This window comes from Lithobates pipiens, unplaced genomic scaffold (assembly GCF_037356315.1).
Source record: "Lithobates pipiens isolate NorthernLeopardFrog02 unplaced genomic scaffold, aLitPip1_a1.2 Scaffold_3, whole genome shotgun sequence".
In the NCBI taxonomy this organism is placed as follows: domain Eukaryota; kingdom Metazoa; phylum Chordata; class Amphibia; order Anura; family Ranidae; genus Lithobates; species Lithobates pipiens.
The window spans coordinates 5,291,439-5,435,617 of NW_027507790.1; the positions used below are offsets into that span (position 1 = coordinate 5,291,439).

General features: G+C 44.2%; 2 protein-coding genes across 2 annotated transcripts; one reads left to right on the forward strand and one right to left on the reverse strand.

Moving 5' to 3' along the window:
- Positions 1 to 3,916: 3,916 nt before the first annotated feature.
- INPP5J (inositol polyphosphate-5-phosphatase J) lies at positions 3,917 to 80,664 on the forward strand. Its single transcript, XM_077461188.1, has 13 exons — positions 3,917 to 4,072; positions 25,509 to 26,056; positions 31,833 to 31,940; positions 32,031 to 32,139; positions 53,644 to 53,760; positions 59,321 to 59,496; positions 73,230 to 73,341; positions 74,119 to 74,228; positions 74,325 to 74,523; positions 75,760 to 75,897; positions 76,021 to 76,107; positions 77,004 to 77,108; positions 79,383 to 80,664. Exons 1-13 carry the CDS (start codon positions 4,016 to 4,018, stop codon positions 79,863 to 79,865), a joined length of 2,349 nt encoding a protein of 782 aa, XP_077317314.1. The 5' UTR covers positions 3,917 to 4,015; the 3' UTR covers positions 79,866 to 80,664.
- Positions 80,665 to 80,733: 69 nt separating this feature from the next.
- On the reverse strand, positions 80,734 to 96,486 carry PLA2G3 (phospholipase A2 group III). Its single transcript, XM_077461189.1, has 4 exons — positions 96,098 to 96,486; positions 90,344 to 90,476; positions 87,201 to 87,335; positions 80,734 to 87,119 (listed from the first exon to the last, which is right to left on the reverse strand). The coding sequence occupies exons 1-4, from the start codon at positions 96,255 to 96,257 to the stop codon at positions 86,642 to 86,644; spliced, it is 906 nt and encodes a 301-aa protein (XP_077317315.1). The 5' UTR covers positions 96,258 to 96,486; the 3' UTR covers positions 80,734 to 86,641.
- Between the last annotated feature and the right edge of the window lie 47,693 nt (positions 96,487 to 144,179).

Consider the following 144,179-nt stretch of genomic DNA (forward strand, 5'->3'; position numbering starts at 1 on the left):
TTCTCCTCATCTCCAATGGCAAAGGAACTGGATCCTCCTTCATCACTCCTGCAACTCTGCTGAGGTTTCTGTCAGTCTCCCTCCTAGACTGGGCTTCCTCCTCCAACCGCTGTTCCAGCAGGCTAAAGCCTCTTGACATACACTCAGGCAAGAGAAAGAAAGGGAAAGCCAACATATAGCATAAAACCATTTATTAAAAGTAGATACTAAAAACTGCACTCACTTAAAAACAGATGTAACACCATGCTTGATAACCAAGACTTGGAAGCTCTGTGTGTTCCACAGGCAGGAAGTGATATAATCGGAACAGGAAGTTGTGTTCTACATGTTTTTCCCCATATAGGGCATCCTTGGGAACTTTCATATGTAATGACCTCCCGAGCTGACCATTCATGTGTAATGAACTGCTGAGCCTTCATGTATGATGAGATCCTGAGTTGACCCTTCTTGTGTGATGACCTCCTGAGCTGACCCTTCATATGTAATGAGCTCCTGGGTTGAGCCTTCATGAGTGATAAGATCCTGAGACCCATTATGTGTGATGACCTCCTCAGCAAACCGTTCATTCATGTGTGATGCCATCCCGAACAGACCCTTCACATGTCATTAGCACCTTAAGCTGACTTTTCATGTGTCCTGAGCAGACCATTGATATGTGATAAGTACTGTACTTGCATCTGATGGGATGCAGTGACAGTTCTGCCAAAAAATTCCTGCTAGCCCAGCTGATTTTTAAATTGACTTCTGTTGATGAGTGATGTTTGTAGGGCCACCCATGATTCAAAATTCCGCAGGAATCAATGGAAATTCAAGCCTTTTTTGGGGACATGAAATCTTATATCCCGGGTGAGCCTTCCTCTCAGCTGCTCCCACTCTGCAAGTCTTGGGTACTTGTTTATGTCTAGGATACCAGAAAAAGCAGTTTTACTTACCTGATCTTCTGATTTCTGGAAGATGTCGTTCTCCTCTTCTCCCTAAGGCTTTATTCACACCTGAACGTAGCGTAACCACAGCTCCTGCAGCCCGTTTTTTTTATTTTTAGTGAAGCGTTTTTGGATTAACTCATTTAAATGGGCCTCCATCCGCTCCAAAGAAGTTCATGTACAAAATCTTGGCACAGAGCCAGGAGCATTTGCAATGCCATTAAGAAATAATGGCATTTCAAAGCATTCCACTTTTTGCTGCAATTCTGGACTGGTAGGCAGAATTAATACAATTCTGCCCGCGATTCATATCGTTTAGGTTTCGCATCTAATGCAGGTCTACGTGTCCTACATTGTACTTGATGGTGTCATGTCAGAGGGTATACAACTACTGAAGTGTAAGGGAGAAAAGGCTGTGTGGCCACCAGTCTAACAGCCTGGTGTGAGCCTGCTGGAGCAGAGGATCTGATAAGAAAAAAAATGCTTTTTATGGTACATTAGGCATAAATGAGCCTTAAACTCTTGCAGTGCAGGGGCAGTCGCACTGCAATAGAGGATTTTTGCTTTTTCCCGGACATCAGCTTTAAGGATCTAGCCTATTCAGGGGGTGGGCTAGATCCTGTACCATGAAAGGTCTGTATGCTTTAAGGCAGTGGTCTCCAAACTGCAGCCCGGGGCCCAAATGCGGCCCCTTGCTTGTATTTGTCTGGCCCTTGAGGAATGATTCTTTCACTGACACCAACATTGGGGCATAATTCCTCCCATTGACACCAACATTGGGGCACAATTCCTCCCACCGACACAAACGTTAGGACACGATTCCTCCCACTGACGCCAACATTGGGGAAAGATTTCTCCCACTGGCACCAGGTTTGGGCATGATTCCTCCAACTAAAACTAACATTGTGGTACTATTCCTCCCACTGGCACCAATGTTGAGGCATGATTCCTCCCACTGGCGCCAAGGTTGGGTCCCGATTCCTCCCACTGACACCAACATTGGGCATTATTCCTCCCACTGACACCGTTGTGACACGATTACGCCCACTGACACCAATGTTGGGGCACAATTCCTCCCACTGATGCCAGCGCTGGGGCAGGATTTCTCCCATTGACCCCAATGTTGGGTCACGATTCCTCCCACTGATGCCAACGTTGGGTCACGATTCCTCCCACTGACGCCAACGCTGGGGCAAGATTCCTCCCACTGACACTAGGTTTGGGGCACAATTCATCCCACTAACACCAACGTTGGGGCACAATCCCTCACACTAACACCAATGCCGGGGGACGATTCCTCCCACTGACACCAACATTGGGGCACGATTCCTCCTACTGATGCCAACATTGGGGCATGATTCCTCCCACCGACGCCAACGTTGGGGCACAATTCCTCCCACTAACACCAAAGTTGGGGCACAATTCCTCCCACTGACACCAGGTTTGGGGCACAATTTCTCCCACTGACGCCAACGTTGTGGCACGATTACGCCCACTGGCACTAACATTGAGTCACGATTCCTCCCAGTGACGCCAACGTGGGGCACGATTCCTCCCACTGATGCCAATGTTGTGGCACGATTACTCACACTAACAATATTGCTGGGGCACAATTCCTCCCACTGACGTCAATGTTGGGGCACGATTCCTCCCACTGACACCAATGTTGGGGCACGATTCTTCCCACTGATGCCAACGTTGGGACACTTTTCCTCCCAGTGACACCAATGTTGGGGCACGATTCCTCCCACTGACACCAGGTTTGGGGCACAATTCCTCCAACTGAAGCCAAGGTTGTGGCATGATTACTCCCACTGACACTAACATTGGGGCACAAGTCCTCTCACTGGCGCCAATGTTGGGTCACGATTCCTCCCACTGACACCAACTTTGGGTCAACGTTAGGTCACGATTCCTCCCACTGACACCAGGTTTGAGGCACAATTCCTCTCACTGATGCCAACGTTGTGGCACGATTACTAACACTAACACCAACGCTGGGGAACGATTCCTCCCACTGATGCCAACGTTGTGGCACGACTCCTCCCACTGACGCCAACATTGGTTCACGATTCCTCCCACTGACGCCAACGTTGAGTCACGATTCCTCCCACTGACGCCAACGTTGGATCACGATTCCTCCCACTGACGCCAATGTTGGGGCACGATTCCTCCCACTGACACCAGGTTTGGGGCACGATTCCTCCCACTGACACCAGGTTTGGGGCACGATTCCTCCAACTAATGCCAACGTTGGGTCATGATTTCTCCCACTGGCGCCAACGTTGGATCACGATTCCTCCCACTAACACCAATGTTGGGGCACGATTCCTCCCACTGACACCAGATTTGGGGCACGATTCCTCCCACTGACACCAGATTTGGTGCACGATTCCTCCCACTGACGCCATGGTGTTTCTACTCCCACTGGCCACGATCTGTCCCACCAAAAGTAAGAACACTAAACTGGCCCTTTGTTTAGAAAGGAAACCTGTTATGCCAGAAACATTGGAGCTACCATTGTTCATTTTAGTTTGGAAATGCCAGTTGCTTTGCTGTCATATGAATCAAATGACAACCATGCTTAGAACGACTGAGCTGCAGCAAATAAAGTCAGAAATCGGATGGTCTATGCTAGTATTGCAACATTTGCTAGGCATGGTAGCCAGGAAATGAGCATTTAGGAAAAGACAGCATTCAGTGCATATGTCCTTGTGTAATAATGACAGCCCAGAGCTGACCCTGAACTGACAAGGTCACCACACTCACAGTGCTGCCAGTCTCCTCCCCGGGCTCCTCTCTCACCTAGCTGGCATCGCCTTCCCTGGCCAGGTGAGCTCCTAGCCTACATGTAACCCCTGCTCTGCCGGCTCCATTACAATGTGACTTCCACAGAAAGGAGACGGAATGGAAGTGCTGGAATGAATGATTATCTAGCACTTCCCTCCTCACACACTCCCTCCCTCCCCTATAGAAGGCGCATGCTTCCCCCAGGCTGAGGCTGCATATTCCTTTAACGCTGCTGCAGGTTGGCACCCTGACGTCACCTGGCAGTGAGGAGAGGAGGGGAGAGCAGCATCTGCTGAGCAGAGATGGCAGAGCGCAGGGACCGAGGGAGGGCACACGGGGCGCACGATGGATCTGCACAGGTAACCTGCCACCCCTTCCTGATCACCTGGCCATCAGCCTAATGACAGTCCTCCTTTGTACACTCACAGCCTGGGCATGGTTACTGGGAAAAGCCGGCAGGAGCTGGTCTACTTGGTGTGATCACAGGGATATGTCTGCCTATAGAGCAGCGCTACCCAGCTTGGATTCCGCGTATAGAGACAGCATCGGGCACAACATCTGGAGCCAGCAAAAGTCACAGTGATACTGGCAGGCTAACCTTGGGGTGTTACATGTGTATATTCTAGAATTGGAAGACTAGTCTTGGGGTGTTACATGTGTATATTCTAGAATTGGAAGACTAGTCTTGGGGTGTTACATGTGTATATTCTAGAATTGGAAGACTAGTCTTGGGGTGTTACATGTGTATATTCTAGAATTGGAAGACTAGTCTTGGGGTGTTACATGTGTATATTCTAGAATTGGAAGACTAGTCTTGGGGTGTTACATGTGTATATTCTAGAATTGGAAGACTAGTCTTGGGGTGTTACATGTGTATATTCTAGAATTGGAAGACTAGTCTTGGGGTGTTACATGTGTATATTCTAGAATTGGAAGGCTAGTCTTGGGGTGTTACATGTGTATATTCTAGAATTGGAAGGCTAGTCTTGGGGTGTTACATGTCTATGTTCCAGAATTGGAAGGCTAATCTTGGGGTGTTACATGTGTATATTCTAGAATTGGAAGACTAGTCTTGGGGTGTTACATGTGTATATTCTAGAATTGGAAGACTAGTCTTGGGGTGTTACATGTGTATATTCTAGAATTGGAAGACTAGTCTTGGGGTGTTACATGTGTATATTCTAGAATTGGAAGGCTAGTCTTGGGGTGTTACATGTGTATATTCTAGAATTGGAAGACTAGTCTTGGGGTGTTACATGTCTATATTCCAGAATTGGAAGGCTAGTCTTGGGGTGTTACATGTGTATATTCTAGAATTGGAAGACTAGTCTTGGGGTGTTACATGTCTATGTTACAGAATTGGAAGGCTAGTCTTGGGGTGTTACATGTGTATATTCTAGAATTGGAAGACTAGTCTTGGGGTGTTACATGTCTATATTCCAGAATTGGAAGGCTAGTCTTGGGGTGTTACATGTGTATATTCTAGAATTGGAAGACTAGTCTTGGGGTGTTACATGTGTATATTCTAGAACTGGAAGGCTAGTCTCGGGGTGTTACATGTCTATATTCCATAATCGGAAGGCTAGCCTTGTGGTGTTACATGTCTTAAATTCAAAAATTGGAAGGCTAGCCTTGGTGTGTTACATATCTATATTCTAGAATTGGAAGACTAGCCTTAGTCTATTACATGTGTATATTCTGCAACTGCTAGGCTAGCCCCAGGGAATAACATCTGTATGTTCTGGAATTGATAGGCTAGTCTTTGTACATACTATCTGCATATTTTAAAATCAGTATATTTTCCAACTGGTAGGCTGGCCTTTGTGTATTACATGTGTATATTCTCCAACTGGTAGGCTAACCTTAGTGTATTATTAGTGTATATTTTCCAGCTGGTAGGCTGGCCTTGGTGTATTACATATGTATATTATCCAACTTGTAGGCTAGCCTTGGTGTATTACATGTGTATATTATTCAACTGGTAGGCTAGCCTTGGTCTATTACATGTGCATATTATATAACTGATAGGCTAGCCTTGGTATATTACATGTATATATTATCCAACTGGTAGGCTAGCCTTGGTGTATTAAATGCGTATATTCTCCAACTCGTAGGCAAGCCTCGGTGTATTGCATGCGTATATTCTGGATCTGGTAGGATAGCCCTAGTGTACGGTATGTGTATATCTTGAACTAGTAGGCTAGCCCTAGGGTAAAACATCTGTATATTAAGGAACTCATAGGATAACCTTGATGTATTACATTTGTCAATTCTGGACCTGGTAGAATCCTTATTGCATAACATCTGTAAATCCTGGAACTGGTAGCCTTGATGTATTACATGATGTGCATAATCTGGAACTGGTAGGCTAGTCCTGGTGTATTACATATGTATATTCTGAAACTGATGGGGTAGAATTGGAATATTTTATATTAAACCACAATTGTCACATTAACACTATGGGGTTGATATACTAAAGGTAAATAGACTGTGCAGTTTGCAAAGTGCACTTTCTCCAGTGCTTAGTAAATGAGCAGGAGTTGTGCTGACTTCTATCATCCAATCATGTGCGAGAAAAATGCAATTTTTTTTTTCCCTTGCTCGTGATTGGGTATTCTTTACATAGCGAAGCTTTACCTCATTTGATAAGCTCTGGAGCCACTGCACTTGCAGAATGTTTATTTTATTTTAGTAAATCCACCCCTTAATGTGATAAACAAATTCTCACACCATAAACGTGTTTCACAATCAATACCACAATATAAACAAATTCATGTCAATATAATATCTAAGTCCCATAAAAACTTCCTTGGCATAAAAGCTCAGGTGCTCTTTAAAACGTAGTGCTTTGTTCCACTTGTGCATATAGTGCCCCACATGGACTGGCACTCACCAAATGAACATGAACAACTATTACTAGTGTGGACAGGTGCACTTGTGGGGCATGTCCTCTTTAAAATCCAGTTCCTCTTGAATTAGCTCAGCTTGTCTTTGTTTTTGTTTGCCTGATAATACCACTCATGCCGCGTACACATGATCAGATGCCGGACAAATCCGCCCGTGTGGGCTCCGGTGGACTTTTTCATTTTGAATGTGGCTCCAGGTTGACGGGACTAGCGCAAGAAGTCAATGTCTCTGCCTCCATCGGTGAGATTGACACCTCGCTAGCCCCGTCACCTGGTATGGACTTAAAGGGGAAGCCCTATGTGGAAAAAACGGCGTGGGGGTCCCCCCAAAGTCCATATCAGACCCTTATCCGAGCACGCAGCCCAGCCGGTCAGGAAAGGGGGTGGGGACGGGGGAGCGCCCCCCTCCTGAGCCATACCAGGCCGCGTGCCCTCAACATGGGGGGGTGCTTTGGGGAAGGTTGGGCCCTGCGGCCCCCCCACCCAAAAGCACCTTGTCCCCATGTTGATGAGGACAAGGGCCTCTTACCGACAACCCTGGCTGTTGGTTGGTGAGGTCTGCGGGCGGGGGGCTTATCAGAATCCGGGAGCCCCCTTTAATAAGGGGGCCCCCAGATACCGCCCCCACTCTATGTGAATGAGTATGTGGTACATTGTACCCCTACCCATTCACCTGGTGAAAACACAAAACACGTTTTTAAAATAATTTATTGGACAGCTCCAGTGGTCTTCCGTCTTGGGGGGTCAACATGTCAACATTGCAAGGGAGAAGAAGAGAAGAAAGTGGCGGCGACAGAAGACCAGTCCACCGCTAGTAAAAGAGCTATCAGAAGAGAGCGGAGGCCCGGCAAGAAGAACGGAAGAGAGGGACAAGACCCCCAAAGAGGGGGACAAGACCCCCGAAGTCAGAAGAAGACCCCTGGATGGCGGCAGCGACGAAGAAGAAAGCCGGGCTCCTCCGCTAGTAAGAGAGCTAGTAAAAGAGCAGAAGATAGCGGAGCAGTCCGGCGAGAAGACCTCCCAAGACGGAAGACCACCGGAGCTGTCCAATAAATTATTTTAAAATCATGTGTTGTGTTTTTTATTTACACTTTTTTTCACCAGGTGAATGGGTAGGGGTACAATGTACCCCATACTCATTCACATAGGGTGGGGGGCCAGTATTGGCGGGCCCCCTTATTAAAGGGGGCTCCCGGATTCCGATAAGCCCCCCCACAGATCCCGACAACCAATGGCCAGGGTTGTCGGGAAGAGGCCCTTGTCGTCATCAAGATGGGGACAAGGTGCTTTGGGGTGGGGGGGCCACAGGGACCCCCCCCTTCCCCAAAGCACCCCTCATGTTGAGAGCACGCGGCCTGGTATGGCTCAGGAGGGGGGGCGCTCGCTCGTCCCCACCCCATGTCCTGACCGGCTGGGCTTCGTGCTCGGATAAGGGTCTGATATGGACTTTGGGGGGACCCCCACGCAGTTTTTTTCGGAGTAGGGCTTCCCCTTTAAGTCCATACCAGGTGACGGGGCTAGAGAGGTGTCAATCTCGCCGATGGAGGCGGCGACATTGACCTCCTTCGCTAGTCCCGGCTACCTGGAGCCGCGTTCAAAATGGACTTTTCTCCGTGTGTGGGCAAGTCCGTTCATTTCAAAAGTCCGACCGACTCCTGCCATAGTCCGGCTGATTGTCCGCTGGACCTAGCTCGTCGGAAAAGTCCGGTCGTGTGTGGGCAGGTCCGGTCATTCGGAAAGTCTGGCGGTTTGTCCGCCGGATAGTCCGATCGTGTGTACGCGGCATTAGAGGGAAAGGATGACAGAAAGGAAGCTCATAGTACAATACAGCTTGGTAAATTTATTACATAAAAGGTTAAAAAACACTCACTTTTTAAGGTCAAATTGGCACAAGTGAAACAAAGCACCAAGTTTTAAAGAGCACTTGCACTTTTACACAGGGAACGTTTTTGAGACAATGATATTATATTGACATGAATTTGTTTATATTGTGTTATTAATTGTGAAGCACATTTATGGTATGAAAATTTGTTTATCACATTAAGTGTTAAAATGGATGTAAACCCTCACATATACCCAGTAAGTTTTACTTGTATATCTGCTGTCTTCAGCATTATATACTGTTTAGAAAGTGCACATCATGTTAGGAGATTTTCTCTTCCTGGCTAACATTGAAGTGAAGCCTGGGCATACAGCCAAGACAGCTGATTGGAGGAAAGGCACACACCCCTCCTCTCATAGGTAGAGACTTTCAGAGCTGTTTGTTGAATAGTTCAGCTCTCTGCTAATCTATTTATAGCATCCCACTGTTGTGGAAATTTTATGAAGATGTATTTAATATGTATTGTCATAGTGTCTCCCAGTGTTAGTTCTCCTGGAGCCCACTCTAAAAAGTGGACTGGGGCAGACTGACGCTGGGTGAGTTCCGTCTGGTAATGAAAATCTTCTTGAGGATGCAGAGAAGTGTTTGCAGAGTGGGGATATGTCCGCCAGCGAAGGGCCCCTGTTCAATGCACAGACGGTAGTCTGGGGGGATGTGTTCACTCTACAAAGACATTATCAGTTATGAGCGGATGTACGCCCGTGTCATCCCTGTGTGCCTAATCAACATATTGGGGGGGCCGTGGTTTGCCCCTGCAGATAATCACCCATCCACAGGAAAGGTAGTATAATCCCGGGTATGTACTGTTCTCTGAACAACGCAGAATAAGGATTCACACCAATGGTAAAAATAGGACTTTGTGGGTGTGTTGACCGGAGACATTGTCCATGATTCCAAGGCAAGCCATGATGATGGCTTCCAGGTACAGAGGGCGGGAAATCGTACACACTGCCTCTGCCCAGACCTGCCCATAAAATCTCCTAGTCATTGTTCATTGGTTGAGATTTGTATACTCCTGTTTGAAGGAATGCCTGTGCTTGATTGGCCGATTGTGAAACCACCAAGCTCTATTGTTACTATAAAGTACTATAAATAAACAAAGCTCAGGATGGAAGGACAGTCGAGCTGTGAAGCCGAGGATGTAAGATGGTGGGCATGTCTGTTTACTTATAAGGGTTTAGTAAGATGCATTATACCAAAAGGCTGAAAGGGCGCTTTATAGCACAGGAGACATGGATTACGCATAGCGTAATAGCGAAATCTCCATGTCACTCCCAGCACAAAATTCAGGTTTTCATCTGAGGTTGATGCAGAACTTGTCAGAAATGATCAGGCTGATAACAGAAGAACGGAGCAGAAGAAAGCCACAGGACTCAGTGCTTTGAAGAGAGATAAGAAAACACTGTACATATATGTGCCCAGCTCAAATTTCATGAATCAGGTTTACATTCAAATGTGACAAGCATGGTTTGATATAAATTATTGGTTAAGTTGTGTTACAAACTGGTTCATATTTCAACGGTAGCTGTCACTATCTAGGTTAACGAATTTGCATGAGTACAATTTAGCACATATCCAAGGTAAGAAACAACCTTTTTTATTTTAGCATTGAAATACTGTATTACATGTGTATATTCTGGAACTGGTAGACTAGGTGTAGTGATTACCGTCTGTATATTCTGAAACTAGTAGGCTATTCTTGGTTTCATACATGTGTATAACCAAGAAATTGTAGACTAGCCTTGGTGTATTACATGTGTATATTCTGGAATGGTTAGGGTATAGCATCGGTGTATTACATGTGCATTTTGGAACTGGTAGACTAGGTGTAGTGATTAAAATCTGTATATTCTGAAACTAGTAGGCTATTCCTGGTCTGTTGCATGTGTATAACCCATAAATGGTACACTAGCCTTGGCGTATTACATATATATATCCTGGAATTGTTAGGCTCGCCATGGCCTCTTACATGCGTATAACCTGGTCCAGGGCTGTAAATTCCAGATCTGGTAGACTAATATTGCAGGAGTATATCATAGAACAGGTAGGCTAGCTTTGCTGTATTATACGTGTATATCCTTAAACTAATAGGCAGTCTTGTTCTATTAAAAGTGTATATTCTTTGACTGGTAGGCTAGCTTTGGTTTATTATATATTTTTTGGAACTGGTATGCTAGCCTTGGTGTATTACATGTCTATAGCCTGGACATGGCAGACTAGACTTGGACTATTAGATGTGTATGTGTATCCTTGGACTGGTAGGCTGGCCTTGGTCTATTACATATATATACAATACTTGGAACTAAAAGGGTAGCCTTGGTGTATTGAATTTGTAGATTCTGGTTCTGGTAGGCTAGCAACAGTGTACATGCTGGAATATATGGATTTATACTATATTACCAAAAGTATTCGGACGCCTGCCTTTACATGCACTTGAACTTTAATGGCATCCCAGTTTTAGTCCGTAGGGTTCAGTATTGAGTCGGCCCACCCTTTGCAGCTATAACAGCTTCAACTCTTCTGGGAAGGCTGTCCACAAGGTTTAGGAGTGTGTCTATGGGAATGTTTAACCATTCTTCCAGAAGCGCATTTGTGAGGTCAGTGACTGATGTGGATGAGAAGGCCTGGCTCGCAGTCTCTGCTCTAATCCATCCTAAAGGTGTTCTATCAGGACTTTGATTTCTAGCAGGCCAGTCAAGTTCCCCCAACCCAACTCACCCATGTCTTTATGGACCTTGCTTTGTGCACTGGTCATCGTTTAGTGGAGGGGGGATTATGGTGTGGGGTTGTTTTACAGGGGTTGGGCTTGGCCCCTTAGTTCCAGTGAAGGTAATTCTTAGACCGCTTTCACTCTGTAGTGCTGCTAAAACAACGCTAAAGCGCCAACCGTTTTTGTGGTGTTTTAGCAGCACATTTCAGGTGATAGCCGGCCATTTTTTTAGGTCTCGTGAAAAGGAGACCTTAAAAAAACCCAAAGAAATACACGTTTGGTGGCGCTTTCAAAGCGCTTTGGAAGCACTGCCTATTCATTTCAATAGGCAGGGGCATTTTAGGAGCACTATTTATAGCGCTCCCAAGCAGCCCCAAATATGCTGCTTGCAGGACTTTTTCTAATGTCCCCCAAGCGCGCAGTGTGAAAGCACTCATTGCACTGAATGGGGTTTTCAGGCACTTTTTAGAGGCTATTTCTAGTGCTAAAACGCCTGAAACTTCCTGTTTCAACATGACTGCGCACCAGTGCACAAAGCAAGGTCCATAAAGACATGGAGGAGCAAGTTTGGGGTGGAGAAACTTGACTGACCTTCACAGAGTCCTGACCTTAAACCGATAGAACACCTTTGGGGTGAATTAGAGCGGAGACTGTGAGCCGGGCCTTCTCGTTCACATCAGTGCCTCAGCTCTCATAGAAACACACTTAAACCTCGTGGACAGCCTTTCCAGAAGAGTTGAAGCTGTTATAGTTGCAAAGGGTGGGCCAACTCAATATTGAACTGTATGGACTAAGACTGGGAAGCCATTAAAGTTAAAAGAGAAGTATGGGTTTGGGGAGTTTTCTTCCATCATACTTACCTACGTGGATGCTGCATCCACCCCCCACCGCCTCTGCAATGAGAACCGATCGATTGAACATCGCAGATGGCTCGGTTCTCACAGCTCCCCGAGCAGAGAGCTGCTTACTGTCGATCTGCTCCACCACGCTCACTAGAGCGCTAACCAGTATGGTGGCTCGAAGTGGCCATCTCAGGCTCTCAGCGGCTCACTGTGAGGCTGAGACGTACATCAGTACAGGCACCTGGCAGATCCAGACTCCCAGAGTCGTGGTGACGTGGTGCCTAGACTGATATTAGTGACGTCAGCAGAGAGGGGACTTCAGATGGCTCTCTTGAAAACGGGTCATAGGAGTGCAAAAGGAATTTCATTGATGTGACCCATAGAAGAATGGACTTAATGGACTTAATGTGAGTGTAAAGACAGTCGTTGCCATACTTTTGGTGATATAGTGTATGCCCTTGAAAAGGATAATGTAAGTCTAAAAGGATAATGTGTTCCTTTTAAAGCAGAGAAACAAAGCAGTGGAAGGAGAGAACAGGAGTATGACAATATGGTTTGTTCTATTGGTTGAATATCTGAATGTTCTTGCTCACCAGTACTACAGGGAATTGTGATACAAATGGGTGAAATGAAAATCATAAGACACAATTGTAGCAGTTTGTTCAGAGAGATCCTCAGCCTATCTCCAAGGTCAGCACCTCTGATGTGTTGTATCTAGTGTGTATACATATGTATACATTTTCTCTCCCCGTGGTCAATAGCTGTATCTGTATATATCTGCCATGCGCTGCTTTCCTCCTTACGTGGTGTGGCCAGCTCATACCAGTGTGATAAATGAACAGAAAGTTTAGGTTTATTTTTAGAAGGCTTTTTTCTTGAGGACAAATGGGATTTAGATAAGGACTAGTGTCCTATGCTGTGTGCCCTCTGCTGTATGATGGCTACATGGCAAAGCAGATTGCAATGCTGGCTCCAGAGATAAAGCAGTTTTTTTCTTTGAAGTTTGAGCGCTGTTAGTCTGATTATACAAATACACCTCTTCTCCAGTGGATAAATGTCAGATATTCACCCTAATGATGCTGAGCACCCTATAGATGTTTTCTATTCTACAGAAAAATATCAGTTTACAATTTTTGTTCACGATAAAAAGACTCTCACTGCATATACAGTTATTTACAAAGGAAGTCGACTTAGAATGTGTTATTGCTGACCTTGCTTAAAAATAACAACTGTCTATTTATCATACAATCTACTAGTTTAATTCTGACTTCACTCACAGCAGTGGTGTCACCTGGTGCAGTAAAACATGGTGTCACCTACCCCAACCTCCCCCCCTCACTAAGCAGGCTAGTGTGTCAGTGTGGCTCTCCCCCCTTAACCTGCCACAATGGACATAGCCAGGATGGGATTGGGGGAGATGGATGGACCTGGGATAGGATTGAGGTGGTGGATAGAACCGGAATAGGATCAGCGAATGGATGGAGACAGAATGGGATCGGGGAGGATAGATGGAGCCAGGATGGGATCGGTGGACTAGATAGAGCCGGAATGGTGTGGTGGATGAAGCCGGAATGGGATCGGGGGGATGGTTGGAGATGGAATAGGTTCAGGGGGTGGATAGAGCCAGGATGGGATTGGGGGGATAGATGGAGCCAGGATGGGATCGGTGGACTAGATAGAGCCGGGATGGAGTGCTCCAGGTATATGTTCATATACTCTGCTGATCAAAAAGGTGTGAAAGAGGCCATAAGCATTTAGAAACTAGAACCTCATAAAATCAACTAGTTTCAATCAGTTCGTTTTTCTATGTGATCATGTGAGGCCCTCACACTCCAACTTATTCCTCTGTCTCTCTGTATCTGGTGGGAAGGAATGCTTTTCTGGGCTGACAACGCCTCCACAACCCTGAGAGGAATGACATCTCAGCTATAGGGGATTCAGCACTGGTGTGGGACTCTCCACAGTACAGAAATGTGACAAAGCTTTTCAGACACATCACTGTATTGAAAAACTAAAGAAAAAATCCAAAAAAAGTATTTAGGAAGGGATTTTCTAGAAAATATACTCCCTGTTTGCCCGCATGGTGATACGCAGGGGTTTCATGCATTCCTACGCAAGCAGTCCTATTTATGTCAGTTGGCAGCTCTGTAACTTTCTATAAAATGCAATGCAATATGGCTACCATGGAATGTGTACAGAACGCCCCCAAGAAACATAATTTCCTGCTTGTGTGATTGGCTCCCTGATTTTCCCAGAAGTCTGCCCTAAGATACAAGTCAGATTTCAGGCATCCCATGCAACAAAAATGTGATTTTTGGTGACATATTTCCAACAGAAAATCATGTCTAAAGGGACGCAGACCCAGCAGCTTTCCTCATTAGAGCCCTGCAGGTGCAGCAGCTGATTGATAATTATGAAACCACTCCCATTAGACTAACTTTCCCATATGGATACAAACAAACACAAAGGGATTTCTTCAGAACAACAACAGGTAGGAATCTGCAATAAAATTTGTTAAAATCCTTGTAATGTACATAGATCAACCAGAGGGGAATGGTGTTGTTTTTTCAACAAAAGTGGAGTTACACTTTAACCACTTCCCACCGGCTATATAGCAGAATGATGGCCGGAAAGTGGTTGTATTATCCTGACTAGGCAGGCATCATATGGTGTCCAGCAGGATAAGGTGCTTGCGTACGCCTGCGGGGGCGCGCTGCGTGGCGATCAGTGGTGTGGTGTGTGCGGCTCCATAGAAAGCCGGTCACAATCTCCTGCTATGCAAATTGGATGTGGGGAAATCCACATCCAATTTGCAATAGTGTGAACCCAGCCTTAATAGAGTCAATGGGGGTTATTTACTAAAACGGGAGAGTACAAAATCTGGTGCAGCTCTAAATAGAAACAGATCAGCTTCCAGGTTTTATTGCCAAAGCTTAATTGAACAAGCTGAAGTTAGAAGCTGATTGGCTACCATGCACAGCTGCACCAGGTTCTGCATACACCAACTTTAGTAAATCTCCCCCAATGCTTCCAAAATTGATATTTCAGTTCAAGATGTAAACTATACAGTAAAGTCTGGTGTATTGAGACATATTGTGGCTTTTTATATGTCTTATGTCGCGTACACATGATCAAACAATCCGGTGGAAAAGTCCACCCCATGTTGAGGGCACGCGGCCTGGTACAGCTCAGGAGGGGGGGGGGGGCGCTTGCTCGTACCCACCCCCTTTCCTGACCGTCCGGGTTGTGTGCTCGGATAAGGGTCTGGTATGGACCTGGGGGGGGGGGGGGCTCCCTCGCTGTTTTTTTGGCTTAGGGCTTCCCCTTTAAGTCCATACCAGGTGACGAGGCAGGCGACGCTTCATTCGCTGGTTTCTGTGCGGGAAAAGTCTGTTCATTTCAAAAGTACGGCAGACTAGCACACACACAGCCGTATTGTCTGGCGGACTCCGAGTCCAGCGGACATATTTTGGTTGAAAACTACTTTCTTAGTCCGCCGGACTTTTGGGTAAAGAAAAGTCCGCCGGACTTTTGGGTAAAAAAAGTCCGCCGGACTTTTGGGTAAAAAAAAGTCCGCCGGAGCCCACACATGGGGGGACATCACCCGGCGATGTCCCTATATAAGTCGCCGTACGCCGCGTGCCTGTCATTGTGGCCGGAGACAGTGACGAGTTAACAGCTCAAAAAGAGAAGAAGAGAAAAACAGAAGAACAGAAGGCGGCGAAGACAGCGGCGATAGAAGACTGGGCCACCGCTTGTAAAAGAGCTAGAAGAAGGCGTGGAGGCCCAGCATGAAGAACTGAAGAGGGGGACAAGACCCCCAAAGAGGGGGACAAGACCCCCGAAGTCGGAAGAAGAGGGCGGCGACGAAGAAGAAAGTCGGACTCCTCCGCTAGTAAAAGAGCTAGCAAAAGATAGCGGAGGAGTCCGGCGAGAAGACCCCCGAAGACGGAAGAAGACCCCCGGAGCTGTGCAATAAACTATTTTTAACCCTTGTGTGTTGTGTTTTTTTTACATTTTTTTCACAGGTGAATGGGTAGGGGTACATTGTACCCCATACTCATTCAAATAGGGTGGGGGGCCAGGATCCGGGGGCCCCTTTATTAAAGGGGGCTCACGGATTCCGATAAGCCCCCCGCCCGCAGACCCCGACAACCAAAGGCCAGGGTTGTCGGGAAGAGGCCCTTGTCCTCATCAACATAGGTACAAGGTGCTTTGGGGTGGTTTTAACCCCCGCTAGTGGCCGAAAAAGGGTTAAAACCGCCCGCAAAGCGCCGATGCAGCGGCGCTTTGCCGGAGGTATAGCCACGCTGCTCCATTGATTTCAATGGGTAGGAACGGTTTAGAAGCGGTGAATACACCGCTCCTTCACCGTTCCAAAGATGTGGCTAGCAGAACTTTTTTCACCATCCTGCTAGCGCACCGCTCCAGTGTGAAAGCTCTCCAGCTTTCACACTGGAGTGAAAGGGGCCAGATTTTTTCAGGCGCTATTAGGCACTATTTTTAGTGCTGTAGCGCCTGAAAAACACCCCAGTGTGAAAGGAGCCTTACTTTCCCCATAATAAAAATGAATTCAGAATAACTGCCACAGCAGGTGTGCAGATCCAAGAAGTCAGGTGCAGGATCTCACTATCTGAGTACATGGGAGACAAAATTAGGTGACTCAACTTTCCAGAATACACCAAACAGCAGAATATAATAGTAAAGAAGATATATTATTATCATTTATGTTTTAAAGTTCTGTCTCCATGCAGTCCTTTGTCTCATGTTTCTTAAGGGCCGGTTCACACTGCAGGCGCGGCGAGGCGTCTCCGACTTGCCTCGCCGCGACCTGCGGGGACCTCAGCGGCGACTTGCAGAGGACTTCTGTATAGAAGTCAATGCAAGTCGCCCCCGAAGTCGCCCAGAAGTAGTACAGGAACCTTTTTTCTGAGTCGGAGCGACTCGAGTCACTCCTCTCAGAACGGTTCCATTGTACAGAACGGGGGCGACTTGCGGGAGCGAGGCGAGTCGTGTCGCCTCGCATCGCCCGCTGTGTGAACCGGCCCTAAGTGCTTTCTAACCCTGGTTATGAGGTCTGACTTACCCCCCACTGCTTCTGCTGCAGCTTGCTGACAACAACTGTGAAGGAGGTGGCTGATTTGCTTGTCTCAGCTGTGATCACTTTCCTGCGATAAGCAATGGCAAGAGGAATGCAGAATGAGGGGGATGTGCCAACGCAGATGGAAATAAGACCCTTTTCACACTGGATCATTTTTCAGACACTACAGTGCTAAAAATAGCGCCTGAAAAAAGTGGCTTCATTCACTCCAATGTGAAAGCCTGAGGGCTTTCACACTGGAGCAGTGCGCTGGCAGGGCATCAGAAAAAGTCCTGCCAGTAGCTTCTTTAGAGCGGTGAAGGAGCGGTGAACTCACTGCTCCTCCAATGGGGCAGCGCTGTGATACCACCGGCAAAACACCCCTCCGGCGGAATTTTGCGGGCAGATTTAACCCCTTTTTAGCCTTATAGTGGGGGTTAAAACTGCCCGGCTAGTGGCCGAATAGCGCCGCTAAAACGTCAGTAAAGCGGCGCTAAAAATACGCTTTATCGCTGACGCCGGTGGCAGCGCAGTGTGAAAGGGGTCTAATAATAATTTATGATACATTTGTCAGGGACGAGCATCAAACAGCTACAGTAAACAAACAGTTAAATATGTATATGTTTACTTTTTTACGTTTCAAAGAATCTGTGAATCTGTACAGCCAGTTATACAGTGGCAGCCAGGTGACCGCTCCATCCTCTTTATTGAACAAAGAATCAGCATAATCACCCCTGCCTAATTAGAAATAAAGTGATCCAGTAAGTTGTACAGCTAAACCAGCAGATAGTAGTGTGATCTTCTTGGCTGTGCTATGTGGTAGAGGTATGTTAATCACAAGATCAGCTGTAGACAGATAAAATTTTGTTGTCAGTTACAACAGTAAAAATAGTTATTTCAACTGTGGGTTTGATTTACTAAAGGCAAATAGACTGTGCACTTTGCAGTTGCCCTCTGCAAGTGTAGTTGCTCCTGAGCTTAGTAAATTAGGTAAAGCTTCACTTTGCAACGAGTACCCAATCACATGCAAGAAAAAAAAAAAAGCATTTTTACTTGCACATGATTGGATGATGGAAGTCAGCAGAGCTTCTGCTCATTTACTAAGCTCTGGAGCAATTGCTCTTTCAGAATGGCCCATAGACGTTGTGTATCTGGATTTTGCAAAAGCATGGATTGAAAACTGTCTACAGGGGCAAGTTTAGAGGGTAGCAACAAATGGGGAGTACTTGGAATGGTCAGGGGGGTAGTAGGGTCCCCCAGGGTTCTGTGCTGGGACCAGTCCTGTTTAATTTGTTCATAAACAACCTGGAGGATGGGGTAAACAGCTCAATCTCTGTATTTGCGGACGATACTAAGCTAAGCAGGGCAATAACTTCTCAACAGGATGTGGAAATCTTGCGGAGAAGATCTGAACAAATGAATGGGGTGGGCAACTACATGGCAAATGAGGTTTAATGTGTAAAAGTGTAAAATAATGCATTTGGGTGGCAAAAATATGAATGCAATCTACTCACTGGGGGGAGAATCTCTGGGGGAATCTAGGATGAAAAAGGACCTGGGGGTCCTAGTAGATGATAGATAGGCTCAGCATTAGCATGCAATGCCAAGCTGCTGCTAACAAAGCAAACAGAATATTGGCATGCATTAAAAAGGGCATCAACTCCAGAGATAAAACAATAATTTTCCCAATCTACAAAACTCTGGTCTGGCCGCACCTGGAGTATGCTTTCCAGTTCTGGGCAACAGTCCTCAGGAAGGATGTACTGGAAATGGAGCGAGTGCAAAGAAGGGCAACAAAGCTAATAAAGGGTCTGGAGGATATTAGTTATGAGGAAAGGTTGCGAGCACTGAACTTATTCTCTCTGGAGAAGAGACACTTAAAGTGGATGTAAACCCAATGTCATCCTTTCTAAACTACTGCCATAGGGGTTATCTATAAGGATATACATGCCTCCTGCATGTTTCCTCACCTGTCAAATGTCTCCCCTCTGTCTGTTATGAGAACCGAAAAACTGCAGATTCTGTGGGTGGGTCTGTTGTCTGGAGCTCGGTGGGTGGAGACGTGATGTCAGTAGACCCCACCTCTACACTCCCCTTGTCAATATGCATTTTTTCCTGTGTATTTCTTACACTGAACTTCTGCTATGATCTCTAACATCCAGTGAAAAGACAGGAAAGTAACCACATGACTTCAGCATTCCCAATTATGCTGAGGTGTGTCACATCCAATCCTGGCAGAGCAGTAGAAGAAAGGAGTGTGAGGGAATAAAAAAAGAATTCAATAAAATACAAAATGGTGCAGCGCAAATAAAGTCCAATGATAATCATTACTGGAGGCTACCCTGTCCACGTTTGGGAACGTAGCAGTTTGATCCTTATATATCACATGTGTGATTCTCTCTGTTTGACCATTTGAGTACTCAGTGGTCCATCTCAGCTGGTAAGAATATATTATTAGTGGTGGAGTGATTTGTCACTCTGAAGAGAAGATTTTCCTCACTATGTTTCCTCCTCTATATTATATGCTGCTACACAATAATACGTGATTATCATTGGACTTTATTTGCTCCGCACCATTTTGTATTTTATTGATTTATTGAAATGTTTGTGACTTGCTCCTTTCGGTGTTCAGCTTGCAATTTTCTATTTTACTTGTATGTGTGTGCGCTGATTGGTTTTCTATTTAATTAACCACTTGATCACTGGGCACTTAAACACCCTTAATAACAAGACCAATTTTCAGCTTTCGGTGCTCTCACATTTTGAATGACAATTACTCAGTCATGCAACACTGGACCTATATGAAATGTTTGTCCTTTTTTTCACACAAATAGAGCTTTCTTTTGGTGGTATTTAATCACCGCTCGGTTTTTTATTTTTTGTGCTATAAAAGAAGAAATACAGAAAATTCTGTAAAAAAATGAATTTTTCTTTGTTTCTGTTATACAATTTAGCAGATTAGTAATTTTTTCTTCATAAATGTTGGCCAAAATTTATACCACTACATATCTTTGGTAAAAATAAGTACAAATTGGTGGATATTATTTGGTCTTTGTGAAAGTTATAGAGTCCACAAGCTATGGTGCCAATATCTGAAAATTGATCACACCTGAAGTACTGACGGCCTATTTCAATTCTTGAGACCCTAACATGCCAGAAAAGTACAAATACCCCCCAAATGACCACTTTTTGGAAAGAAGACATTCCAAGGTATTTAGTAAGAGGCATGGTGAGTTTTTTGAAGTTGTCATTTTTTCCCACAATTCTTTGCAAAATCAAGATTTTGTTTACTTTTTTTATTTTTTTTTCACAAAATTGTCATATTATCAGTTTATTTCTCACATACAGCATATGCATACCACAAATTACACCCCAAAACACATTCTGCTATTAGTCCCGAGTACGGCGATACCACATGTGTGAGACTTTTACACAGTGTGGCCACATACAGAGGCCCAACATGCAGGGATCGCCATCAGGCGTTCTGGAGCACCCAGGACAATTCTGACATTTCTCTCCTACATGTAAAAATCATCATTTATTTGCTAGAAAATTACATAGAATCCCAAAACATTATATATGTTTTTTTAGCAAACACCCTGGAGAATACAATGGTGGTCATTGCAATTTTTCGAATGCTTTTTTTTTGGAAAAAAAACAGTTTTGTGCTTAAAAAAAAAAACACATTAAAGTTAGCCCAATTTTTGCATAATGTGAAAGATGAAGTTACGCTGAGTAAATAGATACCTAACATGTCACTCATCGCTACTTAAAAATCCCCATAGGCGACGATTTAATTTTTTTTTACTGGTTATATGTTTTGAGTTAGAGCGGAGGTCTAGGGCTAGAATTATTGCTCTCGCTCTAACGTTTGCAGCGATACCTCACATGTGTGGTTTGAACACCGTTTTCATATGTGGGCGGGACTTACGTATGCGTTTGCTTCTGCATGTGAGCACATGGGGACAGGGGCACTTTAAAAAAAAAAATGTTATTGTTCATTTTACTTTATTTATTTTAGTTTGACATTTTTTTCCCCAAAAATACATTTTTTGATCACTTTTATTACTATTACAAGGAATGTAAACATTCCTTGTAATAGGAATATGGCATGACAGGTCCTCTTTACAGTGAGATATGGGGTCAATAAGACCCCACATCTCACCTCTAAGCTGGGAAGCCTGAAAAAAAAAATAAAGATTCTGGCTTTGATCGTATTGGCAAGTCGGTAGAAGCACCGGAGGGCGGCGGGAGGGGGGGGGGGGATGTCTATGGCTGGGTATTGCAGGGTATCACCGACTATGGCTGGGTATCTCAGAGTATGGCTGGGTATCTCAGAGTATGGCTGGGTATCTCAGAGTATGGCGTTGCAGAGTATTGCGTTGTAGAGCATTGCAGGGTATTGCCCGGTGTTGCAGAGCGTTGCAGGGTATTGGCGGGTGTTCCAGAGCATTGCAGAGTGTTGCAGGGTATTGGCGGGTGTTGCAGAGCATTGCAGAGTGTTGCAGGGTATTGGCAGTGTTGCAGAGCATTGCAGAGTGTTGCAGGGTATTGGCGGGTGTTGCAGAGCATTGCACAGTGTTGCAGTGTATTGGCGGGTGTTGCAGAGCATTGCAGAGTGTTGCAGGGTATTGGCGGGTGTTGCAGAGCATTGCAGAGTGTTGCAGGGTATTGGCGGGTGTTGCAGAGCATTGCAGAGTGTTGCAGGGTATTGGCGGGTGTTGCAGAGCATTGCAGAGTGTTGCAGAGCATTGCAGAGTGTTGCAGGCCATTGCAGAGTGTTGCAGGGTATTGCAGAGTGTTGCAGGGTATTGCAGAGTGTTGCAGGGTATTGCAGGGTATTGCAGAGTATTGCAGAGTATTGCAGGGTATTGCAGGGTATTGCAGAGTATTGCAGGGTATTGCAGAGTATTGCAGAGTAATGGCAGGGAATTGAGGGGTTCAATTTCGGTGCGCAGCGATGTGGGCACTGCAGATGCAGCCCACAGCGCTGCTGACACTGATCTCTTCCCCCTCCGCTGTACCGATCGGTACAGAGAGGGGAGGGAGGAACCAGCGTCATAACATGACGCCGGTTTGTTTACAAGTGATCACTCCGTCATTTGACGGAGCGATCACGTGGTAAACGGCCGCGATGAGTGGCCTTTACCGTGATCCGTGATGCGCCGGGTCCTTTGGACCCGGCGGTCACGGATGCTCTCGAGTGCGCGGGGGGGGGGAGCGCAAGAGCGGAATTCTGGGAGGACGTCATATGATGGCCTCCCAGAGTTAAACAACCGCCCTGTAGCCGTCATTCGGCTATGGGCCGGTTGTTAAGTGGTTAAAAAATAATGCACGTCTCTTAGGCTAGTGCATGAGATATGTAAATCACCTGTCACTCACAGCAAGGGGGAGGATTTGACAAAGTTTTTCTCTGTTTGTCAAGATTTATCTCACTGAACAATAAAAGAGGATTGCTCAGAGCTGGATTAACTCTTTGTAGCAAGACTGGGCTCAAATGATAGAAAATATTATATTCTACATTATGACATCAACTTTACATCCACTTTAAGCCCTTGTACACACGGTCGGAGATTCCGACAGAATGTGTCCGATCGGACCGTTTTGTCGGATATTCCGTCTGTGTGTGGTCTACATCGGACTGTTTCCGTCGGAGTATCCGACGGACCAAGTTTTCCAACTTGTTGGTAAAATTTTCCGACAAAATGCTCCGATCGGACATACTCCGATCATGTGTAGAGAATTCCGATCGGACAAAGTGCCACGCATGCTCAGATCAAATTCCTACACCAAAGCTATTGGCTACTAGCGTGAACGTAGTCCCGTCGTAACGAAATAACGTAATCACGTCGGATTTTCCAACAACTTCGTCCGACCGTGTGTATGCAACAGTTTCGGACAAAATCTGTCGGACAAAATCCGATTTGGTTGTCGGAATCTCCGACCGTGTGTACAAGGGCTAAGAGGGGATATGATTTCAATTTACAACTACCAAACTGTGGTTGACCCCACAATAGGAATACAATTTTTTTGTGGAAGGGAGTTTAATAAGACACATGGCCACTCAATAAAATTAGAAGAAAAGAGGTTTAACCTTAAACTACGTAGAGGGTTGTTTACTTTAAGAGTGGCAAGGATGTGGAATTCTCTTCCACAGGTGGTGGTTTCAGAGGGGAGCATCGATAGTTTCAAGAAACTATTAGATAAGCACCTGAACGACCACAACATACAGGGATATATGGTGTAATACTGACATATAATCCCACACACAAGTTGGACTTGATGGTCTTTTTTCAACCTCACCTACTATGTAATGCAACTGCACTTTGCAACGTGCACAGTCTATTTGCCTTTAGTAAATCAACCCCTGTGAATCTGGAGTTCCATCTTGGCTTTCAATGGCAAATTAATAGATGAATAGATGGATATAAGAACATGGATATATTTTTTTTTTAAACTGGGGCAATTGCTGTAGACATGGCAGTCCATAAAATATATTTTATTAGATTTGATTTTAATTAAAAATGAAGGGACAAGTTTGGCAGGCATGGCTGGATACTCCTGGTCTATCCCCACCACAATTGATAATGCACAGTTTATTGCCGGTTTGAATGCCTAGTATCTTTGTGACCATTACACTTAAGTGGCCTTCTGAAAATTGTCCATATAAGCACACCTCTAGTGAGATGAACTGAGAGTCACATCTTCTGTTCTCTTACCTGGGGGCTGTTCTTGTTATTTTTTTCCTGAGATGGCAAAACTCTAGTTGGTATACGACCCGTTGGCTGTTAGTTTTACCCTTAGGAAGAGGTGAAACACATATTCCTGGTTCAATTGTTTTGTTTTGAATTGTGTTTTTTGTTTTTGCCTTATACTACTGTGCCTTGATACTCTTTTCATACTATATGTGTACAATACCTCCCACTTACCAAACTGTCCTAGGGTACTATGTTACCTGGGTTATATTGTTGGTTCATGTGTTGCCAAATATGTAGAACTCTGTGATGTTCATCCTGGGTTGTTTTTACCCATATTGTTCATTGTACTCTGTCTGTTGACTTTTGGCACAATAAACATTTCTTTGATAAAAAAAAAATAATTAAGGGACTTAAAATAGTACATCACCTATTTGGATATTTATAATGTAATATTAATTTAAAGGAGAAGAAGGACCAAAGCTACTTCTCTTCTTCCACTGTCTACTGACGTCACTCAGCTGCTCCAGACTCTAGAGCAATTCACGAGTTTAATATGGAGATCTGCCCAGATATTCCTGACTGGTAGCTGGTTCAACTTGCCTGAACCAGCCGCTCCCAACCTCTCCACAGCCCGATGCTCCAGTGAGCACTGGAGGAGCAGAGCACAGAGTCGGTGATTGACCGTCACCGCTTTCTGCTCACTGAAGACTGAGTACTGAGGGATCAGTGGTGTTTTATCACTCAGTCCTCGGTCTGAGAGGTGGCAGGGGACAGGTGCAGCATCATACCAATGCTGCATCTACCTAGGCGAGTATGTGTTTAATTTTTCTAACTCTATACTTCTCTTTTTAATAAGGAAGGATGCATTGTGGAATTGTAGTAACCTACTTTAACAGGGAATCATCTTTTATTTGTTCTGGAGGGTTTCAGCTGAAAGCTTGATTAGTTTGCACATCAGTATTGCTCCTTACACATTAAATAATTCCATCACACCACTAGAACTTTGTAAGAGAGAAATATATTAAATCAATTTGAAAGGTTTTTCCATGGTTTATATACTCTTTCTAGTGTACAGGTTACTTAAAAGATATCTGCGGTCACAGCATCCACTTTAATAATATAACATTAGCATTGTAATAACAATACAAAGTTATTATTGAAAGTTATTATCTTTTTACAAATTCCTGGAATCTGCTTTGCAGCTTCTCATCTACTGTTTTCTTTCCATTTCTAAGGACTACATATCCCATGGTACCCTTACCGACTTCTTGAAGCTCCTCCTCTTAGCACCTCTGTAGTTCAGATGGCAGGCTTTGTGAATTTTGTGACACTGCAGTGCTTACTCACAGGCATAGTGAATATGTGTTGCAGAATTAATTGAAGTAAACGCGGGGATTTTCAGTTTACAAACTTCAAGCTCATTCAGAATAATATCAGTAGACTAGTAATAATTGACATAGAATGTGGAAATGAATATTTGATTTGACATTTTGACCATAGATACACTTTATTTAGTGTCTTAGAAAAAAATAACCACAACCTGGATGATCAATTTGCACATTACCCTCTTACTTTGACATTTTCCTCACTGATTGCACAGGTAAATACTGGCCCAATTTGTGAAATTAAGCATATGCATGCATGGTAATTAAAATTTTCTGTTTTTCTCTTCTAAAGATGGATACTCAGCGTATTTTTGTGGCTCCACCCTCACCAGTGTCATCTCCCAGGCCTCTTGCTCCGACCTCTCCTCGTCTCAGTCCAGCAGGGTCTGGTAGGTCCCAGCCTGAAGGATCTAGTGGATCACAGACTCCAACTTCTGGCCCACAACACTCTGTTCGTCCCTTAGCACCCGTTGGTGCTGCTGCTCCTGACCGGTCTCAACCCGAAGGATCTTTGAGACTCCACCCTGTGGGTTCTCTGTTCAGTTCTAAAGATGAGTCTGGCAGATCCCAACCAGAGGGATCATGTCCAGGCCTTCTGTCTCCTACAAGCCAGTACAGACCCTTACCTCATGCACCATCTTCACCCCGCCACTCTCCAGCCCCCAGCCCCAGAGGATCGCCACAGACCAGCAGATCACACCCTCCTAAGCGTCCAGACAGACTTCATGAACCACTTATACGGCCTAATAGTATTCATCCACCTCAAGATGAAACCGACAAATCACCATTCAATGACGCCATTTGGTGGAATGAACAGAACAAGGCAGGAGATGATTTCAGGTAAAAATGTGTTCATCCAAATCTATTAAAACATAACCTGTACATGTACAATTCCCAGGATTGCCCTATCACGAAATGGTATGATAACACTTTGCATGCTTTAATGTCAAACCAATCATAGTCTAAATATCAATCCAAATATCACCTTCCTTGAGTTATTATCAACTGTATTTATAGAACCGCAGTAGTCCTACTGTGAGATAACATTTCAAAATGCCAGGACAATGTTGCTTGTATGGAATGTGTGAAAAGCCAATAAAAGAAAAAGTCAGTGATGTATTTTACAGACATTAGTGTAGATAAGTGAGGTTGCGGTTTAGACTAATTACACCAAGTTAAGAAAATAGCTGAAATACTATAAAGCTGACTATTGGACAACAAGTATTGTGCTTTATTGAGCAAACAAAGTCATTTCACATGCAAAGTGTTTCCTAATGAATGCTGAATTCTGGACAGATACAACAAATGATCCTACTATTCTTCTTCACGTCCGGAATCTGCCGGTAAAGCAACAAAGTTCCAAATAAGCTAGGACACGAATACTGGTTTCTCAAACTTCAATGGACAATGTTTAATGAAAAAATATATCAACATACTATTAGAGAACTGCATCTGTCCTAATTACCCATATACAAACTGTAAGCCCTTGTACATATGGTCGGAGAATCCGTCGGAATGTGTCCTATCGGACCGTTTTGTTGGATAATCCGACTGTGTGTGGTATGCATCGGACTGTTTCCGTCGGAATATCCGTTGGACCAAATTTTCCAACTTGCTGGAAATATTTTCCGACAAACTGCTCTGATCGGACATACTCCGATCATGTGTAGAGAATTCCGATTGGACAAAGTGCCACGCATGCTCAGATCAAATTCCTACATCAAAGCTATTGGCTACTAGCCTGAACGTAGTCCCATCGTAACGAAATTACGTCATCACGTTCTGAAAGATCGGATTTTCCGACAACTTTGTCCGACCGTGTGTATGCAACAGTTTCGGACACAATCCGTCGGACAAAATCCGTCGGACAAGGGCTTAGAAGCAGTGGACAAAAAAATCTATTAAAAAACTTTGTCCATCCCACATTCCCTGTGTGTCACCGGACTGCTGTAACATATAACAGTACATCCAAAGTTTACAAAAAGATGGCTTCTTATTGAAAGGACTGGTGTTCTGGTAACACCCTATTGTTTGATGTTGAATTAGGATTAAAATACTGGTAAATGCAAAAAGTCCTTAAAGTTTTACTAAACCCAGGACCCAGCATTAACTAGATCTGGTCTTCCACAGTACACAAAATATGGAAAAGTAAATATTTTAGTAAATATAAACTGCTAAATACCCTTTCTCATTAGTAGTATATAGCAGTCTTGTGAGTTCTGTCTTGCTGAGCACTGGTATCTAGTTGTTAAAATTCGGCACGTCATCACAGTATAGCTGTGCAAAGAGCAGATAGACACCCCAAACATCAAAGATGTCAAATAGTGATAAATCTTATCTGTGAATACTAGATACTTTTCAATTTTTCATCCTTGCACAAAAAGTCGCCTGGCTCCCTGAGGTAAAAGGACCTCCAGATGAAAGATCCACATAGGGTCTGCTTAACACTGCTTAACACTTAGCCCGATGGAAAGGGACTTTATGATCTCCCTTTATTAGCAAAGTGTCACTATAAAAGTGCTTGTAAACCTTGGAAAAAAAAAAAAAACCCTGCAAGACAAAGGCAATGCATACTAGCTCATTATGAAATACTTACCTTAGAACGATGACCCTGGCCCTCCAAGTACAGCACGGACATCTTCCACCGGAGTTACTTCCGGGTTCGTGGCTCCGGAGCTGTGATTGGCCGGAGCCGCGATGACGTCACTCCGCAGTCACGGCACAGCTACTGAAGAAACGTCACGAGCAAGCCGTTTCTTCAGTGCGCATGTGCCGAGGACGCGGATATAGTGAATATCTCCTAAACCGTACCTACAGGAAAGTCTTATTATAGGCTTACCTGTAGGTAAAAGTGGTAGTAAAGAATTTAATGTGCTTTAACATAGGAACCAAAAACTGTACCAAAGCTAAATCTTCCGAGTTGTGCTAGTCTTGTGTGTCAGGAAAACCGATATTAGAAATGGCATCTGGGTTAAAGTAGAGCAAATTGAGTGAGCGGCTTACTACATTTTTGAGATGTTGCTTATTATTATTATAATTATACAGGATTTATATAGCGCCAACAATTTACACAGCGCTTTACAATATAAAAGGAGACAATACAGTTACAATACAATAAAATACAAGAGGATTAAGAGGGCCCTGCTCAGAAGAGCTTACAATCTAATAGATAAAAAAAAATTTGAAAGCAATTTAAGCAGTTTAATAATAAGCCCTCCCTTGGGTCAACCTTACATTGTTGCATTCAGTTGGGTTCTAATACATGAGATAGGGACCTTTGCAGGGAAATCTTGGGGATTTAAATTACCATTACTGGTTCACTGAGGAGAGATTAATTAAGACTGAGGTTAGTGACACATGTATGAAGGATATGAAATAATTGATCAAATGAGATTCAGTGCAATTGTCTGAGTTCAGCACTTATGAAAGATATCTATCCTTCCCTAAATGACTAAATGCCATGCACTATAAATAGTGTAGAGCAGGGGTGTCCAACCTTTTGACCTTCCTGGGCCACATGGGAAGAAGAGGAACTGTCTTGGGCTGCGCATAAATTACACTAAAAAATAACGATAGCTGATGAGTAAAAAAAAGTCAGACCGATCACAAGTTCACGATCACTGATATAGATAATGGAACTATCTGAGTAATAGAACTTCCTTTTTTTGTCCTCTTTATTATAAAAGTAAAAGAGGGCAACATAAAGCTAGTGCGATATTTGACACATTTTTTTAATTAACTAACCCATCAATATCTGGTACGATTGGATGTGATAGTAATTTTCAATGAATTCTCAAGCTGCTCATCAGATATTTTGATTTTAATTTTGCCCTTTGTGTTCTTGAAAATAATTGCTCACAAATATAGATGCTGCTGAAATGAATGACATGAATAAGGCATGATTGTGAAGAGTGGGAGTTTTCTTTGGGAAGATAAAATGTATAAAAGTCCAGTAAAGAGCTACTTTCGAATTTTTCTATGGCCACATGTGTTTGCTAAGTGTAAAAACATTTTTTACAAAAAATTCCCCCCCAAAAAGCAACATTTTTTAAGTAATTGTTATGATTTTATGTTGGGCTGCACTGATAGCCGTCTTGGCCTGCAGGTTGGACACCCCTGGTGTAGACTGTCCAGATAACCTCAAGACATCAGTAAATTGATCAGTCCTGTAGACGTTACACTCCAGTCACACGTCACAATTTTTTAATTTAAGTTGACACAGGAGACACATAATACAACTTGCCTACAATTCTTAAAGCAGACCTTCAGTCATTTTTTCATCTTTCCATCTATTAATTCCTCTGCCCTTGTTTTAACTTTGGATAGTACATTTTTTTTTTTTTCGGCCAGTAAATACCTTATACAACCCACTTTCTGTTTCTTGTCTAGTCATTAGCCTAGGCTTAGGACATCATGTACAGCTCTCTTTCTCTCAAGGGGGGGGGGGGGTGATTCATTAGAGGGCCAATGAGAGCTGCAGAGCTGGAGGTGTGTGTCTGTGTAAATCCAGGAAGTGAACAGGCAGCAGCTTCAGCTGGCCACAGTTAAAATGGATGCAGCCAGACTTAATGGAGGGAGATTTCTGCAGCATATTTTGCAAGTACAGAATCACAGTATATTTATAAAATAATATTTTTATTACAAAGATATTTTTATTACAAAGATATTTTTATTACAAATTATGTGAGAAGACTACAGGTCTACTTTATTTACCCAACTGCCTGCTAACTATTTATTTTATTTATTTTTATTTTCATCAATATAGCTCAGATGGACAAATTCCCTGCTTGGCTATTGGATGTAGCCACTGTTTGGCTGACAGTATTCTGCCCATCGATTTTTCAGTAGAAGAATGCCAGGCAGTTGAGGGTCAGCAGGGCCAACCAGGAAGCACATTTTGATTGGCTCGTCACCAACTGGTTGAAATTTGCACAGTGTATGGCCAGGTTTAATCCCAATAGTCATAGTATCCTTACAATATGAGTGGCATTTACTCGGCAGGAATATAGACCAATGTGTTCACTGCTTAAAGGCAGCACCATCTCTATTGAGCATAAGAGAGGATGATCCTCTGCCTTCCTCTCTTTAGATAGAGATGTGTTCAGCTGTATAGCAGTGTGCAGAGAGCTTGCAGATAATGCTATTTGTGTCCAGACATAGACAGACTATGATAACAAACCTGCCCCCCACAACTTGCATTATTTTTACTTATGTGAAATGACTTTCCTTTGACATTGTAATGTTCTTAGTTATCTTTAGTGATTTTCCTACCTGAATTTTAGAGTGCTTTGTGTATCTCTTCCAAATCTGTGCAGTAATCCAGTAAATAAAACTTAGCCTATGTGCATTATCTTCCTGTAATAAAGACCAGTCACTGCCGCTCTCTCTCCTTGTACCAGAGTGACTGGTCTTGTCTCTGCCCTCTCTTGTATTTCTATGCAGGCGATCTATAGTAGGTGGAGCCTGCTGAGCCCCTCCCACAGCTCTGCTCACTTCCCATCGATATGTACAGTGCCGTGATGATGTCACTGTGAAGTGCAACAAATGTGATCTGCCATTTTAGCAGCCAATTCTAATGTGGTGTGGGAGTAGTGAACAGGTCCTGACTGTCAATATTGTGTGGGGGATAAATGGTAGTTTGTGTGAATTACCGTATTTATCGGCGCATAACACGCACCTTTTTCCCCTGAAAACAGGGGGGAAACCGCGGGTGCATGTTATACGCCAACAGCATACCTCTGAGGGGATGGAGGGGGACAAGTGCCGCTGGAAATCACTGAGAAGCCATCTCCTCTCCACTCGGCCCTCTGACACACAGTCCCGCCTCCGCCACTGGCATTGGACCAGTGTTCCGTCTATCACAGGAGCTGATCCAATGCCAATGGCGGAGGCGGGACTGTGTATGTGACTGCCGACTGAGAGCAAGGAAACAGATGACGGCTCTGTGCTTTCATCTGAGATATGGTGAGCTGCTGCAGATGGGCACACGAAAAAGTATTTTATCCTGAAACTTGGGGTGCGTGTTATACGCTGGCACGTGCTATACGCCAATAAATACGGTACTTAGACATTCAATTGCAACTGCTGAGCAACTGAATTTTTCTTTCTGCTCAAAAGATACCTGAGTGAATAGCAATGAGACAGGAATATTAGTGGATGCCATACACTTATCACATATTGGTATTGAGAATGTCTTCAAGGTCTTCAAAATATGCTTGTTTGTCTACCTCTAGTGCTTGTCTGGTCTTAAGCTGACCATAGACTGATTGAAATTCGGCCTGGTTTAGCAGATCCATGTATGGGGCATCTGGTTATACTGAAGTCCATTCATTGATGGACTTCAGTACAAACAGCCTGTTGGATTTTTGTCATGTGATCACTGCCAGGCTACTATATATATCTGATGACTTGGAAACCTCCCGCTGTCAGAATACAAAAACTCTATGGAAGGGATTCCCCCATCGACACTGACTGTGTTGATGGGAGAATCAAGCAAATTTCTTTCCTTTAACCTATAGTTGAAAGAAGGAAAATTGGTTAATGTATGGTCTCCTTTAGTAGTACGTAGTACTTTGTCCAATCTGGTGATTATCTTATCCACTGTCTCCTTTCCTAGGGTATATGTTATTACATGGAATGTTGGATGTGCTGTGCCACCTACAGACCTCACCTCCTTGCTCTGCCTTAATGCTGGAGATGGCAAGACCGATATGTTTGTTATAGGGTGAGATGAATATTTGTGTTCCTCTATTCAGCGGATAAATAAAATGTAATGGGTGCCATATATAACTCTCCCTTTATTGTCTTTCCATAGGTTACAGGAGGTCAACTCCATGATCAATAAGCGTCTGAAAGATGCGCTCTTTTCGGATCAGTGGAGCGAGGTGTTTATGGATGTTCTGAGTCCATTCAGCTATGTGCTGGTGAGCATCAGGCCTAACTCGTGTGTGCCACAATCAGTCAGCTTTCTATTTACATGTCTCTGACATCTTACTTACTGTATTCAGGTCACCCTCTGTATATGGATGTGCTTTACCACAAATTGATTTGTTGGCTTCCAGATAGATTTTCTCCTCTCCTGCTGAAGATTGTTTCGCACTCTTAATAATTGCTCTTGATATATCCTTGTCCACTGTCCTTAGCCATGCTTGATACATACAGTATGTATGTCTACATACATACTACATATGGTACATACAGTATTATATCACGGTAGCTTCAGATGATTAGCAGATCATGTGAAATTTTAATTATTACCCCTTATCTTATTTTTATTTAAACTTAATATGCAGCCTCTTTAAAGAGCTGTGGACAAATATGGGGAATGTTATGGCTGCTTTCTTGGCCTTCATGCTCATCCATTGGCTTTGTTATTTGCTGAAGCACAGAACTGAATTGGAAATCTGAAATGCATATCTGTTCTGATTTTTTTTATTCTGCTTGCTAGTTTTCGAATCAACGGCTCCAGAAATGTCAGAGACAAACTAGCACTTTCAGGAGGTTAGCCATGGCAGTCACCATATTTCTCTCAGCATCTTTAAATCTAGTCTTTGGGAGGCCAACTCTTGAGTGGCCGCCCCCACACATAAAGAATGAGCCAGTTTTGATTGTTTTGACACTGATGGGTTGCGTAATGTACAAGAAACATTTATTTGGGAATTACAGATAGAAGAATGGCTTTATGGTTTTGTAGACATCTTGCAACTGTGGGAGATTTAACCCCCTATAGTAATCTAAAGAAGATTCCAGTACATATCATTGGATGTTAACGTGGTTCTACTGCCCTGTCTTGCAACTGTGTGGAATTTAACCCCCTGTCCCAAATCAAAAACAGAAAAATCATGTTTAGGTGGAATCGACATTTAATGAGAGTTTGCATAGAATGGTATATTGTATGCAAGTTATGTTTTTATGCAGGATAGAAGAGGTTAACAGAAGTTACAGAAGTACTTCAGATGTAGCCACTGTTTGGCTGACAGTATTCTGCCCATCGATTTTTCATTCGAAGACTGCCAGGCAGTTGGGGGTCAGCAGGGCCACCCAGGAAGCACATTTTGATTGGCTCGTCACCAACTGGATGAAATTTGCACAGAGTATGGCCAGGTTTAATCCCAATAGTCATAGTATCCTTACAATGTGAGTGGCATTTACTTGACAGGAATATAGACCAATGTGTTCACTGCTTAAAGGCAGCACCATCTCTATTGAGCATAAGAGAGGATGATCCTCTGCTTTCCTCTCTTTAGATAGAGAAGTGTTCAGCTGTACAGCAGTGTGCAGAGAGCTTGCAGATAATGCTATCTGTGTCCAGACATAGACAGACTATGATAACAAACCTGCTCCCCATGACTTGCATTATTTTTACTTATGTGAAATGACTTTCCTTTGACATTGTAATGTTCTTAGTAACCTGTAGTGATCTTCTTACCTGAATTTTAGAGTGCTTTGTGTATCTCTTCCAGATCTGTGCAGTAATCCAGTATAAAACTTAGCCTATGTGCATTATCTTCCTGTAATAAAGACCAGTCACTGCCTCTCTCCCTCCTTGTACTAGGGTGACTAGTCTTGTATCTGCCCTCTCTTGTATTTCTATGCAGGCAGCCTATAGTAGGTGGAGCCTGCTGAGCTCCTCCTTCAGCTCTGCTCACTTCCCATCGATATGTACAGTGCCGTGATGTCACTGTGAAGTGCAACAAATGTGATCTCCCACTTTAGCAGCCAATTCTAATGTGGTGTGGGAGTAGTGATCAGGTCCTGACTGTCTATATTTTGTGGGGGACAAATGGTAGTTTGCGAATTACCATATTTATCGACGTATAACACGCACCTTTTCCCCCTGAAAATAGGGGGAAAATCGCGGGTGCATGTTATACACCAACAGCATACCTTCGAAGGGGAAGGAGGAGGGACAAGTGCCGCCGGAAATCACTGAGCCGCCATCTCCTCTCTACTCGGCTCTCTGACACACAGTTCCACCTCCGCCATCAGCATTGGACCAGTGTTCTGTCTATCACAGGAGCTGATCCAATGCCAATGGAGGAGGCGGGACTGTGTATGTGAATGCCGACTGAGAGCAAGGAAACAGATGACGGCTTGGTGCTTTCATCCAAGATATGGTGAGCTGCATTGAGGGGGGCAGCTGGGCTCACAACAGGCTGGGCACACAACAGGCTGCAGATGGGCACACAACAGGCTGGGCACACAACAGGCTGCAGATGGGCACACAAAAAAGTACTTTTTCCTGAAACTTCCCTCTTAAATTGGGGTGCGTGTTATACGCCAGCGCATGTTATACGCCGATAAATATGGTACTTAGACATGCAATTGTAACTGCTGAGCAACTGAATTTTTCTTTCTGCTCAAAAGATACCTGAGTGAATAGCAATGAGACAGGAATATTAGTGGATGCCATACACTTATCACATATTGGTATTGAGAAGGGCTTCAAGGTCTTCAAAATATGCTTGTTTGTCTACCTCTAGTATTTGTCTGGTCTTAAGCCGACCATAGACTGATTGAAATTTGGCCTGGTTCAGCTGGTTGTACTGAAGTCGATCCATTGATCGACTTCAGTATAACCAACCTGTTGGATTTTTGTCATGTGATCACGGCCAGACTGCTATAGCTGCTGGCAGTGATCATTGTAGTCTGACGACTTGGAAACCTCCCACTGTCAGAATACAAAAACACCATGGGAGGGATTCCCCCATCGACACTGACTGTGTTGATGGGAGAATCAAGCTAATTTGGAAAGAAAATTGGTTAATGTATGGTCTCCTTTAGTAGTAGTTAACCCCCTGGCCCAAATCTAAAACAGAAAAATCATGTTTAGGTGGAATCGACATTTAATGAGAGTTTGCATAGAATGGTATATTGTATGCAAGTTATGTTTTTATGCAGGATAGAAGTGGTTAACAAAAGTTACAGAAGTACTTCAGATATACAATAATTTAAAGAAGATTCCACTGCATATTATTAGATTTTAACATGGGTTTATTGCCCCTTACTTCATGTGTAAATTAGTAAATTGCCCCCAACCACCACCCACTCCATTATGTCATGGCTGAACTCCAAACAAGCAATAAGGTACAAAAACAGAATTATACTATCTAATCTGCCAGAATATTTGTAACACTGTGCAGTCGGTCTTGTGATTCAGATAGCATTGGTGAAATTAAAGAATATGTCAACCCAAAATTTCATTCCTGTTATGTGCCTGCTGTACCAAGTACTTGTATAAAAAACAATCCTATTCTCTTTGTATTGATTCCTTTGTGTGAAAGCCCTGGTGCTCCTGCCAGTCCATCTGCATTCCTATTAAACACACTTTAGGCATGAGCACAGCATGGTCAGTTTTCTAGCTGTGCTGAGAATTTAGTCTGCTCTTCTGCAATGATCAGACTTGTGCGGACAGCCTCCCTACACAGTCATTCACTGGGGAGATCAGTGTACTGCTGTTTCTCTTCCACCAGCTCTCTAGATCATTATGCAGCAGAGAACAGAGGGTATGTGATCACTTGTAAAAAAGGGGGAAAAATATATATAAACCAAAAAAGAGAGCGGCACTCACAGGTCTTGAAAGATGAACGCACAATGGCAGTTTAATTTGACGTTTCGACCAGGCACAAGCTCGTCTTCCTCAGGAAGCTTGTGCCTCATTGAATTAAACCGCCATCATGTGTTCACCATTCAAGACCCGTGAGTGCTGCTTCCGTTTTTGGTTTATGTGCACTACAGTCTTTGCTGTGCACCTGGGCCCATTTTTTACCCTTGATTTGTGTGCGGTGACAACCATTGGATATCATATATATATATATATATATATATATATATATATATATATATATATATAAGAAGGCCAGTATGGTAACCTGAATTTATGGGAGGCGTCCGGGGGGTATTTAAGCAGACCATTCACCTGTAGTCCTTGTCCGTTCCGGTGCACGATTCGTTACGTCACTAGGCTGACTCTTCCCAACTCACTTTGTGTTCCTGAGTTGTGTGGCTTCTCCGTTTTTGGTTTTTCGCCAATCGAGTCTTGCTCGCTGTTGCAGGTTGGATTCGTAAACCATTTCTTCGTATCAAGTATAGTTGTTGAGATCCGTTATGTTCCCCATTTCGTATTTACAGCTCTTGTAGCGGAACTTACGAATTGTTCGTAGGTCTCTGAGCGCAGTCTTTGTTTAACCATGATACAAACCACAAAACTAATTTCTTAGCTCGTAAAAACAATCTCCGAGTCCTATTTCATACACTCTACAGTCCAATTCGAATGTAGCCAAATTGGCGGCACGATTTTAATCAGATTCATTCCATACACGCTACAGCCCAATTCAAATCTAGTCGTGTCGGTGGCACAGCAATTCATATCGCATCCATTTCATACATGCTACAGCCTGATTTTAATCTAGTCACGTCGGCGGCACAACGATTCGTATCGGGTTCATTTCATGCACTCTCAGGCCGCGTACACACGGACGGACTGTTCGCCCAACTTTGTCCGTCCAACAGTTTCGGCAAACAGTCCGCTCAAAATTAGCATGGACGGACATGGCCACACACGACGAACGAACAGTTTGCTGAAACCGTGCACGATGACGTGAACGGCACGTACGACGGGACGAAAAATACGACGTCCTATACACTGCATTATAACTTTCGGCGTGTTAAGCCTTTCTGAGCATGCGCGGAACTTAGTTTGTCGAACAAGCCTACACACGGGCGGACTGTTCGCTCAAACAAGGTTTCAGCGGACAGTTTTACGGAATTTCCGAAAAACCTTGTTCGTCAAACTGTCCGCTGAAACTGTCCGCTGAAAGCCCACACACGAGCGGACTGTCCGCCCAAACACTGTTCAGCGGACAAAGTTGGGCGAACAGTCCGCCCGTGTGTACGCGGCCTCAGTCCGATTCAAATCTAGTCGCATCAGCGACACAACAATTTGTGTCAGATCCGTTTCATACACGCTACAGGCCAATTTGAATCTAGTTGCATCGGCAGCACAGCGAGTCGTATCGATTCCATTTTATATGCTCTCAGTCCGATTCAAATCTAGTCATTTTGGCGGCACAGCGATTTGTATCGGATCCATTTCATACACGCTACAGCCCGATTCTAATCTAGTCGCATTCGGCGGCACAACGATTCATATCGGATCCATTTCATACACGCTACAGCCCGATTCAAATCTAGTCGCGTCGGAGGTACAACAATTCGTATCGGGTCCATTTCATACACTCTTAGTCATGGTTGACAATCGCTCATGATTACAGTTCATTCCCACATATTTCAGTTATCTGCTATCCTTATTTTTGCCTTCTTAATAAGGCCACTTTCTTGCAATCGTTGCAAGCATGTCTCCAGTGGCACACAATCCGGCCACTCAGCATCTCCAGTGGCACACAATCTGGCCACTCAGCATCTCCAGTGGCATATTGAGCCACTCACCGTTTTCTGTCTGTCATTTCTCCTTTAGGTCAGTTGAATTTAGGTTGTTCCATCCTGCAACAGGTTGGACATTATTTTCTCAAGTAAAAAACAAACAAAACACAGGGACCGCATCTGCACCAGGGGAGCAGTCGCATATCAACGGGTGGGGCAGGTCGTTTTAACAGGTAAAAAAAAGAAAAAAAACTGGACTTCTTTGTCACCCTTACTACAGGTTCCCGGTCGACTGAATTCTCGACCTCACTACGACTTCACAGCTAGGGCGCCAGTCAGGTGTGTAGTACATGGGTTCTACTCTCACTTCTCACTTCACATACACGATATGGACTGCTCGTTGGGCTTTAGTAGATATACAAACAGAAGACAAAAAACAGCGCCAACCTAAGTGCAGTATTTCAGATCACAGGTATTTATTCGTAAAGTAATACACTCACTCTCTGTCAGGATAGTTCAGGCACATCACGTTTACGTGGAAAAGAAGTTTGTGGGGGACATCACAGGGCTCCCGGGGAGAAGCGGTCCTCTTTTTGCTGTTGGTTCCTGTCCGGTGGTGCCGGTGGTTCCCAGTGTCTCCGGCTCGGTGTTGCAGCGTCACAGAGGTCAGAACGTCGTTGCACGCATTCGGAGCATGCGTGCTCCTTCCTCAGGCATATCGACCACCATGTTGGAAGTGGTCAAATAGGGAAAAGGCGGTGCTGATTGGTCAGTATGGTTAGGGTACCTCCCCTATGTGGGGCGGGGTTATTGTGGCCAAAGCCCGGTGTTAATAGGCTGTGTGTTACAGGCTGGCTGAGATCCATTAAAGGGAGTACTGTAGGACAGGATATATGTGTAAACATTGATTGGAGAGAGTTTTTTGTATGAAAGTCTTTTTAAAAATGGCATTTTGTGGAGAATAAAAAGTTTTATTTATAAACATATATAAAAATGATAATAAAAATAGATATGGATTTAGATGTCACGAAAAAAATGGGAAAAAAATAGTTAAAAAATAGAAAGAAATTTATTTAAAAAAAAAAAAAAGGATTTTGGCAAAAAAAAATAAAACATGCGGAAAAAGTCACCAAGAATGTATTTCTTTGTGAGATATACAAAAAATGATAATCTAAAAAATTATAAAAAGAAAAAAACAAAAACAAAAAGATTATATATGAAATAAGAGAAAATATATGAGGAAATATATGTATGGAAAATAATGTTAATAATTGATTTAATTGATAATAGTAAAAAATTGATAATGGTAAAAAATTGATATACACATATATATGGGAGAAAAGAAGCACTTTTGATAGTAAACAAATGATGGATAATAAGTAGGACCAAGTGATATATATATAAAAAAAGTTAAATGAAAATATATAAAAATAAAATTTATGAAAATAAAAATAAAGATAAAAATAAAAATAAAATTAAAAGGAAAATAAAAATAAAAATAAATATAAAAATAATAAAAAGAAAAATAAATATAAAAGTAAAAATAAAATTAAAATAAAAGGGGGGGGGGGAGGAAATACACACACATGTGCATAAACAAGGAAAAAGAAAAAGAGAAAGAGAGAATGTGTGGAACACATGCCCGGGATATATACTGTGTGCATCAGTGCGCTCATACATACAGGCTTCTGCGCATGTACACGTGTGCACACCTATATAGAATCAAATATGAAATATGGACAGGAGGTTCTAAAAAGGCGCGTCAGTCCTAAGTGTGTTTTATCCAAATGGATGTGTGGCTCTGCGTCGGGGGGGGGAAGAGGGAAAGACAGAAAACAGAATGATGAACTGATGGGGGGGGCATAAGGGGACAAAGAAAGGGACGGGGGATGTAATGAGAAGGTATGGTGAACGAAAATTATGTATCTCTCGTAGTGGCATCCCTGGTTACACAACTGAGTTTATTTCTATTTCTTCGTTGAGGCCTCCAGGCGTAAGGGTGTCAAGCGTGTATATCCAGAAGGTTTCCCTCTCGCAGAGACGTTTAAAACGCTCTGCGAGGGAGAATGATCCAGGTACCTGTTCAATTGCCCATACCTGCATACCCTCAGTGGAACCTTGGTGATGTTCTTTAAAATGTCGTGGGATGGTTAGATTGGAGTCTCCTTCCACCGATCTGCGATGCTCACCGAACCTCTTTCTCAGGGTTCGGGTGGTACGTCCAATGTAGAGTAGATTGCAGGGTCAACGGATCGCATATACTACGAATTCTGAAGAGCAGTTGTAGAATTCTTTAAGTTGATATGTATTGCCCTTAGTGGTGAAGGATTTTTGACGATGGTGAATGAATTTGCAGGTCAAACACTTCAGTTTTTTACATTGATACATGCCCTTCAGGGTAAGAAATTTGTTGTTGGTTGTTTTCAGTTTACTCGGGGCGATGAAACTTTTTACATTTCGGGCTCTACGGTATGTGATCCTGGGGGTATTTGTAATGGAGGTTTTTAGTAAGGGGTCTTCCAGAAGGATACCCCAATGGTTTTGGAAAATCCTTTCCATTTTTTTATGTTGAGAGTGATATTGGGTGATAAATCTGGTGATATGAGTTTGGGAATAGGCAGTCTGTTTTTTCGGTATGGTTTCGTGTTGCTGGGGTAAGTCATGGGGTGTTTCTGACTGGGTGTCTAGGAGTTTGGCAAAGGCTTCCTCTACTAGGGTGGAAGGATAGCCTTTGTCCTCAAATTTTCTTTTAAACAAGGTACCTTGCTCTATATAGTCTGAATTGTGAGTGCAATTTCGTTTCAGACGATTGAATTGGCTTTTTGGAATATTAGAAATCCACCTCGGGTGGTGGCAACTTTGGAAATGCAGATACGAGTTTCCTGCAGTGGGTTTGATGTGGTTTCTTGCGAAAATGCTATTGTCAGTATGGCAAAGTTCAAGATCCAAGAAGGGTAAACTATCTGAACTGAATTTGAAAGAAAAAGATAGACCTAGATTATTGGCGTTACAATGGGATACGAAATCATCTATGGGTGGTCCGGTACTGTCCCATATGATGATAATATCGTCTATGTAACGGCCTATATAAATTATGTGTTCTGTATAGGGATTGTTGTTCCAGATCTATAGATGTTCCCAGAGGCCCATTGCCAGATTTGCATAGCTAGGTGCAAAATTAGCACCCATAGCTGTCCGTTGAATTTGTAGATAGAATTTTTTATTGAAGGAAAAGTAGTTGTGAGTGAGGAAAAAATTTGTGGAGTCTAAGATGAACTCTGCTTGCGCAGTTTTTAGGGATGGGTCTAGGGCTAGAAAATGTTTTACCTCTCGAAGGCCAACATCATGGGGGATGGATGTATATAGAGAATTGACATCCAAAGAAACCCAGTGGGCTCCCAGGGGTAGGTTTTTAGAATGTCTAGCAGATGTGTACCATCACGTATGTAGGTTTGGAGATTTTGTGCCAAAGGTTGCAAGAAATGATCAATATAGATGGAAAAAGAGCTTGTTATGCTCTCCATTGCAGCTACAATAGGTCTACCTGGGGGATTTTCTGAGTTTTTGTGTATTTTTGGGAGATAATAGAAGTATGGGGTGTTATAATATGTTATGGATAAGAAGGAGGCTTCTGCTTTCGTAACAATTTGATCCCTAAGGGCTTGCTTTATAAGTGCTTCAGCTTCTAGAGAGAAGAGGGGGAGTGGGTCGCTTTTTAAGGGTTTATATGTATTTTTATCAGAAAGTAGTCTGTTGGCTTCGTTTATATAATCATTATAATTCTGAATTACCACACCACCCCCTTTGTCTGCTGTTTTAATGACAATGGAGTTGTTTTTTGTTAGGTTCTGGAGGGCCCGAGTTTCTTGGGGAGTGAGGTTATTTTTACGACGCTGTAAGGAAGAGGTGGGGGTAGATTTACAAAGACGTTTTATGTCTGCATATACAACCTGGTAGAAACTTTGTATGTATGGGCCTTTGGCCTGGCTGGGGTTGAATATGGATTTTGGCCGAATTGGAGTGTGTTTCACTGGGGGGGAATCTAACTGATAATGTGTAAAATAGGGAGTGTCTGAGAACATGGTAGTAGTGGCAGAGTCTTCATTCATATTGTATAATTCTTCCAAAATGGCTAAACAAGGATCATCTTGATCTGCATTTGTTGTAAACAGAGGGGAAATATTATTATCACTGGATTTTGTAGTATTGTTGGGATTTTCTTTATTGGATTTGATATTGAAGAAGCTTTTTAGTGTAAGATTTCGTACAAATTTATTTAGATCCACAAATAAGGTAAAAGGATTGGGATTTGAGGTAGGTGCAAAATTGAGTCCTCGTTGGGCTTTAGTTACTGTCACACGTTTATTTGAATTACACTCTGTTTTCAAAGGGCGACCCTTCACCTATGCAGACAAGGTTGCTAAATGATTGAGCTTGCTAATTGAGCAGCGGCTGGGCCCAGCACCCAGCACTCCATGGTGACCACTCTGTCTACAGCAGTATCTGACGTCCAGACCAGAGTGGGCATCCTAGAAGTGTGCCCATCTGCGGCCCTCCCGCACTCAACCGCTGTTCTGGTTCTGGCACCTCCACCTGCAGGTATGCCAGAGATGAGTTCTACCATCTTCCCTGCTCATCTCGTGCCGGCCAGCATCAGGAAGGACATCTTGGATGGCAAGGACGTCAATCTGGCTTCCCTCCTTATATATCGGCCTACGACCTGGCGGAGAATAAATCATACACCTGGGGGGACGTCTTAGTGGTCCATAAGTCCAAAGACCTCAGGCTCAACCGCAAGATGACAGTCACAGAATTTGTATTGGCCTTCGAGATTTGGAAACGACCTTTGTTTGGCCAGCCCCAGCAGGGGGGAAGAGCTGGACTTATACCTCTATGCAGTGGTGAACCTAGGCTGTAAATATAGTGGGTTTTCCTTTTTACCACTACTACCATTTGTTTTTGGCCAAAGCAGCAGCCAGGCTCATGCAGTTTCAAGCTGCCACAAACACGACATAGAGCTCTTCTGCCACCACTTTGCCAGTCTATGCTCCCCACTCTGTGCTATCTGCCAGTCCTCCACTCATATGGCAAACTGGTGCTCTAATGCAGCCACTAGATGCCCCCTCAACTTCCCCTCCACCTCCGGTATCAGTCAGGGCTTGCCGGTACCCGCACAACCACACCAGTTGGACAAGTTGGGGTGGTCTATCCTGTCGATCTGCAATAACTTTAATTATGACTCATGCAATTTTAGTCAATGCCAGCTGCTTCACATTTGTGCAACGTGCCACAGGGCACAACCGAAAATTACGTGCCATCTGAAGCAGCACAACACCAGTGGCTGGGGTTTTACCTCTCCGCACACCCAACTCCCTCCCTGACCGTTTTCCTGATAAACTGATTTACATCAGGATTCCACACCAGCCTCATCATGTTACCCCTGTAAGCAGCCACTAATGAACAAGCTATAGACCAGAGGTCTCAAAGTGGCGGCCCTCCAGCTGTTGTGAAACTACAAGTCCCATTAGGCATTTCAAGGCTGACAGTTACAAGCATGACTCCCACAGGCAGAGGCATGATGGGTCATGTAGTTTTGCAACAGCTGGAGGGCCGCCACTTTGAGACCCCTGCTATAGACAGTCTATTACAGGCCGAACTGGACCGAGGGTTCATCATCGACCCCTTTGCGCAGTCACCTTTTAGTACCTAAAGCATTACTTCTATTGGGCTTGTCAAGGGTAAGTTGTTGAATAAACTTTGGTTGGTGTATTGGTGTACGACTTGTCTGCGCCTCATTCATCCCACATCCCAAGTCTAAATTCCATAATTCCTTCTGAGGAGTTCTCCCTGAAATATGCATCGGTTGTCCTGGCTATTCAGGCCATTATTGGCATAGGTACTGGCGCATGGCTGTCCAAAGCAGACATTTTAGACATGTTTAAGCTACTGCCCATGGAGCCATCCCTCTAGCGATGGCATGGCATCAAGTGGAAAGGTTCATATTTCTTCACCACCAAGTTGACCTTTGGCTCTAAAAACAGCCCGTGGCCCTTACCTGGATTCTGTTGCACCAGGCCCAGTGCCAGATAGTTATTCATTATCTTGATGACTTTCTGCTCATCGAGCGGCCTGGCGTTCCCCCGGTAGATTTGGACAGACTAAGGCCGCGTACACACGGGCGGATTGTCTGCCCAACTAAGTTCGGCAGACAATCCGACAGACAGTCCGTTCAAAATTTGCATGAACGGACTTGACCACACACGATGAGCAGACAGTCCGCTGAAAGCGTGCGTGATGACGTGTACAGCACATACGACGGGACTAGAAAAACGACGTCCTATACACTGCAATGCAACCTTCGGCCGTGTAAACCCTTTTTGAGCATGCGCCATACTTAGTCCGTCCAACTTGCCTACACACGAGCGGACTGTCCGTAAGACTTTGTTCGTCAGACTGTCCGCTGAAGCCCACACACGAGCGGATTGTCCGCTGAAACACTGTTCAGCGGACTAAGTTGGACAGACAATCCGCCCGTGTGTACGCGGCCTAATAGTGGTATTTGGCAATCTCAATGTGCCTATAGCAGAACATAAAGTGAAAGGCCCGGCACACTCCATCACCTTGCTAGGCATCACTTTTGACACTCACTCCATGCAGGTTAGCATCTGACAAATTGGCCCAAATCAGGCCGGTCATTCACGTCTTTTCCCTTTCGCAAGGGTGTAATAAGAGACAGCTACAATCCTTGTTAGAATGCTTAATTTTGCCATGAGGATTATCCCTCAGGGGTAGTGTTTCATTTCACGTCTCCTGGTTTTTCTCTCTCAGGTACAAGACCCAGATCAAATTCTCAGGTTGGACCCAGCAGCGATAGCAGATTTGACAATGTGGGATGATGAGTTCCTTACAAATTGGAACGGCATATCTATGTTCATCCGGTCAGCATTAGCTTCATAACCTCAACTAGTCACGGATGCCGCAGCCTCCACATTTTTGACCATCACTGGTTCACAGGGCCATGGCCTCCAGAAATCCTTCTAATCCCTGATTTTAGTTAGTCCTCATTTTTTGAGCTATATCCCATTGTTGCAGCTGATCAGGTCTGGAGCTATACCTGGACAGGCCAAATGGTGGTCTTTGCCACAGACCAAGCTATGGCCGAAATTATAAACAAGGGCACTTCGCTCCGCATCATGTCCTTCCTACGCAGGCTGGTGCATTTTTCCCTGCAGCATCAATTTAATGTTTACTGCTTCTATATTCTGGGAAAGTGCAACGTCGCAGCAGACTGTCCCGCTTTAATTTTATTTAGTTCTTTCAGCAGAAACCCAGAGCCGACTCAACTACTACTCCTATCCCACCTTGGTTACAACTGAGGACGGGTTAAAACCACACCTTCACAACGCGACCCAGCTTATTAATCACACACTGAAGGCCTATCACACCACTTGGAATGCCTTCTGCAAGTTTCTAGCCTCATGCCCTGGAGCAGCAACGGGAGACATTAGGCACGTCCTAGCCTTCATATCGTATTGCCACATGCACCTGGCCCTATCTCATAACACCATTCCTCTATACTTAGCAGGCATCCATAATTTCTTGTCCTTACAGGACCCCGGAAAGCCATCCTTGTTCGTACCGCATACATTCAAATTCATCCTATGCGGCATCCAAAAGCATCGGCCCGTAGCCAACTGCAAGCGCTTACCCATCACAAGTGCCATTTTCAGGGACATGTCGACTATCCTCTCATGTTCCCCGTTTGGGTTTCTACCCAGCCTGGTCATCCAAGCAGCCATCTACCTGGCCTTCTACGGCTTTCTGCGGCCTAGCGAGTTTACCTTTAGTGGCCTCGGCGGGCAGATACTGTGTAGACACCACCTGGCTAATTTTCAAGATCACTTCTTGTTCACCCCGTAGTCTCCAAAACCCAACAAACTGGCCCCGGGGTCAACATCCAGCTGTTCCAGACCAACAACCTCTGGTGCCCAGTAGCGATACTTGACCAATTACTGTCTCGCCTACCCAGCCAGTCGCACTCCAGCCCATTGCTACCTTTTCCAACCATCCCCCTCATCAGGCAAGTTAGGATTCTCCTGCTTAACCTAGGCCTTGGCCCCGTCCAGTAGTCTGGACACTCCTTTTGGATCGGAGCAGCCTCGGCCACATCTCAGCACGGGGCGCCAGACCATGTCATCAAGAAGTTAGGCAGATGGAAATCCATCTGCTTCACTCGGTACATTACGAACCCTCAGGTAGAATTGTCGTAAGCCTTTACCAAGCTTGCTTAATACATATCACAGGACCAATAAAGAGGTGCTTCCCTATCCGAGTATTTTTGCCCCCTTTTTTGGCATACCGGCCAGCTGACCCGGGCACACCTCAGGTCTATGTTATGTTGTAACTTATTATTATCATTATTTTGACACAGAGACATGGCTTGACCCTGCCTCCTCTCTCTCCTCATTGGCTCACTGATTGGCCAATGGCGCCCACTGCTGTCTAAGTCAATTAGGAGAGAGAGACCCTGGACTACGCCACTCTTGTGCAACGTCGCTGGAAGGTGGCACTCAGGTAAGTATTAGGGGGGCTGCTGCACAAAGAAGGTTTCTATCTTTATGCATAGAATGCATTAAGATAAAAAAAACTTTTTGACTTTAGAACTTTAGAACCACTTTAAGTCTAGGGGTGGAAGAATACGCTTTAATACCTACCTAATAATTTGCTCCTGCAGGCTTAGGTTACATTTGCACAGGTGTCCAGCAGCGATCACCACAGGCCATGAATAGCTGCAGCCTCCAACAACCTGTCATTAAAGTGCATGGACTCGGTGACCACAGCTAGCTGCTCACAGGTGTCATCTGCACCGGAGCATACCGCCCTTGTGAATGTTCCCTTAGTGTGCTCTCCTCTTCTCTGCAACACTCTGGGTTTTGGGCGAGGACATTAGACTCCAACGTTAGCTGCTCCTTTACCTCTGGACTTAACATGCACATGGAGGGGAAACTGCAGAAATACTTTTTTTTTTTAAAACATCCTGAATAGGGATGAGCCGAACACCCCCCGGTTCGGTTCGCACCAGAACTTGCGAACGACCCCCGCGTTCGGTACGAACGTTAGAACCCCATTGAAGTCTATGGGACTCGAACGTTCGAATTGGAAAGTGCTAATTTTAACGGCTAATATGCAAGATAGTGTCCTAAAAAGGGTTTGGCGACCTGCCTCCTGCCTCAGGGGACATGGGTCACTGCAAAAAAAAGTTTTAAAAACTACCGTTTTGGTGGGAGTACTGATTTTAATGACGATTAAAGTGAAAAGAAAAAAGTGAAATATTCCTTTCAATATGGTGCCTGGTGGGTGTCTGTAGTATGCCTGTGAAGTGCCACGTGTTTCCCGTGTTTAGAACAGTCCCTGCACAAAATGACATTAAGCGGAAATAACACCATTTAAAACTGCTTGCGGTTTTAATGTTATATCTGGTTCCTGCAATATGGTTGAAAATCATTCAGAAAAATGGCATGGGTAGCCCTCCCTGCCCATTACCAGCCTATTTGGGTCTTGTACGCATATTAAGGGGAACCCTGTACCCATATTAAAAAAAGGAAATGCGTGTGGCCCCCAGGCCCTATATACTCAGAACAGCAGTATACAGGCGGTGCAAACAAGACTGGGACTGTGTAGGTTTGTTGTGTTAAGTTGAATCTGTTTGTAATTTTCAACTGGTACATTTTTAAAGTGTAGCTCCAGTCAAAAAAAATATTTTTAAGCTTTTTGGAAAACATAGGGAAGGGTTATCACCCCTGTATAATTTGTTTTGTCGTCCATCTTTTTTCATCTCACTTGCTGTTGTCTCCTTCCGTTTGCAAGTAGGAGATGTTTGTAAGTTGGATGTTTGAAAGTAGGGGCCTGCCCTATATGCTCTGCAGAAATGGCGGAACAAGGTGTTGGTTTTGCAACAACATTGTAAGCCCTCAAAGTGACTCTTGGTGGGCGCTGGAGCGCCCTGCTGTGAAAGATTATATCAAGAATTGTAATTACATGCCATTGTTGAACAGTGGTAGAAAAATTGACCTTTGGTGGTTGTGGTGCTGGTGCCACAACACTATAAGTCCTCACAGTTACTCTGGGTGGGCACAGGAAGGGGCCCTCCTGTGAAATATTATATCAAGAATTGTAATTACATGTCCCTGTTAAACAGGGGCAGAAAAATTGGGCCTTAGGCACTGGTGCCATCACACTGCAACCTCTGCCATACACTATAGTTTTATTGCAGGAATTAGCCCTGCTGCAAAGCATTGCATCAAAAATTTTACTTAAACGCCCCTGTTAAACAGGGGCAGAAAAATTGGGCCTTAGGCACTGGTGCCATCACACTGCAACCTCTGCCATACACTCTAGTTTTATTGCAGGAATTAGCCCTGCTGCAAAGCATTGCATCAAAAATTGTACTTAAACGCCCCTGTTAAACAGGGGCAGAAAAATTGGGCCTTAGGCACTGGTGCCATCACACTGCAACCTCTGCCATACACTCTAGTTTTATTGCAGGAATTAGCCCTGCTGCAAAGCATTGCATCAAAAATTGTACTTAAACGCCCCTGTTAAACAGGGGCAGAAAAATTGGGCCTTAGGCACTGGTGCCATCACACTGCAACCTCTGCCATACACTCTAGTTTTTTTGCAGGAATTAGCCCTGCTGCAAAGCATTGCATCAAAAATTGTACTTAAACGCCCCTGTTAAACAGGGGCAGAAAAATTGGGCTGCTGGCATCACCCAGAACCAAAAATGTTCTTCCAACATATCAGCGGAGGAGGAAGAGGATAGACAATCAACATAACAGGACAGTCACTCAGCATCAGCATAGGCAGTCTTGAAGGGATGTGGTATTTCAAAAAAAATTATTCGGTTACATCAGCTTCAGGTGCTTGGTAGTTGTGGGTGATCCAAGACTGATTCATCTTGATGAAGGTCAGTCGATCAACTGATTCGGTGGACAGGCGCACCCTGTGATCGGTAACGAAGCCACCAGCAGCACTGAAGGTGCGTTCCGAAAGAACGCTGGATGCAGGACAGGCCAGTAGCTCAATTGCATACTGTGCAAGCTCTGGCCAGTGATCCATCCTCAAGACCCAGTAAGCCAGAGGATTTTCAGTGGGAAAGGTGTCCAAGTCTGACCTTGCCCCTAGGTATTCCTGCACCATGTAAATTAGACGCTGGCGATGGGTGCTGGAACCAATCATACCTTGGGGCTGCGGACTAAAAAATTGTCTGAAAGCATCAGTCAGACGGCCACCTTCTCCACCGCTCCTTCTGGCTGATGCCTCAGCAACACGTTGTCCAGGACCAGGAGTTTGTGACCTCCCAGTCTCTGGGAACGCGTTGCACAGAGCTTTCTGCAAGGCCTCCCGGAGATGTCTCATCCTCTGCTCCCTCTGCGATGGCAAGATAAGGTCGGCAACCTTATCCTTGTACCGTGGATCAAGGAGAGTGGCCAGCCAGTAATGGTCCCTCTCCTTGATCCGAAGAATACGAGGATCCTTCCGCAGGCTTTGCAGGATCAGGGAGGCCATGCAGCGTAGGTTAGCTGAGGCATTCGGTCCGGAGTCCTCTGGGTCACTAAGGACAACATGATCCGCAGCTACCTCCTCCCAGCCACGTACAAGTCCACGTGTTTCTTGGGACTGTAAATCATCCCTATAAGACTGCTGCTGCTGATGCTGAGTGCCAGCCTCCACCTCCATGCTGACACAATCATCCTCCTCCTCCTCTTCCTCCTCCTCACCCTCTTCCTGTGTGATGGGTGGCACAGCAGGAACACTGTCTGGATAAAGGGGGCCTTGAGAGGCAAGGAAGTCCTCCTCTTCCTGCCTCTGTTCTGCCTCAAGTGCCCTGTCCATTATTCCACGCAGCGTATGCTCCAAGAGGTGGACAAGAGGTATAGTGTCACTGATGCATGCACTGTCACTGCTCACCATCCTTGTGGCCTCCTCAAACGGTGACAGGACAGTGCATGCATCCCTGATCATGCCCCACTGGCGTGGTGAGAAAAAACCAAGCTCTCCTGACCCTGTCCTGGTGCCGTAGTCGCACAGGTACTCATTGATGGCCCTCTGCTGCGTGTGCAGCCGCTGCAGCATGGCCAATGTTGAGTTCCATCTGGTGGGCATGTCACATATAAGGCGGTTCTTGGGCAGGTTCAACTCCTTTTGGAGCTCAGCCAGCCGAGCACAGGCATTAAATGATCGGCGGAAATGCACACAGACTCTCCTGGCCTGTTTCAGGACATCCTGTAAGCCGGGGTACCTGCCCAAGAACCGCTGCACCACCAGGTTAAGGACGTGAGCTACACAGGGCACATGGGTCAGTTGTCCCTGTCGGAGGGCGGAGAGGAGGTTGGTACCATTGTCGCAAACCACCATTCCTGGCTTAAGCTGGCGTGGCGTCAACCACCTCTCGGCCTGCCCCTGCAGAGCTGACAAAACATCCGCCCCAGTGTGGCTCCTGTCCCCCAAACAAACCAGCGCAAGCACGGCATGGCATCGTTTTGCCTGCGTACTTGCGTAGCCCCTGCAACGCCTACGGAGCACCGCTGGTTCTGAGGACAGAGCACTGGAAGAGGCCATGGAGGAAGAAGAAGAGGAGGGGGTGGAGGAGAGAGGTGTGTCACAACCAATAGTAGCATTTTGGAGGCGTGGTGGCGGAACAACCTCCAATACTACTGCACCTTGTCCTGCATCCTTCCCAGCAGCCAGAAGAGTGACCCAATGGGCCGTGAAAGACAGGTAACGTCCCTGTCCATGCCTGCTGGACCATGAGTCAGCGGTAATATGCACCTTACCGCTGACCGCCCTGTCCAGCGAGGCAAGGACATTGCCTTCCAAATGCCGGTAGAGAGCTGGAATTGCCTTCCGTGAGAAAAAGTGGCGTTTGGGGACCTGCCACTGAGGAACCGCACATTGTACAAACTCACGGAAGGGGGCTGAGTCTACCAACTGAAAAGGCAGCAGTTGAAGTGCTAGCAATTTAGCCAAGCTAGCATTCAACCGCTGGGCATGTGGATGGCTGGGAGTAAATTTCTTCCGCCGGTCCAGCAGCTGGGGCAGGGACATTTGTCTGCTATAATCGGACGTGGATGTACCACTAGCAGAGTTCCCGGAAGCACTTGGCTGTGACACACCTAATTCTACACCTTCATTCCTCTCAGAGCAGGTTTCAGAGAGGACTGAAGGTCTAGTGGGGTTGGAGATGCCAGCTGATGAGGAGCAAGGAGAGGTCCGCTTTGTTCTTTGGTGTGGGTCTTTGAGGTATGCTTGCCAACGAGCTGCATGGCAGGTCAACATATGTCTGGTCAAGCATGTGGTGCCCAAGCGGCTGATGTTTTGGCCACGTGAGATACGCTTGAGACATATGTTGCAAATAGCAGCGGTGCGATCTGATGCACTCGTCTCAAAAAAGGCCCACACCAAAGAACTTTTAGAATAACGCGCAGAGGAAGCGCTCTGCGCAGAGGAAGCGCTCTGCGCAGGCGGAGCTCTGCGGTGTGATTCAGTCGGTGTGCTGCCCCTAAGCTGGCCCCCGGAGGGCATCCTGCCTCGTTGGACATGTGCCTCCTCCTCCTCCTCCTCCCTCCTTCCAGGCACCCACGTGGAGTCAGTGCCCTCATCATCCCCTCCCTCTTCATCGCTGTAGCAAACCTGGCAGTATGCTGCAGCTTGTGGAACATGACTGCCAGATTGCTGTCCTTCTTGAGCATCCCCTCTCTCTGTGCTCACGCTACTGCCTTCCTCTAGCTGAGTGTCATCATCAGAGCCCACCAAACACTGGGCATCCTCCTGGAGCATGTACCCAACACTGTGCTCAAAGAGTTCAGGAGACTCCTCAGGAGGACGTGGTGGGTCTAGGGAAGGAGTCACTGATGATGACATTGAGAGGAGGGACGACGATGTGTTGGCAGCTGCTTTTCTACTACCCTGAGACTGGGTGAGAGAGGATGAGGAGGATGAAGAGGGCTTGGTCATCCACTCTACCAAGTCGTTGGCATGTTGCGGTTCAACATGTCCAGCTGCAGAAAAGAAGGACAAGCATGTCCCATGGCCACGTGCTGATGACAATGCACCGCGTCCACGACCAGCACTGTTGTCTCTAGACACAGAGCCTGCTTGCCCTCTTTTATCGGCTCGCGCCTGTCTGCCTCTCCTTGCTGGCCTTCCAGACATGGTAATGGCCTGAAGGGAGTTGGGTAAAACAGTAGTTGGGTAGTTTATATTGTGCTGGAGGCACACAACACCCACTAACTCCTGCAGATGCCTTTTTTATAGAACAGCAGAGTTAAAGGGGTATATACAGATGTATACTGTGCTGTGCTGGAAGCACACACAACTTCCAATAACTCCAGCAGATGCCAATCGGGCCCAAATAGAGAACAGCTATGTAGGTGGATAATAGCGGTATGTACTGGGTACAGAGCAGGCACACAGCACGCACTATCTCCTGAGTGACACTACTGACTGCAAGCTCTATTGTTAAAGATGGACCACTAGCTATATAGGTGAGGTGAATATCACGGTGTATACTACGGTCAGGGCACGCAGACAATAACCAGAAAACAGCAGAGTTAAAGGGGTATATACAGATGTATACTGTGCTGTGCTGGAAGCACACACAACTTCCAATAACTCCAGCAGATGTCAATCGGGCCCAAATAGAGAACAGCTATGTAGGTGGATAATAGCGGTATGTACTGGGTACAGAGCAGGCACACAGCACGCACTATCTCCTGAGTGACACTGCTGACTGCAAGCTCTATTGTTAAAGATGGACCACTAGCTATATAGGTGAGGTGAATATCACGGTGTATACTGCAGTCAGGGCACGCAGACAATAACCAGAAAACAGCAGAGTTAAAGGGGTATATACAGATGTATACTGTGCTGTGCTGGAGGCACACACAACTTCCAATAACTCCAGCAAATGACAATCGGGCTCAAATAGAGAACAGCTTTGTAGGTGTATATAGTGGTATGTACTGGGTACAGAGCACGCAGACAGCACGCACTAACACTACTGACTGCAAGCTCTATTATTAAAGCTAGATCACTAGCTATATAGGTGAGGTGAATATAGTGGTGTATACTGCGGTCAGGGCACAGACAGTAACCACTACACAAGAGCAAAATAGTAAATCAGCCAAAAACGATTGGTGTGTAACTGTGTTGAAGGTACACAGAACACCCACTGCTTCAGATGCTAACAAACACTACACGAGGCCGCCTGAAAGGCAGCTTTATATAGTGTGGGGCGTGCACTACACAGTCTGAGCTATGATTGGCCACAGGCAGGATGCCTGTGGCCAACCATTGCTCTCCTCGCTACTGGCGCTGCGATTGGCCAAGCATGCGGGGTCACAGTGCATGCTTGGCCAATCGTGAGACAGCAATGCATTGCGCCATCGCAGTGCATTGTGGGCCACACGAATTTTGCCGCGAACGGCCCAAACGTTCGGAATTCGGCGAACGCACGAACGACCGATGTTCGAGTCGAACATGCGTTCGACTCGAACACGAAGCTCATCCCTAATCCTGAAGTTCAGCTTTAAGCAATACGGCTTAGTCAAACCTGGCACAGAATGCAATGAGGCCACCCTCTGCTCTCCCTTCCTATACACATCGGACCACCCACCCGCTGGAAGGCAAGCACGTACATGTACGTGCTTGTGCCTGTCGGTGACATTCTGTCGACGTACATTGCCATGCGGCGGTCCTTAAGTGGTTAACAGTGTTTAGCGCACTCTTTAAAGTCACAGAATTCTGATCAGCTCAGAGGGCTGCTTTACAATGGGTCCCAGGAGGTGAATTTCAATTTTTATTTGTGTACACTAGTCCTAAGTAAAAATACATGAATAAAAAAACTGGACTAGATTAGAATTGATTTTGTTATATCTTCCTTGTCTACAGCTTTAAGAAATGTATTTTACTTACTTTTCCTTAGAAAAGATTTGCCAACTTGTCATTGGTCTTGTCATTTCTATCAATAGTCTTATGTTTCTTAGGTCAGCTCGGTTAGGATGCAAGGTTGCCTATTGTTGGTGTTTGCCAAGTATTTTCACTTGCCCTTTCTGCGTGATGTCCAGACTGACTGCACTAGAACTGGCCTTGGAGGTTATTGGGTAAGCACAACAACTATAGTAATAGACATTACTTTTCTATAATAATGTACTAACATTACATCACTTGATATTTGCATGCATTAGCTTTGATTTAATGATTAACCACTTCAGCCCCGGAAAATTTTACCCACTTCCTGACCAGGCCATTTTTTGCGATACAGCACTGCGTCGCTTTAACTGACAATTGCGCAGTCATACTAAGCTGTAGCCAAATAAAATTGATGCATTTTTTCCCCCACAAATAGAGCTTTCTTTTGGTGGTATTTGATCACCTCTGCGCTTTTTCTTTTTTGCGCTATAAACAAAAAAAGACCGACAATTTAAAAAAAAAAACATATTTTTTACTTTCTGCTATAATACATATCCAGAAAAAAAAAATTTCTTTATCAGTTTAGGCTGATATGTTTTCTACATATTTTTGGTAAAGAATCTCAATAAGTGTATATTGATTGGTTTGTGCAAAATTTATAGCGTCTATAAAATAGGGGATAGATTTATGGCATTTTTATTATTATTTGTTTTTTACAAGTAATGGCAGTGATCAGCGATTTTTATCAGGACTGCAACATTGCGGCAGACAGGTCAGACACTTTTGATACTTTTTTGGAACCAGTGACTTTTATACAGCGATCAGTGCTATAATAATACACTGATCACCGTATAAATGACACTGGCAAGAGGGGTTAACACTAGGGGGCGATCAAGAGCTAAATGTGTTCCCTGGAAGGTGTTTCTAACTGTGGGGGGGGGGGAGTGTTACTCTGGATGAAAAGAGAGATTGTGAGTCAGCTTAGCTGAAACATGATCTCTCACTTTTCTTCCCTGACAGATGAGCGGTGTGCTTTGTTTACAAGGGCACACCGCTGATTGGTCTCTCTTGCAAATGAACGGCAGGTCACGGCGGGCGCCGAACCCGCTGATTGGCTCCTGCTGTGTCCATTCACAGCGGGGGGCGGTGCCCCCTAAACCGCGTGCACAAAATCACGTACAGGTAGTTCGGAACCGGTTAAGCAGACCTTTTAGGAACTTTCCAAGTCTTTATGAATCAATTACTGACATGTCACGATATACAGCACCAGTATAATCTATCAAAAAATCCCCACCCTTTATCATTAAAAAACATCCTTGCGTTCCAGTGCAGTGACTTTGTCTAGGCTGAGATGATGTCATCAGCAGGCAGGCAGGAGGAAGCATTTCCCCAGTCTCTCTTCTCCCTCACTGATCATGATGTTTATGTGATTACCAAGTTTGTGGTTAAAAAAACTTTGCACTTATGGTATTTAAACACACTCTATTCCAAGTTTCTACCTTCTTATCTTCTACAGATACAAATGTCTTTACACATTTGTCCAAAGGGATGGGTGAGAGGTTTTGCATACACATACTGTGTGCTCAGTGCTATTGTTGTATCCATGGCATTCTCTAAGCTGTTATCCAAGTTACACATTAACACATATGGTCTAGTAAACATTTGTTTCCTAAGGCAAGCAGGATCTGCTTTAGCAGATAAAGAAAACCAACCTGCATGGGCAATTTAAACTGGGAATAAAAGAATACTGTACATAAGGCGAGGTTGGCCCCACGTTCTTCTACATCCCAGCCTTCTCATTAGTCTTTTTATTTGATTGGCATCCTCAATGACTAATACCAGGTTGGATTTTTAGAGGAAAACTCTAGTGATGTATAATAACTTATTACTTGTGTCCCTTGATCTAACTGGCGGTTTTTCATAAAAAAAAAAAAAAAAATTTCCTTATACATTTATTTCATCGTATGCTTAGTTTAAAATTTCCCAAGTTTCAGATTTGGGTTTATTTTAAAGCAGTACTAAACCCAAAACCAAAAATGTAATTATATATTGCAGCTTACCAATCATTAGATGTGGTGGCTGCTTTAGTTTTCTTTGTTTTTTTAGGCTCCCCCCTCTGTTTTCACCTTATTATCTAGTCAGTAACACACCTCTTGTCTTAGATTGCCCCCACTCTTAATGAAAGAATGAAAGAGCATAGGGACACCTATGGACAACAGCACTGTCAGTCTGGGGGTGTATATGGCAGATTTAAATACACTAACAAATTGAAGCTTAACTCAACTAACACTTTATAAGCAGTTACAGCAAATATAATCAGACATAAATAAAAGCTGATTATTGTAAGTACCCCTGTTAGTGTTAAATGGTTTGTCGCATCTCTGTAACTGATACATTCTGCTGGAGAACTTGTTCTTTTAAAAAAAAATTGACTTACTGGCTGGATCACCAGATGACCATAGAAGAAAGAAAGCCTAAAAAAAGGAAAATAAATGCAGCAATCACATCTAAGGAATGGTAAACTGCAATATACTGTTTGCTTCTGGGTTTAATACCACTTTAACCTCACACACCTAATCAGATGGGGTAATCTTTGTGCAAGCTTTGTGAGATTTTGAAGTTGATTTAATTAAGTCAAATAGATTATTCACGTTGTTAGGACATTTTCTCCTTGCTTAGTAAATGAGGTGAAATAATGCTTCAATTATTCAATCATTTTCAAGAATTTTTTATTTTATTTTCCTTGCTTGTGACTGGGTATTCTTTTCAAAGTAAATTTCCACTGCATTCACTAAGCTAAAGAAAACTTCTCTTGCAAAGTGAAAATGTTCTTGTAAAGCCAACAACCTATTTGCTTTTAGTAAATCATCCTCTAAATCTCAAGGAGCTTGCACAAAGGAGCAACCCCTTAATGTAAGTGCCTGCCCATACAATATATTAAATATTTACCCAGTCAAGTAGGCTATCGCACTAATGCCGCGTACACACGATCGGAATTCTCGTTGGAAAAAGCTCTGATGGTTTTCCCGACGGAATTCAGACGGAATTCGGCTCAAGCTGTCTTGCCTACACATGGTCAAATTCCGATCATTTATAACGTGGTGACGTACAACACGCACGACGTGACTACAAAAAGGAAGTTCAATAGCCAGTAGCCAATAGCTTCTGTCTCATAGTTGAATCTGAGCATGCGTGATTTTTGGCATGTCAGAATTGCATACACACGATCAGAATTACCGATAGAAAGTTTTTCCGTCTGGAAAATTGAGAACATGCTATCAATTTTTGGCTGGCGGAAATTCGGACAGCTAAATTCCGATGGAGCATACACACGGTCGCATTTTCCGATGAAAAGCTCTCATCGATCTTTTTCTGGCGGGAATTCCGTTTGTGTGCATGCGGCATAACTGAATCTTGGTAAACATAAAGAGTCGTACACACGGGCCGAATATCAGGCAGTATCTATTGAACCAGCCGGCATTAACCTCCCTGGCGGTATTCCTGAGTGTGGCTCGAGGTGGATTTTCAGTACCAAAAGCGGTAACCCTGAGCTACACTCGGGATTGCATCGCAGGATCCAGGCAAAGTTACTTACCTTGTCCCCAGAATCCTGTGATGTCTCCCCGCTCTCCGCTTGATCTAACATGCTCTCCGCTTGATCTATCACGGAGCCGAGCTCTGTTCCCGGCAAGCGCTGCAACCCACGGGGACAAAAAGTGGAAAACACACAATACATACAGTACACTATAATCTTACAGATTACATTACTGTATCACATTATTTCACATCCCCTTTGTCCTTAGTGGTTTGTCCAGTGCCCTACATGCATTTTTTTTATTATATATACTGTTCTTTCTGCCATAGCAACCAAAAAGTGTCCCTTTACATCAAAAGTGGTTTTTAGACCAGCTAGAAAACAGCGATAATAAATTAGAATCACTCGCAGAATTGAGCGATAGCGATTTGTGGGGAGATCTGTCATCAAACACTGAAAGTATTGACAGCAACAATTAGGTAACTGAGCAAATTTCAGTGTTTTTGATTTATTCATGATTGAATTATTATTATTATTATTATTATTATATTATTATTTGTTATAATTATTTTTAGTTATTTATTATAATTTATGATTTTGTGTTTCAAACTTTATCATACCCGGAATGTCTACTAGACTCTGGTTTGGACAGACTTAAGTGTGTTATTCCTAAGAATTACAGACCTACAATATAAAATGCCAAATTTCCATGCAAAACATTGTACCGCTTTGAGCAAAAATCTCAAATAATCATACCGCCAGGGCGGTTAAGCCCATGTGTACTGCAGCTGGTTTGACAGAAGCTGGCCACACGTTTGGCTTCTGTCGAAGGAGCATGACCAAAAAAGGCAATGGGTTGAACTAAAAAAAAAAAAAAAAACGATAGTGTGTACTAGGCTGTAAGGAGATTGTACAAACATGTTGTAATAGGGATGTACAGATATCGGAATGGTGCAGATGGTATTAGTACTCACCCAAATGCTCCCGATACTGAAACCGATACTTTTCAGTGCGATTTGCGTTGAAAAAAAATGAATGGGCGCAAATCGCACTGCAAAGAATCACATGCAATTTGAACAGAAATGCAGTGCCATTCCTCTCCAAATCGCATGCAATTTTCCCACCACTCCTGTGTGTGTCTGTGTGTGTGTGTATAGAAAGGGATTAAAGCACCATATAGTGGGCTGTTTAAAAAATATTGCAACTCACAGTACATAAAGCCTGCATGCACAGGCTGTTGGAGGTGCTCACAGGGTCGGGGGAGATGTAGAGGTGGTCCACCCCCAAGTTGACATTACTTCCGCCCTATACCCATGGGGTCCCCAAACTTCTCCAGCCCTGTGAGCACCTTCAGAGGCCCTGATTTGCTACCATCGGCAGACCGGTATACCTATGTAGATTATTTTGCATGTGGCCAGATGTACTGTGAGTTCTAACATTTTTTAAACTGCCCACTAGATGGTGTTTTTCCCGTTTTATACACACACACACACACACACAGGAGCAGTGGGGGAAATCGCATCTGGAATCACACTGCATTCCTGTTCAAATCGCATGCAATTCTTTGCAGTGCAAATTCGCGCCAATTTTTTTGTATCGGAGCAAATCGCACTGCAAAGTATCAATAACTCGGTAACTGCAATTACTTGACCGAAAGTATTGGTACTTTTCCTCGCTGATAAAAAAAAATGGGTTCGGTGAAACCCTATATTGCTTTAGTTCATTTAAGAAGGTGTGAAACTTTGAAATCTATTACCAACTAATGACAGAGATGCTGCATTTTATCTAGCAGACTACGTGTAATTTGAGTTTTTACTGCAGTACCTGAGAGAGGAAATGACCCTGCTGGCAGTTGCAGAATATTATAGATGGTTGCATTTTAAATGGGAAAAGTAACTTATGCTAGCATCATATTTCAGAATGAATTGCATAGCCATTATAGAAGCCAAATATATTTCTGTAAAAATTAGTTACTCTGTGAGGTTGATTTACTAAAGGCAAATATGCTGTTCACTTTGCAGGAGAAGTTATACTTTGTAAAAAAAAAAAAAAGCAAAATACATTTGCTTGCATATGATTGGATGATAGCTTCCCCACATTTGCCAAGCTAACTTGCCTTTAGTAAATCAACCAATTTGATCAATAAATAATCATAGTTTATGAATACTTTGCACCCAGTGCTGTTATTTATAGCCAGATTCTTGTTTCTTTTTTAGGGTAACAAAGGTGGAGTTAGCATTCGATTGTCCTTGTTTGGTCACATGGTGTGTTTCCTGAACTGCCATTTGCCAGCCCACATGGAGAATTCAGACCAGCGTGTGGATAATTTTGAGAGCATCCTTCAGCTTCAGCAGTTCCAGGGGCCCCTGGCTAATGGTGTGCTGGACCATGAGTATGTTCCTTCCCTGAGACACACAGATCAATACATTCACTCTTCTAGATAATCATTTCACATTTTGCTATTGTTCAGTAAGATATATAAAAAGTGGAATCTAGACAGAGATCTATAATTTCACCATACAAAATGAACAGAACTAGGTGCTCTGATCGGTCATGCAGTGATAATTAGGTGAGGTCGAAAAAAGACACAAGTCCATCAAGTCCATCCGATGTGTGTGATTATATGTCAGTATTACATTGTATATCTCTGTATGTTGCAGTCATTTAGGTGCTTATCTAATAGTTTTTTGAAACCATCGATGCTCCCCGCTGAAACCACAGCCTGTGGAAGGGAATTCCACATCCTTGCCGCACTTACAGTAAAGAACCCTCTACGTAGTTTAAGGTTAGACCTCTTTTCTTCTAATTTTAATGAAAGGCCACACGTCTTGTTAAACTCCCTTCTGAGAAAAAGTTTTTTCCCTATTGTGGGGTCCCCAGTATGGTATTTGTATATTCAAATCATATCCCATCTCAAGCGTCTCTTCTCCATTTCCAGTACATCCTTCGTAAGGACTGGTGCCCAGATAGAAACGATATCTTTGAACAACAATTCAACCTTTTCTCTCCCCTTTAGACTATTTTTGCAGTCCTTTTGGAACAGTTCTGGGATCACCAAGTGCCTGATCATTTCTGTTTTCCTCCTGTACAGTATTTCCTTAAAGTCATCTGCAGATACAGGGCTCTATGTACACAAAGCTGTATAAATGAATTCACAATCAGCATCTCTTTAAATCTAATATTGGAAATGCAGCGAGTACAAAGAAGGGTAACAAAGCTCATAAAGGGTGTGGAGGATATTAATTCTGAAGGAAGGTTGTGAGCACTGAACTTATTCTCTCTGGAGAAGAGATGCTTGAGATGGGATATGATTTGAATATACAAATACCATACTGGGGACTAGAGATGGACGAACTTCCATTGGGACGTTTTGCGAATGCGGCCAAAAGTTCGCGAACCGCAAAGTTTGCGGCGGGCCCCATGGACTTCAATGGCAGATGAACTTTAACTTTAAAAACCAGGTCATATTTTCAGCCACAAAATACTTACTAGCTGTGCACACATAGTCCCACCACATGGCCACTGACATAACACATGTATGAAGTGAATCTGGGATCGACAACTACAAGCATTCTTTTTTTATCTGTGAAATTTTGACAATTCAGGACTCAGGAGCGCATGAAGGCAATGGAGGAGAGGAAAGATCAGGGTAGGCTATGAAGAGGGTGCAGGAGATGATCACCAGCACCGTGATATAGAGCACTGACACCAGCACCGTGATAGAGTGCACTGACACCAGCACCGTGATATAGAGCACTGACACCAGCACTGTGATAGAGTGCACTGACACCAGCACCGTGATAGAGTGCACTGACACCAGCACCGTCATATAGAGCACTGACACCAGCACCGTGATAGAGTGCACTGACACCAGCACCATGATATAGAGCACTGACACCAGCACCGTGATATAGAGCACTGACACCAGCACTGTGATAGAGTGCACTGACACCAGCACCGTGATATAGAGCACTGACACCAGCACCGTGATAGAGTATACTGATACCAGCACCGTGATAGAGTGCACTAACACCAGCACCGTGATAGAGTACACTGACACCAGCACCGTGATATAGAGCACTGACACCAGCACCGTGATATAGAGCACTGACACCAGCACCGTAATATAGAGCACTGACACCAGCAGTCAGTCTGCTGAGTGGCGGTTGTTGCTACCTCCTCTTCCTGATCCAATGCCAAGAGTGGCTGCGCATCGGAAATGTCTTCATATGGATCGGAAAATAATTCCTGTGACTCAAGTGTAAGGTATATGGTGGTGGTGGTGGTGTTAGTAGTAGTGTCTTTGGGGATGCACACAGCAGAGAGTGAAGAAGAGGGTGCAGATCGAGAGGATGAGGAGGGTGCAGAAGAGTAAGGCTGAGTGAGACACTCAACCAAGTCTGGTGCGTCCTTTGACGTTATCGCACGCACCTTCTGCAAATTGCCACTTTGGCTCAAGCCTGTTGCTCCTGCCCTACCCCTACCACCCCTGCGGAAGGGCCTGCCTCTTCCTCTGCCTGTCATTTTTTAAATGACCCTGTGACAAAAGTCGCTAGAGAAGTGCAGTATGTATGTGGAAGAAGGTATATAACACCCCGCTTCAATCTGTCGTTTTTGGGGGCCACTGGTCTATCACACCAGTTATAATACTTTTTTTTTATTGCGTTTGTCACTCTTTGTAGTATCGCTGCAGAACCACTCAGCAGTCACAATGCTGCACAGTGGAAATGCACTATACTATGCTTTCTATATGTGCAAGTATTTTATACGTGTATTACACACCTATATACTGCACACCAAATAGTACACCTACACCAGTCCTTGCAAGGACCTTTGTGGACCTAGTAGCTAGTGATTTGCAGACTGTCCCTCAGTCACTACACTGATAAAGGACCGCTGCAGAATAGGGCAGTAATCTGCCGCACAGCCCTGCACCAGCACCCTATATATTGTACACCTATACCAGTCCTTACAAGGACCTTTGTGGACCTAGTAGCTAGTGATTTGCAGACTATACCTCAGTCCCTACACTGATAAAAGACAGCTGCAGAATCGGGCAGCAGTCAAGTATAATATTCTTTCTATATTTGGAAGAAAGTATATTATACGTGTACAACCCTATATATACTGTACACCTATACCAGTCCTTAAAAGGACCTCTGTGGACCTAATAGTAATAGCTAGTGATTAAACTGACTGTCCTTGCTCCACACAGCATCCTGTCCCTACACTGACAAAAGACAGCTGCGGAATCAGTCAGCAGTGCACTCAGCAATCACCAGCACAGCAGTGCACCAGAACCCTATATACTGTACACCTATACCAGTCCTTAAAAGGACCTTTGTGGACCTAATAGTAATAGCTAGCTAGTGATTAAACTGACTGTCCCTGCTGCACACAGCGTCCTGTCCCTCCCTACACTGGCAAAAGACAGGCTGCTGCAATCTCCTGCACAGCAGTGCACTGAACCCTATATACTGTACTACACCTATACCAGTCCTTAAAAGGACTTTTGTGGACCTAATAGCTAGTGATTTGTGTCACTACAGTCTCTCCCTGCTCCACACAGCGTCCTGTCCCTAAACTGACATAAGACAGAATGTAAAATGGCCACCAGATCAGGTCTATTTATAAGGTAGGGGGAATGTCCAATTGTCCATGTGCTGAAATGTCTCAATTGGCTGTCCTGTACCCCATGATGGATGTGTCATCATGGGTCAAAGTTCTTTCACCCTGTAAACACATATGTCTGCCGGGCAAACAGCGGCAATAGTCCGCCAATCGGGCGAATCGTGAACACGCAAAATTCGCTGTGAACCAACCGCCGGGCAAACAGTTCGGCCATCTGGGGACCCCACAATAGGGATAAAACTTTTTCTCAGAAGGGAGTTTAACAAGACTTGTGGCCTTTCATTAAAATTAGAAGAAAAGAGGTCTAACCTTAAACTACGTAGAGGGTTCTTTACTGTAAGTGCGGCAAGGATTTAGAATTTTCTTCCACAGGCTGTGGTTTCAGCGGGGAGCATCGATGGTTTCAAAAAACTATTAGATAAGCACCTGAACGACCACAACATACAAGGATATACAATGTAATACTGACATATAATCACACACATCGGATGGACTTGATGGACTTGTGTCTTTTTTCAACCTCACCTACTATGTAACTATGTAAAAATGTGCATGGTCCCTGAACTCAGTTTGCTGCCATAAATGAGCAGGGAGCATGCATATTTAAAGGGATGTTGGAGATTCTTTCTACCATATCACACTGGAAAACACTGTAGGATTCCCTCATCATTTGCGTAAATTTTTCCAGGCACTTCATGGTTGTGTGTGTGATTGGAGCTGTATTATTGCAATGTGCTATGTGGAAATTACTATTTTGGGGCTGCTTGCATTAAATCAGCCAGATAATGATTTATTTTCTCATTTTCATTTCTATCACGAAGGTTGAAGGTGCACTTATTTTTTTTTTTTTTTTTGTAATCTATACAGTTTGGGTCAGGTGTCTGAGTTGCTTTTACACATTGGAGCTTGTATATATAACATTACATGGGGGGGAGTTATTTACTAAAGGCAAATCCACTGTGCCGTGTGTGTGAAGTGCAGTTTCTGTAGATCTGAGGGGGGCATGCCAGGAAAATAAAACACTGCATTATTGATTGCACATGATTGAATGATAGAAATCAGCAGAGCTTCCCCCCATTTCAGCTCTACAGCGACGAGACCTGTAGTGCACAGTTGATTGGCCTTTAGTAAATCAACGCCAATGTCTCCTTCTCTAAACAACACTTTATCATCTTTATATATCTTTTATAAAAAGCAGTTATTATTAATATTATTATAATTGTTGACTAGTATTTATGATTATGTACATACCCCTCAATCATTGTAGTAGTATGGACATATACATATCTAGATCTGAGAGATCTTGTACAAAAGAGATAGTTCAATCAGCAATACACATTCATTTATAGGGTTACATAATATATACAAATTACACACCAGACAGTATGTACATCACAATATACAGTGTAGGTCCCCTGGCTTACATGATATTTACAAATTACTCACAGAATCGTATTTACAATACAATATAAGGTGCAAGTTCAGAGTTAGGTTACCTGTTAACTTCAGGTCAGCCCATGGTGACTGCCGTGTGCTCCCACACCAGTGTGTCTTGGCTTGCTCACAAAGCATTATATTCCCCCCCCCTACTTTCTGTAGTGTGGCTAATACATTCTCCCTAATTGGTCACTGTACCTAGTCAATGTATATTGGGAACAGCCTGATTGGATGAGTCAACGAAAGCTGTTGTTTACTTCCCAGGTGAGATGTTATCAGGGAAAACAAAAGGCCAAGCTTTGAAGTTGAACCAATTACAGTAACACCAACCCAACACTCAATACTTTACATATATATTTAAATCTAATGGAAATATATTTCTAATTACAATATTGTACAGGTATTAATGGAGATTTCACATAAACTCATAAGGCTACAGATGGCCCCTTGTGGCCAGTTGAGAATATGAGACTCGGCCACACATAGAATAATGGTTTATGTGCAATCTTCTTTAATATTTTGAACGTTTGGCTTTGCCCTCTGAAATGAAATAAAACTCTTTGAGAAGAAAAAAAAACTTTTAAAATCCCCATCTCTACAGTTCACATTTCTGGATCCCAGTATCGGTAGTCCTCACTTGTTCTGAATGTAATAAGTCCATAATAAAAATCATAGGATACAAAATACAATAAAAAAAAAACAAGAGGGATAAAAAAAAAAACATGAGGATCCTTGTTCTCAACCGTCCAATAATGTTAGTGCGAAAGTCAATAATGTCAATCTGGTCATGTTGCCCTTGCTTCTGGGACAGCCTTCCATGGTGATTCCCGTTGGATACCGCATACAGTAATGGCCTTTGGATCAGTTTTCCCGGCTAAGATTATACTTTGTTAAATGTGGACAGAGGTATAGAAAGAAAACCACAAGTACATTTGAGACACATGCATTCAAATTAATGCTTGCCTGGTAAGTCTGAGCAGTTAGGACCTTTTATTAGAATTACCATAGATATACTGCGACATACTGATGAGACCCCTCTCTCAGTGACATGTGTAACAATTTAAGTACGCCCTTCAGCCAGGTGTCTGATTTCCATTCCCCATCTTTCTTCCTCCATGGTCATATGCCTGCAAGTAACTCTGTTCTGCCTTCTGCGGTATGCCACTGTGTGTCTGTGTATGACCCTTCAAGTGTGCAGGGGGTTCTTGTTGCCATCGCAACTCACCACTAACTCCTGTTACTGAAGCTATGTTCAGTGCTGGTCCCAAACCTTGGGCACCGTCCTTGGCTACCATGTGTAGCTACTGCACGAGCCCTGCCTTTAGCAGGCTACGGAAGAGGTCATCACTTTAAGAGTTCTCATTGCAGATTAGGCAGTGTCGCCTACGCAGACAAACATGACTGGATTTCAGAATACAGATAGGTGTGATGTCACCAGTCACTAGTGGCTTCTGGAAAAATCTAAATAAAATACTCTTAAGTACAAATGTACTATACTCCCTGCTATTTGCCAATCACTATGAGTCTCACCAGTCCCAGTATATCTATATGATATTGACGCAATGCTCTTTGAACTTATTATGGCACAAAAAGAAAGAAATGAAAAAGAAAATATATATCAATGACCCCATCTGATGACTGCCCAACATTAGAACTGTAGAGAGGATTGTATGTCACATATACACAGAAAATAGTCACATGGCTGTTGCTAAAGCCTTATGTTACTATTGTCATGATAATAGCTACAATGACCTAAAATTATATAAAACAATTATCCAATGTCATAAGAGAAAAACAAAAACTGTTGGATACTCGCCCCATCCCCAAAATGCTAAAGGGAAACTTTTAATATTCTATATCAACATTTGTAATTGCTTTAAATGTTCTCCATATAATGTTCCCCATACTCCCCTCTTTTTTTTTTTTTTATTTCACCATAGGCAAGCCAAACTGAAGAATCACCAAAAAAAATTAAAATAAGGTGATATAGGAAGTAAAGAAAAAAAAATAGTTTTCTTTAAGAGAAAAAGTTGAAGGAGAAAAAAAAACAATAAAGAAAAAACTATTCAGATTGAATGCTGCCTCAACCTTTAATTTGTTAAAGAGCCTTGAATCTGTAATTGTGTTAAACAAAATGATTGAATCTGCTTTCAAACATTGCGCCACACCCTCTCTCGGTGGTGATTAACATATTAATTGACTCTTAGTGCAAAACAATTTGCAAGTCAAGCAGGCCACAAAAATTTGTATTAGAGAGAGCAGGACCTCTGTTTATTGAAACAGACCGCCCTAAAGAAGTTAGAATTTAGTAAGGCCTGACTGTAATTAATTCCATTCAAGGCTTCTCCTTAAAACCAACATAAAATTGTTTTAAGGTCCTCATCTGTGTTTCACAATACTTTGCCCCATCTGCGTCCGATCATCCATCCTTGTTTGGGCAATTACCCTAAAATACAAAACTTAAAAATCATTAATAACACCTCACTGTACCTCTCTGAGAGGTTCATAATGGTCTACAATAGTAGTGGATGCTTGGAACAGACTTCCAGCCAAGGTAATGGGTCCATTAACCGTAAGTACAGTCAATAATGTCCAGGACCCACCCCCATATCTATACTCGGACAGACCAAAAATTATGGAAAAACTGGGAGGGTTTGTAAATACTTAAATTCTAAACGACAACATGTAGATCTATAACCTTCACACATATTAGCATCACATGAGTTAATTTGGAAGGAAAAACAAAACAAAACACAAGACCTACTGAATCCATAAGATGCCACAAGGTGCAAAGTAATGTATCGTGGTAGTTTCCGAGTGTCAGAGTGAAAGAACCTTCACTCTAAACCACAGGAAAGGAGAAAACCAAGATCTACACAACATCCCTACAGTTCCTCATAGTTATAGGGATTGAAATTTCATATTTTTGCACAGGTTATTTATTCGCAAGTACATTTAAACTTGTAAAAAAAAAAATTATAAATTTAAACTGGTACCAGTATTGAGCTCATTTCCAATGAAAAAAAAAAATTATAAAACAGTACAACGCATGCGCATTAGTGTGATCACACTTATTTATGGCCATAAAGCAATGTTAAGTACAAAAAAGAAAAATATCTTTGTTTACACATGGACAGTTCATACCCATGCATTCCATCACTCAAACATACACATTCATTTCGATTGCATCCCATACATCCTGGATAGCACCTTGGTAATTGCAAATTAATTGTTATGTGTTTCTGCAAACGGGAGAGAGAGAAAAAAAAAAAACAACAACCAAGAACAAAAAATAAAAATAAACTGAAGCAAGAGTAAGATTCTGTACTAAGCAACACTTGTACCCTATACCTTTGAATATTTATGGCAGTCTTCTGATCCTTTGGGGAAGATAAACACCTATATTACAAATAACCATGTTTGAATACCTAGCCTAATATACATTACCTTAGGTGTATGTATTTATGTATATACATCTATATTGATACACCTGCTTAACATGTAAATACTTTTTCATGAGCTCCCTGCACCTGGAAAATATAACTTATACAAAAGTTATTACCCTTTTCCCTTTCGTTGGCACAAAGAAAGCAAACACTACCACATTGTTACATTTACATATTTACATTGTTATATGTTCACTGACATCCGCACTTGGATCTGGTGAAAATAAATTACTCAGATCATAGACATCTGAATGACACATTAGATCTGGTACTTCTTTCACTGTTTCTACATTGCTTATATTTAAGTTTTGTTCCCCGTAAGGGGAAGTCCTAGCAGATAATATAGATAGATTGGGCCTCCCTCCTGTATTTTCTGTTTGAATGGAATAGACGGTTTTCTGTGGGGTCTTAACAATTTGATCAAAAGATTGTTTTATTTCTTTTAGTTCTTTATTACACTGTACCACATCTGCATGGCATGCTTCATATTTTTCCTTAAGAACATGTTGTGATGTTTCCATTATTTTATTGGTATTTTCCCAATTATGAATATGTGCCTTCAGTAGCTTAATCTCATTTTCAAGAGACGTAATTGTGGTTATTAACTTAAGTTCTTTCAGAACTGATCTCCTGTGCTGTAATCTGAGATCGCTTTCCATTGTATTTACATTCAAAGGGGAGCATGAGGCTATTTGCCTTTGACTAGTAACTGTGGAGCCATGCCTATAGATCTTATCTTTGGAGGCATTGTAATTGTAATGATGTCTCTTTCTGTTTGAAGAGGTGGCCAATTCTCCTGTAGTGTGGCTTGCTAAATAGGTATTTTTGTTTGTAGGCTGGTGATAAATCTTTGATTTCACAGAATTAGACCTTCTGGCTACATGAAAATAATTGTGCATACAATCCATGATACTTTGATATGAATCTTTAAGAGGATTTATAAAAAATCCACATTGACTTTTAAATTTTGGATGGGCATTAGATATTAGGAGGGTTTTGTACTCTGGGTCCTCTCTGTTTACATTTCTCCGTTTGCCTACATAGTAAGCTGACCATAGCCTGTTTGCATAAAGAAGTGGATTCTCATTATTTTCCTGTTTTGTTCTAAACGCTGCTATTAAGCCTAGGTCAAAGGGATATAATATTTTTAGCAGTTCATCTACAGTTTCATTGTAATCTGCTCTTCCTTCTTTAACATGATCTGGTAAGGAAGACCATGTGTCTAATTTAACTGTTAATAGTAAAACTTTAACCTGATCTCTGGAGTTGGCAACTCCCAGCAATTTACATCGTTGCAAGACATTATCTGCATGAAATGTTATGTGCACTCCTGGCAATAGTTTGCCAATATTGTTAGCTACAAGTAGCACATTTTCTAAAGACTGTCTGTCCTCCCTATCCATCTTTTGTGCTGTACTCTCAATTCCTGTTACATGCACTTCATCCACTGCAGGAATCATCTTTCAAACCTTTTTTTTTTTTTAAATAGACTGAATCTTCATGCATATAAACATTGGGCAACAGCTCTTTTCATCTCCTTCTAATGTATCTGGACTCTTCATGTACAAATTCTATAATATATTTAGCTTTTAGCATAAATGATGTGTTCCTTAGTATACTAACAGTAGGCTTCCTAATGATTACACACTGTACAACACAGCTATTTTTTTATAGCCCATTTCTATATTGAGCACCTAGATCACCCAATGTTACTTTTTAGCATTCAGATGAAAAACCCTTTCATAGTGTGCCTTTTGTAGATATTGCAACCCCTTGAGATATTGCTGAAAGAGACCACCAATTTTTCCTGTCCCTTCGTCGGTCGCCATTTGTTGACTAGTATTTATGATTATGTACATACCCCTCAATCATTGTAGTAGTATGGACATATACATATCTAGATCTGAGAGATCTTGTACAAAAGAGATAGTTCAATCAGCAATACACATTCATTTATAGGGTTACATAATATATACAAATTACACACCAGACAGTATGTACATCACAATATACAGTGTAGGTCCCCTGGCTTACATGATATTTACAAATTACTCACAGAATCGTATTTACAATACAATATAAGGTGCAAGTTCAGAGTTAGGTTACCTGTTAACTTCAGGTCAGCCCATGGTGACTGCCGTGTGCTCCCACACCAGTGTGTCTTGGCTTGCTCACAAAGCATTATATTCCCCCCCCCTACTTTCTGTAGTGTGGCTAATACATTCTCCCTAATTGGTCACTGTACCTAGTCAATGTATATTGGGAACAGCCTGATTGGATGAGTCAACGAAAGCTGTTGTTTACTTCCCAGGTGAGATGTTATCAGGGAAAACAAAAGGCCAAGCTTTGAAGTTGAACCAATTACAGTAACACCAACCCAACACTCAATACTTTACATATATATTTAAATCTAATGGAAATATATTTCTAATTACAATATTGTACAGGTATTAATGGAGATTTCACATAAACTCATAAGGCTACATAATACAGGATTTATATAGCGCCAACAGTTTAGGCAGCACTGTACAATGTAGAGGGGGGAGATATATAGTTCAATACAGAAGGAATAGGATGGCCCTGCTCATGGAGCTTACAATCTAAAGATAGTTGAATGTAGTACAAAAGGTAATAGCTGTGGGGGATTATCTGATGGAGGTGACTCAGGTACAGATCTTAGGTGAAGGTGGGGTAGGCTTCCGTAAATAAGTGGGTTTTCAGGGATCACCTAAAGGCGAGGATAGGGGCTGACCGCACATACTGGGGAAGGGAGTTCCAGAGGATGGGAAAGGCTCTGGAGAAGTCCTGGAGATGAACATGGGAGGAGGTGACAAGGCAGCTAGAGAACAAGAAGTCTTGGGAGGAGGGGAGGGGATGATTTGTGCGATATTTGCAGATGAGGTTGGTGTTGTAGCTGTTGTTTTTTCAGAATTAAAAGTGTTACGTGACATTTCAGCATACCCATCACATAGTTTGAAATGTTAGGCAGACAAGATGGCCTTGTTTTCACATGCAAATCGACAGGGCTAGAGCAGGTTAGGGAAATTAGCTAAATAGAGTGGAAAGAATACTGACTCTGAGATCAGTATCATAATCCTATTCAAATATTCACATTTGCCCTCTGGAAGGAGAAGTACAAACTGATCTGTTGACCTTATTGTGGAACTCCAGCCAGATACAGTGGATATAAAAAGTCTACATATCCCTGCTAAGATGTCAGGTTTCTGTGATGTAAACAAATGAGACAAAGATAAATTATTTCAGGACTTTTTTTACCTTTAATGTGACCTATAAACTGTACAACTCAATTGAAAGACGAACTGAAAACTTTTAGGTGGAGAGGGTAGTAAAAATAACGAAATAAAATAATGTGGTTTCATAAGTGTGCACACCCTCTTATAACTGGGGATGTAGCTGTGTTCAGAATTAAGCAATCATATTCAAACTCATGTTAAGTAGGAGTCAGTACATACCTGCCATCATTTAAAGTGCCTCTGATTAACTCCAAATAAAGTTCAGCTGTTCTAGTAGGTCTTTCCTGACATTTTCTTATTCGCATCCTAGAGCAAAATCCATGGTCCACAGAGAGCTTCCAAAGCATCAGAGGGATCTAGGGGTGTGTAGACTTTTTTTTATATCCACCGTAGCTATATGCACAGCTGAAAGAAATTATCTGCCTAAAAAGTTTACCTACCAAACAATTTGTAATTCTGTTATTATTAATATACAGAATTTATATAGCGCCAACAGTTTGCACAGCACTTTACAATATAAAGGGAGACAGTACAGTTACAATACAATAAAATTCAAGAAGGTTGAAAAGGCCCTGCTCGTAAGAGCTTACAATCTAATAGGGTGGGGCAAGTGGTACAAAAGATTATAACTGTGGGGGATGAGCTGATGGAAGTGATAAAAGTTCAGTTACGCCTAGTACACATCGACATCGGCCAGTTCAGTAAAAAACAGCCAACATTTGACCCTTGTGTATGGCATTCGGTCTGAGCTGTCAGACATGCATGCTGGAAAACCACAGCTGACCACCGTGGCCTGGCGGGGGGGGTTTATTTTATCCCCCTGCCAGAACATGATGAACAGCAAGGGGTGATCACTATACTAAAATTGAAAAGGGTAGATTGGGGATATGGGACTTTGGAGGTACCCTATATAAACAATAATTCAAGATTGATATAAAAAGTATAAATTGTTTATTATTCAGTTTATACTTTTTATATCAATCTTGAATTATTGTTTATATAGGGTACCTCCAAAGTCCCATATCCCCAATCTACCCTTTTCACGAATTTTAGGGATGTTGGTACCACAATGATTTTTGTTTGGAGCTGACCTCTGCCCACATTTTTGTATGCTAAAGTTGGGTTGTTAGTACAGCGGCTCCGACCGGAGCTGTCAGTTTTTTTTCCTTCAACCCGAAAAAAACTAGTGGCGTGTACTAGGCTTTAGCTGGAGGAGTGATAGGCTTCTCTGGAGAGATGAGTTTTCAGGGATCGCCTAAAGGCAGCCAGAGTAGGAGATAGCCGGACAGATTGGGGTAGAGAGTTCCAGAGGATGAGAGAGGCTCTGGAGAAGTCCTGTAGGTGAGCATGGGAGGAGGGGATATGGGAGCCTGAGAGCAGGAGATCTTGAGAGGAGCAGGGAGGAATGGTTTGACTGATATTTAGAGACAAGATTGGTGATGTAGCTCGGGGCAGAGTTGTGAATGACATTGTATGTTGCTAGTATTTTGAATGTAATTTGCTGGGTAATTGGAAGTCAGTGGAGGGATTGTTCAGCTATTATCATATTAAGCCCACCACATGTGTTAAAATCTGATTGTACAAGCTCCTTTAGATCTACCAAAAACTATGTTTGATTGGATACAAATTGATTGGTTAGATTACGAAGATGCTAATATTACATAGTTTTGGTAAATCCAGAGTTGATTGTACAAAGATTGTATGGCCAGATTGTAACTTGTATGTTGACCCTAAATTCTGGCATTTAACAGTTCAGTGAAAAGTGGGAGTAGGCTTGATTTTGACCCATTGCCCTCCTTAGGCTACATTCATACCTCATTATTTTGAATCACAAGCAGATATGTGAATGACAAACTGCAGAACACGCATTTGAAATGCCATCAATTTGAATAGCACCTAAAATTGCAGTGCAATTTTGCCGCGATTGTCCCATGAAAAATCGCCATTGTGGCAACCTGCATTGCTTGTTGCCCAAAAAAAGTTCAGGAGTTTCTTTTGGGCGACACGATTCCCGCAATGCGGTTTGCTACGATTGCAGCGCAATTTGCCGCACGTGACTTTAAGTGTCATTCATATGAATGGCATCACAAATGTGTGTTCTGCGATTTATCCTTCACACCTGTGCATTTTAGAATCGCGGCATATCTGCCTGCAATTCAAAATACAGAGTTGTGAATGCATACTTGTGTACAGTCTTTGGCTTAGGATACATGGCAGCTGCACATGGACAGGGAATGATTTTTGGAGGTGTCTGTATTTCAGCTCTGTATTCAGCTCATGTATGTAGTGCCTTATGGTTCTGCCCATTGGATTGTTAATTCTAATATTGATGTAGATCGGTATTATTTTTTTTTTAGTTTAGTGTTCTGGTTTGGAGACCTGAATTTTCGAATTGATGATCTGGACTTGCATTTTGTAAAGTCTGCCATTCAAGGAAACAAACTGTCTTTGCTCTGGGAAAAGGATCAGGTGAGATGGCATGTTCACACTTGAATACTGTACTAAATCTTCTGCCAAGAAAGCATTTGTAGCAGGTAAAGCTGAACTCTATGCAAAATTCTAAATACACAGATAAAATACCTATACTGTATTAGTGTATGCTGTATATATTTAAAACCTGGATAACCTAAACGTATTACACAATGTTTCTTAACAATATTCTAAGGTCATTAACCACTTCCCGTCCTTGTGCAGTATATATATATATACGGCCTCATCCGTTCCACCGGGGAACCCTGGACCACTGTAGGCGGTTGAGCCAGCTGCCCAAAAAGGAGATGGAGGAACATCCGTTTCTCCATCTCCTCTGTGACGATTTTATACTGACATATAATCACACACATACTGTAGGTTGGACTTGATGGACTTGATGTCTTTTTTCAACCTCACCTACTATGCAACTATGTAACTATGATTGAAGCTGGAAGGGATGAGAATTTCGTCACTTGCGGTTTTGGTGCTGTGTTTCCTTAGCCGATATGGGCAGGAAAGCAGACAATTAAAGTTTGCGTTTGTTAATCAAAAATTGCAAAAGCCACCATTTTATTCTCCAGGGCCTCTGCTTTTCGAAAATATATACTATTTGGAGGTTCTAAGCAATTTTTCTAGAAAAAAAAAAAAGCTGATTTTAACATGTATGTAAGAAATGTCAAAATTGCCCTGGACAGCAAATTATTAAAATGTCAAAATTGCCCTGGACGGCAAGTGATTAAATCAATTATTAAACACTGTCCATTTTCTTTCCAGCTAAACATGGCTAAATGCTATGAGCCTGTGCTCTCAGGATTTATGGAAGGGCCTCTGACCTTCCCTCCCACCTACAAGTATGATGTGGGGACCAATACATATGACACTAGGTAAGATGGCGGTGTTAGAACATGTTAATATATCTTACTGATATTATTCTTTAAGAACTCTGTATTAATTTGTTGCTATGAATATTTCCTCCTCAGCTCTAAAAAGAGGAAGCCTGCGTGGACTGATCGCATCTTATGGAAAATGAAAAATCTCCCCCCCCAGAATGCTTCAGGGAAGGCAGACATGAGTAGCTCAAAGTCTGAAGAACTTTCCATGACGCTGCTCAGCTATGGGTGCCATATGCATTATACTGAGAGTGACCACAAGCCAGTGTCTGCTATTTTCTCTTTGAAGGTTAATTTTGTTTTACAAGGCCTTGTAAAATATGGTTGGCTTCCACGTAAGAGTGTATAATATTTCTACTATGTCAAAGAAACCATTTATTCTACCTACTGGTCTATTGACCATTCTTCATTATTATAAGTAGACTATAGCCAGGTGACGTCCAGTGGAAACTCTGGAGCAAACTGTTTAGGTTCTTTAATTACCTTTTAATTTATTTTGGATGTCTTGCCTAAAGAAATGGAAAAATTATAGACAGCAGTTCTGAAAACAGCATATACATTAACAAATCATAAGTCGTTTCCAGTTAACTGTCAAACTACAATATATTGCAACTATATAAAGAGTTGGGATGGTGTATGTAGAAATAGCACTGATTATTAAAGCAACTGGATTAATCGGGTGTTTTTGGTAGAGTGGTAAAGTAACTGACATTGGGGTTATACCACATATACATTTTTGAGTTAAAATAACTCATGCAGTATTTATCTCTAAACGAGTCAATCCACAAAAAATCATGCGTTATTTACCAAATGCATTAAATATCCACTTGCCGACCACATTATAAGGATGTCCTGGTAAAGCAGCCTCCCTGCATTGGATCACCTACCTAGTTCGTGATCCGCACGTGTATACAGTGCTGGCAGGGGAATCCTTTCTGCTGAGCAATTGTCTGCTCCCGATGGGGGGCAGGCGGGGGGATCTGTCCCCACCAGGAGAAGACAGTGATTATCACTGTTTGTACCCAAGGCAGGCTGGTTGTACTCAAGTTGATCAACTTGGTACAGTACATTCATCCTGCCCATTAACGATTCAAATCAGAACTGACCAAGATTCGAACCCTGCATATCCATCCTTACTGGTTACCCTCATTTTTTATTTTATTTTTTTTACATTGCTAAAATACTGACTGCCTATTGGCAGGTGATAAATAACGAATGTGTGTGTTCTTTAGTGAATTGACTTTAATGATTCATCTATTTTTTTTTTCAGTGTTCACCCCACATTCGATATTTTACTTTGATGAATTGGCTCACTTATTCTCCCATGCCATATTTACAAAAAAAGTCATGTGACCTTCATATCGCATGTGGAATCCTCTAGTGAATTGACCCCTATTAAATCTTATTGAATTACTGTATATATCAATAGATCTTATCTTGCGCCTGACAGCTGTTATAATGTTGTTTCACAAAAGAGAAACTGGAATTAGACATTACTTTCTAACATGTTTGTATTTATTTTCAGTTTTCTACATCCCTCGTTGCCCCCCTGGTACATATTTGGGTACATGATGAATGGCTTCAGCCTGTGGATGCCCTTGTGGCTTATCGGTGGTCTCCTGTATACTTGAAGAGTTCCTGGGACTGGATTGGACTATATAAGGTAAGATATTTTGAAGGGCTTCAAAACTGTTGGCGCTATATAAATCCTGTATATAATAATAATAATAATACTGTCACAAGTTCTTCATCTCCATTGCTAAACTTCATGATGTGTTATCTGCAGGTTGGATTCCGACATCATAAAGATTATGTGTCCTATATATGGGTGAAGACTGATGATGACAGCGATGGAGGAAGACACCAGCACCAGGTTCTAAGATTATGTTTTTATATAGCTGAGCTGTGGATGAGATATACACCAGCACTGTACAGGCATACCCCACTTTTAAGTACACAGTGGGGTTTATTTACTAAAGCTGAAAAGTACAAAATCAGGCTCCCTTCTGCATAGAAACCAATGAGCTTCTAACCTCAGCTTGCTCAATTAAGCTTTGGTAATAAAACCTGGAAGCTCATTGGTTTCTATGCAGAAGTGAGCCTGATTTTGCACTTTACGGCTTTAGTAAATAAACCCCATTGTGTACTTAAAAGTGGGGTATGCCTGTACACAGTCACATACAAGTACACAGAATGCATCATGTGTGGTTCAGTGTTAATTTCGTCGACTAAAACTAAAACATTTTAGTCAACTAATGTAAGTCGACTAAAATACGTTTAAAACTAAAACAATTGAGATGACTAAAATAACGACTAAGACTAAAATGGCACTTTAGTCAAAAGACTAAAAATGGGACTAAAACTAAAATGCCATTTTAGTCAAAAGACTACAACTAAATTGAAATTTTACATCAAAATTAACACTGGTCTGTAGGGCATGTTCATACCTCAATAACATAAATAATAACGTATTTGATTTTTCACTCCAGCAGTATATAAAGTGTTTGGAAATTGTAGAGAAATGCATAAATAATGCATTACAATTTAACTACACCCATTAGATTTTAGATGACTAAAATGAGTTTTAGTCGACTAAAATGTAGTGGAGATTTAGTCGACTAAATACGACTAAAACAATTGCAGAAGACTAAAATGGGACTAAAACTAAAATGCCATTTTAGTCCTAAGACTAAAATTAAATCAAAATTTGCTGCCAAAATTAAAACTGGTGTGGTTAAGGTGCATGTGTTTATATTTGTTGTATCCTAGGTAATGTTCGGTGAAGAATCTCTTCCCAAAGGCACTGGTGAATATCTGCTTGGCTATTACAGCAACAATATGGGCATTTTAATTGGAGTTACTGAGCCCTTCCAGGTATATACCTACCTTTTCCTCTTGGTGGAAAGTGTAGTGCGTTTTCAGTGATCATATATTTTAAGTAATTATTGCAATGTTAACCTTAAAGAAATCCTGTCACCTTTTCCATGCAGGACAAAGTGATGGTGTCTCTGCACACCCTAAGTGTTTATTTACATATGTGGCTGTTAGTGCTTCCTCTCTGAAAAGCAATTCACACTGGATTACTTTTCAGAGAGAGTTTTGACAGGCAGGGAGGAGGCAATGTGTTCCCTTCTTACTGTTTTATCTCTCAAAATGCTGATATGCAGGCATTGCAGTTGCGGCACCATTCCGTTCACTTGAATGGGTTGTGTTAGCCAGCGGTTCCACCCACCAAATGCAACACACTGGTTCATTTTTCCTGTGGCCTGTGTACAGCCCTGAGCGGCTGCATTTCTGGTTTATATTTGGGCAATCGCAGATTTCTAAAACTGCAGTGAAACCGCCTGCTTTTGCCTCGCGTGTGAAAGAGCCCTTAGGCCGGGTTCACACTGGTGCGACACGGTACACTTCCTATTTTGGATCCGACTTTGCCCTGCAACTTGGAAAATCGACTTTAAAAACCTGTCTAGTGTGTTATTTTTATTGACATTTTTTTCCCCCCAGGTGAATGGGTAGGGGTATGATGTACCCCATACTCATTCACATAGGGCGGGGGGCCGGGATCTGGGGCCCCCTTATTAAGATTCCGATAAGCCCCCCACCTGGAGACCCTGACAACCAACGGTCAGGGTTGTCAGGAAGAGGCCCTTGTCCTCATCAACATGAGGACAAGATGCTTTGGGGTGGGGGGGGGGGCCGCAGTGCGCCCCCCTGCCCCAAAGCACCCAACCCTCCATGTTGAGGGCATGTGGCCAGGTACAGATCAGGAGGGGGGGACGCTCGCTCGTCATCAGAGCACAAGTCGCATGCTAAAGTCGGATTAGGCAAGATGGCGATCCGACTTTGATCCAACTTCAGTGAAGTAGGATCAAAGTAGTGCAGGGAGCATTTTCAAAGTCAGACCGACTTGTGTCGGACCAGTTAAGACGGCAACATTGATTTTCACATGTCATGCAACATGACCTCCCAACGTTGGAGCGTTTGTCGCACCAGTGTGAACCTGGCCTCATACTCACCTTACCTCGTACCTTGTAGCTTCTTGTTCTCACACAGCTGGTGCTGAAATCGACTGTGTCAACAACCTAGGGGAGCGATGTCTTCATTGCCGTTCATGTGACAGCTCTCTGGCCTAGGCCTTGGCTGCTAGGCTCAGGCATTGTTATCAGCAGGTGGTCACATGCTCCCCTATTCCTGGAAGTGCCAGGTATTCTCGCTGAATGTAGAAGAGCAAAGAGCTGCAAGGTAGTGCAGGTAAGGTGAGTATAAGTGGTCAGGTCATGGAATGTGCTTCACAGAAACACTGGGGTTTAGCTACTAAAACTGGAGATTGCAAAATCTGCTGCAGCTGTGAATGGTAGTCAATCAGCTTCTAACTTGAGCTTGTTCAGTTAAGCTTTGACTAAAAAAATACCTGGAAGCCAATTGGTTTCTAGGCAGAGCTGCACCAGATTTTGTACGCTCCAGGCTTAGTAAATCAACCCCCATAGTGTTTTTGCCCTGCATGGGCAAGCTGAGATTATATTTTTAAATAAATTATAAGGTGACTTTTACATGCTTGTCCTTTCTTGCTTTTGTTATTGTACGAAACGTAGATTTTTGTAGATTAGGCACAAGATGCATGGAAGTTTTCTTGTCTCGTGCCACCATATACAGTATCTCACAAAAGTGAGTACACCCCTCACATTTTTGTAAATATTGTACATCTATTTTTATATCTTCATGTGACAACACTGAAGAAATGACACGTTGCTACAATGTAAAGTAGTGAGTGTATAGCTTGTATAACAGTGTAAATTTGCCGTCCCCTCAAAATAATGCAACACACGGCCATTAATGTCTAAACCGCTGGAAACAAAAGTGAGTACACCCCTGAGTGAAAATGTCCAAATTGGGCCCAATTAGCCATTTTCCCTCCCCGGATTCTCAGGTGTAAATGGGAAGCAGGTGTGTTCAACTTGGTGTTATTGATCACTACTCACTACTACACATTGTAGCAAAGTGTCATTTCTTCAGTGTTGTCACTTGAACAGATATAATAATTTTTTTGTAAAAGTATGAGGGGTGTACTCACTTTTGTGAGATACTGTACATGTGATACACTTGCACTAGTAAAGCTCTGTGTATTTGTTTTTCTCATTCTTTTTCCAGATCTGTCTGCCAGGTTCTGAAGAAAGCTTGACTTCTGACAGCTCCGACTCCAGTTCAGAAGATGATAATAGCACTCATGTGCTACTCCGACCAAAATCCCGAAGCCCCAGCCCAGCCAGTGCTCGTTCCCCACGGAGCAGGAGTCCAGCTCTTGCACGTCTGCATGACCTTATGATTCCCAGCTCCTCCAGACAGAAGAGCCGCAGTCCGTCTCCCTGTGGAGTTAGGAGCCCCAAACAAGAGAGGCCTCAAAGGTCTAGGTCTAGGGATACCCGGGAATGCCTAGGAAATAAAATCCACAGCCCTTACATGCCCCTTTCCGCTGCTGTGCCCACTGTGAGACCAGAAGCTGTGGGACAAGTCTACAATGCACAAGGGACAGTGCTAGCCTCTCCTATAGGAAATCCCAGCTGGCCAGCTTCTGCTGCTACACAGCCCAAAGACTCACACAATCAAACTCAGAGCCAACAGAAAGCAAAGTAGAGAATTATGCGCTAGGATGAAAATGTGTAATTTATCTGACCATTAGACAGCACAGCAGAAATATGTTTAGAGCATAATATAGTATATGTGGTGTCAATATGATATTAAAAATCCAAGCTGTGCTAATGTCCTAGAATTTTCAAAGTCACCACTAGGTGTCAGTATAGGTATCTATAAATGAGATGAGTAGCATGACTGCAGGCTGAAGAAAAGAAATCTAACAGATTCCTCTATCCACACTAAACAGCATGGATGGACAAATCTTTCCTGCCAGCTACTGCATTATGGCAGCCAGCTCCAGCAGCTGTCAAGAATACCCCAACAGTGCCTTCATCTGATTGGATGCAGACACTGTTCAGTTAACAATATTCCACCAAACTCCTTTGGTCGAGTTTTGCCGACAGGGGCGCCCACTGATTCATCATAAAACTTGGAAAAAATTGAGCCGTGTATGGCAGCCTTTAGAGCGGATAAACTGGGTGATTTTTTTTATTCTTATATTTGACACAAAAAGCTGACAAAGAGCTAAATCTTACATTTCAAGCAGGCTAATATATAACACAGACATGGAGTTGCACTGAAAGTGGGTTTATAACTGGATAATAAATTCTATGAATTCATTTGAGAATTGTAAATGAAATATTATGTGATTAATGGTATATTGGGATTCATGTTTTGCCATTTGTACATCTGGATATCATATATGACATTTCAATATCAATTATGACATAACTTACAGTTTCACCTTAAGCAGGACCCAAAATGCACTGAAACGTCAATTAAATGTTTGGTCAAAGTATTTAAAGCTCATTCATTTTCACTCTTCATTTATTAAATGATTTGCTAAATTAAACAAACTGGCACAGTGTTGGATTGTGTGAAGACGATTTATTTTATATCAGAAACGATTTGGTGGGTGTATGCATATTACACTACCAGAATAGAAAATTGTTGTTTTGTTCTCAAATGTTTTGTTATATTGTGTCATGCACAAGAATGGTTAAAATTATTTTTTTGTGTGGATATCTTGTCCTTCATCAAACAGTAGAAAGAAATTCATCAGGAAAATACTGAATTATGGTCACTAGATGGAACTGACGATCATCGTAAATACAAAACGTATTTAACCACCTCAATACCGGGCACTTAAATTTTGAGCTTTCAGCGCTGTCGCATTTTGAGTGACAATTGCGCGGTCATGCTACACTGTACCCAAATTTAAATTTTTATCATTTTTTTCCCACAAATAGAGCTTTATTTTGGTGGTATTTGATCACCTCTACGGTTTTTATTTTTTGCTAAACAAATAAAAAAGCCCGAAAATTTTGAAAAAAAATGTTTTTTTTGTTTCAGTTTCAAAACTTTGTAAATAAGTAAGTTTTCTGCTTCACTGATGGGCACTGATGGGGCTGCACCGACGGGCACTGATAAGGCGGCACTGATGGGCACTGATGAGGTGGCACCAATGAAGTGGCACTGATGAGGTGGCATTGATGGACACTGATATGTGGCACTGATAGGCAGCACTGATGGGCGACACGGATGGACACTGATAGGTGGCACAAATTGGCACGGATTGGTATGGATAGGCAGCATGAATGGGCATGGATAGGCGACACAGATGGGCATGGATAGGCGGCACAGATGGGCATGGATGGCCACTGATAGGTGGCATGGATGGGCACTGATAGTTGGCATGGATGGGCACTGATAGCTGGCACGGATGGGCACTGATAGGTGGCTTTGTACTGATGGATGCCAATCAGTGCCAAACAATAATGCATGCCAATCAGTGATGCCCATTGTGGGCACTGATTGGCATCCATTGTGGGCACTGATTGGCATCCATTGTGGGCACTGACTGGCATCCCTGGTGGTCTAGGGTGGCATACCTGGTGCTGGGCATCCCTGGTGGTCCAGTGTGGGCATCCTTGGGGGGGCTGCGCTGATAATTGATCAGCACAGACCCCCCCCTGTCAGAGGAGCAGCCGATCGGCTCTCCTGTACTCACGTCTGACAGACGCGAGTGTGGAAAAGCCAATCAAAGGATCTTCCTATTTACACTGTGATCAGCCGTGTCTCCGTTGGAGACTCTTTACCGAGATCGTAGTTGCGGGGTGTCAGACTGACCCCCTCAACAACGATCGCCGCGATGCGGGGCCCCGGGGGCGCGCAGCGGCTCAAAATCCTGAGGATGTCATATGATGCCCAGTCAGGATTTTAAAACCACTTTTCAGCCATCATTTGCCTTTGGCGGCAAGTGGTTAAAATTATTGTTAGTGCCATCTAGTGGCCAAATTGCAATTTTTCTCCTGATTCATTTTATTTTAGAATCAATAACATTCAGACCCCTTTCACACTGGAGGCGTTTTTTCAGGCGTTTTAGCGCTAATAATAGCACTTGCAAAATGTCTCTCAATGCTCCCCAGTGTGAAAGCCTGAGTGCTTTCACACTGGGGCACTCCGCTGGCAGGACGTTAAAATAAGTCCTGCAAGCAGCAGTATACACCGCTCCTCCACTGCCCCTGCAGGCACCGCTGCTGAAGCACCTGCAAAGCAATTCGGCAGTGGCGCTACACGGGCGCTATTAACCCTTTTTTTGGCCACTAGCGGGGGTTAAAAGTGCCCCCTAGGCTGAAAAAGCGCTGCTAAAATGATGGTAAAGCGGCAGGCAGCTCAGTGTAAAGGGCTCTAAACCTGGAGAGACAATAGCCTAATACCATTTGATTTTGCCCCCATTCACACACAATTGTTGCACCTGCAGTTTTGTGGGATAGCTAGCTCTGCTAATTTTTGGATGCCACCTTATAGAGATTTTGAGAACATTGTAAAAACAAAGTATTTGAAGAGACTCATGTACAATGGTTCCTTAGATACATTTATGTTTGCTTGCTTTTTTTTTTTGTGAAAGCTTTCTTGATTTAAAATGTTTCATACATAAAGATACACAACATAGTTTTTTGCGCTACAGTATATTTAGCGATACATATGGCATCAAGTCAGTATATGTGTAACAAAATATTTTATATACTTCAGTATGTATTTATTGGTAGCGCTTATATACATGTATTTATTTGTAGAGCTTCTATACAAATAGAGCCTATTATACATATTTACATAAAAAATTATATTTTAACACTATTAGATAATGTAATATTTTCATATATACACTTAGGGCTGGTTCACACTCCAGATTTGTTTCGAATGCGTTTATGCATGCGTGTTTTTAATGTGTTTTTGATGCATTCTGGGGCATTTTTTGTGCATTTTCGCATGCATTCCAGGTGCTTTTTTCTTCCCTTTTCCTGTTTTTTTCACTATACTAGGGCATTTTTGATGTGTTCCAGTGCATTTGTGCGTTTTTTTATGCATTTTACTGTGTTCCAGTACAGTCCAGTGCAGGAAAAATGCAGCATGTTCTATTTATTTTTTTCTGGAACTGGAAAGACCTGGAACTGACCGCTCTGGTGTGAACTATGCTATTGGAAACCATATACTGTAATCCATTTTTGATGCAGAACAAAAATGCATTAGACTGCATGTGGTGTGAACTGACCCCTACTTTTTTTTTTCTTTGGTTCACTAGCAACATTTTAAAGGTGACCTATACGTCTAAACATTCATGATCTGTGCTTTATTGCTGAAGTTTCTTCCATAGAGGTATCTATCCCAAACCATCATCCATCTTCATAATCCTGGGAGTCAGACATACTTATAAAACTTTCTGCTCACTGAAGTCAACAGACCTAAACTTCTTCACACATTTATACATACAAGTGAATACTGCATTGACATATTTCTATAGTTCTGTTTTCTCATTGAGATTAAACAATATTGTGATCTAAAAGCATAGAAAGAGAGCAGCACTAGTGTAAACTAGCTCTAAGGCCTGATTCACGCCTATGCAGTTTTAGTGCTTTTTGCATTTTGCAGATTTGCACTACAGAACGTGTTCCATAGGAAACCATGGTAGATGGACTGTAGTGCAAATCTGCAAAATTTAAAAAGCACTAAAACTGCATAGGTGTGAATCCACTCTAATGCCCTGTACACGCGGTCGGAAATTCCGACGGAAAAAGTCCGATCGGATTATGTTGTCGGAAAATACGATCGTGTGTGGGCTCTATTGGACTTTTTCTGTTCGATTTTCCGATGCACAAAGTTTGAGAGCAGAATCTAAAATTTTCCGACAACAAAATCGGATCGCATAAAGTCAGATCGTCTGTAGACAATTCTGATGGACAAAGTGCCACTCATGCTCAGAATAAGCTAAGAGACGAAAGCTATTGGCTACTGGCCCGTTTATAGTCCCGACGTACGTTTGACGTCACCTCGTTCAGAACAATCGGATTTTCCGACAACTTTGTGCGATCGGAAGTATGCGACACAAGTTTTGCCCAAAATCCGTCGGAAAAAATCTGACAGATTTTGTGGTCGGAATGTCCAACTATGTGTACAGGGCATAAGACCAATGGCGGTGCTCAGAGTGGGGCATGTATGTGCTGCAAAGCTGTCATGAGTGTAAGGCCGCGTACACACGCGGGGACTGTTCGCTCAACTTTGTCCGTCAAACAGTTTCAGCGAACAGTCCGCTCAAAATTAGCATGGACGGACTTGCCCACACACGACGAACGAACAGTTTGCTGAAACCGTGCGCGATGACGTGAACGGCACATACGACGGGACGGAAAATACGACGTCCTATACACTGCATTACAACTTTCGGCGTGTAAATCCTTTCTGAGCATGCGCGGAACTTAGTTTGACGAACAAGCCTACACACGAGGGGACTGTTCGCTGAAACCAAGTTTCAGCGGACAGTTTTTCGGAATTTCCGAAAAACTTTGTTCAGCAGACTGTTCGCTGAAACTGTCCGCTGAAAGCCCACACACGGGCGGACTGTCCGCCGAAACACTGTTCAGCGGACAAAGTTGGGCGAACAGTCCCCGCGTGTGTACGCGGCCTAACAGCTTCCCGCACAGGGCTCTATCCCCAGGCCCAATCAACTGACAGCAGAGAGACTCCCTGTATGGAAGCTGGATGTAAACAATGGTCCTGGGGATACTGGGGATGTCATTTCCCCAACATAGCAATGGCCATATATGGGAAAGGATGAGTTACGGAGGATCGACTGTAAATGGCAACAGGAAGATTTGAAATCTGCTATTGTACTGAATAGTGGTTATGGCTTTGCCCACCAATTTGTCTTGTCAATTAAAAGCAAGGTGGACCCAATGAGGAATTATTCTCTCATTATGCTCCACCCTATAAAACTGACGGTATCAGTAGAGCAGTGGGCAATGTCAGTAGGGCTTGTGGATGGTGTCAGCAGTTTTTATTATTATTATTTTTTACAATTTTGTTTTTTTACAAATTTTGGAGCCCTGTTAGAGCTGGTTCACACTGGGACGACTTGTTAGGCGACTTAGCTGCCTGACAAGTCTCATTCCGTTCTGTACAATGGAACTGTTCTAATAGGAGCAACTCAAGTCGCTACGACTTAGAAAAAGGTTCCTGATCTACTCTGGGGGTGACTTGAGGCGACTTGCATTGACTTCTATATAGAAGTCGTTTTGCAAGTCGCCGCTGCTGTCATTTGCAGGTAGCCATAGGCAGTCACACTGCAAGTTGTGCTGCCTCAGTGTGAACCGGCTCTTAACAGGCGAAATCTGCACCACACAGGGTGATTAGGGTGTGCCCAGGCATGAATTTGGCACAAGCACCAACAATTCTACAGGACACATTATGAATTTCCTGCATTTGTTACGAGTAGGAGGTAGAAGGGTTTGTGCAGTATATACATATCACTTATCTCCATGCCATGTGCCTGCATCCTCTGCATGGGTGTTAACCAACTTGTAAGGGTCCATCTCAAACACCCAGCCAATGAAGCTACAGGGGTGGAAAGGAGCTCAGGGATATTTGGGGTTCATACCATGCACTTGGCACTTGTCTGCCGAATTTCTGTACTGCTATGTCATCGCTATGAAACAGCAGTTGCCTTAACATTATGTCTGTGCAAAGTGAGTAGAGCATGGTGCCAGTGGTGTGCACAGCAGGAGTATGGATCCAGGCCTTCTTTTGTCTCCTACGTGTATTCGCCTGATTCTCATTACAGTATTGAACCTTTTATTGACTAACTGAACCCGTGTTTTTTATGATTGTGATCAAGTCAGGGGACCTAAAAATGTAACCTGATTTCACACGTGCCCTACATATGTGTTCCATTCAATAACACTCCAGATCCCTGGAGGCAGGAGGCATTAGACTTCTGCAGATCCATTCTGTATGAGAGCATAGTTTCGGATCTAAGAGGTACTGCCAGCACTGAGGGATTTAGCATGGTCTGCAGCTCTAGAACAGTAAAAAGAAAATTACAAATCTGACATTTGCTTTCTATTTTAGACAGCCTGACTTAAATTTCTGTAATAAGAACACGTGGGCTCAATTGGGCTTTAAGGAGAAAATATGTTCTAACCACTTTGAAAAGTGCACAGTCTATTTGCCTTCAGTAAACCAACCCCTTAGCCCCAGTGCATGTGGTGACGTGCCACTTTTCAAAGAAAACCCAATCACATGCTAGAAAAAAAAAAAACACAGCATTTTTTCTTGCGTATGATTGGATGAGCTTCACCTCATTCTCTAAGTTCTGGAGAAAATTCCCTTGCATTGTGCAACTTCCCTTTCAAAGTAAACAGCTCATTTGCCTTTAGTAAATAAATCCCTATGCTTTGCAATCAGAAAAACCATATTGTTTAGATAGAGCTCCATAGACATTAATACTTTAATCTTTCCTGGGTTGTAGTTGTTTCTTCTGTCAGCGGGTTCAACTTTCTCTCAATAAATGGAATCTTTGAACCTGATGGTGCCCTAGTTGTGCTTCTGTTCCTCTCTTGAGTCCATCTTCTTCTCTTTTGGAAACTATGTTTGTCAGATTGATGAGAATAGAGTGACCTTTTCATTTCAGCTTCCTCAGACTCTCCTCTGCTATCCATTGTGGTTCCTCCATGGCCTATTACAGATTTCTTTGTCTGTGCCCTCTCCAGTTTTTTCAGCAGTCTTTTCTTACCTTTTACAGTGTTCAATGATGATAAGGAGAGTGAGGAAGCTTTAAATTTGCCGTTATGAGAACCATGTGGCTGTCTAACCCTGTGAGGGAGGGGAGTAGGAGTTTGTTTGGCTTCAGCGTTACTGTAGTTGAACACTGTGGGTTTGTGAAGTACAGCTTTTGGTGAGGAGCCATTTCTTTTACAGCTAGAAAATAAAATAAAGAACAGTGATATAATGTACTGTGCTGTGATATTACACAGGAGTAGTGATGTGACGCACACTTACCCTCCCCACCAGTGCCATTGCACACACTGCTCCGTCTCACTGAGGGTGAAGCAGGGCATCTCTAAGATGTTGAAAAACATGATTCCTACCAGGCTGGACATTGTGTCATTGACTGTATGTAGGCATTGTCTGAACCTACGAGGTAAAGAAAGGCGATAGGAATACATCATATAGGAAAAGCTCTTTTGTCGTGACTTATGTCTATTTGAAAAACAAAGATTGTATATATATATATATATATATATATATATATATATATATATATATATAACACACTGAAAACATCAGTTTAAAAGCCCCATACACAATAAAATATAACTGACTGACTCACTACCTAGGCCTCATGCACATGACCGCCTACATTTGATGCAGGAGAAATAGAAATTGATCTGTTTAGCATAAGTAAACAAAGTTTTACTAAACCCACAACAGTAAAATCAGTCTTTATATGCAGTAAAGCATGCTTGTTATACTAACTGTGAAACCCAAGGGGTTAATCCTCTGCATTGTGTAAAAAGGCTGTTTGATCTTGTCTTCTCTGATCCTCCCCTCACTTTACTGCCCCCCAATCCATCTTCTGACAATACAGAGCCTTGGGGGCACTCTGCACATGCTCAGTTTGGTGTGTATTACTATAGAGTTTTTTTTATTTTTTTTTATTTGGGAGGGTGCATGTGATCAGCACACAGCTAATTAGCACTGTCCAGACAGAGGGTCGGGGTCCTGTAGTCTCATAGGACAGTCAGAGGAGAATGAAAAATCCCCCTACAAGCTTTAACCAGTGCTCAGCCAGACACTGATAGAAGTCACAAGACTGCTCTAACTGCTGATGAGAAAAGGTATTTAGCAGTTTATATTTACTAAAATAATTGTATGTTCTGTGTACTGTGGGAGACCGTATATAGTGAATGCAGGGTTTAGTAACACTTTAAAACTTCAGTTTTAAGTCATGTATAGTCTTGGATCCCATACATACTAATAGAGTTTCTGCAGAGTTTTGTCTTCAGATTTACCAAAACCATATAATATGAGGTCAAACCTTGAGGCTGCTTTCACACTAAGGTGCTTTGCAGGCGCTAAAGTGCTAAAAATAGCGCCTGAAAAGTGCCCTGAAACAGCCGCTGCTATGTCTCCAGTGTGAAAGCCCTGAGGGCTTTCACACTGGAGTGGTGCGCTTGTAGGGCGGTCAAAAAAGTCCTGCAAGCCGCATCTTTGGAGCGCTGTATTTACCGCTCCTAAAGCGCCCCTTCCCATAGAAAACAATGGGGCAGTGCTGCAAACCCGCCTGCAAAGTGCTGCTGCAGGGGCGCTTTGCGGGTGGTTTTAACCCTTTTTCGGCCACTTTCGGTTAACACTGCCTTGCTACCAGCTGCATAGCGCCGCTAAAACAACGCTAAAGCGGCGCTAAATATATCACCGCTTTACCGCCAGCGCCCGCAATGCCCCAGTGTGAAAGTAGCCTTAGCCCTTGTACACACGGTCGGAGATTCCGACAACCAAATCCGTCGGATTTTGTCCGTCGGATTTTGTCCGACAGATTTTGTCTGAAACTGTTGTATACACACGGTCGGACAAAGTTGTCGGAAAATCCGACGTGATGACGTTATTTTGTTACAACGGGACTACGTTCAGGCTAGTAGCCAATAGCTTTGGTGTAGGAATTTGATCTGAGCATGCGTGGCACTTTGTCCGATCGTAATTCTCTACACATGATCGGAGTATGTCCGATCGGAGCATTTTGTCGGAAAATATTTCCGGCAAGTTGGAAAAGTTGCTCCGACGGATATTCCGACGGAAAGAGTCCGATGCAGACCACACACAGTCGGAATATCCGACAAAACGCTCCGATCGGACACATTCCTACGGAATCTCCAACCGTGTGTACAAGGGCTAAGAGTTTCAATTTGTATGCAATCAGGCACTATATGGTTTTGGTAAATCTGAAAACAAAAATCTGCAGAAAATCGAATAGCGTGTATTCAGCCTTACATTAACACATGATAGCGGAATGCAAGTCTTGCTGTAAGGTAATATAGGGGGTTATTCACTAAAGGCAAATCCACTTTGCACTACAAGTGCAAACTACAAGTGCAAAGTGCACTTGGAAGTGCAGTCGCTGTAGATCTGAGGGGGACCTGCAAGGAAAACAAAAAACAGCATTTTAGCTTGCACATGATTGGATAAGGAAATCAGCAGAGCTTCCCCTCATTTCAGATCTACCCCTTAGATTTAGAGCGACTGCACTTCCAAGTGAACTTTCAGTGCAGTTTGCACTTGTAGTGTAAAGTGGATTTGCCTTTCCTAAACCTAAATAACCCTCCTAGACTGTTAGAATTAATACAATGCAGTATATAAAAACAAGAAAAAAAGCCCACTTTATATTTTTACGTGAGTGCTGCTATTGGAGGTCCAAGAGTTAATGGGGTTGATTTATTAAAGGCAAATGGACTGTGCAGTTTGCATGTGCAGTTCTGCTAATTTTCCCCAGAAGAACACCCAATCAGGTGCAAGCAAAATAAAAAAAAAAACAGAACTTTTGCTTGCGCATGATTGGTTGATGGAAATCAGCAGAGCTTTACCACATTCACTAAGCTCTGGGAAAAAATGAGAGCAACTGCACTTGCAAAGCGTACAGTCTATTTTCCTAATGAGTCTTGCTTATGCATATTGAGAGTCATTAGCCACAGCAGGTATGTGAAGTGTGATAACCAACTGTACTGCTTTTACATATTACTGTATATTATGAAATAACACTGTTTATACTGTATGTGCAGCAAACAATGTTTTTTATTGAGCAAAGAATATGATGTTGCACGGCATTCAGTGTTGTAAAAAAAAACGCTCCGGAATTGACAGGTGCCAAATAAAGAAGGCGGAGTTTATAGAGAGTATCAACGCAGAGATGATGAGATTTTTTCATGCGGTGTGGAATTTGCCCCACGTGTGATCCTGGTAATGTCTGATGTAACCTGCTGTTTGCTAAGCGCCAATGCTAATAAGAAATGAGTCACTCCTCCTCACATTTAGATTATTTCATGCAAAAGATAAAAGGTTTCTCTGATAGTCACCTTACTCTTATTTCTCACTGTGCTTGTAATGCTATTACTATTTTTGTAACAGGGAAGAATTCCGTTTTCACTCACCTCTGATCACAGTCACAGTGTGATACCGTGTGCAGTTTGTAATTTCGGATGCCATACCGAAATTCAAATGATTGGATTTGTGGAACGCAATGATCATGTTCTCTGCAGCAAAGATCCACTCCATGGAACACTCCTAAACAAAAAAAGAGTAATTAGTTCACAAATGTGTTTGCATTTAAATATCTTTATTCTAGTAAAGGGAAGGGGAAAAGGAAATGCAGCAGAGGGAGGGGATAGTGAAGAATTCACCGTCTGCAGCAGTGTCAGAGGAAGAGAAACATAGGCATGCACAGAGGGTGTGCCGGGGTACCTGGGCATACCCTAATTACTAAGTGCAGTGCTGATTCCCCCTACTGCCCAAGCTTCCCCCATGTTGGCCCGCTGCCCCACAGTGCTGCTGGCTTCCCTCTTCTCGCCACAGCTGCTGTGAGGGATGTTACAGGATAGAGTGTGGGGAATAGATATGTAATTTACCAGCACCTTCCTTTTCTAAATGAACACATTCACTGTGTTCATTCATAACTCAAGTATAGTAAACTGTGTTTACTATGCTTCCTTTTGTAAATGAACAGGAAGCCACTCAGCACATAGCACTTCACATTCATTCACTGCCCTGTGCAGCTGAGGCTGCAGAGAAAATAATTCATGTTTGAGCTTTGGGGTGCACACCCCAATGCAATAGGCTGTGCACACCTATGGAGATAAATAATATAGGAGTGGAACAGTGAGAATGAGAGGACATGGTATAGAGACAACGAAAGCAACCACAGTGGAGTAGTTATATATTCAGGGCATAGCCTGCAGTAATATAGACAGGGAAAGCACACACAGTGAATGAGTGGAATATTTAGGGCAACGACTGCAGCACAGAGACAGGGAAAGGAGCAACAATGGAGAAGTGGAATATTCAGGGAACAGCATGTGGCACAGAGAAAAGGAAAAGAGCCACAGTGGAAAGTGTGATATATATTCAGGGCACTACCTGCAGCACAGAGACAGGTAAAACACTCATAGTGGAGGAGTGGAATATTCAGGGCACAGCCTGCAGCACAGAGACAGGGAAAGCACTCACAGTGGAGGAATGGAATATTCAGGGCACAGCCTGCAGCACAGAGACAGGGAAAACACTCACAGTGGAGGAATGGAATATTCAGGGCACAGCCTGCAGCACAGAGACAGGGAAAACACTCACAGTGAAGGAATGGAATATTCAGGGCACAGCCTGCAGCACAGAGACAGGGAAAGCACTCACAGTGGAGGAATGGAATATTCAGGGCACAGCCTGCAGCACAGAGACAGGGAAAACACTCACAGTGGAGGAATGGAATATTCAGGGCACAGCCTGCAGCACAGAGACAGGGAAAACACTCACAGTGAAGGAATGGAATATTCAGGGCACAGCCTGCAGCACAGAGACAGGGAAAACACTCACAGTGGAGGAATGGAATATTCAGGGCACAGCCTGCAGCACAGAGACAGGGAAAACACTCACAGTGGAGGAATGGAATATTCAGGGCACAGCCTGCAGCACAGAGACAGGGAAAACACTCACAGTGAAGGAATGGAATATTCAGGGCACAGCCTGCAGCACAGAGACAGGGAAAACACTCACAGTGGAGGAATGGAATATTCAGGGCACAGCCTGCAGCACAGAGACAGGGAAAACACTCACAGTGGAGGAATGGAATATTCAGGGCACAGCCTGCAGCACAGAGACAGGGAAAACACTCACAGTGGAGGAATGGAATATTCAGGGCACAGCCTGCAGCACAGAGACAGGGAAAGCACTCACAGTGGAGGAATGGAATATTCAGGGCACAGCCTGCAGCACAGAGACAGGGAAAGCACTCACAGTGGAGGAATGGAATATTCAGGGCACAGCCTGCAGCACAGAGACAGGGAAAGCACTCACAGTGGAGGAATGGAATATTCAGGGCACAGCCTGCAGCACAGAGACAGGGAAAGCACTCACAGTGGAGGAATGGAATATTCAGGGCACAGCCTGCAGCACAGAGACAGGGAAAACACTCACAGTGGAGGAATGGAATATTCAGGGCACAGCCTGCAGCACAGAGACAGGGAAAACACTCACAGTGGGGGAGTAGAATATTCAGGGAATAGCCTGCGGCATAGGGAAGGAGCCATGGTGGAGGAGTGAAATATTTAGGGAACAGCATGTGGCATAGAGAAAGGGAAAGGAGCCACAGTGGAGGACTTGACATTGAGGATGAGAGGGCAAAGAGCCACAATAGAGGACTTGACATTGAGGATGAGAGGACAGAGCCTGTAGCATAGAGACAGAAAAAGGAGGCTCAATGGAAGAGTGGATTTATGAAGATGAGAGAGCACAGCCTGCGGCATAGAGAAAGGGGAAAAAGTGCAGTGAAGGAACAGAACAGAGAAAATGAGAGCACAGAGTCGGCCACACACAAGTAAAGCAGAAGGAGGAACCAGAGTTGAGGAGTGGAATATTGGGATTAAGAGGGCATAGCCCAAAACACAGAGACGGAGAGAAGTAACCACAGTAGTAAATGGAACAGGTATAATAAGAGGGCACAGCCTGCAGTGCGAATGAAAGTGCATAGCATAGAGACAGGGGGAGAAGGCGTGGAACATGATACCACACAGCCTGGATTGGAACTTTGCAGAGCCAGAGGGCAAAGAATCCACAAGGGAAAAGTAGTAGAGCGCACATAAAAGACATAACCTGTCATAGCCCTTGTACACACGGTCGGACATTCTGACAACCAAATCCGTTGGATTTTGTCTGACGGATTTTGTCCGAAACTGTTGCATACACACGGTCGGACAAAGTTGTCGGAAAATCCGATTGTACATAACGTGATGACGTTATTTAGTTACGACGGGACTACGTTCAGGCTAGTAGCCAATAGCTTTGGTCTAGGAATTTGATCTGAGCATGCGTGGCACTTTGTCCGTCGGAGTAGGCTACACATGATCAGAGTATGTCCGAACGGAGCATTTTGTCGGAAAATTTTACGGACAAGTTGGAAAACTTGGTCCGTCGGATACTCCGACGGAAACAGTCCGATGGAGACCACACACAGTCGGATTATCCGAAAAACGGTCCGATAGGACACATTCCGTCGGAATCTCCGACCGTGTGTACAAGGGCTTAGGTAGCTGGAGGATAAAAGCTCTGAAGAAGAGGGGGCACCCTTGAAACTCATCAGCTTTTGGTTTACCATTCCATGATTATCACTGGCCAGCGGACTATGCTGGATGGACTATCTGGTTGACTTTCTACATTTTGCTTGATTTTTTCCATCGTTTGTGTGTATGTTTTATACACTTTTAAATAAACAATCATCGCAAAGATAATGCGCTAGGTTGGTAGGCCCTTTATTCCTTATATTAGCTTTTCAGAGTACAACTTGGGTTTCCCTGGCCTGTCTAGAGTGGCAGCACAGCCAATGTGGGGGCTAGACCAGTGAAGACACTTGTTTTCCATCAGCCACACAGCAATTTCTCAAGCGCAGAAGCATTTTTTTTTTTTTTTTTTTTTTTTTTTTTTTTTAGGAGAGTGAAAGCTACATTGGAGGAGTGAAACAGAGATGTTAACATCACACCACCTACATCAGTGAGTAGAGCAGAAAGTGCCACATACTAGAGGACAGCACACAATCATAATGAAGGTGTATGAGACCTACAGGAAGAAAGCAGAGGGGCAGTAGAATACTGGGAAGAAGAGCAGAAAGATAGGTGGTACCTGCTACTTAAAGGGTAAGTTCATCTTGCAGAAAGGGAGGTGGTACCTGCTACTTAAAGAGTAAGTTCACCTTTGTACACTTTTTTTTCTAAATTCCAGCTCCCCTATGCACCAATATAGCATTCATGTACTTTTTTTGCAAAAATACCAAAGCTTTCTATTAAATCTAGAGCCACTTACCTATCTTGTCCTAATCCACGTTTCCAGACTTTTCCATCTTTTCCATTAGTAAAGTCTTCTTCCTGGTCAGACTAGAGATCATGACACAGGAAGACGTTGACCAGCAGACCTCATTAGCACACACCCTACATCATCTACTCACCCATTCCCAGGTGCACGTTTTTTTTTAAAATGAAATGCAATCAATCAGTGATCACCTTTCTCACTAAATATACAATATACAATTAGATTGCATAGTGTATGTCCATGTTTATACACCTAAAATTACTACTTGCACTTTTAGTGCCATTGTTATTGTAATTGATAATGGCACACCAAACACAGATGCAAACACACATTTTGCCATGTGAAAAAATGAGGCACAAATGCTGCAAAACGCATAGTAAAAAACACACAACCCACCAAACGCCACAATGTCCCATTAACCACATATAGTGCATCCAATTGAAATCAACAGGCTGCCCTATGCCTGTCACAGGAAAAACAAGACACAAAGGGGGTTATTTACTAGGCAAGTCCACTTTGCACTACAAGTGCAATCTACAAGTGCAAAGTGCACTTGAAATTACACTGAAAGTGCACTTGGAAGTAAAGTCGCTGTAGCTCCGAAGGGGACACACAAGGAAAATAAAAAACAGCATTTTAGCTTGCACATGATTGGATGATAAAATCAGCAGAGCTTCCCCTCATTTCAGATCTACCCTCAGATTTACAGCAACTGTCAGTGCAATTTCAAAAGCACTTTGCACTTGTAGTTTGCACTTGTAGTGCAAAGTGGATTTGCCTTTTGTAAATAACCCCCAAAATGTGGGGCCTGAAAGTGAAATTGGTGTGATAAAACAAGAACAATGAGGCTCCATCCACATCTGTGCGTTTCCTTGCATTTCAGAAATGTGCTACACCAAAATTGCAGGAAAAAATACACCAAGCTCCACTCTAAAAAAAAGTTATGAAGCTTCTTTGCTGCGATTGCTGTGTGTAGGGCAGCCCATTCAGGTGGATGGGCTGCCCTATGTGTAATGAGTGAAAATGCTCCAAAACGCCCCCCGTTGCTAAAAAAACAAACAAAAAAAAAAACGCATTTGGGAATGCGAGTTCCTGCTATGCAGAGTTGTGAACGGGGCTTGACAGCTGAGCGTTTCTGTCCACTCCCTCCTATGTACTTGTATAAAGATGGCCATACACTATCTGGTTGTGTATTTAGTGAGAAGGGTAATAACTGATTGATTACATTTCATTTTAAAAAAAACATGCACCTGGGAATGGGTGAGTAGATGATGTAGGGAGTGTGTGCTAATGAGGTCAGCTGGTCAACTCCTTCCTGTGTCATGACCTACAGTCTGATCAGGAAGAAGACATTACTAATGGAAACATCTGGAAACGTGGATTGGGACAAGAAAAGTAAGTGACTAGATTTAATAGAAAGCTTTGATATTTTTGCAAAAAAAAGTACATGAATGCTATATTAGTGCATAGGGGAGCAGGAATTTAGAGGGAAAAAAAAGTGTACAAAGGTGAACTTACTCTTTAAGTAGCAGGTACCACCTCCCTTTCTGAATGTAAATCTGAAAGCATGTCAGAATCCACTAGTATTGTTGATAGAAAATGGGCAATGACATTCACTCTTTACAGAACAGGATGTATGAAGACAATTGCTAACAAGCTAGTTTTCACCTTCAAATACCCAGACTGATTCAGGATAATTAAAGAAGCAATGTCCTTCTAATTTGATTCAGGTTTAGAAGTAAACATAGATTAGAATTAAAGCAGTTCCTCTAATAAATCAGCCCCTGTATGCATTTTACTGACTTTTGCTATTGTGTTTTTGGGTGTATCCATCTCACCTAGATTGGTGAAGTTCTCGGCGATGCTCCCGGCTCCACACCACAGTGTTCCAGGCATAATCCAGCTCCGTCTATGTCGAATGTGGTTATTCTCTCCATTCACATGGATGAAAATGGCTGGGTAAATCACTGCCACCAACACAAACGTGCCCCTCCACATTTTTATACGCAGCCAAAATGACACAGCAAATTCTCAAAGCTGCATGCACTGCAGATGTTAGTGTCTATAACAAATCAATAAGTGTAAGAGGGCTTTGGAGATCTGGCATATACACCATAATAAAGGAATTACAATAAGAAGTCAGCTACAGATTAAGCAGTAGAGCATACACACACATGCAGCTTTATGAATCACAATTCCTGCGTTCCATCTGTCAGGAGACAGAGCTGCAGATGATGCTTTTATAGCCTCTACTAGATGAGGTGATGTGTGATAACCTGCACTATGACACACCTACTCACTTTTACCTTCAGCATCTTTATTACCTGCAGCTCTCTTCCTGGATAGTGACGGTGTACATCCTCCAATGCACTTGTGCTGGTATGGGATGATGATGCATACAAGGGCCTGCTTTCTGTGCCATGCTTAAAGTAACACTCCACTATTTGTATCTATGAGGGGGTCTTCAAAAAGTTTCCACACTTTTATATTTTCGTTGTGTAGCACTGACCCCCGAAGGAGCTGCTGGTTTGAATGGGCTTACCGTTACCTTCTTTCTCTCGCGCCTCATGTCTAGGGGTTTCCCGTGGTAGATGGCCCAGAAAATTTAGAGACTGATGTCAGATCCGCTTAAAGGGATTTTAATTTGCTCAAACGTAGTTAACAATAGTCTCTCAGTATATGATCAGAGGGTTAGGTGAAAATTCCAGGTACTCTTAGTGTCAAAGTCAATAATAAAGAACTTTCTTACTTTGAATAAATCCAGAGAATAGCCATTCACAGCTGGATGTTCACTCTAGTTGGACAGTCCCTCTCTCACAAGGCCTAGCAGCCAACAGGGTGCTTGAGTCAAGAACAAGTCTCTGCCACAGACTTTGTTGTAGAACACATAGAAATAAGTCTCTGCCACAGACTTTGTTGTAGAACACGAACAAGGAAACTAGAAAACTTGTAGAACGCTCGTGTGGTACCAGTATCTTTCAGCCTGTCCGGCGATGCCGCACAAGATTGGATTCACAAAGGTCCTTCAGCTTTACCAGGCTCTTGCTAAGAAGCCACCCCTTGCATGGCCTTCTTCTGAAGGGTCCTCCCCTGGCTAACTATGAAGTTGCTGGGCCTCTCCACAACTTGAGATGGCACCAGACCACGTCCGAATCCCTTCCTTAGTTTCCCCGCCTCGGGCTAGCCAGCCCCGAGAATTAAAGTTGGGTGGATCCGCACCCCAGACCATAGGCCTCCTGGGGGCTGGTCAGGAGGACCAGGACCATGGAGTCAGAACATACTTCTGGACCGGAACCCCCCGAACCACGTGACATCCGCATCTTAAGTACCCTCTCCCAGAAAGCACGGAAAGAGTGACACTCCCACTGGGCTAGCTGAGAGAAAGTAACCTTAAAGCACCCAACCAGACTGTGTTTCCATGCCTGCCAGAAGAGACAGCACCCCCTATGGCTAGGCCAAACACCCTATAGTCCAGTCAGACTGATGCTGAGGTCAAAATGTAGAATAATTATACCCAAACAAAACTTCAGTTCAGGTGTAACGTTAAATTTTAAAAACATAGCACGTGCTCTTCAGGAGCCGGCGCTACAGTTGGAAACAGTGAGGGGAGGAGGAGACGTAATTGGTCGTGTCTGAGAGTGTCATGTGACTAGTCTGTCTGGCAAGCCAGTGTTCTGCCGAGAACTGTCCCCCCAACGGATAGTGTCAGCCTCGTACTGCGCAGGCGCAGCGTTTGCGCAGTACGGAGGACAAGGAGATGCTGAAAGTCTCCGAAGATGAAGGGCGCCTGCGCACTTAATAGTACCTTCTGCCCTGAGTCCAGGTTCAAGCCCCACCATGCAAGTGGACATTAGGGATGAGCCAAACACCCCCCGGTTCGGTTCGCACCAGAACTTTCGAACGGACCCCAAATTCGAACGAACTTTAGAACCCCATTGAAGTCTATGGGGCTCGAACGTTCGAAATGAAAAGTGCTAATTTTAACGGCTAATATGCAAGATACTGTCCTAAAAAGGGTTTGGGGACCTGGCTCCTGCCCCAGGGGACATGGGTCAATGCCTAAAATGTTTTTAAAAATGGCCGTTTTGGCGGGAGCACTGATTTTAATGACGATTAAAGTGAAAAAAAAAGTGAAATATTCCTTTAAATATGGTGCCTGGGGGGTGTCTGTAGTATGCCTGTGAAGTGCCACGTGTTTCCCGTGTTTAGAACAGTCCCTGCACAAAATGACATTAAACGGAAATAACACCATTTAAAACTGCTTTCGGTTTTAATGTTATATCTGGTTCCTGCAATATGGTTGAAAATCATTGAGAAAAATGGCATGGGTAGCCCTCCCTGCCCATTACCAGCCCCTTTAGGTCTTGTACGCATATTAAGGGGAACCCATATTAAAAAATGGAAATGCGTGTGGCCCCCAGGCCCTATATACTCAGAACAGCAGTATACAGGCGGTGCAAACAACACAACAAACCTACACAGTCCCTGTCTTAAGTTGAATCTGTTTGTAATTTTCAACTGGTACATTTTTAAAGTGTAGCTCCAGTCAAAAAAACTATTTTTAAGCTTTTTGGAAAACATAGGGAAGGGTTATCACCCCTGCATAATTTGTTTTGTCGTCCATCTTTTTTCATCTCACTTGCTGTTGTCTCCTTCCGTTTGCAAGTAGGAGATGTTTGTAAGTTGGATGTTTGAAAGTAGGGGCCTGCCCTATATGCTCTGCAGAAATGGCGGAACAAGGTGTTGGTTTTGCCACAACATTGTAAGCCCTCAAAGTGACTCTTGGTGGGCGCTGGAGCGCCCTGCTGTGAACGATTATATCAAGAATTGTAATTACATGCCATTGTTGAACAGTGGTAGAAAAACTGACCTTTGGTGGTTGTGGTGCTGGTGCCACAACACTATAAGTCCTCACCGTTACTCTGGGTGGGCACAGGAAGGGGCCCTCCTGTGAAATATTATATCAAGAATTGTAATTACATGTCCCTGTTAAACAGGGGCAGAAAAATGTGGTCTTAGGCACTGCTGCTGGTGCCACCACACTGCAACCTCTCCCATATACTCTAGTTTTATTGCAGGAATTAGCCCTGCTGCAAAGCATTGCATCAAAAATTGTACTTAAACGCCCCTGTTAAACAGGGGCAGAAAAATTGGGCCTTAGGCACTGGTGCTGGTGCCACCACACTGCAACCTCTGCCATATACTCTAGTTTTATTGCAGGAATTAGCCCTGCTGCAAAGCATTGCATCAAAAATTGTACTTAAACGCCCCTGTTAAACAGGGGCAGAAAAATTGGGCCTTAGGCACTGGTGCTGGTGCCACCACACTACAACCTCTGCCATATACTCTAGTTTTATTGCAGGAATTAGCCATGCTGCAAAGCATTGCATCAAAAATTGTAATTAAACGCCCCTGTTAAACAGGGGCAGAAAAATTGGGCCTTAGGCACTGGTGCTGGTGCCACCACACTGCAACCTCTGCCATATACTCTAGTTTTATTGCAGGAATTAGCCCTGCTGCAAAGCATTGCATCAAAAATTGTACTTAAATGCCCCTGTTAAACAGGGGCAGAAAAAGTGGGCTGATGGCATCAACCAGAACCAGAAATGTTCTTCCAACATATCAGCGGAGGAGGAAGAGGATAGACAATCAACATAACAGGACAGTCACTCAGCATCAGCATAGGCAGTCTTGAAGGGATGTGATATTTCAAAAAAAATTATTCTGTTACATCAGCTTCAGGTGCTTGGTAGCTGTGGGTGATCCAAGACTGATTCATCTTGATGAAGGTCAGTCGATCAACTGATTCGGTGGACAGGCGCACCCTGTGATCGGTAACAAAGCCACCAGCAGCACTGAAGGTGCGTTCCGAAAGAACGCTGGATGCAGGACAGGCGAGTAGCTCAATTGCATACTGTGCAAGCTCTGGCCAGTGATCCATCCTCAAGACCCAGTAAGCCAGAGGATTTTCGGTGGGAAAGGTGTCCAAGTCTGACCTTGCCCCTAGGTATTCCTGCACCATGTAAATCAGACGCTGGCGATGGGTGCTGGAACCGATCATACCTTGGGGCTGCGGACTAAAAAATTGTCTGAAAGCATCAGTCAGACGGCCACCTTCTCCACCGTTCCTTCTGACCGATGCCTCAGCAACACGTTGTCCAGGACCAGGAGTTTGTAACCTCCCAGTCTCTGGGAACGCGTTGCACAGACCTTTCTGCAAGGCCTCCCGGAGATGTCTCATCCTCTGCTCCCTCTGCGATGGCAAGATAAGGTCGGCAACCTTACCCTTGTACCGTGGATCAAGGAGAGTGGCCAGCCAGTAATGGTCCCTCTCCTTGATCCGAAGAATACGAGTATCCTTCCGCAGGCTTTGCAGGATCAGGGAGGCCATGCAGCGTAGGTTAGCTGAGGCATTCGGTCCGGAGTCCTCTGGGTCACTAAGGACAACATGATCCGCAGCTACCTCCTCCCAGCCACGTACAAGTCCACGTGTTTCTTGGGACTGTAAATCATCCCTACAAGACTGCTGCTGCTGCTGCTGATGCTAATGCTGAGTGCCAGCCTCCACCTCCATGCTGACACAATCATCCTCCTCCTCCGCTTCCTCCTCCTCATCCTCTTCCTGTGTGATGGGTGGCACAGCAGGAACACTGTCTGGATAAAGGGGGCCTTGAGAGGCAAGGAAGTCCTCCTCTTCCTGCCTCTGTTCTGCCTCAAGTGCCCTGTCCACTATTCCACGCAGCGTATGCTCCAAGAGGTGGACAAGAGGTACAGTGTCACTGATGCATGCACTGTCACTGCTCACCATCCTTGTGGCCTCCTCAAACGGTGACAGGACAGTGCATGCATCCCTGATCATGCCCCACTGGCGTGGTGAGAAAAAACCAAGCTCCCCTGACCCTGTCCTGGTGCCGTAGTCGCACAGGTACTCATTGATGGCCCTCTGCTGCGTGTGCAGCCGCTGCAGCATGGCCAATGTTGAGTTCCATCTGGTGGGCATGTCACATATAAGGCGGTTCTTGGGCAGGTTCAACTCCTTTTGGAGCTCAGCCAGCCGAGCACAGGCATTAAATGATCGGCGGAAATGCACACAGACTTTCCTGGCCTGCTTCAGGACATCCTGTAAGCCGGGGTACCTGCTCAAGAACCGCTGCACCACCAGGTTAAGGACGTGAGCTACACAGGGCACATGGGTCAGTTGTCCCTGTCGGAGGGCGGAGAGGAGGTTGGTGCCATTGTCGCAAACCACCATTCCTGGCTTAAGCTGGCGTGGCGTCAACAACCTCTCGGCCTGCCCCTGCAGAGCTGACAAAACATCCGCCCCAGTGTGGCTCCTGTCCCCCAAACAAACCAGCGCAAGCACGGCATGGCATCGTTTTGCCTGCGTACTTGCATAGCCCCTGGAACGCCTACGGAGCACCGCTGGTTCTGAGGACAGAGCACTGGAAGAGGCCATGGAGGAAGAAGAAGAGGAGGGGGTGGAGGAGAGAGGTGTGTCACAACCAATAGTAGCATTTTGGAGGCGTGGTGGCGGAACAACCTCCAACACTACTGCACCTTGTCCTGCATCCTTCCCAGCTGCCAGAAGAGTGACCTAATGGGCCGTGAAAGACAGGTAACGTCCCTGTCCATGCCTGCTGGACCATGAGTCAGCGGTAATATGCACCTTACCGCTGACCGCCCTGTCCAGCGAGGCAAGGACATTGCCTTCCACATGCCGGTAGAGAGCCGGAATCGCCTTCCGTGAGAAAAAGTGGCGTTTGGGGACCTGCCACTGAGGAACCGCACATTGTACAAACTCATGGAAGGGGGCCGAGTCTACCAACTGAAAAGGCAGCAGTTGAAGTGCTAGCAATTTAGCCAAGCTAGCATTCAACCGCTGGGCATGTGGATGGCTGGGAGTGAACTTCTTTCGCCGGTCCAGCAGCTGGGGCAGGGACATTTGCCTGCTATAATCGGACGTGGGTGTACCGCTAGCAGAGTTCCCGGAAGCACTTGGCTGTGACACACCTAATTCTACACCTTCATTCCTCTCAGAGCAGGTTTCAGAGAGGACTGAAGGTCTAGTGGGGTTGGAGATGCCAGCTGATGAGGAGCAAGGAGAGGTCCGCTTTGTTCTTTGGTGTGGGTCTTTGAGGTACGCTTGCCAACGAGCTGCATGGCAGGTCAACATATGTCTGGTCAAGCATGTGGTGCCCAAGCGGCTGATGTTTTGGCCACGTGAGATACGCTTGAGACATATGTTGCAAATAGCAGCGGTGCGATCTGATGCACTCGTCTCAAAAAAGGCCCACACCAAAGAACTTTTAGAATAACGCGCAGAGGCAGCGCTTTGCACAGGCGGAGCTCTGCGGTGTGATTCAGTCGGTGTGCTGCCCCTAAGCTGGCCCCCGGAGGGCATCCTGCCTCGTTGGACATGTGCCTCCTCCTCCTCCTCCTCCTCCTCTCTCCTTCCAGGCACCCACGTGGAGTCAGTGCCCTCATCATCCCCTCCCTCTTCATCGCTGTAGCAAACCTGGCAGTATGCTGCAGCTTGTGGAACATGACTGCCAGATTGCTGTCCTTCTTGAGCATCCCCTCTCTCTGCGCTCACGCTACTGCCTTCCTCTAGCTGAGTGTCATCATCAGAGCCCACAAAACACTGGGCATCCTCCTGGAGCATGTACCCAACACTGTGCTCAAAGAGTTCAGGAGACTCCTCAGGAGGACGTGGTGGGTCTAGGGAAGGAGTCACTGATGTTGACATTGAGAGGAGGGAAGACGATGCGTTGGCAGCTGCTTTGCTAGTACCCTGAGCCTGGGTGAGAGAGGATGAGGAGGATGAAGAGGGCTTGGTCATCCACTCTACCAAGTCGTTGGCATGTTGCGGCTCAACATGTCCAGCTCCCGAAAAGAAGGACAAGCGTGTCCCATGGCCACGTGCTGATGACAATGCACCGCGTCCATGACCAGCACTGTTGTCTCTAGACACAGAGCCTGCTTGCCCTCTTTTATCGGCTCGCGCCTTTCTGCCTCTCCTTGCTGGCCTTCATGACATGGTAATGGCCTGAAGGGAGTTGGGTAAAAAAGCAGTTGGGTAGTGTATATTGTGCTAGAGGCACACAACACCCACTAACTCCTGCAGATGCCTTTATTATAGAACACCAGAGATAAAGGGGTATATACAGATGTATACTGTGCTGTGCTGGAGGCCCACACAACTTCCAATAACTCCTGCAGATGGCAAGTGGGCTCAAATAGAGAACAGCTATGTAGGTGGATATAGCGGTATGTACTGGGTACAGAGCACGCAGACAGCACGCACTATCTCCTAACACTACTGACTGCAAGCTCTATTATAAAAGATAGATCACTAGCTATATAGGTGAGGTGAATATAGCGGTGTATACTGCGGTCAGGGCACGCAGACAACAACCACTACACAACAGCAAGATCGAAAATCATCCGAAAACGATCGGTGTGTACTGTGTTGAAGGTACACAGAACACCCACTAACTCCTGCAGATGCCTTTATTATAGAACACCAGAGATAAAGGGGTATATACAGATGTATACTGTGCTGTGCTGGAGGCACACACAACTTCCAATAACTCCTGCAGATGGCAAGTGGGCTCAAATAGAGAACAGCTATGTAGGTGGATATAGCGGTATGTACTGGGTACAGAGCACGCAGACAGCACGCACTATCTCCTAACACTACTGACTGCAAGCTCTATTATAAAAGATAGATCACTAGCTATATAGGTGAGGTGAATATAGCGATGTATACTGCGGTCAGGGCACGCAGACAATAACCACTACACAACAGCAAGATCGAAAATCGTCCGAAAACGATCGGTGTGTACTGTGTTGAAGGTACACAGAACACCCACTGCTTCAGACGCCAACACACTACACAAGGCCGCCGCGCTGGCGGCCTTATATAGTGTGGGGCATGCACTACACAGCCTGAGCTATGATTGGCCACAGGCCTGTGGCCAATCATGGCTCTCCTCGCTGCTGGCGCTGCGATTGGTCAAGCATGCGGGGTCACAGTGCATGCTTGGCCAATCATGAGCCAGCAATGCACTGCGCCATCGCAGTGCATTGTGGGCCGTGAGCGCCACACGAATTTGGCGCGAACGGACCAAAATGTTCGGACTTCGCCGAACGAACGAACAGCCGATGTTCGAGTCGAACGTATGTTCGAAGCTCATCCCTAGTGGACATACAGTATTCGACAAGACACCGGCAGACGTTGCAGTTTAGTATTACTTGTCACGCTGTGGTGAAGATGGCTTCGAAACATAGAAAAAAAAGTGTGCAAACTTTTTGAAGAACCCTCGATTAACGTTAGTATAATATAATGGCAAAAAAACGACAACCCTATGTGACCTTAAAGCAGGAGATAGCCAGGAACAACTCCGGGACACCAGACATTGTTTTAGGAAAACAAACCTTTTATTTTGCTTTATTTGTCCAAAAGGTCAAGTCACCCTAATGGGCGTTTTACAACATATCGATACCAGCTTTTGCATCACAATTACATATTTCCTCCAAGGAGGAGACTCCTGATTCATAATTATACAAATTACACATGTTAGAACATATCAATTATTTATGACACATAGACTCTGGTTATTCTTACATCTGTAATTTCCTCACGAGTTTCACAATTACTGTACTCAGCTAACTTCCGTTTACCTGTCTGACAAACTGAAATGCAGGGCCGGACTGGGAATAAAAACTAGCGCTGGAAAAAAACTTCACACCAGCCCTGGAAAAAATTTCAAACCAGCCCATATAATAAAAAAAAATCAAACCAGATGGTATAATAATGCATTATTGCATTATTATACCAGCCCAACAGCAAACGTCATTTTCTTGTTCATAAAAGGGAAAAAACATACATTTTAAAGCACAGAGACCACCTTCCACAGAAAGAATACACTACGGTAAGGGGGGTTACTGATATAAGGGGGAAACCTTTATATCAGTTCCCCACTTACATACATTATTGTATTCACTCCCCCCTTACACAGGTGACCCCCCCCCCCCAGACTGGCCTGGCGGCACTGTCGTTGGCCTCCTCTTAGGTGCACCGTGCAAGGATCAGTCAGATGACTCCAGGTTGGTGGCTCTGGTTTTATCCTATAGTCTCCTCTCCACAGTACACACATGTCTGACTTCTCCCATGACCCCCATCCCGGCGGCACTCCCACTCTTGACTCCTCTCCAGAGTCCCTCAGAGACTGCAGACATGGTACAGGGGATGGTCAGAGACAGCAGACATGGTTACTGAGATGGTCAGAGCCTGCAGACAAGATACAAGAGATGGTCAGGGACGGCAGACATGATACAAGAGATCAAGGCAGCCTCCCCAGTGCCCATTGAATGCAGCCTCACTGTGCCCATCTGCAGCCTCATCAGTGCCCATCAATGCAACCTCACTGTTGCCATCAATGCAGCCTCACTGTGCCCATCAATGCAGCCTTACTGTGCCCATCAATGCAGCTTCACTGTGCCCATCTGCAGCCTTGTCAGTGCCCATCTAAGCAGCATCACAGTGCCCATTTGCACCATCACTGTGGCCATCTAGGCAGCCTCACTGTGCCCATCTGCAACCTCACTGTGCCCATCTGCAACCTCACTGTACCCATCTAAGCAGCATCACTGTGCCCATCAATGCAGCCTCACTGTGCCCATCTGAAGCCTCGTCAGTGTCCATCAATGCAGCCTTACTGTGCCCATCAATGCTGCCTTACTGTGCCCCTCAATGTAGCCTCACTGTGCCCATAATCAGCCTCATTAGTGCCCATCAATGTAGCCTCTTTGTGCCCATTTGCAGTCTCACTGTGCCGTCTAAGCGGCCTCGTTGTGCCCATAAATGCATCCTCATTGTGCCCATCTAAGCAGCATCACTGTGCCCATCTGCAACCTCACTGTGCCCATCTAAGCAGCATCACTGTGCCCATCTGCAGCCTCACTGTGCCCATGTTCAGCCTCATCAGTTGTGTGCAAAATGTATTGATAATCTAATTGTATGTATTTTCTCTGCTTATTTTCCTTATTTCTGTAGAGCTTTCCTTCAACTTGTTGGTCTGTCTTATTCCCCTGAGGAAGCCAATGGTTTGGCGAAATGTAGGGAAAACCCAACTTGTATACTATACCATAGGCCGTGTACCAACTAGGCCTTTTATTGTTTGTATATCTCTCCCTGAAACTTTATGGTTTTTAATATTCTTATTTTGTAATTATTTTTGATGTAATAAAATAAATTATATATTTTTTTAAATTTGTTGTATATGTAATTTTCTTGGCACCGCAGTAATCCCCTCCTCCTTTCCCACTTTTTGATGTAAAAAAGCTCCGTCTTCTATATTGTGATAGATGGAACCAGTGGCGTTGCTAGGGGTGGCTTTTGGGGCTATATCCCCGAATCTGGGGCCCATAGCCCTGAATCTCTGCAGGGGTCCCCAAGGGGAGGGGAGGCTCTCTGGGGACCCTGATTTAAGTGGGGGCCTCTCTGGGGACCCTGATGCAAGGGGGAGGATCTCTGGGGACCCTGATTTTAAGGGGGGGCTCTCTGGGGACCCTGATTTAAGGGGGATGCTCTCTGGGGACCCTAATGTAAGGGGGCTCTCTGGGAACCCTGATGTAAGTGGGAGGCTCTCTGGGGACCCTGATGCAAGGGGGAGGCTCTCTGCGGACCCTGATGTAGAGAGGAGGCTCTCTGGGGACCCTGATATAAGGGGGGGATCTCTGGGGACCCTGATGTAAGGGGGGCTCTCTGGGCATATACACACACACGTATATTACTGTATATACATGTGTATGCCCATCCAAGTGTATGACTTTCTTTACTACACTGCTATGGGCTCTAGCCCCAGATCTTTTGTAGACCTAGCAACGCCCCTGGATAGAACACTTCCCGGTATCCCGATAGGTCAGTCCGGACCTGCTGAAATATCAAGTTATATATAGTATATATAATATATATATATATATATAAATGTCAGAAGTCTGCTAAAATTTTGCAAGTAAAGAGCACTGTCAAAATAAAAGCATTCATTTTTATGAATATCCATCCATCCTGTTTGATGCTATCGCTATGAAAGCTTGAGCTTGAGCGATAACGCATCACCAAGCATCATTACCGGACTACCGAGCCCAGGGTGACCAATGGTAGTTTCATTATGCACATAAGTGCCAGTTACTGTGCCCCTTACATTGAGAATTAAAATGCTATAGCAACATACTAGTAGTTATGGACCCTACTGACCTAGTGATTTTGATGCACGAGTCACATGATTTGCCCTCCCCCCTTTTGGGTCTAGCCAGTATCACTACTATGGCTACCAGTAATCTTATTAAAACATTTTTTTTAGTAAACATCATATTGGTGAATATCCTCAAGCTTCCGCTGTGCGTTCAGCTTCCGGATGTGACTGGTGCATAGCTGCAGATCTCAGACATGTCCTCATCAAAAAAATATAAATGAACACAAAAAGAGTTTATTTTGCATTGTTTATAAATGCGAATTTCCAGTATACAAAAAGTCCACATTATTATACCTTAATTTAATTTCCTAAACTCTAAAATAGGATTTGATTCTATACTCATTCATGTAATCAGAAGATTCTCCACCCCATAAAAAAGAACTGGGCTCTTTCCTCAGTTCTCATTCCTGTCAATTGTGCAGAATGGTGCGGGGGTGGCTGCACAGTATCGGAAAGCAAACAGAAAAGCTGTACGGAAGTAGTTTTCCAAGAAAAAATAATGCCGAACATCACCTTGTGTAGAGCCAACAGATCGGGGGAACTGAGAAATGTCATATAGTGGTGAGAGTTCAGTGCAGACACTGTTTATGCTGGAGTCCGGGGAAGACGTTGGTGACTGTGCTGGGGATGCAATAGGACTGTTCATAAAGTTACTGGCCTGAGTGCTGGCACCTGTAGCATACAGAAGCTCAAGTTTCTGACCCCTTTGGTCAACGTTAAAATATTTACAATGGTTCCATTGGGCTACCGGTAGGTTCTGTGATGTTGCCTGTGGGTCATTGAATACATTCAGCTACATGACCAACACACCCAAGACATGAAGGTTGGACATTGCTGATGCATTTGCAGAGGGCTACAAGGGAAAGGAGACTGAGGCATCTGGTACTGTTCAGAGCCAGGAGGAAGAGAACCTACAGAGGTGCTGAAATAATTCTGCTGTGCTGGTGGTATAACACTGCAGTGGGCTGACATCCCTCCAACTGGCATAGTTCCTTGTACAGTCTGATTGGTGGGAACAGGTACAGATTGCTTGCCTCCTTGTAAGGACAGAACTTGACATCCACAGACAGACTGAAACTGATGCATTTGGGCGGGGTTTGGGTCCTTGGGCTGTCACCTTAGATCTCTTTTTTGTGGCTAGCATTGGAACACTCAGGCCTTTGGGTTGGCATCTCGGCTCCTCCTCTTAGGCGATCTCAGGAACATTTCCAAGAGTGTGTCTTTCAACCTTCAGCTTGCTTCAGCAATGACAATAAAGAGTAGACATGAGTCGTACCGAGATGATGGCAATATTACTCCTCATTCCAGGACCTCCTGGCTGGCTTAAAGTGATTGTAAACTTTGATTATTTTTAAAAAATGTCATACTTACCTCCACTGTGCAGTTTGTTTTGCACAGAGTGGCCCTGAACAGTCTTCTGGGGTTCCTTGGTGGCTCTTGGAGCTCCTTCCCACATCAGATGACCCCCTAGGACAGTGATGGCGAACCTTGGCACCCCAGATGTTTTGGAACTACATTTCCCATGATGCTCTAGCACTCTGCAATGTAGTGGAGCATCATGGGAAATGTAGTTCCAAAACATCTGGGGTGCCAAGGTTCGCCATCACTGCCCTAGGGGAAGTGCTCTCCCAGAGGTTTACCTTGCGGGTGCGCTCCCGAGTCCATCATTCGGCGTTCATAGCCCCCGAATGTATGAATCGGCCCCACCCCCGGCACCCGCACCATTGGATTTCATTGACAGCAGCGGGAGCCAATGGCTGCGCTGCTATCAATCTATCCAATGAAGAGCCATGAACCCCAGCCAGAGGGACAACGTGTCCCAGATGAGTGAAGTTCCAGGGCTAAGGTAAGTAAAATGGGGGGGATGGGGGGCCGGTCACTGCCAGGTGTTTTTTCACCTTAATGCATAGGATGCATTAAGGTGAAAACACACGAGAGTTTACAACGTCTTTAAAGCAACAAAGATTTTCATGCAAAAGATAGCCATTTCTTCAAGTAACAGGCATCCCAATGGATGCATGGATGAAGGAGGGGGTGGGTGGGTTTAGTTCTTTTACGTGAATGGGGCTTAGGAAATGGATACTCTCCATCCAACATGAATAACCACAGAAACACCTATACTACTAAATAAAGCCTTCCTTACCTTGCAGGTGTTCAAAACAATATTCTTTCATTAATTCAAATATAAGTCCATAAATCCGTCAAGCATGAAAAAATAAAATGTTTCCTAGCAACAGTTTTCATTATATAAATTCAATATATTTAACTGAACATTTTTTCTCAAATCCAGTATTGCAGCCATAGATTGAAAGTTCTATTTATAACAAAATGCACTGTTCATCTGTATTATTGATTATAGAATTTACAGGAAAGTAGGGTGGAAATGTAGTTAGATGTAGGTGTTAGTTAAACGTCAGAAGCTTAGGCTGCTGAGGGGGTGTGCCGGATGTTCCTGGGCACACCCTACTCACTCCATGCAGCTGCGTGTTAGTAGTGTAACTCCATGCCTGCTGTCTCCTGAGATTTGCTGTGAAATGCTGCAAGAGACAGTTTCACATTGAGCAGTCAGGGAGACTTGTAAGAGTCTCTCAGTGCGTGACACTGTCATGTAATGTAACTACATGCAGAGACCAGCTGTCAAAATTCGGCAGTGATGTCGGGGGTGGGCGGGACAGAACAGCTATTTAAACACCAGCCAACATGATAGGGGGTGGGCGGGCTCCGCCCCCTTTCTTAAGAAGCCCAATCATTGGCTGGTGTTTGATAGCTGCTAGAAAGGGGGCGGAGACAAATACACAGAATGGCCTACCCAGCCCCTATCCCAATGGCTAGTGTTTAATAGCTGTTCTGTCCCGCCCACCCCCAACATCATAGCCAAATTTTGACAGCTGGTCCCTGCATGCAGTTACATTACATGACAGTTTTACGCACTGAGCAGCTCTTACAAGCCTCCTTGACTGCTCAATATGAAACTCCCCCTCTCCTCTATCAGTGGCAATCTGTCAGTGCCAATATGTGCCAACCAGTGCCACCTGTCAGTGCCAATCAGTACCAACCAATACCACCTGTTAGTGCTTTCAATCAGTGCCACCTAACAGTGTCAGTCAGTGCCCATCAGTGTTGCCTATCAGTGCTGCCTATCAGTGCCAACCAATGCCATCTATCAGTGCTGACTATCTGTGCTTCCAATCAGTGCCACCTATCAGTGCCAATCAATGCCTATCAGTGTTGCCTATCAGTGCCCATCTGTGCTGCCTATCAGTGCCATCTATCAGTGACCATCAGTGCTGTCTATTGGTGCAGCCTATCAGTGCCTATCTGTGAAGCCAATCAGTGCCACCTATCAGTGCCCATCAGTGCTGCCTATCAGTGCTCATCTGTGCTGACAATTAGTGCTCATCAGTGCTGACAATCAGTGCCACTAAATGCTGCCAGTCCAGTCTATCAGTGCCATTAGTGCTGCCAATCAGTGCCACCTATCAGTGCCAATCAGGGCCCATCAGTGCTGCTTATCAGTGCCATTAGTGCTGCCAATTAGTGCCAATCAGTGCCACCTATCATTGCCACCCAGCAGTGCCTATCAGTGCCCATGAGTGCCATCTATCAGTGCTGCCAATCAGTGCCCATCAGTTGCAGGGATGGGGAGATGAACTCAGCAGCCAGGCACATTGTCCAAGGGGGGTCAGCCTGGTGGGGCACAACTGAAATCTGTTGATGTTTATTTATGCCTCATGCCGATCTTTAGTATAATAGGTAATCATCACAGTGCAGGATTTGGGCGGTGCGCTGCATACAGAGTGCAGGGTTGAGGGGTGCATTACATATAGAGTGCAGGATTGACTGGTACATTACAGCAGGAGTGCAGGATTTGGGCGGAGCGTTACATACAGAGTGCAGGGTTGACTGGTGCGTTACATATAGAGTGTGGGGTTGAGGAGTGTGTTACAAAGTGCAGGGTTGAGGGGTGCATTAAATATAGAGTACAGGATTGAGGGGTGCGTTAAATAAAGATTGCCGGGTTGCGGAGTGCATTACATATAGAGTGCAGGATTTGGGCGGTGCGTTACATACAGAGTGCGGGGTTGAGAGGTGCGTTACATACAGAGGACGGGGTTGACGGGTGCGTTACATACAGAGTGCGGGGTTGACTGATGCGTTATATACAGAGTGAAGGGTTGACTGATGTGTTACATACAGAGTGCAGGGTTGACTGGTGCGTTACATACAGAGTGCGGAGTTGAGGGATGCGTCACACACAGAGTGCAGGGTTGAGGTGTGTGTTACATATGGAGTGCAGGGTTGAGTGGTACGTTACATACAGACAGCAGGATTGGAGGGGTGCGTTACATATAGAGAGCAGGGTTGAGGGGTGTGTAGAGCTTTCCTCCCCCTGATTCCAGTTTAACCCCCCCCCATTCAATACATAGCAATCCTAGGCACCAATTCCAAGTTTTGTGGAAAAAAATTAACTGTTCCAAAGACTCATCATGCCTCATAGAATATACTTTGAGGCATTTGCTTTCCAAATTGGGGTCATTTTGTGTGTAATTCCATTGTCTTGGTGCTCCAGGTCCATCAAAAATGTGATAGGTCGTTAGAAAATTTTATATGTAATTTATAGTGACGGTGCTCCCTGCGTGTTGGACCTCTCCAGATCGTATGATTTTAATTTAGTCAGTACAGTTGTCGTCTGAAAATACACATACACTACAACACATGACATCACTTCCGATTTTTTTTTTCTGTTGTACTGGAATTTTCGTGACTTTAGTAACCTATTCAATTTCTACTTGCGAATAGTAAGCAAAAAAAGTCGGACGATCTGTTGTCCGATTTTCGGATCGTGTGTACGGGCATTAGCCTTAATTCTAATGTTGAAATAATCAACCTGCGTGCTAGAAAATATATACCAAAAAACGTATATATTGAAAAACCCTTGTAAATGCCCCAATAGGTCAGTGCAATCATTACAAGTTAAAAATATTAGACACTGGCGAATGGCAGTTGGCTTTCCATTGCATCCTTAATGGCTGCTACAGGCCCCTTTTGCCATACTTTCTGGACCGCTTTACAGTTGCACCACTTCCTTCTTTCTCTACCAAGCCCTAGAGGCTTTAGTCGCTAGTTGACCACTTTTGAAGAATATTGCTCTGAGGAAGGTACCCTACCAAGGGTCCTCTCCAAAGCCTACAATTTACTGACCTGTCCTATTGAACAACAGGATATATCCTGTCTGAAACACTGGGAAACAGATCTACGGCACCGTTTCTCGATAACGCAAAAACGTAACATTAAAAGGTTCGCTCTTAGATCATCCATTTGCATAAGAAACCCAGGAAACCAATTACAAAATCCTCTGATCGGTGGAGGAGGAACTTTTTTTTTTTTATACATAAAATTTTGCAGTTCAGGTTGCCCGGGCCCCCCTGCTGGTCAGGCCCAGTACAGCAGGGCCAGTTGTACTGGCCTATCAGCGGCCCTGGCCCCAAGTGATGTCCATAATTATCCACACCATACGCTCACCTTCCCTTTTGACCAATGTATCAGGTTGGTCTCCCACAGGCCTTCCGTTTAAAAGGAATAGATCTTAGATCTTCTCCTCTCCACAGCCCCAAGGATACTAAATGACTCCAAACGCCTCTAAAATTAATAACCTTGCCAGAAAGGACCTGCAACCTTATATTTTAGAGCAACAGCCTCTAACTCCACCCCCATCTCCCTCTCTTCATCACTTTGTAAAAAAATATTCAATAACTTATTTTGATACACATAAACAGGTGCACAACTGAACAAAGTCCCCATCATTGCCCCAAAGATGGTAGATGATTGGCAACACCACTACTCCTCAAGCCTGTCTTGCCTCCATAATAGTGCAGCAACGCCACCCCACATGCCACACCATGGCCATGTGACCCTCTCAGAAACCTTAGAAACTGCATTAGTTATCTAATTTCAGTTTTTTTTCCTTTATTTTGTCCCAGAAATCCTGAAAAAAGCACACCTTTTGTCCCTGGGGGGCTTCACTTACTGTATCTAAGGAGGGAGCCACGATTGTCACCTGGACTGCTCTTCTGATTTGGACTACATGTAAGTCCTCCTCTATTCACCTCCTTTATATAGGGGGATGGAAATAAGTATTTTAAAGATGATAGCTTGGAAGGCAGAAGAAAATATATGTTTTCAGTTCAACTCACAGTAAATAATACTACCCTTCTGGCAAGATGAACAGGCAATTCACGTATTTCTAGGTATTTTATGTATTTGTAAGCATTTTATATATTTGTAGGTATTTTATGTACTTGTTGAAAATTTTCCTTAGATGTGGTGGCTGCATTAGTTGTCTTTTTTAAAGGATACGGTCACCTTTTGTAACATGTTACACCCATATTCAGGTTACAAACGGACCAGCCCACATACCCCCTGATTCCCGCTAGCTGTCACAATTTAAAAAAAATGTGTCTGAGCGGGGTTCACTTACCTGGCCGTGTCACTGATTGACAAGGCTCTGTGAATGGAAAACAACCAGGTCTGGCAGCCTTTGTGGCCAGGGCGCAAAGGACCACTGTGGTATTTCATTCATGCTTCCAGTTAGATTGTATCTGCTTACCCATACAGGATGTATGGGTACACAGATACACTGGCAGATCTGCTGGAGACCTGCATGGCACCAGCGATCTGCTGATCGCTGGTGCAATGCTTTACTGGCTCCAACATTTTTATAAAAATGCACATTTTTTTACCTGCAAAAAAATGTGCATTTATCATTTTTTTTCCAAAAAGTGAACTTATCCTTTAACCACAGGCCAGCAGGCGCATGCCAATATACGTCGGCAGAATGGCACAGACAGGCAAATGGGCGTACAGGTACATCCCTTTAAATTTGCAGTCGCACCATCGCTTGCACGCTACCGGTGGCACTCGCGCCAGTCTGGACCTCCGTGAGTCCAATCGCGGGTCCCGCGGACTCAATCGCCGCGGGGATACCCGCGATTGCCTCACAGGGAGGAAGAATGGGGAGATGCTAATGTAAACAAGCATCTCCCCATTCTACCTAGTGACAGTGTCACTGATCTCTGCTCCCTGTGATCGGAGCAGAGATCAGTGACGTGTCATACACAGCCACGCCCCCCCACAGTTAGAAAAACTCCCCAGGGATCACTTAACCCCTACACTGCCACCCACTGGTTAACCCCTTCACTGCCAGTGTCATTTACACAGGAATCAGTGCATTTGTATAGCACCGATTGCTGTATAAATGACAATGGTCCCAAAAATGTGTCAAAAATGTCTGATGTGTCCGCCATAATGTCCCAGTCATGATAAAAATCACTGATCGCCGCCATTACTAGTAAAAAAAAACAAATTATTAATAAAAATGCCATAAAACTATCCCCTATTTTGTAAACGCTATAACCTTTGCGCAAACCAATCAATAATCACTTATTACCAGAAATATGTAGAAGAATACGTATCGGCCTAAACTGAGGAAAAAAAAATTTTTTATATATTTTTGGGGTATATTTATTATAGCAAAATGTAAAAAATGCATTTTTAAAAAAATTGTCTCTCTTTTTTTGTGTATAGCGCATAGAATAAAAACCGCAGAGGTGATCACATACCACCGAAAGAAAGCTCTATTTGTGGGGAAAAAATTACGTGAATTTTGTTTGGGAGCTACATCGCACGACCGCACAATTGTCAGTTAAAGCGACACAGTACCGAATCGCAAAAAGTGCTCTGGTCTTTGGCCTGCAAAATGGTCCGGGGCTTAAGTGGTTAAGGCTTTTTTCCTTTTTTTTTTCAACTGATAATCCTGCAAGTAGCAAAATGGATTAGGTCTACAGGACACCTTCCCCTATCCCTATTGCCAAACCATGGGAAAGAGGGGTTCTGCAGTTTACAGAAGTTACTAGATCACATTGACACTGCTTGACATTTCAGAGGGTACAGGAAGTTAGTGGGTTTTGTACATATTGAACAGACAGAGCAAAATGCACAGGAAAGAATTCAGAATTTAAGCATGTTTTCAGTGATACACGTCTTACAAAAAGGTTTTATTGAAAATGAATGAAACTGATTTAATCATTAATAGCTCTACAATCTTTTTTCTGTTTATTTACATCCTCGGGTGAGGGGCAGAAAGGATCACAATGTAACACATGTCATTGTGAACCTCTGGCCCCTCTGACACGCAGACACATATTTATCATATTCCATGCAAGGTTCATAGTTTGTTATGACGGAGCACGCAGGTCGCAAAGTTCAGCAGGGCCAGAAGGAAATTTCTTGTGTAATCTGTCATTTACTCTCAATCTTAAAGGGAACCCAATGTGTTGCTAGCTTGTTTTTAATGGTGATGAGGCTGCCATCCTTTACTTTTTACCTACCATTACCACCTAGAAAGTCACTGACTCAGAATTAGCAAGCAGCCAGTGAAAGCCAAAGTTTCCATACTGCATACTTGTGCCATGGCAGGTGATCTGCATGGTAGTGTGCACTGGGTTTCTTGCACATGCATGCAAGTGTAACTTTTGCTTTGTGCATTTATTTATTTATTTATTTTTTTACACTCAAGCATGCAAAAGGGAATACATAATCAATAAACTGAAACGTTGTCCTCCATACTGGAGCATTTCTGGAGTCAAAGTGTACATCAGCCCCATTCATCATTTGCAGCTGGCTCATCCGCACATTTTGCTCTTATTTCTAACAATGTTTGAATTTAAAATGCTTAACTGATGGATTTATTAATTTCATCTTTCTGAGCAGGGCTGTACTGGGACAAAAATTTGACCCTGGACTTCATCCAGACCGGCCCACTTTAATTTTGCAAACGTGCACAAAAGCAGTGTATAAACTATATGCAATTGCGAAAAAAAACTAAAACATTCCACTGTAAGTAGATTTTTTACAACTTTGTTCATTTTTTTTTGTTTATAATTTTTTAAAATATTTTTTTCATAGTGCTTCTGGGGAAGGGGTGGGGGGTAAGACATGTACGGAGCTGTATAGAAAAGGAAGCGCAGGACATACATGACAGGGTGCAAGGGAATTACTGGGCTAAAGTAAAAGCAGCGTGGGGGTGGTTTAAGATGCAGGCGTACTTACCCTATTGGTGGAAGGTCACAAGGGGGGAGGAGTGTGGGTCTCTCGTCCATGTGCCAGGGTGGGACAAGCCAGCAGTTGGAGGTCAGCAAGCGAGGAGAGACGTTCCCGCCCGCCCTCCCTAATGATGGATAGTGGTGGGGTTTGAGGGGTTGTCATTCCGAAGGTGGCGTTGGGTCCTTGGCGACTTCTATATATATATATGAATATATATATGTAGAAATGCATGGGTCAATTGAAAAAGGTTGGGACCCATGCCAGAGATGGAGTCATTGTGTTTGGGCTGGTGTCAGTCCAGATTAATGGCTAACATATTTGGGGGTCTGTGGTCAGTTAGTGAGTCCTCGAGGCAAGTTTGGCGGCTGGGGACAGATGCTGACGAAGTGGGGATCACAGGCTCAAAATAATAAGGGGTCGTCAGGGACCAGCCAAAAAAGCACTTAGGGTTTTTTGGGTAACTGGAAGTTGTTACAAGTTTTTGTATTATTAAAATATTTAAAATAAAGTTTAAATTTTATTGTTATTTAAATAAAGGCCGTTGAGGCCATTTTCATCCAAGCAGGTGTCCGGGTATTTATTTTAAGAGTAACGGTTAAGGTTTACATGTATTATTGGGGAAGTAAGTTATCTGGCTACCCTAGTCATGTGACAGTGGACAGTGTCAGTAAGGTAGTCGATGGTGCCAATAGTTTTTTATTTGTACGTATTGATTATTTTACAATTTAATTTGTGTTTAACTTTTTTCACAATGCTTTTTGGGGGGAGGGGGTTGGGGCAGTGGGCAGTGTTGTTAGGGCAGGCAGGAGTGATAACAATAATTTTTTTTTTTTTTTTTACAATTTCATTTTTATGAATTTTTTACAATTACATTTTTTAATAGCTATTGTTTTTTTTTTGTTTTTTTTTTATCAGCCCTGGAGGCTTTAGTGAGATATCAGGAGTCTAAACCCCTGACATCTTCCCTTTGAGACAGAGAAAGAGACTAAGGACAGAGATTCCCCATTCCCTTTCTCAGCATTGACGATGAATGGACAGGAGACAGCGGGAGAGACATTACTATGTAAACAAGGCAGATCGCCGGTCTGACAAGAGGGAAGAGCTAAAAATTGTGTCGCTGCAAAGCATGGAATAATGATCACCCCTGATGTTAACCCCTTCCGAGCCAGTGTCATTAGTACAGTGACAGTGCCTAATTTTAGCACTGATCACTGTCTTAGTGTCACTGGTTCCCAAAAGGTGTCAAAAGTGTAAGTTAGTGTCAGAATGTCTGAAACAATATCGCAGTCTCGCTATAAGTCGCTGAATGCCGCCATTACTAGTAAAAATAAATAAATAAATACATCTCATAGTTTGTAGACATTATACCTTTTGCGCAAACCGATCAATATACACTTATTGGGATTTTTTTTAACCAAAAATATGTAGCAAAATACATATTGGCCTAAATTTATGAAGAAATTCTATTTTTTTTTCTATTTTTTTGTTGAAAGGGTTTTATAGCAGAAAGCTATCTACTTCTATCAGCATGGCTGTTTCACGGCACAGCTAAATGGCTCCTGGTGGTGCTTTTCTTCTTTACTCAAGTTTGAGCTCTGGTGTACATTGAATGCAAGAAGCTGATAGTAAGTCAAATTCAGGTTATTACACTACCTGCCTAAAAATACAATTTAAGAATGTATTAATGAATGCATAGCTTCTCCCATGTTGAGTTTTATCAGCTAAGAACAGTAATGAATTGGTGTCTCTCTCTTGTCAAATGAGGATAGGTGAGAATGATCAGTCTCTCTTTCTCTCTGTGTAAATTGTATATACTGTATGAAAAAAGTGTAGCCAGGTGCTGGGCTACAGCAATATGGAGAAGGAGACTTAGAATTTTATTCTCTCTCTACTGAGATACTGATGCTATGCTGCACCACTCTCCTCTGGCCAGCAGAAGGAGATCTAAAGCCAAACAAGCCCATAGACTTCTATGCAGTGCACTGAGAATCCTGGGAGTTGTAGTTTGAGACGGCAGCCATATAATGGGATAAATAGACTCCTTAGGCCGCGTACACACGCGGGGACTGTTCGCCCAACTTTGTCCGCTGAACAGTGTTTCGGCGGACAGTCCGCTCGTGTGTGGGCTTTCAGCGGACAGTTTCAGCGAACAGTCCGCTGAACAAGGTTTTTCGTAATTTCCGAAAAACTGTCCGCTGAAACTTTGTTTCAGCGAACAGTCCCCTCGTGTGTAGGCTTGTTCGTCAAACTAAGTTCCGCGCATGCTCAGAAAGGATTTACACGCCGAAAGTTATAATGCAGTGTATAGGACGTCGTATTTTTCGTCCCGTCGTACGTGCCGTTCACGTCATCGCGCACGGTTTCAGCAAACTGTTCGTTCGTCGTGTGTGGCCATGTCCGTCCATGCTAATTTTGAGCGGACTGTTTGCTGAAACTGTTTGACGGACAAAGTTGGGTGAACAGTCCCCGCGTGTGTACGCGGCCTTACACTACATCAACCAAAGGCACTGTGCAGTAGGAGGAGTTGAGAGATGATTTTGATTAAACTGCCTGGAAAAGCTCTTCCTCTTGGCATCAAGGGGGTGAGCGATAGAGAGCACCTCTGTCTGGATATGCACCTCTCATTGGGAGACCATACCAGTGGAGATCCAAGCCTGAGAGTAAGGACACCTGGGGGCAGTGCAGCACTGCCCACATCATAGCACCTGCACCACTGCAGTAGGGAGAGTGGAGCGTCCACTCACCCTCTGCGTCCCACCGCCGATCACCAGAGGCTTTTGGGGAGAGAGCCAGGGGGCCCCCCTTCTACAACGAGAGGTCACCGCAGCATCCAGAGGAAAAGTGAGAGGGCCGTCTATTGCTGATACTGCTTGCAGGGATTAATCCACTGAGAGCAGGACACCAAACACAAATCATACCCAACCAATACTACACCTATACTGCATGCTATATTGCTCTAATTCCAAATCTAGACTGCACCTATACCAACCTTATACTGCATTTTACCAAACTCCTACTGCATCTGAACCACATCTAAATTACACCTGTGCCAAAACTATACCGTACCTATACTGCATGCAGATTACTGGGACTGTCGTTGAGCCCACCAACACTCTTAGCCCTTGTACACACGGTCGGACATTCCGACAACAAAATCCGTCGGATTTTGTCTGACGGATTTTCTCCGAAACGTATGTTGCATACACACAGTCGGACAAAAAATCCGATCGTAGGTAACGTGATGACGTTATTTCGTTACGACAGGACTACGTTCAGGCTAGTAGCCAATAGCTTTGGTCTAGGAATTTGATCTGAGCATGCGTGGCACTTTGTCCGATCGGAATTCTCTACACACAATTGGACAATGTCCAATCGGATCATGTTGTCGGAAAGTTTTATAGCCCAGTTCTAAAACTTTGTCCGTCGGATATTCCGATGGAAACAGTTCGATGGAGCCCACACACAGTTGGATTATCCAACAACGCGGTCCGATCGGACATTTTCCGTCGGAATGTCCGACCGTGTGTACAAGGGCTCAAAGTGCACCAACCATAGCCAGCAGAAGAACAGGTTCCCCTGCCCCATCCTTTTGCTTTTGGACAGTACATACCCATTCGACTAGGACTAGCATCCCTGTCATAATAGTATAGTATAGTTTCAGCACTCGGTAGATCAAACTTTAATACTGCTCACTGCTGCACTTCAGATGACCTTGCTGCTATTTATGCTGATCTGGACTCCAAATGTCATCTTTTGTCTAGTCCTTACTGTTAATCACTTTGTATGCTAATTAGTATTATTAGCATCATCAATCTATTTTATGTTTGCCTTGTTACCAATCATATTGGGTGACAATGGGCTTCATTCACAAAGTGGTATTTTTTCTCTTTATAATTTGTGGTAAAATAGCTCACAGCAATATTTAAAAAATGCTACTAAAATATCGCATGCGGTATTTATCTCATGAAACTATGCAGTATTTTATCTCATGCGATATCCAGTGGGATAGATACAGTGGAGAAGTATTAGAACCCCTGTCAGTTTTTATTGCCAATAAAGTGGTAAAATGGTTTAGAAATATGCCATCTATCTATGTCAGTGCGGTCCCTGCAGCATACACTATGTCAGTGCGGTCTCTGCAGCATATGTACTAATACAAAAGGAAAAAATATGACTGCAATACCAGTCAAAGGGAAGCTGGTTTCACAGGACACACATATGCCCTGTACACACCGTTTGACATTCTGTTGACAAAATCCGGATTTTGGCCCAAACTTGTCTTGCATACACATGGTCGCACAAAGTTGTCGGAAAATCCGATCGTTCAGAACGAGGTGACGTATAACACGTATGACGGGACTGTAAAGAGGCCAGAAGTGAATATCTTTCATCTCGTAATTTATTCTGAGCATGCGTGGCACTTTGTGCATCAGAATTGTCTACACACGATCGGAATTTAAACGATCAGATTTTGTTGTCGGAAAATTTTAGATCCAGATCTCAAACTTTGTGTGTCGAAAATTCAGACGGAAAAAGTCAGATGGAGCCCACGCGCGATCGAAATTTCCGACAACACAGTCCGATCGTACATTTTCTGTTGGAAAGTCCGACCGTGTGTACAGGGCAATAGTTAAATTAAGTAAAACATTTTTTTTAAATGTCAAATAGTGAATGAAAATAGTATAAAAAATACACACATATATACAGTAAATACCCTTCTTCCACCAATAAAAATACAACATTGTCTTTTTTATTGTTGGAAGAAGAGTATTTATATATGTGTGTTATTTTTTGATACTATTTTCCCCTGGTAACCTCTAGAGTAGGGATCTTCAAACTTTGACCCTCCAGCTGTTGCAGAACTACAAGACCCAGGAGGCATTGTAAAACTCTGATTCACAGACATGACTAGGCATGATGGGAATTGTAGTTCCTGAACAAGGGCCATAATTTGAGGACCCCAGCGAGGAACCCTAGGCTCCCATGGAACCCCTTTTCATGCGGTATTTACTGACAGTTTTGGAGTGTTTTGCGTTAAATACTGCAAAATGGTATAGTGAATTGGCAGTTGCAGGATCACATGCGATATTTAGGGAAAGTGTGTCTAAAAATGAATGGAGCCCAATATATTACATTTGCATGATATTGTATATTTATACACTCACTGGTGTGTTAGAGGGGCTGGGTTTCTTGAAAAGGATAGGGCCCATCCTAACCAGCTGCTCCTATGAGGGTAGTGCTACACTGAGCCCTGGTTCACAGTGATGCGATGAGGGAAACGCACAAGATTTGCTGCGTTTCCCCGCATCACACTGCTTAGCAATTGCATAGCATACATGCGATCTGCTGAGGGTGTCAATATTTGATTAACGGCACCCAAAACAGATTGCAAAATGCAGTGTGATTGGCAGAATCGACTGCAATGTGATTCAGGTGCAGGGAAAAAAAAGGGTTCTGCACCATTTCGGTGCGAATGCAATGCGATTTGAGCCATACAAAATGTATGGGTTAAAATCACACTGCACAGACATCGCATGTGATGTGCACAGGAATACGGTGCGATTCCTGTGCGAATCACATGCAGTGTATTCCACGCACCGATGTGGACCTAAGCTGAGGCAAGTTGGGTTTGCATTTTGACAGTTGTGTCATTTTTGATTGGCAAATGCACAATAAAACATGTTTGGAAAGATCTAACTAAAGTAAAACTAAGCCCTACTTAAAATGAAAGTCACTTGTATTTCCTTATGTTAAATCTTTGGGGATTAGACAAAATGAATCTGTTATTGGTGACTTTATTTTGCATTAGTAGGACAGAGCTGCTGATCAAAAAATCCAAAGGGATCTTTACAAGGATATAAAGAGTACAAAGCCTTCAAACTGTCACATATCCTCAAAGTCCACACTAAGCTCAGTTGATGTCACGCATTAAATAGGAAGATTTAAAAGGCCTGGAGTGAAAGTAAAGTAAAGAACATTAATACATTCAGATTTAATCTTGGCTTGGTGCAACAGAAGAAAATAGACTGTGCCCTCCCTGGTCTGTAGCACTGGCATAGCCTGCAGGCTGCAGCTGTACAGACCAACCTGTACTACAGCCAATACGGCAACAGATTTTCAACAGGTACCATTATTCCTTCATTTACTGTTATATTGCAAAGTGGCATTCAATTCCCAAGAGATTTGCAGCAGCGCTTCCCTTCTCATTTGAAACCACAGGAAATGTAAATTATATAAAAGTATGAGTTGTCATTTTTTTTTTTATTGCGGCACATGTTGGTATTGATTTCTGAAAACAGGACAGATGAGTAAATCCAATACTAAAAAAGACTTTTACCGTATTTGCAACTTTATTAAATAATTTTCAGGGCTGACGTAATGGTAATTCCAGCGCCTTAAGGTTCCACTATGGCATGTTTATTAAAACAGATTATTAAGTACTTTTTCATTTTAATTATTTTATTTGAATTATTACCCAGTATTATTTTGTGCTTTCATTTTTTTTTAAATGACTCATTTGGTCACATTTACTGCAGTTGTTCTCATTCAGCGCTGTCCTAGTTCATGACTGTACAGACATTCTATTTGTAGAGATGACAAGTGAAGATTTAACGGTTGCCAGTATAATGGTTCTTGTTGCCTATTACATTTGAATTCTCCTTTGTCTTGTCTCTTTCACAGAAAACCGCTTTCAGGACTGCAGACTCTAGGGCAGTGATGGGGAACCTTGGCACCCCAGATGCTTTGGAACTACATGATGCTCATCCACTCTGCAGTGTAATTGAGCAATGTAGTTCCAAAACATCTGGGGTGCCAAGGTTCACCATCACCGTTCTAGGGTATATTTATTAAAGATTTACTGGGCAATTTATCAATGACTCTTTGTTCCAAATACTTTTAAGATTCAATGAGATTCACTCATCAGCTTCAAATTCACTGATGCAGTATAAAAATTGTTGAAAAAACAAAGGGAATCTTTAGGTGCTACTCATAAGCATGCAACATATATACTCAAATATTTCTATGAAAACTTAAAATGTTAATATCACAGCATTGCCATAAAAACAATCTCATTGTCTTAAAATTACAGAAGCACTAGGTATGGTTAACAACCCCTACTGAACAGAATTGAAAAGAGTTTTCAGACAGTGGTCATAACTTTTCAATAGACACTATCCTCAAACTACCCCAGAATGTTGTCAATACTTATTAGAGAGACAACTCATTAGATCCTGGAATAGTTGCCAGTTACAGCCCTGGGGTAAGGATGTGTTAGTTTTCAATGTGTTTTACAGGCTTTCCTGCCTGCTTTATCTGGAAATAGTGAAACATCATTGGAGTATCTCTATGACATAAAACATTAGATTACTCAATGTCCAACTAATGCACTCAACATTCCACTAGTGACAACCCAATCATAAACTGCACTTATGTATTATTTAGAATGCAGCCATGTACTCCAAAGAAGGGAGAAAATGATGATGGAAAACCATAAACATAGCTCCTAGCAAATGGGGCATATAAACAATAAGGTGTGTTGTGCGTTCAGAGATGGTATTCTGCATACCTTGGTTATAATAAGTGGTTATTTGAACCAGTCGGCCCATTGTCCTCTGACCTCTGACATCAAGAAGGCATTTTCCTCCAAATAACTGCCGCTCACTGGATATTTTCTATTTTTCAGTTTTTTATAATACTCAGACCAGCCTGTCTTGCACCAACAACCATACCATGTTCAAAGTCACTTAAATCCCCTTTCTTCCCCATTCCGATGCTCTGTTTGAACTTCAGCAAGTTGTCTTCACCATGTATAGATGCCTAAATGCATTGAGTTGCTGGCATGTGATTGACTGATTAACAATTTGTGTTACTAAGCAATTGAACAGGTCTACCTAATAAAGTGGCAGGTGAGTTTATATATATATATATATATATATATATATATATATATATATATATATACAGTATATGTATATATATATTTTTATATATTAAAGCTGTAGTAAACCCCGCTTGGTCAATTGTACCTACAGGTAAGCCTATAGCTAGGCTTACCTGTAGGTCAGCCCTCTCAGTGGTGACAGCACAGCGCTGGAGGGCTTAGTTCCAAGGTTGAGTATTTCATAATGTGCTAGTATGCCATGCATGCTAACACGTTATGCAATTGCCTTGCAGGTGTTTTTTTTTTTTTTTGTTTTTTTTTTTAACTCAGTGGTATACAACCGCTTTAACCAAATATATGTTATAGAGAAAAACTCACTGGAATTGATTTACTAAAACTGCAGCATGCACAATCTGGTGTAGCTTTGCATAGAAATCAATCAACTTCCAGGTTTTATTGTCAAAGCTTAATTGAACAAGCTGAAGTTATAAGCTGATTGGCTACCATGCACAGTTGCATCAGATTCTAAGTGTTCCAATTTTAGTAAATCTCCCCCACTGTAACAGGTTTAATTATAACGTGTGTTACTTGACTTAGTTGGTCACACATAACGACTGTGGACTGGAAAAAATCTATAAATGTAACTGAAGGCTGAAGACTGGAGGTTTGAATTTAACCCCAGGACTCCTTTACCAACAAAATCTTCAGTAGTAAAAATAAAAGAAAACACTAGCAGTGGGCTTTATTTAGAAAAAAAAAGTCCTCCAATGGCCGATATGTCATATGTAATGGTATATATTGTTAAATTATTCAAAGACTTTATCACCCTTCCTTATCTGCTTGTACGGATTGCATAAATATAATTTCATCTGTATTAGCTATCTTATCTGCAGTAAGACAGTTTAAAAATTACCCAAGCAAATAACCAGACTGTGTAAAAAAATAAAAATAGATCAATAAAAAGATTTAGAAATTTACAACGAAAGTATCTCCAAAGGCGTTCCTTTCATTACCTGGTAAGGGAGGAGTAGAGAGAAAGCTCCCAATGGACAGCATGTGAAAAAAACTGCTTTTTGAATTTCCTCCTTGGAAATGCCATGTCACATAATAAAGTGGCACATAACGTCACTATTGGTAGAGGCAACATGCCCAGTAATGTGAGGATGTCACAGACACATTATTTCTGGTAAGTGTGATGACATCACTTTCAGTACAGCAGAAGCCACTCCCACTCCAACCCAAACCTGGGCTTCAGACAGGGTGGAATTCAGGTAGTTGGTATGTGGAAAGGCTCATTCCACTGTCAGACCTAGAATTCCAGTAGCTTTGTTCAGTGGTGTGTAAGTCGCCCTGATTTGTAACCAGCTCCTGCCAAGCGGGCCAGGACCACCTCCCATCTTCTCCCTGCTCCAGGACTGAGATAGGATATGCCCACACCTGTAATAGGGAGAGACTCCGCCATTTTAAGTTACTCATTCTCCTGGCCTGAGGTCCACCATCAGAAATAAGCAATGTCCACACATTCAGCCTTTTAACAATTTTCTTTTACTGTGGCAAAAACATCACAATACAGTTGTTTAGGTCACAACATTCACTATCATCACTTTTAGTCCAGCAACCACAACTTCACCACAGTGCAATAAAGAAGGATGGCCACCAACACTTCCAAAACCCTCTTACTAAAGACAAGTCCCCCATAGGTGTCTTCTCCACATGAGTCCATAGTCTACCCCAAAGAGTTCTCTTCCTCAGGCTTTAGGCTTACATGTTGTATATATATAGGGGTAGCCTTTTCCCATCACTCCTCCTGCTCTACCTTAAAAAGGGCTGACTAACTCCCTCCACCCAAGGGAGGGACCTCACTGAAGGTTCATCTTCTAACAGGACAATGTCCCTAAGCACACAGCCAAGTTAACAAAGGAGTGACTACGGGATAACTCTGTTGCTGCGTACACACGATCGGACATTCCGTCAACAAAATCCTATTAAAAGCTGTCTTTTGAAGTGCACTATCGGAGCCCCCCTTTTTTTCTTTTTTAAGTGTACCGATGCAAGCATTGCTGAGCTTCACCATTTGGTTCCAGCACCCTTATTAGGGTTGGTTTTGGTCATTCATTTGCCATCACTGGAGTTCCTGTCCTGGTACCACCTGCAGTATCCATTATATCCATGGTCGATACTGTGTGAAGTTGGAGTAAAGCCAATCCAGGAATTTCCAGACATCGGATATACAGTCATCGTGGACCTGTCCCATGGGTGCATTCATGCTCCATTGACTCATTGTCTTATGATAGTCGAGTCCAACAGCTCTGGTAAGTGTATATGAACCTTGATGTTTATTTTGAAGACGCCTACAGTTTGATGACTCTCGGAGCTGTGTGGCATCCTGTGTATTCACCTATGTGTCTAGATAGACATTTGGTGTTTCATTTACCTTTATGTGGACTTTTTCTCACTTATTTTTTGTCTGATTAATCTCACATAGCGATGGACGAACTTCAGACGGGACGTTTCACGAACGTGAACCACGAACGCGGCCAAAAGTTTGCGAACCGCAAAGTTCACGGCGGGCCCCATTGACTTTAATGGCAGGAGAACCTTAAAAACTTACAGGCCATATTTTCAGCCACAAAGTACTTACTAGCTGTGCACACATAGTCCCACAACATGGACACTGACATAACAAAAGTATTGTGAATCTGGGATTGACAACGACAAGCATTCTTTTTTTATCTGTGAAATTTTGATAATTCAGGAGTGCATGAAGGCCATGGAGGAGAGGCAAGGTCAGGCCAGGCTATGAAGGAGGTGCAGGAGATGATCAGTGCCACAGTCAGGGCGGTGCAGTCCTGTGCTAGTGTCCCAGTGTGCCAACCTGTGCTTAAAACCCCTCCCTCTGCCCGGCCCTTACCCCCACCTATGCAGGGCTCCACAGTGTAGGTCCGGAGGTGCCAGACCAGTGCTGATCCTCAGCCATGGTGCTGGCACTGCCTGCTGATTGGCTTCTCCGCTGATCTCCCTCACTGTCTGAAACCAGCACCGCGGTAGAGACTGAGCACTGATACCAGCACCGAGATAGAGAGCACTGACACCAGCACCGTGATAGAGAGCACTGACACCAGCACCGAGATAGAGAGCACTGACACCGGTACCGAGATAGAGAGCACTAAAACCACACCAGCACCGAGATAGAGAGCACTGAGACCACACCAGCACCGAGATAGAGAGCACTGAGACCACACCAGCACCGAGAGAGAAAGAGAGCACTGACACCAGCACCGAGATAGAGAGCACTGACAGCAGCACTGATACCAGCAACTCGCTACGGGACCCAAAAATATGACACCTCTCAACCTCTTCAAACAGGAGGGTACGGGCATATAGTACGGTGGGCTTTTTCTGGGATTGACGACAAGCATTCTTTTTTTATCTGTGAATTTTTGACAATTCAGGAGCGCATGAAGGCCATGGAGGAGAGGCAAGGTCAGGTCAGGCTATGAAGGGGGTGCAGGAGATGATCAGTGCCACAGTCAGGGCAGCACAGTCCTGTGCTAGTGTCCCAGTGTGCCAACCTGTGCTTTAGCCCCTCCCTCTGCCCTGCCCTTACCCCCACCTATGCAGGGCTCCACAGCAGTGGTCCGGAGGTGCCACTCCAGTGCTGATCCTCAGCCATGGTGCTGGCACTGCCTGCTGATTGGCTTCTGCGCTGCTATCTCCCTCACTGTCTGAAACCAGCACCGTGATAGAGACTGAGCACTGACACCACCACAGCGGTAGAGACTGAGCACTGACACCAGCACTGAGATAGAGAGCACTGACACCAGCACCGAGATAGAGAGCACTGACACCAGTGCCGCGATAGAGAGCACTGACACCAGTGCCGCGATAGAGAGCACTAACACCAGCACCGTGATAGAGAGCACTGACACCAGCACCAAGATAGAGAGAACTGACACCAGCACCGAGATAGAGAGCACTGACACCAGCACCATGATAGAGAGCCCTGAGACCACACCAGCACTGAGATAGAGAGCACTGACACCACACCAGCACTGAGATAGAGAGAGAGCACTGACACCAGCACCGAGATAGAGAGCACTGACACCAGCACCGAGATAGAGAGTACTGACACCAGCACCGTGATAGAGAGCACTGACACCAGCACCAAGATAGAGAGCACTGACACCACACCAGCACCGAGATAGAGAGCACTGACACCAGCACCGAGATAGAGAGCACTGACACCAGCACTGAGATAGAGCGCACTGACACCACACTAGCACCATGATAGAGAGCACTGACACCAGCACCGTGATAGAGAGCACTGACACCAGCACCGAGATAAAGAGCACTGACACCAGTACCGAGATGGAGAGCACTGACACCAGCACCATGATAGAGAGCACTGACACCAGTGCCGCGATAGAGAGCACTGACACCAGTGCCGCGATAGAGAGCACTAACACCAGCACCGTGATAGAGAGCACTGACACCAGCACCAAGATAGAGAGAACTGACACCAGCACCGAGATAGAGAGCACTGACACCAGCACCATGATAGAGAGCACTGACACCAGCACTGAGATAGAGAGCACTGACACCTCACCAGCACTGAGATAGAGAGAGAGCACTGACACCAGCACCGAGATAGAGAGCACTGACACCAGCACCGAGATAGAGAGCACTGACACCAGCACCGTGATAGAGAGCACTGACACCAGCACCGTGATAGAGAGCACTGACACCAGCACCAAGATAGAGAGCACTGACACCACACCAGCACCGAGATAGAGAGCACTGACACCAGCACCGAGATAGAGAGAGAGCACTGACACCAGCACCGAGATAGAGAGCACTGACACCACACCAGCACCGTGATAGAGAGCACTGAGACCACACCAGCACTGTGATAGAGAACACTGAGACCACACCAGCACCAAGATAGAGAGCACTGAGACCACACCAGCACCGAGATAGAGAGCACTGAGACCACACCAGCACCGAGATAGAGAGCACTGAGACCACACCAGCACCGAGATAGAGAGCACTGACACCACGCCAGCACCAAGAGAGAGAGCACTGACACCAGCACCGAGATAGAGAGCACTGACAGCACACTGATACCAGCAACTCGCTGCGGGACCCAAAAATATGACACCGCTCAACCTCTCCAAACAGGAGGGTACAGGCATATAGTTTTTGTACACGGAAGTGAGCCAAAGATAGAAAAAAGGTCTGTGTGCTCAATTAAATAAATCGTTTATAGAGTTATGCATATACATGGTCTACTGGTCACATGTGTTGAATTCCTCTGAGATCCATGCCTCATTCATTTTTTAAATGTGAGGTAGTCAACACTGTCGTGAGCTAGGCGAGTGCGCTTATCTGTCACGATCCCCCCTGCTGTGCTGAACATCCTTTCGGACAGGACACTGGATGAGGGGCAAGCCAACAGTTCCATTGCAAATTGGGCAAGCTCTGGCCAGAGGTCAAGCCTGCCCACCCAGTAGTCCAGGGGTTCACCCCTCCTCAGAACGTCCACATCTGCCGTTAACCCGGATGAGACCTGTCGATGGGTCGGCTGAAAGAATGACCTCATATCAGAAGTGACCAACACATCTTCAAACCGCCCTCTTCTTGCCGGCGCTGTTGGATTGGTACCCACAGCTCTTTCTCTGGGAGTGGGAATTCCTCCTCTGCCAACTCACGCAAAAGCAGAATGCAGCATTTCTCGAAGCAAGGCCCGGAAGTTCTCCATTCTGACAGCCCTCTATGACGGTGGTATCATTTCCACCATTTTGTGTTTGTACCGGGGGGTCTAAGTACGTTGCCACCCAGTACTGGTCCTTGACCTTTATGCTTTTTTTTACGGGGGTCCCTGTTAAAACACTAGAGCATGAAGGCCCCCATTTGCACTAAACTGGAAGCGGTGTGGTGGCCTGGCTCCTGCTCATCATCCAGGATAATGTCGTCCCCCTCGTTCTCCTCTCCCCATCCACGCACAGCAACAGGGATCCCAGAAAGGTTTGAAGCATGCTCTTCTTGCTCCTTTTCATCTGCCCCGGTACCATCCTCCTCTGACTCCTCTTCAGACTCCTGTTGTTGACTTGTCTCAGAGTAGCCCGCCCTCGGAATTCATCCAGCGTTGCGACTTCCTCATCTTCCTGCTCCTCCATGGCTTGATCAATGACACGACGCAATGCATGCTCCATAAAGAAGGCATAAGGTACCATGTCACTGATGGCTGCGACTGACCAGTTTGGTGATCTCATCAAATGGCCACAGAAGTCTGCATGCATTGTGCATGAGCAGCCACTAACGCGGTGAAAAAAATCCAAGCTCCCCAGAACCTGTTCTGCCGCAGAGTTCATACAGGTAGTCGTTAACTGCACGTTTCTGCTGGAGCAGCCTTTCAAGCATATAGAAGGTTGAGTTCCATCGCGTCGGGCAATAGCAAATAAGACATCTGACCGGCAGATTGTGTCGCCACTGAATGTCAGCAAGGCGAGTATTGGCTGTGTAAGATCTTCTGAAATGGGCCGAGATTTTCCTTACCTGCCGCAAGATGTCCTGGACCCCAGGGTATTGGACAACTAATCGCTGCACGACCAAGTTTAAGACGTGTGCCATGCATAGCACGTGTGTAATTTTGCCCTGTTTCAATGCGCTAAGCAGATTAGCACCGTTGTCACACACCACTTTACCAACTGTCAAATTGAGCGGTGTTAGCCACTGATCTGCCTGTGAACGCAAAGCTGAAAGGAGTGCAGGGCCAGTGTGGCTCTTGGCTTCCAGGCACAACAGACTCAGCACAGCATGGCAACGTCTCACCTGGCATGTCAAATAGGTTCTGGGGATCTTGGGCAGTGCAGCGGGAGAGACGCTAGCAGCGGAAAAGGAGGAGTCAGCCAAGGAGGAGAGAGAGGAGGATGGAGTAGGAGTAGGAGAAGAAGAGGCAGGCCTGCATGCAATCCGTGGCGGTAAAACCAAATCTACATGTGTGCTACGGGTTACATGCTTGACGGCCGCCAGAAGGTTCACCCAGTGGGCAGTAAAAGTTATTGTTAGGATTAAGTTCGCCTGCTGGTGGCACTATCCTGCTCTGGGCTGTTTGCTGCAGTTCTAGTGTCCACCAGCAGGTTTTGCCCAGGAGCCAGCAGACTGGTGTAATCAGGCTAATTAATGTTCAGCTGCCTAGGGGCTACTTAAGGCTTTTCCTCCCTTCCCCCGGTGCGTCACAATTCTGATCCCTTCCTTGCCCACTGTGCCTAGCTTGATCCAGTCTGTACCGCTCTGCCTTGTTCCTATTCGAGTACCCTGTTGAGATCCCCCTTCCTTGCATTCCCTTATCCTTGTCCTTTAGAGGGTTTTGTATATAGTTAGTAGTTAGGTTCCTTTGTTATTTGTCTTTTGGGGTTTGTTTGTGTTCACATTTACTATTTGCTGTGTGTGCTGTGTTAATGGTTTGCTGTGTTTCACTATAAATAAATATCACTTTAATATATATATATAGCCTTTGTTTGGTCTCAGTTCCCTTATGTAGCTACGTATCTGGTCTCCCTAGCCGCTGATCCTGACATAATCGTGACGCCCACCAACGACCAGATCAGCTACACTTGGGAACTGGGAGCCAGTTGCTTTGAATTTTTGCTTTGCCTTTCACAATGCTGAGAGTGCAGATTTTTTGCCATGTGCAACTTGCAGTAGAGGATAAGGATTTGTGTCATTCACTTTGGCAGGATCTTACTGAGGAAGAGCTGCTTGAAGGGATTTTGACTGCACATGCCTTAGCTGCTGAGGGTAGATTTTCACTTCGTGAAGTACAACCTTTCATTCAGGTCTGTTGTGAGGTACTATTTCAGGTTACCTCTCAGGGCCATGATATTTTCTGTTTCAATATTTTTTATTGAAAAGTTGAATAAACAGGAATAAACAAGAGAATACAATCTGCTCCTTGTGCGCCCTCGCAGGGGCTACAAAGCATGAACGTAAAACCAAAGGGCCAGCCATCACATTATACTTATAATAAACAGAAGAAAAAAGAGGGAATATGAGTAGGGGATGGTATCGAGACTGGTTCCAGAACCAGGCAACTCGTTCCCTCGTCGTTTCCGGAGGGCAGGCCCTTCTTCCACCACCCCTTCCTACGGGGGGCAGCAGAATTCGTTAGCAATGGGAGAGATTACAAAGAAAAGTGAAGAAAAATAGGGAACAAAAGAAGAAAAGATAGAGAGACAAGAAGGGAAAGGAAGGGGGGGGGACGTTCGGGTGTGGGTGCCTCGCCAAGAGGAGTCAGACCAAGCCCAGGCATGCAGCTTGGAGCGCGGGGAACTCATAGGAGATCCACGGCTCCCAGATTTTTAGAAATTTAGCATGAGAATCATGAACAATACTGGACATACGTTCCTGAAGTAACATTGCAGTCATGCGGGTTTTAACACCTTGAAAATCTACCCGTTGGGACTTCCAGGCTTGGGCAATGGTCCGCTTGGCCGCTATAAATAGATAAGTAGCCAACTTCTGTTGAGGGCCCCGCAAACCAGGTACCGGGCAATGTAGGAGAGCTAGCTTAGCGTCCCTTCGGATGGTTAGGTGGAAAAGTGTCTGCAGCAAACCAAAAATCCTAGACCAGAACCCCACCAGCCTTGGGCAAGCCCACCATGTATGCATAACATCACCTCGCTGTCCACAGTTGCGGAAGCACCTGTCCGTACTCCCAGGGAAAGCCCGAGCTGTGCGGGCAGGTACCCAATACCTTCGGAGCATTACTTTATATGCAGCCTCCAGGGTATTTGTGTTGAACAAGCATTTGGTTTTCCAGGCCCTGCTCCAGTCCTCTGGGTCCACTGGGGTCTGAAGGTCCTTTTCCCATTGAGTCATATAAGAGAGGGGTGCTGATGGCGAACGGCTATTCAGGGAGGCATAAATGGCCGAAATAAGGCCTGGGGACCCTGGGGCGTGTTGGCATGAATGTTCAAAAAAAGTTTTTTGGAAGGGGTAGGTGGACCTGTGGCGCAACGCTGCAATCCAGTGCTTTAATTGGATAAAGCGATAATGTTCGCTAGCCGGCGCCCCTTTTGTTTCCCGGATACTCTCCCAGGAGGGGAATAAGCGCGAGGAAAGAAAATTTTGGACTCGTGGGTAGCCATGTGAGGACCACCAGGAAAATGCCTGGGGCTCCTCCAGACCCGGGGGGAAAAGAGGGTTATGGGTGATGGGAAGTAGGGGTAGAAAGGGGGACATCAGATTGCTGGAAAAGCGAACTGAGTCCCACACCTGCAGACTATGTAGGAGCATGGGGCTGAGGGAGGGAGGGTGCAGATTTCTGGGGAGCCAGAGGAGTGCCTGAAGTGCACAAGGGTCACAGCCAGGCACCTCCAGGAGCACCCACAGAGGAACATCCGTGGTTGCATGGAGCATAGTCAACGGAGCGATCTGGGCCGCTGTGTAGTATTTAAAGATATTGGGGACCCCCAGGCCTCCCCGGAGCCTATGGGTGTAAAGGGTCACTCTAGGTATCCTGGGACGTTTGCGCGCCCATATAAATTGGAGGATCCTATTCTGCAGGAGTCGAAGAAAAAAAGGGGGTACCCGGACAGGCAAAGTACGAAAATAATAAAGGACTTTAGGAAGGATGGTCATCTTCGCCGCAGAGATCCTGCCTACCCATGAGAGTGTGGGGAATTGCCAGGCTTGCATAAGGGTGGACACCGTTCGCAACAGGGGATAATAGTTGGCCGAGAAAAGGGAAGAATAAGACGGTGTCTATTTGACACCTAAATAATCAATCGAGTGGGAAGCCCAACGGTATGGAAAATGGTCCTGAAGGCGCTGCACCAGTTCCAGAGATAGGTTAACATTCATCGCTGTGGTCTTGGAGAGGTTAATTTGAAGATCTGAGAAGGCTGAGAATCGGTCTAATACTAGTTGCAAGTTGGGCAGGGAGATAAGCGGGTTGGACAGGGTCAATAGGGTGTCGTCCGCAAAGAGGTTCACTTTGTATTGAGTGTGTAAGGGATTCCTGAGATATCACCACAGGCCCTGATCGCCGCCGCCAGCGGCTCCAATGCCAGGATAAATAGTGCTGGGGACAGGGGGCATCCCTGTCTAGTCCCCCGGAGTATCGGGAAAGGTTCAGAAAGGAAGCCCGAATATTTCACCGATGCCGACGGTGCAGAATAGAGGGCCTGAATCCATTGTAGAAAATGTGGTCCAAATCCCCATTTGGTTAGAACAAAGTAAAGGTAATCCCAGGAGAGCGAATCAAACGCTTTATAAATATCTAGGGATAGCAAAAGTCCTGGTATTTTACGCTGACGAAGTATATGAAGGAGATGGACCACCTTGCGGACATTGTCCCCCGCCTGGCGACCGGGCACAAAGCCCACCTGATCCCTGTGAATGAGGGCCTGAAGATATCTGTTGACTCGCGTGCTCAGAACCTTTCCCAGAACCTTCAGGTCAACATTCAACAGGGAGATGGGACAAAAGGACTGTGGGTCTGTGGCCTCCTCGGATGACTTAGGGATCATAGAGATATGGGCTTTCAGCGAGTCCGGCGAGGGTCTCGCACCTTCCCGCCAGGCATTGAAGTAAACGTTAAATGAGGCGTGAGCAGGGATGCAAATGTCCTATAGTATAGACCGGTAAAGCCGCCTGGACCCGGGGCCTTGGACGGCTTAAGGGACTTTAGGGCTTGGGCGACCTCCAGTTCAGTTATGGGAGCATTCAAGTTAGCCTGTGCCGCTGAGGACAATAAAGGAAGACTAATTGATTGGAAGAAACTCTCGGCCCTGTCTCGGTCGAAGGCAGCTGGTCCACTATAGAGGGAGGAGAGGAAGGAGGCAAAGCCAGCAGCTACTTTGGATGGATTGGACGTGAATCCCCCACCCGTCACCTGTAATCGAACCGGCCTGCCCGGACCCCCCACTGAATTAAGTTTCCTAGCCAACATGGGACCAGGTTTGTTCGAGCAACTATAAAATTTATATTTGGACCAGCGCAGAGCTCTCTCCGCCTATGTGGCCTCAGTGGCCAAGTTGTCACGTGTCCGCCTATGGGCTACCGAAGGACGCGCCTTCCACGTCGCATCCGCCGCTTCTAACAAGGAGGTCAACTCCCGTATCCGCTGCTCCCTGGCCCGCTTTGTACGGGAAGCGAGCTGGATTAGATGTCCTCTGACCGTCGCCTTGTGGGCTTCCTACAAGGCAACTGGAGAATCAACTGAGCCTACATTTTCTGTGAAATAGGTTTGGATATATGTTTCTATCTGAGAAGACGTAGCTTGCGTACTCAGGAGGGATTCATTAAACTGCCAGAGATAGGCCGGGCGGGAGAATCCTGCCAAGGATATTCCAAGGATCAGGGGATCATGATCAGACCAGGGAGAGATAGCAATAATGATCTTATGTACCAACGGCAGGGAGCTAAGTCGCAAAAACACGTGATCTATTCTACAAAAACTCTGGTGGGGGTTAGAAAAAAAAGGAAATTCCTGTGACAACGGATGTTGCTCGCGCCACACGTCCACCATGCCATAAGACTGGAAGAGATCATGTAATATTTGTTCCTGGGAGGCATCACGGGACGGAGGCACTTCCCTGAGACTACGCCTGTCCAAAGAGGAGTTAAAAACAGAGTTAGAGTCTCCCATCATAACCAGAAGGCCTTTTTGGTGCCTAGTGATCACCTGAAACAAATGGGAGAAAAACCTCTGTTGAAATGAGTAGGGAGCATAATACCCAACCAAAGTGATCTCCTGGTCCCAGAGGGTGCCCTGCAAGATCAAATATCTACCCGTAGGGTCCGCTATTTCCTTAGAACAGGTAAATTGGAGGTTACGCCTAAAGGCCATCAGCACCCCTCTTTGCTTCTCAGAAGCGGAAGCCGTAAAAAACGTTGGATAATGGGAGGACAAATATTTAGGGGAAGAGGATAGGGAGAACCTGGTTTCCTGCAGACACACCACATCAATGGATTGAGATTTTAAATGACGGAAGACCTTTGACCTCTTAATGGGGGAATTGAACCCATGGATGTTCTGTGAGAATATTTTCAGCACATTCTGAGCCATCTGGGGGAGAAAGGAAGGTTCATATAATTATAGAGCGACTAGGGATGAGCTTCGTGTTCGAGTCGAACATACGTTCGACTCGAACATCGGCTGTTCGCCCGTTCGGCGAAGTCCAAATGTTTTGGTCCGTTCGCCCCAAATTCGTGTGGCACTCACGGCCCACAATGCACTGCGATGGCGCAGTGCATTGCTGGCTCATGATTGGCCAAGCATGCACTGTGGCCAATCATAGCTCAGGCTGTGTAGTGCACGCCCCACACTATATAAGGCCGCCAGCGCGGCGGCCTTGTGTAGTGTGTTGGCGTCTGAAGCAGTGGGTGTTCTGTGTACATCTGTATATACCCCTTTATCTCTGGTGTTCTATAATAAAGGCATCTGCAGGAGTTAGTGGGTGTTCTGTGTACCTTCAACACAGTACACACCGATCGTTTTCGGACGATTTTCGATCTTGCTGTTGTGTAGTGGTTGTTGTCTGCGTGCCCTGACCGCAGGATACACCGCTATATTCACCTCACCTATATAGCTAGTGTCTATCTTTTATAATAGAGCTTGCAGTCAGTAGTGTTAGGAGCTTGTGCGTGCTGTCTGCGTGCTCTGTACCCAGTACATACCGCTATATCCACCTACATAGCTCTTCTCTATTTGAGCCCACTTACCATCTGCAGGAGTTATTGGAAGTTGTGTGTGCCTCCAGCACAGCACAGTATACATCTGCATATACCAATTTATCTCTGGTGTTCTATAATAAAGACATCTGCAGGAGTTAGTGGGTGTTGTGTGCCTCTAGCACAATATACACTACCCAGCTGCTTTTTTACCCAACTCCCTTCAGGCCATTACCATGTCTGGAAGGCCAGCAAGGAGAGGCAGACAGGCGCGAGCCGATAAAAGAGGGCAAGCAGGCTCTGTGTCTAGAGACAACAGTGCTGGTCGTGGACGCGGTGCATTGTCATCAGCACGTGGCCATGGGACACGCTTGTCCTTCTTTTCGGCAGCTGGACATGTTGAGCCGCAACATGCCAACGACTTGGTAGAGTGGATGACCAAGCCCTCTTCATCCTCCTCATCCTCTCTCACCCAGTCTCAGGGTACTAGCAAAGCAGCTTCCAATGCATCGTCTTCCCTCCTCTCAATGTCATCATCAGTGACTCCTTCCCTAGACCCACCACGTCCTCCTGAGGAGTCTCCTGAACTCTTTGAGCACAGTGTTGGGTACATGCTCCAGGAGGATGCCCAGTGTTTTGTAGCCTCTGATGATGACACTCAGCTAGAGGAAGGCAGTAGCGTGAATGCAGAGAGAGGGGATGCTCAAGAAGGACAGCAATCTGTCACTCATGTTCCACAAGCTGCAGCATACTGCCACGTTTGCTACAGCGATGAAGAGGGAGGGGATGATGAGGGCACTGACTCCACGTGGATGCCTGGTAGGAGAGAGGAGGAGGAGGAGGCACATGTCCAATGAGGCAGGATGCCCTCCGGGGGCCAGCTTAGGGGCAGCACACCGACTGAATCACACCGCAGAGCTCCGCCTGTGCAGGGCGCTGCCTCTGCACGTTATTCTAAAAGTTCTTTGGTGTGGGCCTTTTTTGAGACGAGTGCATCAGACCGCACCGCTGCTATTTGCAACATATGTCTCAAGCGTATCTCGCATGGCCAAAACATCAGCCGCTTGGGCACCACATGCTTGACCAGACATATGTTGACCTGCCATGCAGCTCGTTGGCAAGCGTACCTCAAAGACCCACACCAAAGAACAAAGCGGCCCTCTCCTTGCTCCTTATCAGCTGGCATCTCCAACCCCACTAGACCTTCAGTCCTCTCTGAAACCTGCTCTGAGAGGAATGAAGGTGTAGAATTAGGTGTGTCACAGCCAAGTGTTTCCGGGCACTCTGCTAGCAGTATACCCACGTCCGATTATAGCAGGCAAATGTCCCTGCCCCAGCTGCTGGACCGGCGAAAGAAGTTCACTCCCAGCCATCCACATGCCCAGCGGTTGAATGCTAGCTTGGCTAAATTGCTAGCACTTCAACTGCTGCCTTTTGAGTTGGTAGACTCGGCCCCCTTCCGTGAGTTTGTACAATGTGCGGTTCCTCAGTGGCAGGTCCCCAAATGCCACTTTTTCCCACGGAAGGCGATTCCAGCTCTCTACCGGCATGTGGAAGGCAATGTCCTTGCCTCGCTGGACAGGGCGGTCAGCGGTAAGGTGCATATTACCGCTGACTCATGGTCCAGCAGGCATGGACAGGGACGTTACCTGTGTTTCACGGCCCATTGGGTCACTCTTCTGGCAGCTGGGAAGGATGCAGGACAAGGTGCAGTAGTGTTGGAGGTTGTTCCGCCACCACGCCTCCAAAATGCTACTATTGGTTGTGACACACCTCTCTCCTCCACCCCCTCCTCTTCTTCTTCCTCCATGGCCTCTTCCAGTGCTCTGTCCTCAGAACCAGCGTTGCTCCGTAGGCGTTCCAGGGGCTACGCAAGTACGCAGGCAAAACAATGCCATGCCGTGCTTGCGCTGGTTTGTTTGGGGGACAGGAGCCACACTGGGGCGGATGTTTTGTCAGCTCTGCAGGGGCAGGCCGAGAGGTGGTTGACGCCACGCCAGCTTAAGCCAGGAATGGTGGTTTGCGACAATGGCACCAACCTCCTCTCCGCCCTCCGACAGGGACAACTGACCCATGTGCCCTGTGTAGCTCATGTCCTTAACCTGGTGGTGCAGCGGTTCTTGGGCAGGTACCCCGGCTTACAGGATGTCCTGAAGCAGGCCAGTAAAGTCTGTGTGCATTTCCACCGATCATTTAATGCCTGTGCTCGGCTGGCTGAGCTCCAAAAGGAGTTGAACCTGCCCAAGAACCGCCTTATATGTGACATGCCCACCAGGTGGAACTCAACGTTGGCCATGTGTGACGGACTGGGGTTTATATGGTCACAAAACAGACACCCCAAAGCAAAGTACATATTCATTTTTTTTTTATATTTCTAAACATCTCCCTTCTATTCTATTAATAACCAGTAGATGGCAGAGAAGGTACACAAACAGAGTCTATATAAGGCCACACACCATGTGACTGGAAATTAAACTACTTCCAGCCATAAAGTCAGTGGTCATATCTCATGCTGTTTGTGTGATTCTTTACAGGTATGTACTCTAAATTGTTCCTAATCTGTATTAACCTGTGATAGAAAGATTCCTAAACATCTTGAGCAGATGCAGAAAAAGTCTCAGCAGATTTTATGCTATAGTTTTGCTGTAATTAGAAGTTTAGAACAGCATGTGTCAGAAACAAGTGAAAAGTGCATAAGAACATGAAAATACTGCATTAGTCAGAACAAATGTCTATGATAAACACTAAACCTTTCTAAATAGGTATATTTAAACCTAATTTATTGGAAATTGCATAGATTTATAGAAGCACATGTTTTCTGTTATTTAATATAGAGAAAAACCTATTGTATGTAAAGCTTATGTATTTCATCATACAGACATGCAATGAGCACCATCTAGTGGTTAAAAAAGAGTACTACCATGGAAATATTTGTATTAAAGCAATGCATTGCTGGTATGATTATTGCACACTTAAAGTGTACCAGAGAGATAAAGATAATTATCTATAACACTGAATAACAGGGATATATATGTTATTAAATTTAGTAATGTTCATTGTTATAACTACGTTTTAAAATACTTTAGTTAAAATCGGTATTATATATATTGTTAATGTTTATAAACATGTGACTATAAAAATGTAAAAGATGTATTGTTATGTAAAAAAAAACTACTTCCAGCCATAAAGTCAGTGGTCATATCTCATGCTGTTTGTGTGATTCTTTGCAGTCCACGCCAAGCTGATCACCTTATCTCATCGCGTCTACAATCATCGGCTCTCTTAATTCACATTTTGAGGCCGGTAACATTTTGGGGGCTCGTGTGCCGGGATTCGTTGTGTTACCAGTGAGAAGGAAGTGCGAGACAAGCGTGAGCCTGCTACAGAGCTACAAGGAGAGTCGTGAGAGTCGTCTGCCTCGTGAGTGCAAGTTTTCAGATTGCAACAGAGATGGCGTCTCCTCATCGTGCGCTGATGTGGGATATCCGGAAACAAATTCATCTGCTTAATGAAGAACAGCTGCATAGCCTCGCTATTACGCTGGAAGATGAAAGAGACGTGGACGTTCCATCAGTGACTGGTACCAACGAAATGGAACTTGTTGAATTTATTGAAGACTACTTGAGAAGTGATCAGCTGGAAAAGTTGGAAGATCAAGGTATGTCTTACCTACTCATCATCCAAGACAAGATCAATGAACTAAAACTTAACAAGGAAAGTACACCAACTGTGGACATTGCAACCGCTGAAAAAAAAATAAGTAGTGGGACTGCAAGGACTGAACAGGTATTGGAGGTGGTGAGATTAACTGATGTTGTTGCTTTATTGCCACATAGAGAATTTAAAATGCATGGTGGTGTAATTTCAGATCATGGTTCGGACATGAGTTACAGTAGCGTGTGCAGACAAATTGACGAGGGTCTAACAGAAAAATTCCCTGAATCTGAAATTATACGCACAGTGTTGAGAATAATCAAACCTGGTAATTTTAAAGATATGTTGACTGACAAAGATGATCTTACTGTTGCTGAATTGAAAAGGTTTTTGAAGTCACATATGAGAGAACGAAGTGGTAATGAGTTATTTCAGGACCTTAGCAATGCTACCCAGCAAGAAAGAGAAACAGCACAACAATTTGTTTACAGGCTAGTGGGGTTAAGACAAAAAGTTCTGTCTACATCACAACATGATAGGCGAGAGTTTAACTATGACAAAAAACTGGTGCAAGGCATATTCCTTCATACACTGTATCAGGGACTAAATGAGAAAAATTCTAATGTTAGACGAGATATCAAGCCTTATGTGTCTGATTTGACAGTAACGGATGACTTTATCATAGAGCAGGTCACCAGATCAGTTGATGAGGAAACAGAAAGGCAGAGACGCTTAAACAGTGCACCTAAACATAAACCTCTTACTGTTCATTCATCACAGACACCAGGGAATAGTGAAAAAGACACCTTGCAACAGAGAGTTGAGGGAGATGCTAGAGCAAATCACACTGCATTAATGGAACTAACAACACAGGTCTCTGCTCTCACAAAGAACCTGGAAAAGATGATGAAGCTAACTCCTCTTGTTGGAAACCAAATGACTAAGCCACTAACCAATGTTCAAGTTCCAGATACAACTCACTGCAAGCCCAGGTGTGATGATTGCATTAAACGAGAGAGTCAGAACTGCTACCATTGTTTCTACTGTGGTTGGACAGGACACAAAGCGGTTGATTGCTTGAAGAAAAGAAGGCAGTCGGGAAACGACAGACGGTCACTGGGAAAGGGACAACCAGTGACCACCTCAAATGATCTGTCCCATGCTAAGGTAAACAGGGTATTCACCCACCGGTCAACTAGAACACTCCCAAAAGAGAATGGATTCTCCAAACAACACGTAGCACAATTAATTGGAGAAAAATGCCTACTGTCATGTCAGATGAATGGTGTACCGGTTGACATGTTGATGGATACAGGAGCTCAGGTCAGCATTGTCGGGAAGGCATGGTTAGAAAAGTTTCTACCCAGCGTCTCCATTAGGCACATACAAGATTTACTTTGTGATGACAACTTATCCATTACAGCTGCAAATGGTTCTATCATTCCATTCATCGGGTGGATTGAAGTCTGCCTGGAATTCGAAAGTAGTGGACATGGAAACTCAGCCATTTATGTGCCAATGCTGGTGAGTGACTGCTGTAATGACAATCCAATTCTTGGGTTTAATGTTATCGAAGAATTGATCAGAGAAAACCGTGACCGACCGAACAGCACCCAAAACCTGACTATCTTGCTGAGTGAAGCTATGAAAGTAAGACAGAGTGTAGCGAATAACATTGTAAATGCTGTCAGTCAAGCAACTGACCCAGGAGAAATATTCGATAGTCGTATGGTCAAAGTGGGGAAGAAGGGACTCCAGATTAAAGGAGGCGAGCTCTGTGAAGTCAAATGCAGAATTAGAGCGTGGCCGAAAGGAGGAATCATGTCATTTGAACCACTTCCCGAATATCCAGTTGAGGAAGGACTTGAACTATTTCCTTCAGTGGTAGATGTGCCAAATGGGTTCTCTAAACTGGTGAAGATACCTATACTGAACCGTGCTCAACATGACATCTACCTTCCACCCAGAACAGTATTGGGTACCATTTCTCCAGCAGCTGAGATTCTACCATTGTCTCCAAACAAAGACGATGGAAAGGAAATTGACCAGAAGAAAAGGGTGTTTCATGTAAACCAGTTGAATCAAGTGGACACTGGAAATCAGCTACCCACTAACAAATCTGTTAAGTGGCACCCACCTGTCAATTTGGAAGATCTCTCAGAAGAAGAACAGGAGATAGCGAGAAAAAAGTTATATGATGAATCAGATGTCTTTGCTCGAGATGAGGGAGACATAGGATGCATCCCTAACCTGAAACTGAGGATAAATCTGAAAGATGAAACTCCTGTCCAGAAACGCTACAATTCGATACCGAAACCCTTATACAAAGAAGTGAAAGAATATATCCAAAACCTTCTTGACCGAGGTTGGGTAACAAAATCTTCTTCCGCATACTCATCACCAGTTGTTTGTGTTCGAAAGAAGGACAGTAGCCTACGACTATGTGTTGACTTTAGGGAGTTAAACCGAAAGACTATCCCAGATAGACATCCACTACCCAGAATACAAGATCTGCTGGATAGCTTAGGAGGATTTACGTGGTTCTCAATCCTGGACCAGGGTAGTGCGTATCATCAAGGCTTTGTGCATGAAGACTCCAGACATCTGACGGCTTTCAGCACCCCCTGGGGACTCCTGGAGTGGAACCGTATTCCATTTGGATTAACGAATGCCCCAGCAGCTTTTCAGAGATGCATGGAGAATGTATTAGAGGGCATCAGAGACAAATGTTGTTCTCCATACTTGGATGACGTACTTTGCTACTCCAAAACTTTTCAGGAGCATGTCAATGATATTAGGCAAGTGCTTAGTCGAATGCGTGAGCATGGTATCAAACTTAGACCGAAGAAGTGTGAACTCTTTAAACGACAGATTCGATACCTTGGACGAATGGTGTCAGAAGAAGGCATAAAAATTGACCCAAAAGATCTTGAAGCGGTATTACATTTGAAAAGGAAAGAACCAAAAACAGTGGGAGGAGTCAGATCTTTGTTAGGATTCCTGAGCTACTACAGGTCCTTCATTCAAGATTTCTCTCGACTTGCTAAACCACTGTATGAACTTTTGCAGAACACTGAGAAAGAATCTGCTACATCCATCCCCAAAAACAATCGGAGGGAATCTACAAAGAAAAACGGGAACAAAGCACAAGTGCCATCTAAAACACTGATTCAATGGACACCCAAACATCAAGCTGTAGTATCCAGACTGGTGGACATGCTAACCAATCCACCAATTCTAGCATACCCTGATTTTGACTTACCCTTCGTCTTACACACTGATGCTTCCAATGAAGGCCTAGGTGCTGTACTATACCAACGACAAGGAGAAAAACTTCGTGTTATT

Excerpts from the sequence above, each read along its gene's own strand:
- INPP5J (XM_077461188.1), top strand. The coding sequence starts at position 4,016 with ATGGCAGAGCGCAGGGACCGAGGGAGGGCACACGGGGCGCACGATGGA. Across the intron at positions 4,073-25,508 it reads CGCACGATGGATCTGCACAG|ATGGATACTCAGCGTATTTT; the intron begins GTAACCTGCCAC and ends TCTCTTCTAAAG. Across the intron at positions 53,761-59,320 it reads CTGGCCTTGGAGGTTATTGG|GGTAACAAAGGTGGAGTTAG; the intron begins GTAAGCACAACA and ends TTTCTTTTTTAG.
- PLA2G3 (XM_077461189.1), bottom strand. The coding sequence starts at position 96,257 with ATGTGGAGGGGCACGTTTGTGTTGGTGGCAGTGATTTACCCAGCCATT. Across the intron at positions 90,477-96,097 it reads CGAGAACTTCACCAATCTAG|GAGTGTTCCATGGAGTGGAT; the intron begins GTGAGATGGATA and ends TTTTTTGTTTAG. Across the intron at positions 87,120-87,200 it reads CAATGGCACTGGTGGGGAGG|CTGTAAAAGAAATGGCTCCT; the intron begins GTAAGTGTGCGT and ends TTTATTTTCTAG.